Source organism: Rana temporaria, chromosome 1, assembly GCF_905171775.1.
Source record: "Rana temporaria chromosome 1, aRanTem1.1, whole genome shotgun sequence".
In the NCBI taxonomy this organism is placed as follows: Eukaryota; Metazoa; Chordata; class Amphibia; order Anura; family Ranidae; genus Rana; species Rana temporaria.
Window position 1 is genome coordinate 559,945,470 of NC_053489.1, and position 121,896 is coordinate 560,067,365.

The window sequence follows — 121,896 nt, forward strand, 5'->3', positions numbered from 1 at the left end:
GATGTAATGTAATATCCATATATATGTTGTCTTATTGGATTTTGCATATTCCTTTTCTTGTTTCCTGTATTGCTTTCTTGCTTATAAAAATAAATAAAAATATAGAATTTAAAAAAAAAGGAACTAAAATTTAATAAGCAGCTGTGTACTATAACCCAGACACAAGGCACAAAAAAAAAAGAGTGGAGCGCTAAAAATTTTAAGAGCATTAATCTATAGTGCCTAATCAGAATCTGCCTTTTATAGGCCTGGCTATGCTAAAATAAAGGACTGTTATGTTTTTCGCTAAATGTAAAAAGAGTGCAGCACTAAAAATTAAAAGTGCATTGGTGCAAGTACAAACACATATCAAAATATACTACAATAATAACTGTGCATAAAGTTTGAAGAGACGTATGCAAAATTACATCACATGTGAATAAAGTGCAATTGTGCAAACAAAAAGGTCATATAAAGCTGGATTCCATGAAAGAAAGTCTCATGGAAGAAAAGAGTGTTTGGAAATGACGATCATACACCAGACGGCGTGACACTCATTGCCCTAATCAAAAATGGAGGCTTTAACAAAGCCAGCGACCCCTCTTACTCACTGTGACCTCTCTGAGTAAGAGGGGGCACTGGCTTTCCGGTAAGCCTCCATTTTTGATTAGGGCAATGGGTGTCACGCCATCTGGTGTATGATCGTCATTTCCAAACACTTTTTTCTTCCATGAGACTTTCTTTGATGGAATCCAGCTTTATATGACCTTTTTGTTTGCACAATTGCACTTTATTCACATGTGATTTAATTTTGCATATGTATCTTCAAATTGTATTCACAGTTATTATTGTTTATATACAATTGATTGTTTGCATAATAGTATACTTTGATATTTGTTTGTATTCGCAAAAAATGGGCTTTTCATTTTTAGCGCTGCACTCTTTTTACATATAGGGAAAAATATAACAGCCCGTTATTTTAGCATAGCCAGGCCTATGAAAGGTAGATGATTAGGCACTATAGATTAGTACACCTTTTTCTAAACTAAAGTCCACATTTGATCCTCTTGATGCAGCTATATTAGTGAAAATGATTAATTTAGAGTACATATTTGCCTGTAATTTTTACAAGGACATAAATGATGCAAACATTTTCAGATCCCATATAAAGTACCGTAATTGCCTTGATAGGGTTGTAAATGATGCTGTTACATTGTACATGTACCTCTGTTAATTGATTAGAAATACAAAAGCTGTGTGTTTATCTGTCACAGGGGCATACCTCTACCAGACAGCTCATAGGATTTACATAAGAATGAAGGTTCATGAGTTAGTTGTTGCAAAACCACAAAACCACAATATTTCAGTCAATATTTGAAGCATTATCATTGGTATTGCGATTACATAACAGAAGCTGCTAAACTAGTTACTGGCACTCTATGAACATATTTTACCTTGATGCTTGTGGATAGTGGTAGCAGATATGACTTGTCAGTGATAGATGAGCCGATACACAGGACAGCAATGATTACAGTCCCATTGTGCTTTGCTGGTGAAAGACACTGCTTGTTGCTTACACCAAGAGGCAGGAACTTGCTGCGTGAAGTGAAAAGAGCAGTAGGCTGATCAGTCCCAGCTTATTCATTCCTATGGAAACACAAGTAATACACTGGAGGGAAAGGACTTGGGGAGAGGATAGAAAAAAAAAACTCCTTGAGGCTCTAATTCTACATTACGTTCCATGTGGGTGAAAGGCCTTGCAAAATCTGGTCATCCTTCTTATGAACCTTGGTCACACCAGTGCAACACAGGACTGTCCAAAGAAGTGCAATTAGATGATAGATATATATATATATATATATATATATATATATATATATATATATATATATATATATATATATATATATATATATATATAGATAGATAGATAGATAGATAGATAGATAGATAGAGAGATATTATTTTTTTAACCACTTCCCATCCGGGCCAATTCTGGCACTTCGCTCCTACATGTAAAAATCATCATATTTTTTTTTCTAGGTAATTACTTAGAATCCCTCCAAACATCATATATGATTTTTTAGCAGAGACCCTAGGGAATAAAATGGCGGTTGTTGGAACTTTTTATGTCACACGGTATTTGCACAGCGATTTTTGGGGGAAAAAACAGTTTCATGAATAAAAAAAAAAAAAACAGTAACAATAGCCCAATTTTTTTATATAATGTATAAGATGATGTTGCGTCGAGTAAATAGATATCAAAAATGTCACGCTTTAAAATTGCGCACACTCGAGGAATGGCGCCAAACGTTGTTACTTAAAAATCTCCATAGGCGACGCTATAATTGTTTTTGCTGGTTAGCTGTTAAGAGTTACAGAGGAGGTTTTGGGCTAGAATTGTTGCTTTTGCTCTAACACACGCGGTGATACATTGCATGTGTGATTTGAACACTGTTTACATATGTGGGTGTGACTTACGTATGCGTTCGCTTCTGTGCGTGAGCATGCAGGGACGGGGGCGCTTTTAATTACTATTTTTTTTATTCTTTATTTTACGTTTATTTTTTTATTTTTACACTTTCTCTTTGAAAAAAATGTTTTATCACTTTTATTCCTATTACAGGGAATGTAAACATCCCTTGTAATAGGAATAAAAATAAACTCTCTCGGCCTTTCCAGCCGCATCCCAGGCATTGTTTACATCAGCGGGCCCGGATGTGATGTCATAATGATGTGCCCGGACATCCGAGGGTCATAGAGATGACTGGGGCCCATGGGATTTGTTCTCCGGCTCGCCGGTCGCAGGGGTACACAGAATCGCCGGCTGAAAAAGATGATATCTAGATGATGTCTGTAGCTGCAGGCATCATTCAGATATTCTCACTCAAAGTCAAGGACGTCATATGATGGTCTACGGGCAGAAAGTGGTTATGTGCTGATGAGCTGATTTTTTAATACAGATGTTCAAAACTCTACTTTAACATGTGTGGAATGGCAAATAATACTCTACATGCACTTCCAGTCAAATGTGGGGTGAACGAGTGCTTAGATGGATTTCTTTGAAAAACAGTGGTTGATATCAGCCAATCGGGTGAGGATAATTAAGCATGGTGTATTATGAATGGTTGCTGGAGGCTACATTTTTTATTCAGTTGCAATTAATTAACCACAAAGTATTTCAGTTTGGGGAATTTTCTAGACTTTGGAACTTTTATTCCTTCGTGTTTCCAAGGTGGTACTAAATAAACAATTTTTTTACCTGCAGAATTTGTATAGGATTAGCTGGAATATGAAATAGTTGGGCAATGCTTATGGCATTAGTTGCTCCTTATATGGCCCTGCCTACACTACTGTATTTACATGGTTGACTGGAGCCTACCACTGCTGAAAAACAGAAAACATAAAAAAAAATACAAAATTGGATGTTAAAATGACACCCTTTAGCACCTGATGTGTTATATACTGCTCCTCTCTGCCAATCCCTTCACTGGCTTCCCCTACCCCACCGTGTAAAATTCAAAATGCTAACCACAACATACAAGGCCATTCACAACATCGCCCCCATCTACATCACCAAACTTATCTGCAGATATCGAACAGGTAGGAAAGCTGCCGCTCCAGGTGAGCACACCTAAGGTAATCACTGTCCACTCAAGAACCAACGGGTGCCGGAAATGCACAAGGCATGCAAAGAGAGAAAGGTATATGGACAGCCGCACTCCAAAGTCTTAAAAAGACGTGCCCTTTATTTGGGTAAAAAGAAAATGCACTACAAAAAACAGCATACAGTGGGAAAAAACAGCTGACGCGTTTCACATTGAACCTCAATGCTTAGTCATAGCTTAAGCTATGCCGGACGATCGGAAATTCTGACAACAAATGTTCGATGGAAGCTTGTTGTTGGAAATTCCGACTGTGTGTAGGCTCCATCGGACATTTGCTGTCGGACAACAAAAATTTGAGAGCTTGTTCTCAAATTTTTCGACAATAAAATCCGTTGTAAATTCCAATCGTGTGTAGCCAATTCCGAAGCACAAAATTCCATGCATGCTTTGAATCAAGTACGAGACGGAAGCGATTGGTCTGGTAAAACTAGCGTTTGTAATTGAAGATAGCACATTCGTCATACTGTAACGGACTGAAAAGCACGAGGCTGAAAAACACAAATCGTCTCTTCCAAACTTCTACTAACACAACTAATATTGAACTTCCCTTTAATAGTGGCGTCGTACGTCTTGTACGTCACCGCGTTCTTGTTGTTTGGAATTTCCGACAACATTTGTGCGTGTGTATGCAAGACAAGTTTAAGCCAACATCCATCGGAAAAAAATCCACGGTTTTGTTGTCGGAATGTCTGATCGTCTGTTACGCGGCATAACTGTTTCTCATGCAACTTGCCTGACAAGCAGAATCTGTACATGTGTAATAAACATATTTTTATTCTGTCCTAATTTTGTGGAAAGAAAAGGGTCAGACTCAACTGGCAGAAGTTTTCCAAAATGGTAAAAAATCTCTGTGAATGGAAGTGTTATGTATCACTCTTGACCCCCTGCTCACTCAAACATGACCAAGTGCCCATAAATTAGTAGCTGCTTCAGGTAATTTATGGCCTTCTGAAACACAGATCCTGTAATTGATTTGGCAACAGTAAATCAGTCTTAAGTCCTAAGGCCCAGCTCCTCTTGGAAACAAACTTGCTGTTGTCATTTTGAGTTTCAAAGAAGCAGAGAATAACATAGTAGATAATGTACTGTATTGGTGATTATCTGGACACCTATTAGCGTTAAGCCTGTAATTACTGTATAGGTGACTTCTGTTAAGTAGATGGATGACTGGAAATACTGCAGACCATCATTTTACACAACGGTGACATACATTTGTTGGTGTATTTTCGTTTTTTGAATTTTCCGAGCAACACTTGAGAATGTAATGATGCCATTTACAATATTTAATCTACTTATTTAGGGACAATGCTTTAATCATGGGTATGTATTGAAGATAGGGTAAATTTATGCATGTCACACAATTCTCAGATGACCCCCCCCGTCATCATTTTTGTCTACAACAAGGGAGCATATAATTTAGAACATTACTGAAGTTTTACCTGTAAACAATGTATTGTGAAGTTTTCCATATACAGTATCTCCAAGACGACCACTGCCTTGCTAAAGAAGCTTGAGGGTAAAGGTGATGGACTGACCAAGCATGTCTCCAGACCTAAACCCTATTAAGCATCTGTAGGACATCCTCAAATGAAAGGTGCTACATTTAGAAGGTGTACAGTGAAAGAGTATAGCCCAAGGGTCATTAGGAACGGCAGACCCTTAAATTACTTCTATGCAATGCAAAATGTGAGACCAAAACTAGCTTATGGATGGGCATTCCCACCATATATGTGCCTGCATGGCAATCCCCTGCAGTAGGTGTCTGGTATCTCGGGAAATATTTTATGGCAGGTGTGCAATGCCATACTGACAGAAATTTGAAATACATTTTGGAGGCTTTGGACAAAAAGGAGGAGGTGAGGGTCAATTGCAATATCCATTAAATAACATGCCTGGGGGTTGTCCTAAACCTGCCTGTGAAGTGATGCATTTTTTTCCAATGTATACAATCTACTACAGCAATACTGACATTTAGGCTAGATCCATACCTCCCAACCGTCCCGGATTTCGCCCCCCCGCTCAACAACTTCGATCCGCGGACCCCCCGCTCAACAACTTTGATCCGCGGAACCCCCCCCCCCCCCGCTCAACAACTTTTGGGGGGTATGCTCATTTGTCCCTCATTCTGAAGTTGAAAAGTTGGGAGGTATGCTAGATCCACATTATTGTGGTCAAATGGGCAGCTCTCTAGCAGGTGGGTGCAATTTACACAGCACCATGCGAATCAGTGCAGCTCGATTTAAAAACAGGATCAGGAACTTCTTAGGCCTCGTACACACTGCTGGCAGAGCTTTCTTGCCGAGAAAACCGTTCGTGTGTACGAGGCTCTCCGATTTCCCGCGAGAAATCTGGCCACAATCTCAATGAGAAAAATAGAGAACCTGCTCTCTATTTTCTCGTCGAGATTCTTGTCGGCCTGTTTCCCGACGAGAAACTCGAGAGTGTGTATACTTGCCTGTCGCCGTGGAAACCGTGCATGCTCAAAATGACTGACGCATGCGCGGTAGCTTCCACTGCATAGGTAGGGTGAAGCAAGATGGCGGCGACGGAATCGAATGTGTACGCGATGACGTCACCATGTTCTTGCCTTTCAAGAGAACCGTGGTTCTTTTGAAATGTCAGTGTGTCGGCAAGAGATTCTTGCCAAGAATCTCGTCGGGAAAAACAACGTTTTTTTCCTGACGAGATTCTTGCCTGTGTGTACAAGGCCTTACCCTGTTTTTCTGTGAATAGGGTTTAACAAGAAAAAAATTGCAAACTCCCAGCTGCCGTATTCCTTTAATCTATACCAGACCCCTAAACCTAGATGAGGGTCTGGTATAGATGTTAATGGGGGACACCCCTACCCAAATAATGGCATGGGATTCCCCCTATAATTCACATCAGGCCTGTCAGGTCTGGTATGAATTTTAAGAGGGGCCCCCATGCAGAAAAAAAAAAGATTGAGGTACCCTCACATTCTATACTCTTTGGGTCGGATACAAATTTTAAGGGGGAACTGGGTGACCACTTGTTGTTAAAGAGCCCCCCCCCCCACACTTAAAGACCTCCACAACCACCAGGTCAGAGTTGTGGGGAAAAGGTCCTTGTCCTCATTAACATGGGGATAAGGTACTTTGTTGGGAATGATTCCATGTTAAAGTGATTTTTTTGTGATTATTATAACAAACATGTTATACTTACCTGCTCCGTGCAAAGGTTTTAAACAGAGCAGCCCTGATCCTTCTCTCCTCGGGTCCCCTACCCGTGCTCCTGGCTCCTCCCCACCTGCCAAGTGCTCCCATAGCAAGCTGCTTGCTCTGGGGCATTCGTGCTCGCTCCCAAGCCCTGCTCTGAATGTTTTTTTACCTTAAAAGGGTTGTTTTTTTTAAATAACAAACATGTTATACTTACCTCCACTGTGCAGCTTGTTTTGCACAAAGTGGCCCCGATCCACGTCTTCTGGGGTCCCTCGGCGGCTGTCTCTGGTCCTCCCCGCAAGAACTCCACACATTCATGTGAGCGAGCTCGCATGGTGTGGAGTCCTTGCGGGAGCGTGCTTCTGTGATACAGCGAGCGGCTATAGCCGCTCACTGTATCATTCCGCCCAGCCCCCCGGCGCACCACGTCATTGGATGTGATTGAAAGCAGCACCAGCCAATGGCTGCGCTGCTTTCAATCCATCCGCTCTAGCCAATCAACGGCCAGGTTGAGCGGCAAAGAGGATGTCGGGGCCAAACGCAGGACTTTCGAGGGGCCAGGTAAGTATAACGGGGGGCCAGAGGCGGTATTGTCTGAAGTTTTTTCACCTTAATGCATAGGATGCATTAAGGTGAAAAAACTTTTACTTTTACAACCCCTTTAATACAGAAAATGCATTATTGTAATAAATATTTAGCCCTTACAACCACTTACAATTTTGGGGTTTAGATAAAATTTAAATTGCTCTCTTGAGGCTCAAGATACAGGAGTGCATACTGCACAGGAAATGCACTTCTATTTTTTGGGTGGGAATTCAAGACAAAATATACATTTTCAGGGTACAAAAGGCACAATTTAAGATTTCCAGATATTCCCCATAAGATAGTATATATAACATTTTTAAGTTCAGGTCCACTTTGTGTAAGCTCAGATAATGCTAAAATGTTTACACAGAAATGTTATGGTTACCACAATGAAAACATTGGCCCAGATTCAGGTAGAATGGAGCAATATTTGCGTGGGCAAAGAGCAAAGATTTTTCTCTGCGCCCACGCAAATATTTCCATTTGCCCAGCGATTCACGGAGCAGTAGCTCCGTAAATTGCGCGGGCGATATGCTAAACAGCCGGGCGTAAGGCTGCCTAATGTAAATGATCCCGCCGGGGGCGGGAATCATTTAAATTAGGCGCGCTCCCGCGCCGAGCGAACAGCGCATGCTCCGTCGGGAAACTTTCCCGGCGTGCATTGCGGCAAATGACGTCGCAAGGACGTCATTTGCTTCTAAGTGAACGTGAATGGCGTCCAGCGCCATTCACTAATCACTTACGTAAACAACGTGAAATTCAAATTTCACGGGCGGGAGGCGCAGCTATACTTTAGCATAGGTTGCCCCTGCTATAGCAGGAGCAACCTTATGCTAAAGTCGCCGTACGGAAACTCCGTACATTGCGTGCGCAGGGCCCGCGCAACTTTTGTGAATCGGTGGTAGTATGCAATTTGCATACTATACGCCGATCACAATGGCCGCGCCCCCTAGCGGCCAACGCAAGAATGCAGCCTGGGATGGCATAAGGAGGCTTATGGAGGCATAAGGAGGCTTATGTCTGTCACATCCTAGGCTGCAGTCGGTGTAACGAGGTTCCTGAATCAGGAGCACTCGTTACACCGGAGCAAGTAAGCACTTGCGCCGCGCAACCTATGGTTGCGCGGGCGCAAGTGCTTCTTGAATCTGGGCCCCTATGTACAAAACTACCCTGAGGGTTAATATCGTGATTCTTAGGCAAGTTTGCATCTGCTAAATCACTCTATTATATACATATACAAGACGTGTAATGTTATGAAATTATATATAGCTGACGTAAGTTAACTACTGAAAGCGGAGTTCCAGCCTTTTACTGTTTATTAAAAGTCAGCAGCTACAAAGAGTGTAGCTGCTAACTTTTAATAAACAGACACTTACCTGCCCCACGGTCCAGCGACGCGGCCGCCCGGAGCTCCGCTTATCTCCGCCGGTGCCTCAATTCACAGTGTGGGCACCCAGGCGTGACAGCTTTTCGGCTTCACGGCCGCGCACTCACTGCGCATGCGCAAGTCGCGCTGCGCTCTAGGGGTGGACAGGCAATCTCCTGGGACCTGTCACGTGTCCCAGGAGATCGCCTAGAGTGAGGGGCCGCTTAATGGGAGAGGAGGAGTCGCCTAGGCAGTCCCTGGGTCAAAGTAGCAAGTGGGACAGGAAGTCCCACTCCTACCGAAGCCCCCACTCCCCCCCCCCCAAAAAAAATTACATACCAAATATGGCATGTAAGTGGGCAGGTAGTGCTTAAAGCGGAAGTTCCACTTTTGGGGGGTGGAACTCCACTTTAAGGACCGGGCCTCTTTTTGAGATTTGTTGTTTACAAGATAAAATTATTATTTTTTTTGCTAGAAAATTACTTAGAATCCCCAAACATTGGGCCAGATTCACGAATATTTACGGCGGCGTAACGTATCCCCTTTACGTTACGCCGCCGCAAGTTTTCGTTGTAAGTGCTTGATTCACAAAGCACTTACGTGTAAACTTGCGGCGGCGTAGCGTAAAGTCGTCTGGCACAAGCCCGCCTAATTCAAATGGGGCGTGAACCATTTAAATTAGGCGCGTTCCCGCGCCGAACGTTCTGCGCATGCTCCGTTAGGAAATTTCCCGCCGTGCTTTGCGTGAAATTACGGCGCCCCGACGTGTTTTTTGAACGGCGACGTGCGTAGCGTACTTTCGTATTCCCGGACGTCTTACGAAAAAAAAAAAAAAAAATTGAAATTCGACGCGGGAATGACGGCCATACTTTAACATGGGCTGTCTAAATGTAAGCCATGAAAAAGCAGGCTTATGTTTGCGACGGAAAAAAAACGACTAGCGACGACGTAAGAGATTGCGACAAACGCGCGTATCTTCGTGGATCGCCGTAATCAGCTAATTTGCATACCCGACGCTGGAAAACTACGCGAACTCCACCCAGCGGCCGCTGGAAAATTACACCTAAGATCCAAAGGCGTACGAAGCCGTATGCCTGTCGGATCTTAGCCAAAAGCTGTCGTATCTTTGTTTGTGAATGACAAATAAAGATACGACGCGGCAAATTTGAAAGTACGCCGGAGTATCAGCAGATATTCCGGCGTACTTTTTCTGTGAATCTGGCCCTATATATATATTTTTTTCAGACACCCTAGAGAAAAAAAAATGGCGGTCATTGCAGTACTTTATGTCACACCGTATTTGCACAGCTGTCTTAGAAGCGCAATTTTTTGGGAAAAAATACACTTTTTTTACTTAAAAATAAGACGGTGGAATGGCGATAAACTTTTACCCTTAAAAATCTTCATAGGCAGCGTTTAAATTTTTCTACAGGTTACAATTTTAGAGTTACAGAGGAGGTCTAGAATTATTGCTCTCTTTATAATGATCGTGGAGATACCTTACATGTGTGGTTTGAACACGGTTTTCATAAGCGGGCCCGACTTACCTATGCATTCGCTTCGGCACGCGAGCTTGGCTCATTATTTATTTTAGTTTTAGTTTTTATATTGTCCTTGTAATAAGGAAAAAATAGGCATGACAGGACCTATTGAATGTGAGATCTGGGGTCAAAAAGACCTCAGATCTCATATTTACACTAAAATCCAATAAAAAATAAATAAATGAAAGAGCATTGGGCAGAAGTGACGTTTCACCTTTCCCCCACTCGTCATCCAGGCAGTGAAGGGAGCAGACGGCCCTTTCCCACCCCCGATAAAAGTGATCTGGTGGCAAATCTGCCGCTGAGACCACTTTTATCATAAAGAGGACAGTCCACTGTTTTGAAAAATACCGGGGTTATGGCAGCTAGCTGTTGCCATAACAATGTTATTTCATGTAAAAGTAGCGGCATATAACGATGGCGGCTGGTCCTTAAGGCCCCTTTCACACTGGGGCAGGGGCGACATCAGCGGTAAAGAACCGCTATTTTTAGCGGTGCTTTACCGTCAATTTTGCGGCGCTATTCGGCCGCTAGTGGCCGAGAAAGGGTTAAAAACCACCGCAAATCGCCTCTGCAGAGGGCAGGATCGGTGGGTGGAGGAACGCTCCAAAGATGCTGCTAGCAAGACTTTTTTTTACCATCCTGCTAGCGCACCGCTCCAGTGTGAAAGGGGTCTAAGTGGTTAAAATATATATATATATTAGGGCTGGGGAAATTAAAGATTAATTCCTTGATTAATATAAATTTTTTTGATCGATCAAAATTCATTTGATCGATTAAAATTCTTGACATCACTGGACAGTTAGACTTACCCTGCTGGATGCGAGCAAACTTCACCCATTGGATTGAGGTACCTTTGCATCTGTGGAGCAGGAGGATGCATCAGGCTCCATCAGGGGAAGGGGGCAAAAATAACCATTGTTTTCCTGTCCTAAGCAGTTTTGTGCAGACAATTCTTTGTGTATCGGCAACATCCGTGTGAAAGACTGTTCAGTTCTTCAGGGTATATTGTCAATAAAATGCGATCATGTCTACTTCCAGAAAATGTAAACACTCTGGAATGTCTGTGTGAAAGGCTAAAGTGATGCCTACTTGCCTATTATAAAGTGACTGACAGTCAATATACTAGATACGTTTTATAATTAAAGTTAAACTAACTTTCTACGTTTTTCTTAAAGTTTAATAAGAAAAAATTACTTACGTCAGTGCTACAGTTTGAATTTAAAACATATTTGTGTGAACTGTGAAGTTAAGTCATGGATTGAGGAAACCAACTAGTGTCGGGTGATTGTATATAGTGTATACCACATTTACCACTGACTAATGCAGAGTTGCAATGCAAGGAGATCAGGCAAAAGTAGTTGGATCTGTATGTGCGTTATAATTAATCGAAATTAGTAGATTAATCGATTAAAAAAATAAATAGATTAATCGAACACGAAAATTTTAATCAGTAACAGCCCTAATATATATACATACATAGACACACACACAGTATATGTATATACACATACACAGTGTGTGTGTGTGTGTGTATATATAAATATATATGTAGTACACCCCTCACATTTTTGTAAATATTTTATTAAATCTTTTCATGTGACAACACTGAAGAAATGACACTTTGCTACAATGTAAAGTAGTGAGTGTACAGCTTGTATAACAGTGTGCATTTGCTGCCCCCTCAAAATAACTCAACATACAGCCATTAATGTCTAAACTGCTGGCAACAAAAGTGAGTTGCCCCTAAGTGAAAATTGGGCCCAATTAGCAATTTTCTCTCCCTGGTGTCATGTGACCCGTTAGTGTTACAAGGTCTCAGGTGTGAATGAGGAGCAGGTGTGTTAAATTTTGTGTTATCGCTCAAGTTCAACGTGGCACCTCATGGCAAAGAACTCTCTGAGGATCTGAAAAATAATAATTGTTGCTCTACATATAGACGTGTGAGTGCTGCCATCATTGCTGCAGAGGTTGAAGAAAAAGGGGGGGGGGGGGTGTCAGCTTGTCAGTGCTCAGACCATACATCACACACTGCATAAAATTAGTCTGCATGGCTGTCATCCAAATGGAAGCCTCTTCTAAAAATGATGCACAAGGAAGCCTGCAAACAGTTTGCTGAAGACAACCAGACTAAGGACATGGATTACTGGAACCATGTCCTTTGGTCTGATGAGACCAAGATAAACTTTTTTGGTTTAGATGGTGTCAAGCGTGTGTGGCGGCAACCAGGGGAGGAGTACAAAGACAAGTGTGTTTTGCCTACAGTCAAGCATGGTGGTGGGAGTGTCATGGTCTGGGGCTGCATGAGTGCTGCTGGCACAGGGAAGTTACCGTTCATTGAGGGAACCATGAATGTCAACATGTACTGTGACATACTGAAGCCAAGCATTATCCCCTCCGTTCGGAGACTGGGCCACAGAGCAGTATTCCAACATGATAATGACCCCAAACACACCTCCAAGATGACCACTGCCTTGCTAAAGACGCTGAGGGTAAAGGTGATGGACTGGCCAAGCATGTCTCCAGACCTAAACCTGAGCATCTGTGGGGCATCCTCAAATGGAAGGTGGAGGAGTGCAAGGTCTCTAACATCCACCAGCTCCCTGATGTCGTCGTGGAGGAGTGGAAGAGACTCCAGTGGCAACCTGTGAAGCTCTGGGGAACTCCATGCCCAAGAGGGTTAAGGCAGTGCTGGAAAATAATGGTGGCCACACAAAATATTGACACTTTGGGCCCAATTTGGACATTTTCACTTAGGGGTGTACTCACTTTTGTTGCCAGGGGTTTAGACATTAATGGCTGTGTGTTGAGTTATTTTGAGGTGACAGCAATTTTACACAGTTATACAAGCTGTACACTCACTACTTTACATTGTAGAAGTGTCATTGCTTCAGTGTTGTCACATGAAAAGATATAAAACAATATTTACAAAAATGTGAGGGGTGTACTCAATTTTGTGAGTTACTGTATACTGTATATAGATAAATAAATCCATAAATATAAATCTGACTCACTGGGTATTTGTCTGAACCCTACTGTTTAGCATTTCCACTGTATTTAATTTACTTGTGTAATGCACATTCCTTTAAAATGTACATGTGTATGGTACTTTTCTGGTTTAAACAAATGTGCTTGCAACTGTTGTCAGCATGATCCTTATTGAGTAGAATATAATTGTCATTTTATTAACAACATAATTAATCCTTCTAATCCTCCTTCCCTGCTACTGTAATTTAACTCGTAGCTTTAGCTATACCATCAGAAGCATGTAAATAAATGAAGGCAGTTCAGGTGTAATTTGAAATAAATGGTGTGCACCATACACCGCAAACCATAATTTTGGTCGTTATTGAAATACTTGAATGTTGCCATCATCTACCAAAGGAAAAAAATTCCAGCTACACCTGTCAGACAACGAAGATCTGTTGAACTTTCCCAGATTGTTGTTGAGTGCTTTAAAAATTTGATTCATGTTTCTCTTACCTTATACCACTATAATTATCATCTCAACAAAACCGGCGACGTGCAGTAAGTAGTGTTTGCCTGGTGAAGAACATTCCATTTCACTGTCGTGCTTTGTTTGCTCCAAGTTAAAACATACTTACTAACAATGGTTGTCAGTGTAACCCGCTACGATCAATCATTGATCTTTGATTCAGAAGCTTATGTTGCTACATTTAATTGATAGAAATTTGGATTCTTCATAGTTGCTGTTATTATGCTTTATATCAGTGCACAGAAGGGCCCAAGGGCAACATTTATATCTACTAGTTGAGTGGAGGGCCGCATTTACAGTGCCTTGCGAAAGTATTCGGCCCCCTTGAACTTTGCGACCTTTTGCCACATTTCAGGCTTCAAACATAAAGATATAAAACTGTAATTATTTTTGAAGAATCAACAACAAGTGGGACACAATCATGAAGTGGAACGAAATTTATTGGATATTTCAAACTCTTTTAACAAATACAAAACTGAAAAATTGGGCGTGCAAAATTATTCAGCCCCCTTAAGTTAATACTTTGTAGCGCCACCTTTTGCTACGATTACAGCTGTAAGTCGCATGGGGTATGTCTCTATCAGTTTTGCACATCGAGAGACTGACATTTTTGCCCATTCCTCCTTGAAAAACAGCTCGAGCTCAGTGAGGTTGGATGGAGAGCGTTTGTGAACAGCAGTTTTCAGTTTTTCCACAGATTCCACAGATTCTCGATTGGATTCAGGTCTGGACTTTGACTTGGCCATTCTAACACCTGGATATGTTTATTTGTGAACCATTCCATTGTAGATTTTGCTTTATGTTTTGGATCATTGTCTTGTTGGAAGACAAATCTCCGTCCCAGTCTCAGGTCTTTTGCAGACTCCATCAGGTTTTCTTCCAGAATGGTCCTGTATTTGGCTCCATCCATCTTCCCATCAATTTTAACCATCTTCCCTGTCCCTGCTGAAGAAAAGCAAGCCCAAACCATGATGCTGCCACCACCATGTTTGACAGTGGGGATGGTGTGTTCAGGGTGATGAGCTGTGTTGCTTTTATGCCAAACATAACGTTTTGCATTGTTGCCAAAAAGTTTGATTTTGGTTTCATCTGACCAGAGCACCCTCTTCCACATGTTTGGTGTGTCTCCCAGGTGGCTTGTGGCAAACTTTAATCAACACTTTTTATGGATATCTTTAAGAAATGGCTTTCTTCTTGCCACTCTTCCATAAAAGCCAGATTTGTGCAGTATACGATTGATTGTTGTCCTATGGACAGAGTCTCCCACCTCAGCTGTAGATCTCTGCAGTTCATCCAGAGTGATCATGGGCCTCTTGGCTGCATCTCTGATCAGTCTTCTCCTTGTATGAGCTGAAAGTTTAGAGGGACGGCCAGGTCTTCATAGATTTGCAGTGGTCTGATACTCCTTCCATTTCATTAACGCTTGCACAGTGCTCCTTGGGATGTTTAAAGCTTGGGAAATCTTTTTGTATCCAAATCCGGCTTTAAACTTCTCCACAACAGTATCTCGGACCTGCCTGGTGTGTTCCTTGTTCTTCATGATGCTCTCTGCACTTTAAACGGACCTCTGAGACTATCACAGTGCAGGTGCATTTATACGGAGACTTGATTTCACACAGGTGGATTCTATTTATCATCATTAGTAATTTAGGTCAACATTGGATCATTCAGAGATCCTCACTGAACTTCTGGAGAGAGTTTGCTGCACTGAAAGTAAAGGTGCTGAATAATTTTGCACGCCCAATTTTTCAGTTTTTTATTTGTTAAAAAAGTTTGAAATATCCAATAAATTTCGTTCCACTTCATGATTGTGTCCCACTTGTTGATTCTTCAAAAAGAAAATTACAGTTTTATATCTTTATGTTTGAAGCCTAAAATGTGGCAAAAGGTCGCAAAGTTCAAGGGGGCCGAATACTTTCGCAAGGCACTGTAAATCAATAATCTTTTTTTTACAATTCAAAATATCTGGTGACAACCATATACCGTATTTGCCGGTGTATAAGACGACTGGGCGTATAAGATGACCCCCTAATTTTCCAGCCAAAATGTTGGTTTTGGGATATACTCGCCATATAAGACTACCCCCTTCCTACTAGTCATGCCTCGCCTCACGGTGCCACCATTACATGCCAGACTGTGCCCCATTACATACCAGACTGTGCCCCATTACATGCCAGACTATGCCCCATTACATGCCAGACTGTGCCCCATTACATGCCAGACTGTGCCCCATTACATGCCAGACTCACTGTGCCCTTACCTTATCCTAAGACATGCAGAATCGCGGCCGTCGTTTTTTTCAAAAGCCGCGCCTCCTACGTCTTCTGTTCCGTGATAGGCGGAACACTCAGCTTCCCAGGAGGCACTGTGTTCAGTGTTTGCCTATCACAGAGGCCCTCTCGTCCGAGGACGAGAGGGCCTCCGTGATAGGTGGACACTAAACACAGGACGAGAGGGCCTCCGTGATAGGCGGACACTAAACACAGTGTCTCCTGGGAAGCTGAGTGTTCCGCCTATCACGGAACAGAAGAAGTAGGAGGCGCGGCTTTGAAAAATGGACGGCCCCGATTCTGCATGTCTTAGGATAAGGTAAGGGATTTTAGATTACCGGCGTATAAGACGACCCCCAACTTTTAAGAAGATTTTAAGGGGTTAAAAAGTCGTCTTATACGCCGGAAAATACGGTATATTATAAAAAAAAACAGGAAAATACACGGATATAACTGGATAATCTGCTTCCAGGAAGCTCTACCCTCATGTGTGTTCCAATCAGGGCTGATCCGCCCTATAGGCTCACTATGCAAGGCGCTTAGGACCCCACAAAGCTGCGAAGGGCCCCCCAAATTACTAGAGGCCCCGCCTCGTCAGAAGTCATTTTCACCCCCTCACCCCGCTTCTCAACTCGCTGGCTGCATGGGAGAAGAGGTAAGAAGTCAGCAACCCCCGCTTCTCAATTTAATGTAAGATGTCATTTCCGACAGCAGAACACCCCCTCCCCCAGCTTCTCAACTTTCTTTAATGTGACATGTCACTGTCGTCAGCGCCCCTCGCTTCTCATTTTTAATGTGCCATGTCATTTTGCTTAGGGCCCCAGGGAGGTCAGGATCGGCACTGGTTCCAATTCAATTTGAATGCCACCCCAATGCACCTTCACAACAGATGTGCGATGCGCTGATCTGCATGACTAAGGCCTCGTACACATGACCGTTTTCCGGTCGTGTGTATGTTTTTCGTCGAGAAAACTGTTGTGGATCTCGACGAGAAAAAAAGTGAGCGTGTTTCTCGTCGGGCTGGTTTATGACGAGAAACACGTTTGTGTGTATGCTTAGAAACCCACGCATGCTCAGAATAAAGTATGAGACGGGAGCGCACCTTCGGTAAAAGCAGCGTTCGGAATGGAGATAGCACATTCATCACGCTGTAACAGACTGAAAATCGCGAATCGTCTCTCACCAAACTTTTACTTAACACGCAGTAACATGAGATTAGCAAAAGCAGCCCCAAGGGTGGCGCCAGTGGAATCGAACTTCCCCTTTATAGTGCCGCAGAGTAGTGTGGGGTATTGCAGAGTATTGCACAGTTTGGTTATGTTGCAGAGTATTGTTATGGGGCAGGGATGGCTGAGCAGGGATGGATAGCTGGATCTGTGACTGCATTTGTCACAGATCCAGCCCACAGCACTCGTGCTGCATCCGCTCTTCCCTCTCCTCTCACACTGTACCTTTCGATACAGAGAGGGGAGGGAGGAACCGGCATCATCACATGATGCCGGTTTGTTTACAAGTGATCGCTCCGTCATTGGACGGAGCGATCATGTGGTAAACCGCCGCTATCAGCGGCGATTTACCGTGATCCGTGATGCGCCGGCCAGGTCATTACAAAATAAGTAGAAAAATAGAAAATAGGTTTATTACAAAAATACAGATAAAAACATGAGACAATTCATATTCAATACGTCTACTTAATCCTGCACAGATACACAAAGGGCCAACATTCTCAACATGTTTCGCTCCAGATGGAGCTTCCTCAGGAGATGACTCAATGGTGTTTAAATTATATACTGAAAGTGGAGAGAGAATATGAGTGTTCATGTAAAGCTTGAAAAAACATCTATAAATAATATAGTTTTAATCAAGAAAAATATCAAACAATATATCAACAAATACAGAAATGGCATAAAAGCATAAGTCAAATCAAAAGGACATAGTTATAAATTGTTGCATTCAATAAGCAAAAAAGTAACACCTGAAAACGTGAAAGAATCTTACCAAGTGATGATAAGTAGAAAGATTGAATTGCTTAAAAAACATATGGGGGAGATGTAACACGGAAAAGCGCCCCAAAGAAAACTCCCCAAAACAACTGGAAAGGAGAAGTATCTCACAGTATCCTGCAGTTGAGAACAAAGAAGAAAAGCAGAAGGTGATATTACCAAAAATATTGGAACTATTGAAAAATATATATAAATTAAATATAAGGTAAGCAAAAATTACCTATTTAGATCAAATGAAAAGCCCAAACGTCCGCGCTAAGCTAAAAGCTTTTTTCCCCCCTGCTTCTGGATCTGTTTGGATTTCTCGCTTATCCCTGTATGGACGCCCCGGGCAGTTAGGCTGGATTCACACCTATGCATTTTTAGTGCTTTTTGCATTTTGCAGATTTGCATTACAGAACGTGTTCCATAGGAAACCATGTTAAATGGACTGTAGTGCAAATCTGCAAAAAGCACTAAAACTGCATAGGTGTGAATCCAGCCTCAAGCAGTGGCTCTAATCAATGGCTTACTGCCTCTCAGCCCTGTTTAGGGAGCGTTGTGCATCACCATTTTCCTCCTGGTTTGGTTTATAGGAGCTTTTCTTTCTCTCTAGTCACCTGAGAATGTGGGTGCTTATGTTTTTATGCGTTTGGATTCACGACTCACTTGACCTTAGGTCCCTATACGCGCGCATGCGCTTTTAGCTTAGCGCGGACGTTTGGGCTTTCATTGATATGGCTTTTGCAGCTTTAATGGCTTGCACTAGATTCCATTGCCCTTCCCACCAGGTTGGATTTTTGTCGTTTGAAAAGCATCCGCCATGCAGCGATGATGTCAGACGTCGCTACGTCTGGGTTGAGATAAAGACTGTGTTCGCGGCCGCCATTGTCTGTCTTTTCCATTAGCGTGGTCGGAGAACACGTCATTGTGGCGTTCGTTTTATGCGCTCGACTTTGGAATTTCTGTCCTAGATTTGCCTTTATAGGTATGCTCTTTACTTTTTTGAAATGCAGTTTAATGCATAGAGAATTTTTTCTTTCTTTTTACCTTTATTCATTGTATGTTTTTCCACTATAGGGCTTTTCATCTTTCCCTGTTTGAGGATATTAATTATTGTAGTTATCACTATAGCTGTTTCAGGATTTGTATGGTTCTATATCCTATCATTGATTCTACTATATATGATCTAAATAGGTCATTTTTGCTTACCTTATATTTAATTTATATATATTTTTCAATAGTTCAAATATTTTTGGTAATATTACCTTCCGCTTTCTTCTTTGTTCTCAACTGCAGGATACTGCGAGATACTTCTCCTTTCCAGTTGTTTTGGCGGATTTTTCTTTGGGGATCTTTTCCGTGTAACATCTCCCCCATATGTTTTTAAAGCAATTCAATCTTTCTACTTATCATCACTTGGTAAGATTCTTTCACGTTTTCAGGTGTTACTTTTTTGCTTATTGAATGCAACAATTTATAACTATGTTCTTTTGATTTGACTTATGCTTTTATGCCATTTCTGTATTTGTTGATATATTGTTTGATATTTTTCTTGATTAAAACTATATTATTTATAGATGTTTTTTCAAGCTTTACATGAACACTCATATTCTCTCTCCACTTTCAGTATATAATTTAAACACCATTGAGTCATCTCCTGAGGAAGCTCCATCTGGAGCGAAACATGTTGAGAATTTTGTCCCTTTGTGTATCTGTGCAGGATTAAGTAGACGTATTGAATATGAATTGTCTCATGCTTTTATCTGTATTTTTGTAATAAACCTATTTTCTATTTTTCGACTTATTTTGTAATGACCTGGCTTATTTTGGTTATTATAATCATTTGACACCGTCAAAGTCCGGAGGTTTGTGACCTCTTATCCCCTTCTTTATTTCTATTGTTAATAGGGATGTGGTGTCTATATTCCTTCATGCTCACACATACCTTTATAAAAACTAGTGCATTGTTGGTTCACTTAAAGCAGGGATATGCAATTAGTGGACCTCCAGATGTTGCAAAACTACAAATCCCATTATGCTTCATACCTCCAGCTGTTGCATGCCTCTGCAACAGCTGGAGGTCCGCTAATTGCATATCCCCGACTTAAAGGGTCACTAAAGGATTTTTTTTTTTAGCTAAATAGCTTCCTTTACCTTACTGCAGTCCTGGTTTCATGTCCTCATTGTTCGTTTTTGCTTTGATGTTGCTGTAATTCTCCTCTGTTCTGGACACTTCCTGGTTGTTTGTTTTCTGATCACCACAGTACTGGGAGATTTCTCACTGTGGTGACTAATCAAGGAGGTGTGATTACTGTTTGTAAAACGAAACTGGATTGGTGCTGAGGGGTTTTAGACAAAGCATCACTGCCCTCTATTGGCTCTCTGGCTCAGAGAACCAGGAAACAACAGCAAAAACGAAACTAAACTACAGGTACATTATATGATTGTTTATCTATTTTTAATCATTTTTAAAAGGAATCAGTTAACTATTATGTCTCTATACCCTGTAAACAGTCATTTCAGCAAAAAAAAAAAAAATGTTTTCCTTTAGTGACCCTTTAACTTTTCCTTCAATTTCCCTTCTAAAAATTTTTTTTCTTTGTCTGAATTTCTCACTTCCTGTTTCTGCTCAGTAAGCTTGCCCCCATCATCTGGCTGTGGGTTCGTCAGCCAAACCAGCTTACTAAGGAGGAACAGGAAGTGAGAAATTCAGACAGACTGCACTATATACTCCAAACTGCAGTATATAATACTGAGCATAAGGGCTATACAAAACATATGCCTATATGGGATAACTACTACCTTTCTGAATTGAATAGACTTTCTGAATTATTAGATTGGAAAAAAGTGGGTATAATATTCTTGCATCAGTTATATCAGACCTGGGCAAACTACGGCCCGCGGGCCGTATACGGCCCGGCGGACCTTTTAATCCGCCCCCCCCCCCCCGCCGAAATCGCCGCCGCTGCCACGTTAATCACTGCGGCGGGGAACATTACAGACAGCGTTCGTTTGAACAGCTGTTTTCCCCGCCGCGCATAGACACTCCCCCTTGGATGGATCTGTCCAATCGCGAGCAAGGGGGAGTCACATAGACACTCCCCCTTGCTCGCGATTGGACAGATCCGTCCAAGGGGGAGTGTCTATGCGCAGCGGGGAAAACAGCTGTTCAAACGAACGCTGTCTTAATGTTCCCTGCCGTGGTGATAACAGTAGGCAGCATGCCTGGAATCGGCAAGGTGTCTGCACACAGACAGTGAGATTCCTGAGCAGTCCTTGCAGGCACGGTGGGGAGGAGAGGGGGGCACCAGATGCGAGCTGCACTATGCTCAGAACACTCAGGAGAAGCTCTTCAGCATCTTATCTTGCCCAGCTGTCACACTACCCCGTGTTCTGAACTCTTATACAGCCCGCACACTGAACTGAGTGCCTCATTCTCTGTAGCTGCAGCCGTACTAGACAGGAGAAGGACGATCCCCCCAGGTTTGGCTGCTGTCCAAGTCAGAGTGATCAGTCAGAGCAGCAGTGAGGGTGGGCGGAGCAAGAAGATAACGTTCTCTCAGCAGCCCCTGTCCAGCCCAGCAGTCACCAGAGCCCACCCCAGGCCAGCTAAGAAGTTCCTGAATCAAGCCTTGGAAGCTGCCAGGTGAAATGCCAACTTATATTTGTAGAACAAGTTAGGTTAGTGTCAGCTTGTTTCTGTGCCATGGTCTGTCTGTAATCAGTGTTTGCAGATTACTGTTTAATTATCAGTATCCAGCAACTCTGATAAGAACCCAGACCAGGACAATTCTACTACTTCCCAGGCTCATTACAAATCTGTAATGGACATTTTTAATGTTAAATGTTTTGATTGCAAAGGAGGTGAGCATCTGCAAAAATTCATGTCTGACCAAGCATGTGATCAGTTACAAATTATTTAAGGTCAGTTACAAATGTCTAAAAATCTCTCTCTTGCTCAGTATAAATCATTTTGGGCATTCTGTATGTAGCTGTTAATTTTTTACAAGAAATCTGTATTTTAGGCTAACTGAAGACACTCAAAATTTAGCACAGTTTGGCATCTTCACCCTGGTCACCAGATAACCTTGTCCCGACACTGGCAGCATTGCAAGGTCAGTGTCACTGGGCACAATAGGAGACAGTAGCATTTGTATGGCCACAAAGAGTTATATGGACAGAATATCATCTTTATGCCATTGTGCCCATATAACTGCTATTGTGCCTAATATAGATGATGTTGCACCCATATAGAGGCACACCAGCATCTATATGGGCACAAAAGCAGCTATATGGGCATAACAGCATAAAGATGCTTTTGTGTCCATATAGATTTTAAAATCTCCACTGGCTTGAGCCAATGCTGCACCATGCAGGTGTAGTTTTTTTTGTAATGGATTGATTGCTTGATTGTATGTTTATTTATACCTTTACTTGCTGTGGTCGCTCGCAGCATATTTTTCATGGTTCTGCATGTGGCTCAGATCGCTACAGCAAATCCAGGTACACTCTCTCCCCAAAAAGTGCCAAATGTGGCAGAGGAAGGGAGGAGGGTGCAAACAAGTGGAGCTTCCCCTTTTGGGTCGAGCTCTGCTTTAAAACTGCCACAAGCCACCAATAAGGAGGGTAGATTGAAAGTAGAATTCCAGCTTACGCTAGCCTTAAAAACTTCCCCCGCCCCCTTACCCCTAACACCTATGCGGACTAACCTATTTTCAGACTGTTCCAATCTGGTCATGTTATCTCACCTGTGTGATCCAGCAGCGTATGCAGGGGAGAGGAGCGAGCACCAATAACAACTGTGACATAGGAATCGATGGGTGACATCTGCTCATCAGGCTTTATCAGCCATCGCCAAGCACTTTCTCCCCTGTAGCCGCTGTTGACTGACAAAGGTAAGATCACACGACCAGACCTTAAAATGTTGCCCCCCTCTGAAAAAAGTTCTGCGGACGCCCATGGTAGGCAGGGCAGCCACTTGTGCAGCCACTTGTGCCAACACACGCAGCCACTGTGCCACCATAAATTGTCGCCACTGTGCCCATCAAACGCAGCCACTGTGCCAATCACACGCAGCCACTGTTCCCATCAAACGCAGCCACTGTGCCAATCACACGCAGCCACTGTGCCAATCACACGCAGCCACTGTGCAATCAATTGTTGCCACTGTTCCAAAACGCAGCCACTGTGCCAATCACACGCAGCCACTGTGCAATCAATTGTTGCCACTGTTCCAAAACGCAGCCACTGTGCCAATCACACGCAGCCACTGTGCAATCAATTGTTGCCACTGTTCCCAAACGCAGCCACTGTGCCAATAACACGCAGCCACTGTGCCAATCACATGCAGCCAATGTGCCCATCAAACGCAGCCACTGTGCCCATCACACGCAGCCACTGTGCCCATCAATTGTCGCCACTGTGCCAATCACACGCAGCCACTGTGCCAATTACACGCAGCCACTGTGCCAATTACACGCAGCCACTGTGCCAATCACATGCAGCCACTGTGCCAATCACACGCAGCCACTGTGCAATCAATTGTCGCCACTGTTCCCAAACGCAGCCACTGTGCCAATCACACGCAGCCACTGTGCCAATCACACGCAGCCACTGTGCCAATCACACGCAGCCACTGTGCCCATCAAACGCAGCCACTGTGCCCATCAAACGCAGCCACTGTGCCCATCAAACGCAGCCACTGTGCCCATCAAACGCAGCCACTGTGCCCATCAAACGCAGCCACTGTGCCCATCACACGCAGCCACTGTGCCCATCACACGCAGCCACTGTGCCAATCACACGCAGCCACTGTGCCCATCAAACGCAGCCACTGTGCCAACACACGCAGTCACTGTGCCATCAATTGTTGCCACTGTGCCCATCACACGCAGCCACTGTGCCATCACACGCAGCCACTGTGCCATCACATGCAGCCACTGTTTAATCAATTGTTATTGATTAAACAGTGGCTGCCTGTCCCCAGCGTCTGTCCCCCTCCTGTGTCATGTCCCCAGCGTCTGTCCCCCTCCTGTGTCATGTCCCCAGCGTCTGTCCCCCTCCTGTGTCATGTCCCCAGCCTCTGTCCCCCTCCTGTGTCATGTCCCCAGCCTCTGTCCCCCTCCTGTGTCATGTCCCCAGCCTCTGTCCCCCTCCTGTGTCATGTCCCCAGCGTCTGTCCCCCTCCTGTGTCATGTCCCCAGCCTCTGTCCCCCTCCTGTGTCATGTCCCCAGCCTCTGTCCCCCTCCTGTGCCATGTCCCCAGCCTCTGTCCCCCTCCTGTGCCATGTCCCCAGCCTCTGTCCCCCTCCTGTGCCATGTCCCCAGCCTCTGTCCCCCTCCTGTGCCATGTCCCCAGCCTCTGTCTCCCTCCTGTGCCATGTCCCCAGCCTCTGTCCCCCTCCTGTGTCATGTCCCCAGCCTCTGTCCCCCTCCTGTGTCATGTCCCCAGCCTCTGTCCCCCTCCTGTGTCATGTCCCCAGCCTCTGTCCCCCTCCTGTGTCATGTCCCCAGCCTCTGTCCCCCTCCTGTGCCATGTCCCCAGCCTCTGTCCCCCTCCTGTGTCATGTCCCCAGCCTCTGTCCCCCTCCTGTGTCATGTCCCCAGCCTCTGTCCCCCTCCTGTGCCATGTCCCCAGCCTCTGTCCCCCTCCTGTGTCATGTCCCCAGCCTCTGTCCCCCTCCTGTGTCATGTCCCCAGCCTCTGTCCCCCTCCTGTGTCATGTCCCCAGCCTCTGTCCCCCTCCTGTGTCATGTCCCCAGCCTCTGTCCCCCTCCTGTGTCATGTCCCCAGCCTCTGTCCCCCTCCTGTGCCATGTCTATAACAAGTACTCGTACCAGTTGTCCAACAATGATATTTACTGCTTTTTATAAAGAAATACAATTGATTTTATGCAGTATTGAGTTTAGCCTTTTGGCCCGGCCCTCCAAAATATTTTTAGTTTCTCATGTGGCCCCATCGAAAAAATAATTGCCCACCCCTGAGTTATATGAAGGGGATGCTTACTTCTTTTTAATGGCCGCTATCAGTTTACGAATAAAAACTTCTACCAATAACTTCAAATACGCCACGCATTCCAGATCCAGAGCTCAAAAATCCAATTACAGTATACACACTAAAATACTATGAAAGGCAATTTCGGCTACTTGCACGAAACAAGGATCAATAAGACCATTATTCTAATTTACAAATAATAGAGAACACTGTATATACTCGAGTATAAGCCAAGTTTTTAAGCCCTTGTTTAGGGCTGAAAATACCCCCTTCGGCTTATTCTCGAGTCAGTGTACCTGTATTTTTGACAGGCGTCCAAGTTTTCCCAGTTTTTTTGTGGTAAAATTAGGTCCTCGACTTATACTCAAGTATATACGGTAACACCATTATGCCAACAATGCTCTTTATTTAATGGTTCACTTATCCACATGCTCTGGCGATGTCCAAAGCTTCATCATTATTGGGGAAAATATATTTATAACCCTAAATTTATTATGCTCCACTGAGATAACAGGAACACCCAAACTTGCACTACTGGGAATAATCCCTACCAGTAGAGATACATACTACGTGGATAAGATCTTTATATTTAGCACATAGTTATTTTACAAAAATTTGCTGATCCTCCAACCCATAAACAATGGGTTGAGAAACTTAACTATATACGTAAAAGAGAAAAATTAACATATAAGCATAGAGGTATACTCCAAAGGTTTGGTAAAGTATGATCATGTTGGATAAAACCTAGTAATCAATTATATGATGGTTTACCTAGTGGAGAGGAGTGGGGTAGAGGAGATAGATCGGAGCAAAGGGTAGAAGAGAATAAATGAGTGCATAAAAGAAAGATAATTTGATGCTGTATAGAGGAAGCTGCCATAGTTTGACTGATATTAGGGGGCAAACAATTTGATGTGTAAAATGTATCCATGTATTATGCTTTGTTTATTATATGCCAAGTTACTTTAGTCCAAGAGGTGCAAGGATGGATTTAATTTGACATATTTGTATGTATGTTTAATTAAAAAAAAAAAAATTGTAATTACATGCCCCAGTCAAACGTGCAAAAAATTGGGTGTTGGTGGTGCCTGAACACTAACTCCTCCTCACAGTTACTCTTGTTGGGCGCAGGAACGGGCCTTGCTGTTAAATATTATTTCAAAGATTGCAATTACATTTCCCAAACAAGTGTAAAAAAATTGGGCCTGGGGTGTTGGTGGTGACAGAACACTGTAACCCCTCACAGTTACTCTTGTTGGGTGCAGGAACAGACCCTGCTGTTAAAAATGTGTTCAAAAATGTAAATTACATGCCCCTGTTATCTGTGATAAAATCCTTCTGAGGGGGCAGAGAGCTGCAGTTATAGCTCTTACAGAATACACTGTGTGACACACCCCCTCCACACACGGCACATGAAAGGAGGAAGGATACAGGGCTGTGTTCTGAATAGACAAGCTGTGTGCCAAGCTCCCTCCCCCATCACAAATGTATCTCATGTGTCCGGAAAACTTCTCAGAAGGGACTCATTCTGATTACAGATTAATGAAGCACAAGAGAGAAGACGACACTAAAGCCTCGTACACACAGTTCGATTGTTGGCAGAGGATTGTCTGTTGACAGACTGTTGTCCTAAAATCTTACCGTTAGTACACGCCTTTTGACAATTGTTGTCCAATTTTCCACCAACAAATGTTGGATGACAGGCTAGTAAATGTTCGGCGGACAGCGGTGTGACGTCCGATTTTTGTATGGTCAGTACACAAATCTGTCACACAAAAGTTGAAAGTACAAACATGCAAGCACAGAATCGATGCTCCCCAAAATACAAAATTAGCAGAAGGGTGGCGCTCAAGAGCTGAAATTCCTCGTAGTTCGCGTTTGTGGCACGACAATTGTGTACTGTTAGTAGGCAAGATCCTGGCACACGCCCCTTTGACAAAAAATCAGATGCTCTGTTGGCCAACAATCGTACCATGTGTATGAGGCTTTAGGGTTCACACGTATGCGAACACAGACATTGCATGTAATTCACACCCACATTGCTGATCAAAGTGCAGGAACCTTGCTTCCCCGCATTGGAACCGGATCTCACTGCGATCTGTGAACCGAACTGGAGCTGTCATTAACTTTGTATTGACACCCACAGCGGTTCGCAGAGGGCAGCGCGAACTGCCTGCAGGGGAGATGCGATGCAGGAACCGGCGCTGGTTCTCCGGCTAAGACTGACCATACATTATACAATTTTCCTTTAGATTTACCAAAACCACATAACATGAGGTGAAACCTAAACCATTTCAATTTGTATGCAATCAGACAGGCCCTTGCACTACATAGTTGAAGGAAACTGAACAAGAAAATTGTATAATGTATGGACAGCTTTAGAGCTTTAAAGAGAGACAAGTAAACACTACAGATTTACAGAGAGGGAAAACTTATTTGATACCCTGCTGATTTTGTACATTTGCCCACTGACAAAGAAATGATCAGTCTAATTTTTAATGATTGGTATTCTGTTAAAATAAACCTAACAAAAAAAATCCAGAAAAATGCATTTCAAAAAAGTTATAAATTGATTTTAGTGAGCGATATAAGCAATTGACCTCTTCGCAAAACATGACTGTGGCAAAACCCTTGTTAGCAATCACAGGTCAGACATTTCTTGTAGTTGGCCACCAGCTTTGCCCACATCTCAGGAGGGATTTTGTTCCACTCCTCTTTGCAGAATCCTCTCTAAGTCATTAAAATTTCGAGGCGCCAACATTTTTAACTCGAACCTTCAGCTCACTCCACATATTTTCTATGGAGATTAGGATCTGGAGACTGGCAAGGCCACTCCGGTACCTTAATGTACTTCTACTTGAGCCACTCCTTTGTTGCCTTGGCCTTGTGTTTTGGGTCATTGTCATGCTGGAATACCCATCCATGACCCAGTTTCAATGACCTGGCTGAGGGAAGAAGGTTTTCACCCAAGATTTAACAGTACATGGCCCCCGTCCATCGTCCCTTTGATGTGGTCCCCCAAAGCATAATGTTTCCACTTCCATGTTTGATGGTGGGAATGGTGTTCTTGAGCAGCATTCCCCCTCCAAACACGGCGAGTTGAGTTGATGCCAAAGAGCTTGATTTTGGTCTCATCTGACCACAACACTTTTACCCTGTTCTCCTCTAAAATCAGTCAAATGTTCATTAGCAAACTTCAGACAGGCCTGTACATGTGCTTTCTTAAGAGGGACCTTGCGGGCGCTGCAGGATTTTAGTCCTTCACAGAGTAGTGTGTTACCAATTGTTTTCTTTGGTGACTATGGTCCCAGCTGCCTTAAGATCATTGACACGATTCCCCTGTGTAGTTCTGGGCCGATTCCTCATCATTCTCATAATTGAAACTCCACGAGGCGGGATCTTGCATGGCGCCCCAGACCGAAGGAGATTGACAGTTATTTTGTGTTACTTCCATTTGCGAATAATCGCGCAAACTGTTGTCACCCTCTCACCAAGCCGTTTGGAGATGGTCTTGTAGCCCGATCCAGCCTTGTGTAGGTCTACAATCTTGTCCCTGACATCCTTGGGCAGCTCTTTGGTCTTGCCATAATGGAGAGATTGGAATCGGATTGATTGCTTCTGTGGACCGGTGTCTTTTATAAAAGGTAACAAGCTGAGATTAAGAGCACTCCCGTTAAGAGGGTTCCTAATCTCAGCTCGTTACCTGTATAGACACCTGGGAGCCAGAAATCTTGCTGATTGATAGGAGATTAAATACTTTTCACTCATTAAAATGCGTTTTTCTGGATTTATAGAAATAATTTTTTTCAGTGGGCAAACATACAAAATCAGAAGGGGATCAAATAAGTTTTCCCCCCCTCGCTGTATGTGCCTTGTTCAGATTCCATGACCAAGGTTTACAGCCAGAAAATATTTTTGTACCTATGCAATATTTTGGTACTTGAAGTGAATGTTTTGAAAAGACATATGTGAGAAATAATAAAAGCTGCTAAAGTAACCAATTCATTGTGACTGCTTTTATCACACGTAAAGGTCATGCAACATATGTGATATCACTGCTACCCATTCAAGGATTGCGGTTACAATGTATACATATTAGAAGTATTGAAGTGATTGCTTAAACTTGCTGGCCAGGCCTTTTTCTGACATTACTTTGAACCCACAAACAGTTTTTTTTTTTTTTAAATCAGACACCTTAGAGAATAAAATGACGGTCATTGCAATTTATGTCACATTGTTTTTGCACAGCGGTTTTTTTAAATGCAGTATTCTGGAAAAAATACAATTAATGAAAAAAAAAAAAAAAAAAAAAGAAAAAAAAAAAAAAAAAAAAAAACAAGACAAAATATATGCCCCGTTTTTTTTATTATTATGAAAGATGTTGCGCCATAAATACCCAACATATTATGTCTTAAAATTTGCGTGGAATGGCGCCAAACTTAGGTATTTAAAAAATCTCCATAGGCAACACTTTAAAAATGCCTACAGGTTACCAGTTTAGAGTTGCAGAGGAAATCTAGTGCTAGATGTATTGCTCTCGCTTAGACATTTGCTGTGACATCTACACAAGTGTGGTGTAAACACTGTTTACATATGTGGGCATGACCTACATATGCGTTCTAAATGACCCCAAATCTCTCTTCTCCCCTTAAAAATTAAGGTCCTTGTTTACACGTGGCCGGAACTGGAAGTGAAATCTTGACATAGCGCCATAACCCTGGTAGCAGCAAAGGAATGATGTATTTTCCCAGTTAGGCGGTCAGCAAGTGGTAAATAAACCTCAGTGTAACAAATGTTCCAGTACTGCATTTTATAAAAGGCATGGGTTTCAAAAGTAGGTCTTAGTGGACCTTTCAAAAAAGTAATCAGTTTTCTTCTAAAAAAGGTGCTTAAATCCATAACCAAGGCAATATAAATAAATTATTTACCAAATGAATGTACAACAAACACAGCATCCTTTATTAAACAGGAAGCCTACAAAAAGGGGCTTCACTTATAAAATGCAGCCTCTTAATAAATTACTTCAGTAAAATAAAAATATATAGGAAGATGAACAGTAACCATGTTTTGAAGCACTAAAATGTTCTTCTTGTTTTTTATTCATCTTCATGGGATCCAGTCTTAGCGAGCTGAAAATACAAAATACCTCTAGTTAGCAAAGGCTGAACAATTATCCGCACTGTGGGGACCAATATAACCAAGGTATAGCAAAGGACAAACTTTTTTTTTTGGTTTCTGATAGAGTGGAGATGGATTAGAAGATCGGTCAGGTTTTTATTGCCAACTGTGTCCCTGTTAGGGAGTTTCACCTTTGTAATGTTTACCAGAATTATCAAGAGTTAAAAGGAGGGAAAATACCAAATTTTGGATAGGCACTAGAGTATAAATAGAGAACCAATCTTCAACTGGGTGACAACCAGGCATTCTTTCACTTTGGAGGGATTTCCTCTCACTTCCTGCTTCAGCTATGAGTCATGAAAAGGAAAAATCACCTCAAATGTCCACACACACACACTTACAGCAGTTAGTTAACCACTTCTAAACCGCCGTACGTCTTTATACAGCCTAACTTTAACCACTTCCCGCCCGGCCTATGGCCGATTTACGTCCGGGAAGTGGTTATGAAATCCTGACAGGACGTTCTAGAACGTCCTGCAGGATTTCATGCCGCGCGCGCCCGTGGGGGCGCGCATCGCGGCGATCGGTGATGCGGGGTGTCAGTCTGACACCCTGCATCTCCGATCTCGGTAAAGAGCCTCCGGCGGAGACTCTTTACCACGTGATCAGCCGTGTCCAACCACGGCTGATCACGATGTAAACAGGAAGAGCCGCCGATGGCGCTTCCTCACTCGCGTCTGACAGACGCGAGTAGAGGATAGCCGATCGGCGGCTCTCCTGACAGGGGGGGTTAGCGCTGATTGTTTATCAGCGCAGCCCCCCCTCGGATCGCCACACTGGACCACCAGGGTGCCCACCCTGGAGCACCAGGGTGGGCAAAAAAAAAAAGCTAAAAAAAAAAAAGTCAAAAAAATAAATAAAAAATAAAACATAAAGAAAAAAGATGCCAGTCAGTGCCCACAAATGGGCACTGACTGGCAACAATCAGTGCTGCCACCCCAGTGTCCATCAGCGCCACCCCAGTGTCCATCAGCGCCACCCCAGTGTCCATCAGTGCCACCCCACAGTGCCCATCCATGCCCAGTGCCCACCTAGCAGTGCCCATCTGTGCCACCCATGAGTGCCCATCTGTGCCGCCCATGAGTGCCCATCTGTGCCGCCTATGAGTGCCCAGTGCCGCCCATGAGTGCCCATCAGTGCCGCCTATGTGTGCCCATCAGTGCCGCCTATGTGTGCCCATCAGTGCCGCCTATGTGTGCCCATCAGTGCCGCCTATGTGTGCCCATCAGTGCCGCCTATGTGTGCCCATCAGTGCCGCCTATGTGTGCCCATCAGTGCCGCCTATGTGTGCCCATCAGTGTCGCATACCAGCGCCGCCAATCAGTGCCACCTCATCTGTGCCCGTCAGTACTACCTCATCGATGTCCATCAGTGCCATCTCATCGGTGCCCATTAGTGCCGCCATATCAGTGCCCGTAATTGAAAGAGAAAACGTATTTACAAAAAAATTAACAGAAAAAAATAAAAACGTAATTTTTTTTCCAAATTTTCAGCCTTTTTTTAGTTGTTGCGCAAAAAAAAAAAAAAATCGCAGAGGTGATCAAATACCACCAAAAGAAAGCTCTATTTGTGGGGAAAAAAGGACGCCAATTTTGTTTGGGTACAGTGTAGCATGACCGCGCAATTGCCATTCAAAGTGCGACAGTGCTGAAAGCTGAAAATTGGCTTGGGCGGGAAGCTGCGTAAGTACCTGGTATGGAAGTGGTTAAAGATTGATATCTCGGTAACGGCAGCAGCTGCTGCCACAACCGAGGTATCAATCTTTACTGTCAGCGGTTCTGTTAACGATAACGGCGGCGAGAGAGGGCCCCCCCTCCCGCGCCTTCCGCCGCTTACCGTAGCCGTCGGCAGCGGCGGAGGCGATCGGGACCGTTCGTCTGGTGACTGGGGACGAGACTGAAGGAAAAATCTTCGCCCGTCCCCATAGCTCTGCTGGGCGGAAGTGACGTCAAAACGTCAGTCCCGCCCAGCCTCAAAGAAACATTTTTTTTTTTGTCATTTGAAAAAAATGACAGTTTCAAATTTGTTTTTTGTTTTTTGCATTTTAGTCTAAATATGAGATCTGAGGTCTTTTTGACCCCAGATCTCATATTTAACCACTTACGGACCCCCCACTGTATATGTACGTCCTCTTTTTAAACATGGATATCTCAGTAATGGCAGCAGCTGCTGCCACAACTGAGATATCCATGTTTTCAGCTGGCGGCCGTGTAAACGATAACGGCGGTCTCCGCGGCGGATTCGCCGCGAGATCGCCGTTATCGGTGGCGGGAGAGGGGCCCCCCCCTCCCGCCGCTTTTCCGCGCCCTCCGCCGCTTACCGGAGCCGTCGGTAGCGGCGGAGGAGATCCGATGCTGCCGCCAGGAGAGTGAGGACTTGAGTGAGGGCAAGATGGCCCCCACCCGTCCTCATAGCTCTGCTGGGCGGAAGTGATGTCAAAACGTCAGTCCCGCCCAGCCTCTTAAAGAGACAATTTTTTTTCTGTCATTTTTTTAAATGACAAATTTTCCTTTTTTTTTTTTTTTTTTTTTGCATTTAAGCCTAAATATGAGATCTGAGGTCTTTTTGACCCCAGATCTCATATTTAAGAGGACCTGTCATGCTTTTTTCTATTACAAGGGATGTTTACATTCCTTGTAATAGGAATAAAAGTGATCATTTTTTTTTTTTTTTTATATTTTAGTGTAAAAAATAATAAAATCAATAAAATTAAATAAGAAAACAAAAAAAAAAATTTTTTAAAGCGCCCCGTCCTGACGAGCTCGCGCGCAGAAGCGAACGCATACGTGAGTAGCGCCCGCATATGAAAACGGTGTTCAAATCACACAAGTGAGGTATCGCCGCGATCGTTAGAGCGAGAGCAATAATTATAGCCCTAGAGCTACTCTGTAGCTCAAAAAATGCAACTTATAGAATTTTTTAAACGTCGCCTATCTAGATTTTTAAGGGTAAAAGTTTGACGCCATGCCACGAGCGGGCGCAATTTTAAAGCGTGACATGTTGGGTATCATTTTACTCGGCGTAACATTATCTTTCACAATATATAAAAAAATTGGGCCAAATTTATTGTTGTCTTATTTTTTAATTAAAAAAAGTGAATTTTTTTCCAAAAAAAGTGCGCTTGTAAGACTGCTGCGCAAATACGGTGTGACAAAAAGTATTGCAATGACCGCCATTTTATTCTCTAGGGTGTTAGAAAAAAAAAATATATAATGTTTGGGGGTTTTAAGTAATTTTCTAGCAGAAAAAAATGTTTTAGTCTTGCAAACACCAAATCTGAAAAACACCTGAGGTCTTTAAGTGGTTAAGAGGACCTGTCATGCTTTTTTCTATTACAAGGGATGTTTACATTCCTTGTAATAGGAATAAAAGTGATCTTTTTTTTTTTCCCCCAGTGTAAAAAATAAAATAAATAAAATTAAAGAAAAGACGAGCTCATGCGCAGAAGCGAACGCATACGCGAGTAGCGCCCACATATGAAAACGGTGTTCAAACGACACAAGTGAGGTATCGCCGCGATCGTTAGAGCGAGAGCAATAATTCTAGCCCTAGAGCTACTCCAACTCAAAAAATGCAACCTATAGAATTTTTTAAACGTCGCCTATCGAGATTTTTAAGGGTAAAAGTTTGACGCCATGCCACGAGCGGGCGCAATTTGTAAGCGTGACATGTTGGGTACCATTTTACTTGGCGTAACATTATCTTTCACAATATATAAAAAAATTGGGCCAAATTTATTGCGGTCTTATTTTTTAATTCAAAAAAGTGATTTTTTTCCAAAAAAAGTGCGCTTGTAGGACCGCTGCGCAAATATGGTGTGACAAAAAGTATTGCAATGATCGCCATTTTATTCTCTAGGGTGTTAGAAAAAAATAAATATACAATGTTTGTGTGTTTTAAGTAATTTTCTAGCAAAAAAAAACTGTTTTAGTCTTGTAAACACCAAATCTGAAAAACACCCAAAGTAGAGAAGTGGTTAAGCTATCCAAAAATGAAAACAAAACTTTTTGGATTAGTTTGACAAAGGAGAAACCAATGTATTTTTCCCCACACACAAAAATGCACATTTGGACATGAAAATATGACCACGGGCTGACAGCGATATGACATATGTAGCTGGGGTACATAAACTAGCAACGCTGCAGTTCACAATGCAACATGTTGTAGCTCCGACAGTAAAGCCCTGTACACATGGGCAGAATATTGGCCAAAGTCAGCCAGTACAGTAGAAACCAGCCGACATTCAAGTCCGTGTATACAGCTGTTTGTCTGACAGAAGCCGATCTCATGACTGGCTTCTGTCGAACGAGCATGATGGAAAAAAAAGCAGTCAATCTGCATCCGATCAGCACTTGCAGCCAATGGCTAGTCAAAGTCCCCCTGTCAGAACACAATAGCACAGCAGGGAGATCGCTGTACTAACATTACAAAGTAAAAAAACGTGTAGCAAACATAACGCGACTGCTAGTCAAAAGGCACCCGTCAATCAATTAAAAGAAGCAAGGCTAGAGTGGGAGGAGTGTCAGCCAGGCTGGCCACAAGTCTACGGGAACTCTGCATCAACATGGCTTTCTGTAGCCCCGCTCAGAAAGTGGAGGAAGGCAAACTGACCACACCAGCAGGGGTTTGCTTCTGTAATTGGCGTGGTCAGAAAGCAGAAGAAAGAGAAAGGGGACGGACACAATCATCAGATATCTGATGCAAAATCTCAGATTTGCAGACAAAAAAAAAAAAAAAAAGAAGTTCAGTTAATAGTTATTATGGGCAGAGGGATATCCTTTAGATAATACTGCGACACATTTTTACACTGGCAGGCCAACAGGCAAGATGCAGTAGGGGGGACTGAGCTATGCAAGTATACTAGGTTTTTATAATTGCTGTTCATAGATCAATGGAACAATGGCTGAGCTCTGTGATACAAACAGCCAAGAGTACAAGGCACCTGACTGTGTTAATACTGGTCAAGTATTTTAGCCCTGGAAGTATATGCCGACTCTGAATGATGCCTGGGCAAAAATTGTGCTGGCCGCCTTGGCAGAAAGGAAGATGAAGACATTGTCTGGAGGAGATCTGTGATCCGTCTCAGAAGTTAAAAACGGTTGTGTTACACATTACTTAAAGTAGAACGATAGGCAACACTTTCTGCTAGGGAGGGTTATAAATCTATCATGTTTTTGCCATCTGTGTCATATTTTTAGATTTCCCTTCACTTCCTGTCTCATAGCAAAATAGGAAGTGAGAGACAATCCCTGTAAATCAAGGGAATTTCTTGGGGACTCCCAGGTCACCAGAACTAGTGTACTCATTGGAAGATTTCCCCTCTATTACTTTTCGGGGAACAACCCAAACTTTGGGCAATTTCCTTTACTTTCAATGATAATGGTAAACAGGACCAATAGAGAGGGTGAATCTCCTTAACGGGACACAAACCGCAAAAGAAAACTGGCAGGTGTTCTAATACCTCTCCACTCTATCCAAAACTAAAAACAAAAAAAAAAAGTTTTGCCTTGTTATACTTTAACATGGAAAGAAAAAAGGTATCTGCTATTAGGTACACCCTAACTAACATGTTGATAACATTCTTCATTTAAAAACAGACCTAACATTGAACTTTAAAACTTCAAAATGTACAAATAATGTTTTTTACTTACATGCTAGATTTAAACGAATCACGGAACCCATCATCAATTTAATGGTGAAGATATAAAGAAGACAAGAAAGAAATACTTTGATAAGTACTTAGATACATAAAATTAAAGCTTCACTTACCACAACACCACAAAACCTTTAGTTATTACCTTAACAACATCAACCCAGTTCCATCCCCGGGGTAGTTCACCTTTATGATCTAGAAATGCAAAAATCGCCAGTTATTTTATTACTCATCAGTCCTACAGACTCTAGCGCTACCACAGCAGTATCACAACACATTTATATTCAGTGAGCAGTAGTGCAAAAGGTTGTTTAATAAATGCTGCAGAAAGAAAAAGGGATCTGAATTGCCAATATCAGAATGGTGCTGGAAAAACTGATACACTTATAAAATGTATACATAAATAATAAATCAGAATATAAAAGTGCATATATAAGCTCCCCATACAGTGAAAAACAAAAAAACAGAAGAGGGCGCCAGACTAAATGTAGCAGATGAATAACTGGATTTATTTAAAGCAATTGGCAACTTGATCTTGATGCAAGTTGCCAACCGACTTAAAATGGAAGTAAACCCTCCATTACAACTTTCACCTACAGGTAAGCCTAGATTAAGGCTTACCTGTAGGTGTTTGTAATATCTACATGGTTTAGGCGATTTGCCAAAAAGAATGCACGCCATAGACAGGCGCACTGAGAATGCCGGTTTTCTGAATGAATAATGCCAGCTTTGATGGCTCTCGCGCGCATCGCCGTTCTGGCCAATCACATCGCTGGAGCCCGGAAATAACCTCCAGGAGATATACGTTCCCAAACCTGGCTCACAGGGGTACCAGAAACACAATCTATAATGAGGGACAAGTGGAAAGGTTGGGCCATTTAAACAGCTGTGAACTGATTGTGTTTCCTGTAGGGGAGGAGCCCATCTTCTCATGCGTTTCCATCCTGGAAGGGGAGAAAATTGATTTTTCAATAGACGTTTTTCAAAGGAGCTGGCCAGAAAATTCTTGGCCAAACAGTGACTGCATCTAGCCACATGTAGTCATTGTTTGGGTTTGCCAACAGCCAGCAACTGCAGATACAATAGCCACCACTGCATTTACTCCACAGTACAATATATCCATCTATGCACACACACACACACACACACACACACACACACACGTATGTATATATATTTTGGTCATTTGGCACTAAGGATTTGCAAGTACCTTTTGCCACATTGAATTTGCTCCTGGAAGAAACCAGAAGCTTTGATATACACCAAACACCATTCCCACCAGCGTAACTAGGCAGTGGATACTTATTTTTCCTCATTGCTTCCTGAAATTTAGGAAGATTTGAGGTGGGGGTAGAGGGGAGCGGAAATGTATTACTAATGGGAAAGAAACCGGTCCTTTGCCAGAAAAAGAGGCCCTAAACCAAGGCTATACAATACCCTATATTGGCAGGCATAGAAAATAGGAAAGAAGCAATTAAACTTATTAGGCATAACAGATGGATTTTCTGTTTGAGCATTAAATTGACAAGATATCATCCAAGCAGTATGGGAAAAAAGTTGTACAATGACCACATTGATACATTTATGTGGTCATTGTGAGATTTCCTCGCATGATCACATCCAAAAAGTAAATACCTGTTTTGTCTGCTAGTTTGCGCTTCTGTGCTTTTGTCAACTGCTCCTTTTTGTCTTTTTTCTTACTAGCTGCAGTTATGTTTGTTGGTTCTAAGGTGCAATCACTTCCTGCCAATGTCTGGAATGGAAAAAAAGGTCATAAAAAATATGCAACATCATTTCAATGCATTTTCAGATTTGAATTACAAAACAAAAAAAATAAATAATAATCTGCTGCTAAAGTTAAACAGGCTTTGGGGGCATCAGTCTGATCCTGGCTTTGCTATTTTGTGGGTTACTGTCCTAGATTAAGAACGTTTGAACCCCTGTTCTGCATATTTGTTCTAGGCCAGACACTCAATAGGCAATGAAGCCAGAATAGGGACGAAGGCCTCAATACCTGCGCCTAATCTGTACCACACAGCATATCACACCACAGTTGTGGTGTAAATAGGGCACATAGAAAACAATTGTGTGCAGAATGTAAGGCGGGCATTTAAAGCGGGGGTTCACCCCCAAAAAAATGTTTAACATTACATTCAGCCGAGTTGTCAGAATGACAATCGGCTGTTTTTTTTTATTTTATCCCCGTACATACCGTATTTTCACCGCCGCTTCGGGGAATATGTCTTCTGCGGGACTGGGCGTTCCTAATTGATTGACAGGCTTCCGACCGTCGCATACAGCGCGTCACGAGTTGCCGAAAGAAGCCGGACTGCGAGTCGGCTCTATACGGCGCCTGCGCACCGACGTTCGGCTTCTTTCGGCAACTCGTGGCGCGCAGTATGCGACGGTCGGAAACCTGTCAATCAATTAGGAATGCCCAGTCCTGCAGAAAACATACCCGGAAGCGGCTGTGAAAATACGGTATGTACGGGAATAAAATAAAAAAAAAAACAGCCGATTGTCATTCTGACAACTTGGCTGAATGTAATGTTAAACATTTTTTTTTTTTTTGGGTGAACCCCAGCTTTAACCAACTGGACACAGCAGAAAAATAATCTGACATTTTAACCTTTACTATCCAAAACTGAAAAGCATTTTGGCTTTAGATATACTTTACAAATCATGGGACCCTTACAGGATCCAGTCTGCAGCAATCATTTTGTGAAAACTTGTTTATGCCCAGAGCACTGTATGGAAACACTGGGAATCAACGTGGAATAAATATCTCACACTTTTCTTCCAGGCAATAAAGACATCAAACCCAAATCCAAACACTCACTATAGTGTTGTTGAACCGCTGGTGATGTTCCATTAACTCCTCTTTATTGTCTTTGGCATACTCAAATAATGTATAAGTCATGGCTGTACCAAGGTTGGCTTCCACCTGGTTTAGTAACTTGTTTGCGATGCTCTGTTTGACCTGTGGGGAACTGGGACAGAAACCCACCAAAAATGATTAATAAATGACATAAAATGAAAAAAAAAAAAATAAAAAAAAAAATAAATAAAAAAAAAACCAACCAACCACACACCACACACACACACCATATCAAAAGGACTGCAAAAATATACACTTACATCTGATTGTTAAAAAATGCATTCATGGATATATTTGGTGCAGTTTCTGGATAGTGTTCTGGCCAGGATATGTCAATCAGAAAAGCCTTCGAGTCCCCCACATCACCAACCTATATAAGATTACAAAACCAAAAATGATAAACTGTTTTATATACACACAGTATATGTGTGCTGGACATAATGCAACTAGTCAAATGAATGCACCAATGCTTAATACTAAATATCTGTATACAATTCATGCCACGCCACTTACAGCTCATGAAAACCCCAAATCCACAATCTCAGAAAATTAGAATATTACATGCATCAATAAAACAAGGATTGTACATAGAACAATATCGGACCTCTGAAAAGTATAAGCATGCATATAGGGCTGCAACTAATCGATTAGTTGGCCGATTATTGTTTCGATTAACCGACTAATCTGATAAAAGCCTTAAAAAAAAAAAAAAAAGCTTTTTTAATTTTTTTTTTGGGCCAATTTGTTGTTGGGCAGATTACAAAACACAAATTGCCACAAAAACACATTACATGCTTTTCTGCAGCTTCTCCATTGAAGTATATTGAACCAAAAAAAACCTAAATGGCACCGTTTTGCGTTAAAAAGTCCTTGTCCTTTCCAAATACGCAGCAGGTGAAAAAAAATCATGGATGTGAACGTGTCCCATAGGAAAACATTTAAAATAACTGTAGTGCGTTTCTGCAAAAAACACCAAAATACAGAGGTGTGAACCCGGCCTGAGATGTTTAGTAACAATGGGGTTAAAAAAACAAAAATAAGTACAAAAAAGCAAATAATCGCTACTGTAAGGGGTCCATTTTTTTACAGTAGCAATTTGCTTTTTTGTACTATAAAGGGCTAATTTTAGTTTTTTTTAACCCCATTATGTTACTGTCCGATTAATCGATTATGAAAATTGTAATCGATTAATTTCATAATCGATTAATTGATTAGTTGTTTCGGCCCTACATGCATATGTACTCAGTACTTGGTTTGGGCCCCTTGTGCAGCAATTACTGCCTCAATGCGGCATGGTATGGAAGATATCAGCCTGTGGCACTTGCTGAGGTGTTATGGAAGACCAGGATGCTTCAATAGCGGCCTTCAACTCTTCTGCATTGTTCGGTCTCATGTCTCTCATCTTTCTCTTGGCAATGCCCCATAGATTCCCTATAGGGTTCAGGTCAGGCGAGTTTGCTGGCCAATCAAGCACAGTAATCCCACGGTCATTGAACCAGGTTTTGGTGCTTTTAGCAGTGTGGGCAGATGCCAAGTCCTGCTGGAAAATGAAGTCAGCATCCCCATAGAGCTCGTCTGCGGAAGGAAGCATGAAGTGCTTTACCTGGTAATCACCTGGTAGACGGCTGCGATGACCCCGGACTTAATAAGACACAGAGGACCAACACCAGCAGATAACATGGCTCCCCAAATCAACACAGACTGTGGAAACGTCACACTGGACTTCAAGCATCTTGCAGTGTGTGCCTCTCCATTCTTCCTCCATACTCTGGCTCCTTGGTTTCCAAATGAGATGCAAAATTTGCCATCATCAGAAAAGGAGGACTTTGGACCACTGAGCAACAGACCAGGTCTGTTTTTCATTAGCCCAGGTAAGCCGCTTCTGACGTTGTTTAGGAGTGGCTTGACAAAAGGGAATACGACATTTGAAGCCCATGTCCAGGATCCGTCTGTGTGTGGTGGCTCTTGATGCACTAACTCCAGCACTGACTCCTTGTGAAAGTCCAACACTTTTGAATGGCCTTTTCCTGATAATCCTTTTTCAGGCTGCGGTCATCCCTGCTGCTTGTGCACCTTTTTCTTCCACACTTTTCCCTTCCACATAACATTCTATTAATGTGCTTTGATACAGCACTTTGGGAACATCCAACTTCTTTTGCAATTACCTTTTGAGGCTTTCCCTCCTTATGGAGGGTGTCAATGGTGGTTTTCTGCACAACTGTCAGGTCAGCAGTCTTTTCCATGATTGTGATTCCTACTGAACCAGACAGAGACCATTTAAAGGCTCAGGAACCATTTGCAGGTGTTGTGGCTTAATTAGCTGATTAGAGTGGGATACTTTGAGCCTAGAATATTGCACCAAATTTTCTGAGATTGTGGACTTGGGGTTTTCATGAGCTGTAAGCCATAATCATCACAATTATGACAAACCACGGCTTGAACTATCTTGCTTTGCACGTAATGAGTCAATCTCATATTAGTTTCACCTTTGAAGCTGCCTTAGTGAAATAAATGAAATTTTGCACCATATTCAAATTTTACCTGTATATATGGTTTATGAATTCTGTTTAGCAGTGCTACATAACTGTCAGGATTGTAAAAAGTACATGAAGTGCAGAGCCAAAACCAGCAAAATATTTTAATGGAAGGTCATGTCAATGTTTTATTACTTGTACAGGTCTTGCTTACATGGACCATAAAAAAATTAAAATGTACCCAGTAGAATGTACTATTTTATATAAGAAGCTCCAAACTTCATAGTCATTAAGGTCTGTGGTTATACGAGGTACATAACAGAAGTCTTGACCAGCTGCACAGTTACTTATATACATATACACACACATATATACACATACATACATATACACACACACACACACACACACACACACACACTATATATATATATATATATATATATATATATATATATATATATATATATATATACACACACACACACACAAACAGTAAATGAGTAACATGGATGGTTGTGTATCTGCACCACTCTAGCCACATCACTGATCAGGAATTACTTTTATATTCTCTTTGACCATGATGATGACAGAATGCAGTGCATGTATTGCAGGGATATGCAATTAGCGGACCTCCAGCTGTTGCAGAACTACAATTCCCATGAGGCAAAGCAAGACTCAGACATCCACAAGCATGAACCCAGAGGCAGAGGCATGATGGGACTTGTAGTTTTGCAACCCACAATGCAAGGGGAACAACTAGCACACATTCCTTCTGCAAAAAGAATCGGCCCTCGCCCTTTACATTATTCTCTTTGTGGGTCAATCTTTGCAAGGGATGCAAGAATGTTTTTTTTTTTTTTTTTTATTCCTTTATTTTCAAGTAGAAAAGACAGTACGGCTGTCGACCGGTACAAAATACATACAGCGTCAGCAGCTAGGATAGGTCACACAAAGAGATAAAAAACAAGAAGGCGGTCACCAAACTAAATTGACAAACACTTCAGCAAAGTATTGTTGACAAGGCATAAATGGTAGGTCAAAGATACCGGAGCCGAATATGAGGCCTTAGAGGCAACCAAACAGATGATTTTATGACCAATAACCTCTATAAATGCAGATGGTGCTGTACTAAACAGTAACATTTTGTATTTTAAATAACAGTTTGGGGGACAGAGCAAACCAACAACCAGATGGGCTCGGATAAAAGGCCCACATAGCTATCGGCGTCCACAGGATAGTGCAGTTTCAAAGTGAAGAAGTCCATTATTGGATGATAGCTAAGGGGAAAGGACATCAGCAAAAAGAGAGGAGGGGGAAGGCAAGCCAGGAAGCAAGGCAAGCCCTGCGGGTCAACCAGACCTAGCCACTTCACGGAGATACTCGTCCGTGTAGATGAAATGATTCCAGGGTCTCCAAGTCTCCCGAAAGGTCTCCTCCCTGTTGTGCAAGGTGGCCGTGAGACCTTCCATGTTTCTCAGTTCGTTCACTTTAGAGAACCATAAGGACTTCGCCGGTGGGTTCTCCAATCTCCAACAGAGAGGGACGCATGCCTTGGCAGCATTCAGCAACTGTATAGTAAGGGAGGCCTTATATTTTCGAATGGGGCGCTCGGAGAGATGGAGCAGACATGCTGCGGGGTTGTCCTCCAAAGAGACGTCAGTCAGGTGCTTGATTGTGCGAGTCACCTCGATCCAGAAAGGTAGGAGTTTGGGACAGGCCCAATATATGTGCAGCATCGTCCCCTCCGCGGCACCACAGCGTCAACATACTCTCGGGACTTGCGGGGAAAAAACGGTGCAGGGTGGCAGGCACCCTATACCATCGAGTCAAGATTTTATAGCATGTCTCCTGAATTCTGGTAGCCATGGAGGACTTCTGAGCAAAATGGAGAATCTTCTCCCTCTGTGCGTCAGTGAAATGGATGCCAAGATCCGCCTCCCACCTCGAAAGGAATGGAGGAATGAACCCTTCCGCCGGTTGAAGCAGCATGGAATAAATAAGCGAGAGACTGTGCCGCACTGGGCAGACTCGTTCCAGGTCGGTAAGGTGACGAGAAATACCCGGGATCCGTGAGCATACCCTCAGAAAATTGCGTAACTGCAGGCCGCTCCAGAAGTCCAAAGAGGGGTCGGCCGCCAACACCCCAGCCTCTGCTGATAGGCGGCCACTGGGCTCCAGAAAAATCACACAAACGTAGCCGATTACAAGCTGCCAGACGCCTAAAATGAGATTTCTGAATGCCCGGAGCGAAGTCCGGATTACCCAAAACTGGCACCATAGGAGAGGGCATCGGGGCCACCGATGAGTGCCGAAAGGCATCCCTAACCACCAATAAGGTGCTGCCCAGCGTGGGGTGGGCAGTCAAGTCCTTCGGCAAAGGTGTGGTGATCCACGGCCAGCTTTTAGCCGTGTCCCCAGAATCCTCCAGCTCCATGGCCACCCAATGCTTTGCCTCTGCATGGCAGTGCCAGTCCACCAGCCTAGCTAGATGAGTGGGCCTGTAATAGGCTTTCATTTCTGGGAGGCCAACTCCTCCTTTATCCTTAGCCAAGTGAAGGAGTTGGAGCCGGATTCGAGGCCTGCAGTGCGACCAGACAAAGGCACGAAACATGGAGCCAATACGCTTGAAGAATGCAGGGGGGAGGCGCATGGGAAGCGCCTCAAGCAAATACAGTATCCACGGCAGCAAGGTCATCTTTAGGGCGCTGCATCGTCCGAACCACGTCAGCGTGAGGGAGTGCCAGTGGAGAAGATCCGTCTTGAGACGTAGAAGCAACAGGGGTCACACGTAACGTCAACTCCAAAGTATCGAATCACATTGGTCGCCCATCTCAAGGGGAAGGCCGAACGCAAATGTCGGACAGTGGCTCCGTTAACTGATATGTTGAGTATTGAGGACTTGGACAGGTTAATTTGAAAACGGGATAATGCACCATACTCCTGAAGGGTCTTAAGCAGATTCGGGAGGGAAACGAGTGGTTCCGTCAAGAAGAAGATGAGGTCATGCGCAAAGGCCGCCACTTTGTGGGACCCCGAAGACTTCTGGTAGCCAATGATACCCGCGTCTGCCCTTATCCTACAGAGAAGAGGCTCTAAAGAGAGTATGAAAATCAAGGGGGACAAGGGGCATCCCTGTCGTGTACCATTGCGGATATTGAAGAAGTCAGACCTCGTTTCGTTAACTTTGACCGCCGCAGAGGGATGAGAGTACAGGGACAGAATGCAGCTCAGCATCGAGGACCGAAGGCCGATATGTTCCAAGGTGGCACGTATAAAAGACCAATCCACACGGTCAAAGGCTTTCTCCGCGTCTGTGGACAGCAGGAGAAGAGCCCGTTTGGATGTCCTGGCCGCATGAATCAGGTTGACCACTCGGATGGTGTTATCTTGCGGCTCCCTCTGAGGCACAAAGGCTGCCTGGTCCCTATGAATGAGACTCGGTATGTGAGGGAGCAGCCTGTTTGCTAAAATTTTGGCAAACAACTTCAGGTCCGTGTTCAAAAGCGCGATCGGGCGATAGTTCCCACAACGCAAGAATGGCTTTTAAATACTAGGCTACCATCTGGGACAACTTAGATCTATGATGTAATCTCCAGGTGGTTATTTTTAATACATTAGTCCCAAGTCATAGGTCTGGAATACAGATAACTCCTAGTGTGTAAGTGTGTAAATATAATAAATTATTTATGCAAATGAAATGGTAATTGGAGAAAATGCAAACCAAAAGGTTAGTCAAAAGCAGTCCACAAACATTACAATCCAATTATACAATTTCCTTCTGATTTATCAACAACAATGTAGTGCATGGACAGACCTAAACAACTTCTTCAATTTATATACAACCAGCGAGGTACTTTCGTAAACCATAGGTCTGAGTAAATCTAAAGGAGATTGCGAAATCACAATGCAACATGTGTCACAACCATAAACCCTAACTGTAGCTTCCCAAAAACTCAAGTCAACACAATATGTATAATTGTTCCAAGTGGCCAGACGAAGGTGCACATCGGAAGCGTATCATCATCTGGTGCCAAAACAGAGGTCCTCCTCGACCTACCATACTGGAAAATTGTCCAGTGGCGCAATACATTTAGGAAAACAGGGGAGGAAAGCCTCCAGGGAGGACCAATGAGCACCATCACCTTTACTGCAACCAAAGGAACAGACTAAATAAAAAAAAAAAAAAGCATCGGACTGCCTGAGTTGCCTGCATCAGTCAAGTGGCAGGATCCAGCACGTCTTCAGGTAGAAAACGCTCAAGTAAGCAACTTGACAAGAAACACAGCTAGCCCAATAACCAAAATCATCAGAGCCGGGGGAAACAAGATAAACACAAGGATTAGGGATGATCTCCGGCGTGTTCGCACACTCCACGTGCAGAGCCCGTCAGGAAGTCGGCACTGTGCTGCGCTAATCACAGGCAGCGAGATGTTTCCCGATCTCTGCAGCCGTGCATCGAGACAATATCTCCCTGCCTGTGATTAGCGCAGTGCCGACTTCCTGGCGTGCTCTGCATGTGGCGTGTACATTAGCTCATCCCTAATGAAAATGTACTCCATGAAATGGATGCTTAGGTATGTTATTTTTTCGGTGGCGGTGGATGGGCTGGGTATTAGCATGGTGGTTGCTTGCATAGAATAAAGTTCATGCTTTCACTTTTATAAGATTCAGTATGCACATGGCATATATGTTATTGAGCCACACTTTACTGTAATATATGGCAAATGATTTATATACAAATTTATGATTATTAAAATTAATCTATTTCACTAAAGAACTGTGCTTTAGAGATTCTGCTGCTGAAATGGACACTTGATTTTCTTAGATTTCCTGAAATAAAAGCCAATTAGTATAAAAATGTAATTATATATATATATATATATATATATATATATATATATATATATATATATATATATATATATATATATATATATATATATATATATTACACATACTATATATATATATATATTACACATACACACATACTATATCTATATATCTCTATCACAGAAAATCAAGTTTTACCCGATACTGGAAGCTGGTGGGCCCAATCTCCTTAAAACTTTCATCACCTTCATAGATAGATCGAAGAGCTTCCAGCTCCATCTAAAGAAAAGCAAATAGTGACAAGATATTAGGGGAAAATCAGCGCATGTCAGAAAAAGTGTAGTTTACAGGCAGAACCAGATTAAAGTAGAGGCAGCACAGCACTGTGAATATCTGAAGAGAGTAGACCCTACTTTCTGTAATAGAATACGTGTCAAGGTATGAATTCCAGGCTTCCCATTAAGAATATTTTTACATGGTTACATTGGTTCAGCTTGGACCAATGTAACTTTGTATATAGCATACCTGCAGGATCCATCAGGACACTGCTACCCCAGTGATCTCCTCTAGTTTTTGGGTCTTGTGCCAAGTGGTTGCCATGCTGTATTCTCTGCATTCATTGAGAAAATGCAAAGCATTCTCTATACGGCACCAGTGCCAAGTGTCCGAAGTCATGTGTTCAGAATGCTGCAGGGCACAGAACCCTGAAAATAATGGAGATGCAGTGGTGATTACTGTGCTTTCCAGCAGGACCCTAAAGTTAGAGAAAGTAGAACAAGTATTCATACCCCTTGACATTTTCCACATTTTGTCATGTTACAACCAAAAACGTAAATGGATTTTTTGGGAATTCTATATGCTAGATCGGGGATATGCAATTAGCGGACCTCCAGATGTTGCAGAACTACAAATCCCATGAGGCATAGCAAGACTCTGACAGCCACAAGCATAACACTCAGAGGCAGAAGCATGATGGGACTTGTAGTTTTGCAACAGCTGGAGGTCCGCTAATTGCATATCCCTGTGCTAGATCAAAGTGGCACATTATAGTGACATGGATAAATGATAAATGGTTTTCATTTTTTTTTTACAAATCTCTGAAAAGTGTGGTGTGCATTTGTATTCAGCCCCCTTTACTCTGATACCCATAACTAAAATCTAGTGGAAGCAATTGCCTTCAGAAGTCACCTATATAATAGAGTCCACCTGTGTGTAATTCGATCTCAGTAAAAATACTGATGTTCTGTGAAGCCCTCTGAGGTTTGTTAGAAATCCTTAGTAAGCACAGCATCATGAAGGCCAAAACACACTAGACAGGTCAGGGATAAAGTTGTTGAGAAGTTTATAGCAGGGTTAGGTTATATATAAAAAAAAAAACAACAACAACAAGCTTTGAACATCTCACGGAGCACTGTTCAATCCATCATCTGAAAGTGGAAAGAGTATGGCACAACTGCAAACCTACCAATACATGGCTGTCCACCTAAACTGACAGGCTGGGCAAGGGGAGCATTAATCAGAGAAGCAGCCAAGGGGCCATGGTAACTCTGGAGGAGCTGCAAAAATCCACAGCTCAGGTGGGAGAATCTGTATACAGAACAACTTCTGTCTTTAGAACCACTCACTTCCTGCCCAGGACTACATGTCCCATGAGGCATTTCTCCTCACATATTCTCAGGCAATTAATGACACGTATGGATGATGTACTGAGCTGTATGTGTGCTGCACTGTATTTCCTGATATGTAAACAAATAATGCATTCTGCATGCAGACCAACTAGTTTCATAATGGATTAGTTGTTTCGGGCCTAGTTTACATTAATGCATATTTATGTGTTAGAATGGCCCAGTCAAAGTCCAGACCTAAATCCAATTGAGAATCTGTGGCAAGACTTGATAATTGCTGTTCACCAACACTCTCCATCCAATCTGACAGAGCTTGAGCTATTTTGCAAAGAATGGGCAAAAAATTCACTTTTTAGATGTGCAAAGCTGGTAGAGACATACACAAACAAAACTTGCAGCTGTAATTGCAGATTATTGGTTTGTAAAAAAAACAACAAAAAAAACCCCACACCAAAAATGCAACCGCGGATGCTTTTTCCCCATTTATTTCAATGGCATGGTGCTTTTTTTGGTGCATACCTGTCAAAACCAGGTACCTGCTCCCCCCTCCTTCCCGAAAAAAGGGGGAAAATAATCTGAGCTTCCCCTTTTGGGTGGAGCTCTGCTTTAAAAATGCAACCGACTAGAGCTGCACGATTAATTGCGAAAAGATCTTGATTCCCCCCCCCCCCCCCCGCACGATCTCCAGGCCGGATGGCCCACGATTTTCGGGTGCAGCCATAGGAAAGTCCCCGGCTTCGGCCTAGCTCCGGAGCGGCGGCCATCTTGGTACACCCAGTGGCGTCTGTCTCGTCAGGAAGAGACGTTTCATCGCCGCCATCTTCCTCCACCCCACACGCCTCACTAACATTACTGTGCAGAGGGGGGGCAAGCGGACATCTTGTTACACCCAACGGCGTTTTAGCATTCACAGTTATTTTAAACACAAAACGGAGCTTATGTGCCTAAATACAGCATATGTAAATCTGACGGACTGTTTACATGTTAAATTTTAAAAGCAGCAGCAAACCTTACATGCTTGCTAATGTGACAGAACACGTCTGATTTTCACATTTAGTTAAAATGTGAAAATCACAAAATGTGTGTTCTTTCACATTAGCAAGCATGTAAGGTCAGCAGGTTAAAATTTAACATGTAAACAGTCCGTCAGATTTACATATAGTGTATTTAACCACATAAGCTCCATTGTGTTGAAAATAACTTTAAATAAATACATTTTTTAGAATCGTGATCTTCATTTTATGCAAAAGAATCGCGATTCTCATTTTTCCCAGAATTGTGCAGCTCTACAACTGACCTGAAAATGACAGGTGCAGGAGGTTACGTCCTGCACCAGTCATATAGCTCACAGACTAGCAACAGCAGGCCAAGACCGGCGGCGGCAGCAGCAGCAGGCTACGACCGGCGGCGGCAGCAGCAGCAGCAGGCTACGACCGGCGGCGGCAGCAGCAGCAGGCTACGACCGGCGGCGGCAGCAGCAGCAGGCTACGACCGGCGGCGGCAGCAGCAGCAGGCTACGACCGGCGGCGGCAGCAGCAGCAGGCTACGACCGGCGGCGGCAGCAGCAGCAGGCTACGACCGGCGGCGGCAGCAGCAGCAGGCTATGACCGGCGGCGGCAGCAGCAGCAGGCTATGACCGGCGGTGGCAGCAGCAGGCTACGACCGGCGGTGGCAGCAGCAGGCTACGACCGGCGGCGGCAGCAGGCTACGACCGGCAGTGGCAGCAACAGCAGGCTACGACCGGCAGTGGCAGCAACAGCAGGCTACAACCGGCAGTGGCAGCAACAGCAGGCTACAACCGGCAGTGGCAGCAACAGCAGGCTACAACCGGCAGTGGCAGCAACAGCAGGCTACGACCGGCAGCAGGCTACGACCGGCAGCAGGCTACGACCGGCGGCGGCAGCAGGCTACGACCGGTGGCGGCAGCAGGCTACGACCGGTGGCGGCAGCAACAGCAGGCTACGACTGGCAGCGGCAGCAGGTTACGACTGGTGGCGGCAGCTGCAGCAGGCTACGACCGGCGGCGGCAGCAGGCTACGACTGGTGGCGGCAGCTGCAGCAGGCTACGACCGGCGGCGGCAGCAGGCTACGACCGGCGGCGGCAGCAGGCTACGACCGGCGGCGGCAGCAGGCTACGACCGGCGGCGGCAGCAGGCTACGACCGGCACTGGGTTCAGGCTACGAGTGGCAGGATCAACAGCAGGTTATATGCAGTACTTAGGAGAGTTTATTGATCACATTGCAGTCTGCTGAAGCTGCAAGTACACAGTGTGGGACTCACCTCTTGGTCCTCATTAGCAGTCATGATGTAAGAAGTGCGGCTGCTACAATGAATAGATAACAACGCTGATTTCACAGCCTTCTACCGCATACACTGCCAGCCATTGCTCCCGTCCACACTTCTCCGCACTGCGCATGCCCGTCGCCCCACGTCTTGTGTCAGGACGTCGCTAGTCCAAACTCTACGTTGTGTTGGGAGCAGGGCGGCCATCTTTATTGAGGGAAAAAAAAAACTTCGACTTTATTCCTAACATCCCTCCATGGAACTCTTCGTCTAATTACATTACATTGTTTAACAGCCGACGTTAAATATAATGCAATTAGACAGTGAATACTTTGGAAGGTTACCAAAATCATATTGGTGTAGCAGCAGCAAAAGGAATTGACGGTAATGCCAGTTATACACAGGAAGGTGACAGGGTTTGTGTTCAGAGGATGTAGTGGTTTGCCCGAAGTAAACATGGAGGTGGAGGATGTCCCGGCGGGCAGTGCGGTGTGTCAGCTGACAGTCGGTGTGAGGTGGAGGAGTAGAGCCCGGATGAGAGGTGCTGTGGATGGGGGAGCTGTAGAGTGACAGGCCACACACTGGAGACATGTACAGAGGAGAGGAAACTGCCGTTTGATCAGGTATTAGAGGAGAGACATCATGTGCACACCCTTGTCTGGCCCGGTGCAGTTCCAGGAGCCATAAACACCATTCAATACATCTATGTATTTGTGTGCCGACACTGAACTGTGTTTTATATAGAATAGATTGCAGGGTCAGCTATGATCTCACCTTGCAGTCAGCTCTTACACAGGGGGAGGGATCAGTGGGAGCCAATCACACCCTGCTGCATACACATGTGCTGATAGAGGAGAGAGAACAGACTTCATATCAACAGGCTAAGGGGTGACCCCCATTGTATTCCTTTATATGCTCATGCATTGCATTGTCCTGCTGCCCTTTGTGCGATAAACACACCAAAGTAGCTCCTGCACCTCATTTGTTCATTGAGCCTTGTGCGTTGTTCTGTGCGCAGTGTGTTTTCAGGAGCGCATACAGAAATTTGTGTCTATGCGTGCATTCCCAGAATGCACAGGTGTGAATGGGGCCTGAGCATTTTATGTGCTTATGCCTACGCGGGACAACGCTCAACAAGTAGAAATCCATTTATTTATATTACACCTCTTCACGGTGGTACATTCTGTTTCTTGTAGTGTCTCAGGAAGAAGTACAGGAGATTCTTTTTAGCAGATTTACCCTCATAGAATCCATTGGGCACCTGAGTATTAACAGCACAATAAGCTTCTTTATTTACTGACAGTAGGCAGCTCTCTGCTCACGGAGCTGTGAGAACCGAGCAATCGGCTGCGTTTGATCGCTCGGTTCTCAGTGTCCAAGCCGGCCCGAGACAGATGCAGCATAAGACTGATGCGTCATCCACCTAGGTAAGTATGATTCTACAAAAAAACGCATTCCTGTACTTCTCGTTTAAACCGTTCAAAAATGCGTGTTTACGTGACAAATGCACAAAAGAAAATTGTGAATCAGATGAAACGTTGCCCTACCCCTTTTGGTTAAATGTGTAAATCTCCTATAAGCAATAATAAATCAACACACCAAAATTTATAAAACGTGAAGAAAAAAAAGCCCATTCGGCATGTGTCACATGGATTTATTATTCACTATGATGGTGGTGTGTGGATTTATTAAGTCCTAATTGATATATAATAAACATGTTATAGTTACCTTCTCTGTGCAAAGGTTTTGCACAGAACAGCCCTAATCCTCCTCTTCTGGGTTCCTCCTCTGACCACCCTCATAGCAAGCCGCTTTTGCTATGGAGGAACTCATGTGGGATCCCGAGCCACCCCTTGCTCTCTCCTCACAGGCTGCCTCAATCTCTAGTGAGGAGAGAAACCCAAGAGAGTCTACTCTCAGGTACAGCGCTGGAGATGGGACTCGGATAAGTATAAAGGTGGGGGGAGCTGCACACAGAAGGTTTTTTTTAGCTTAAAGCGGAGTTCCACCCATTTTTTTTTTTTTTTTTTAAAGCCAGCAGCTACAAATACTGCAGCTGCTGACTTTTAAAAAATGGACACTTACCTGTCCAGTGCGCCCGCGATGTCAGCAGACGAGCCGAGCAATCGCTCGGTCATTGGCTGCTTCCACCGCCATCCTCGGTGAGGGAATCGGAAAGTGAAGCCTTGCGGCTTCACTGCCTGATTCCCTACTGCGCATGCGCGAGGATCGCGCCGCGCCGTCACTGGTCCCCGCTCTCTCCTGGGAACAGTTTTTCCCAGAAGACAGCGGGGGGGTGACGAGGCTGGATTCCCGCGGGAGTCAGAACCCGGAAGTGGTGCAAATACCTGTCTCAAACAGGTATCTGCACCCCCTCCCCCCTGAAAGGTGCCAAATGTGACAGGGGAGGGGATCCAGAAAGCAGAGTGTGAAGAAAATAGACTTTATTCGGTATTTTCTCATAGGTTCGGTTTTCTTTTTAAGAACCCCTGGACCGATCTGGGTGAAATTTGGATATGTTGGTCCCCCAGATCGGGGCTATCAGGGGATATGTAATTGTAAGGATACCTTGTGTGGAAAGGGGTGTTCAAACTTTTGGGCACACAGACTGTTAAGGTGGTAATTAAGTCTGCTACTGTCATGTAAACTAGCCTTGGTCTGGCTTCTAAAGACCTTCTCATCGTGTGATGCTAATTGACACTGTATTGTGTGAAGTTCTATTGATGATATATGTGGATTGTGAGATGTCTGACTTGCCAGCTGTAGTTAATTAGAATTGGAGTCAGAATGTCTGACTAAGGCCCCTTTCACATTGGAGTGGGAGCCGCGGTATAGGGCCACTAAAAATAGCGGCGATATACCGCGGGAATCGGCCGCTAGCGCTGCGGTATTAACCCCCGCTAGCGCCCGATAAAGGGTTAATACCGCCCACAATGCGCCTCTGCAGAGGCGCATTGCGGGCGGTGTTGCTGCGGTTTCCCATTGTTTTAAATGGGAAGGAGCGGTATACATACCGCTCCTCTCACCGCTCCAAAGATGCTGCTGACAGGAGATTTTTTTTCTCTCCCGCCAGCGCATCGCCTCAGTGTGAAAGCCCTCGGTTTTTCAGGCGGTTTAGCAGCGCTATTTTTAGCGCTGTACTGCCTAAAAAAATCCTCAGTGTGAAAGGGGTCTAAAGGAATGTGTATTGTATAAGCAGGTGTCTATCTTAAAAGATGTGTATTGAGGGGGGCTCGTTAGGAACTATTGTATAATGTTGTGGGTGGAGTGTCATTGTCCATCTGATTACTGCAAGTATTCTTTTTGGTGTGTATATAAGAGCTTGCCTTCTCAATAAAGTTGTTCTATGCCTGGTACACCCTTCATGAAGTCTTGGCTCATGTTTGGGGGAATATTCGAACCATTGGGAAGAATCATCCTGGAAACTGCATTCATCTCCACTATCCCTCTACCTCCTATGGTAGCGATAATCACTTATGCTCGGCGATTGAGGGACGGAAATAAGGCCGCAGTACCATAACTACTGCAGGTCTTAACACGGAGGTTCACTTTTTTGTGTGAAACTCCGCTTTAATGCAGAGGATGCATTAAGGTGAAAACCTTTCACCTTTAGTACCACTGGCTTCCACTGCTATCAGTCCAACCTGTGAGATGGAAGAGAGTGGGGAGAGACAATGCTCTTGGGCACAGCACTGGATCAAGATGTGGCTCAGGTAAATATTGGGGTGGGAGCAGGCACGGACTGGCCATAGGGCATACCGGGCATATGCCTGGTGGGCCGCATGTCATGTCTCCCCCCAGTGCACTCTCAGCTGAGAGTTGGAGTGGCACTCGAGTGACAGTGACACCCGTCGGCACATCAGGGGGCCGGGCCCGCAACGATCTCCTTCTCTTTGGTACGGTGGCCGCGGCTCTGATGATCTGATTAGTTTCGGCTGTCTCACACAGCCGAGCAGAGTAAAGCCGCCTCCCCATCCTCCTTTATGTCTACACAGGGGGAGGGGACCCGACGTGCAGTCCCGCGCTGATCTGAGGTACATAATGGGTCTGAAGGGGGGTTCTGTACTGTAGGGGGGGTTCTGTACTGTAGGGAGGGGGTCTGTATTGTAGAGGGGGGGTCTGTATTGTAGAGGGGGGGTCTGTATTGTAGAGGGGGGGTCTGTATTGTAGAGGGGGGGTCTGTATTGTAGAGGGGGGGTCTGTATTGTAGAGGGGGGTCTGTATTGTAGAGGGGGATCTGTATTGTAGGGAGGGGGTCTGTACTGTAGGGAGGTCTGTGTAACATGCAGGGGGTCCAGAACTGTTAGGGGGGTGTCTGTGTAACAAACTGTGGGGGGCTGTGTAATGTAAAGGGGTCCAGAGGTGCGGTGCTATGTAGTATAAAGGGTTCCAGAGGTGCAGGGTGCTGTGTAATATAAAGTGTTCCAGAGGGGCAGGGTGCTGTGTAATGTAAAGGGTTCCAGAAGCGCAGGGTGCTGTGTAATGTAAAGGGTTCCAGAGGTGCAGGGTGCTGTGTAATGTAAAGGGTTCCAGAGGTGCAGGGTGCTGTGTAATGTAAAGGGTTGCAGAGGCGCAGGGTGCTGTGTAATGTAAAGGGTTGCAGAGGCGCAGGGTGCTGTGTAATGTAAAGGGTTGCAGAGGTGCAGGGTGCTGTGTAATGTAAAGGGTTGCAGAGGTGCAGGGTGCTGTGTAATGTAAAGGGTTGCAGAGGTGCAGGGTGCTGTGTAATGTAAAGGGTTGCAGGGGTGCAGGGTGCTGTGTAATGTAAAGGGTTGCAGGGGTGCAGGGTGCTGTGTAATGTAAAGGGTTGCAGAGGCGCAGGGTGCTGTGTAATGTAAAGGGTTGCAGAGGCGCAGGGTGCTGTGTAATGTAAAGGGTTGCAGAGGCGCAGGGTGCTGTGTAATGTAAAGGGTTCCAGAGGTACAAGGTGCTGGAACCCCACATCCCATCATTAACCGCCGCCTCGAAGCGCTGCATCCAGCTTGTTTTTCTGTACGGGTGGTTGCGAACTGCGGGAACAGGTGCGAACCCTCAGCAAATGCGAACCCAGCCTTAGGCCAACAGCCTATTGTACTTCTGGATTTTCCAATATTTTTTATTTTGAGCTCCACAGTGATATGTAATTTATGATGATGGATACCAGGAAAAGCGGAAGTGGACCTTAGAAGAGTGCATGAAGTGCTTTAAACAGATTTTTTGCAGGAAAACATTTCCCCAAATATGTTCTGTTGTAATAAATCGAATACATGTACTTTTATTAGATGAACACTGCAGTCCAGGCTGACTGATGCACGAACAAGAATAGATATACCCCGTGAATGTGTATATTACTATATTAAAATATAAACAGATACATCTTTTTGCATTGTTAACATAATTGTACTTTTCCATTTTGCATTCTTAATTTATATTTGTTTTTCTTTATAAGGTTTGCACCATTATTTTAAAAATGGGCCCCACACAGTGGGACTTCCCTGTTGAGCTATGCTGTCGTCCAATGGCCTTCGTGACTCTCACTGGACTAGATGTAACCTACAATGCCATCCACAGAGCGATATGGGATGCATTTTGCGCCAACAGAAGAGCAGACCGGGTGCCCATCTCATTTAAGGTTCTACCCGGAGATCACGAATTTCCAAAGTGTAGGACAAAGGTTAGCATACTCTGTGATTTGACACCTACCATCAATGTCTATGGATAAATAGTAAATATATTCCTCTTTGTTTAGAGAACATCCTATGAATGGTACATTCCTAAAGGCATTCTGAAGACTGGATGGATGAATAAACATCTGAATTTGGTGCCTGCTCTGGTTGTTGTGTTTTATGAGCTGGACTGGGATGAGGGCCAGTGGAAGGAGAAGCAGTTAGAATGTGCAACCAGGGTGGAAATTGTAAGGTACGGAACCCAGAATATTTCCATTTACAACCTTTTTGTGTCTACACACTTAATGTTAAATATATTTGGTAATGGTTCATTTCACTCAAAACGTGACGATTTGACAAGGTGCACCTGCAGGCCTGCAGTGTGCTACTATTGACACATACAGCGCTGCACACCCCAAGCCCCATAGCATTTTATTGACAGCAGTAGGAGCCAATGGCTCCCGCTGCTGTATGAGTTTGTTGGGGTGGGGGGTAGTGAACCAGCGCTGCTGCAGGTAATATGCAGTAAAGAACCTTCTGACTTTAAAACCACCTTAAACCCTTTGTGGTTAATGCAAATTAAGCCTCCAGCCTGCACACAATTAATATCCTATAAGTAACAGAGATCACATTATCAAGAAGCACTCTGATTGGTGCTCAGTTGTTAATCTGCCCTTCACCTAGCACCATGGATGAATAATAGTAAATGTGCCATGCATTGTAACACCCTTTTTTTTATTTTTATTTGTATTTATCTTTTTAGGCAAAGCTTGCAAGGAAGGAATACAAAGGTTGCCGTGGTTTTAATTCAGAAGAAAACACCATTACCACCAGGTGCCTCTATGTGTTGTGTGTCGTTTAACAATATTGGACTGAATAAATATTTATATATATATCACCGTAAGAGCCCGTTCACACAGGGGCGGCACGACTTTGGGGGCGTCCTGAAGACGACTTCAGAGGCGACGTGCATTGACTTCTGTATAGAAGTCAATGCACGTCGCCCCCAAAGTAGTACAATAACCTTTTTCTAAGTCGGAGCAACTTGCGTCGCTCCTATTAGAGCGGTTCTATTGAATAGAACGGGACGCGACTTGTCAGGCGGCTGAGTCGCCTAACAAGTCGCCCCAGTGTGAACCGGCTCTCACCCTCTGATGTAAGGATATTTCAGTATTTATATACTTACCACTGATTTATACCTTAATCAACTACTGAATAAACTTCATTTTATTGAGTCTTAGTTTTCAATATTTTCTTAACCACTTAACCCCTGAACCATATTGCTGGTCAAAGACCAGAGCTCTTTTTGCGATTCGGCACTGCGTCGCTTTAACTGACAATTGCGCGGTCGTGCGACGTGGCTCCCAAACAAAATTGGCGTCCTTTTTCCCCCACAAATAGAGCTTTCTTTTGGTGGTATTTGATCGCCTATGCGGTTTTTAGTTTTTGCGCTATAAACAAAAAGAGAGCGACAATTTTGAAAAAAAATAATATTTTTTACTTTTTGCTATAATAAATATCCCCCAAAAATATAAAAAAAAAATGTTTCCCTCAGTTTAGGCCGATACGTATTCTTCTACATATTTTTCGTAAAAAAAAAACGCAATAAGAGTTTATTTATTGGTTTGCGCAAAAGTTATAGCGTTTACAAAATAGGGGGTATTTTTATGGCATTTTTATTAATATTTGTTTTTTACTAGTAATGGCGGCGATCAGCGATTATTTTTTTTTTTTTTTTTTGGTACTGCAACGTTATGGCGGACACTTCGGACACTTTTGACACATTTTTGGGACCATTGGCATTTTTATAGCGATCAGTGCTATAAAAATGCATTGGATTACTATAAAAATGCCACTGGCAGTGAAGGGGTTAACACTAGGGGGCGGGGAAGGGGTTAAGTATGTTCCCTGGCTGTGTTCTAACTGTAGGGGGGTGGACTGACTAGGGGAAATGACTGATCTTCTGTTCATACATTGTATGAACAGAAGATCAGCATTTCTCTCCCTGACATGACCGGGAGCTGTGTGTTTACACACATAGCTCCCGGTCCTCGTTCTGTAACGAGCTAGTTGCCTGCGCGAGAGCCGACATATAGCTACGGGCTCTCGCGCAGGGGAGCTGACCTGCCGCCGTATAACTGCGGCGGCTGGTCGGCAAGCAGTTAATCTGTAAAAGAGAACCTGGAAGATGCATATTGTTAAAAACATAAAGAAGTGTCAAACATATTCTATACAGGATCTACACTCTCCCCTCCCAATTTTTTTTATTTTTTTTATACAAGTGACATTTCAGCCTTGATTTCCACATTCTATCCAAACAAAAAAATTAAAATAACTTATTCGAGGTATTTAAATAGCGCCTTCAATTTACAAAGCACTTTATACAGTATGTTGTACATTCCCATCAGTCCCTGCCTTCATGGAGCTTACAATCTAAGGTCCCTAACTCGCATTCATACATAGATATACTAGGGCTAATTTAGACAGGAGCCAATTAACCTGCCAGCATATCTTTTGAAGTGTGGGAAGAAACCAGAGTACCCAGAGGAAGCCCATGCAGGCACAGGGAGGAACATGCCAATTCCAGGCAAGTATTGCTGTAATTGGGATTCAAATCGATGACCCCAGTGCTGCTAGATGGAAGTGCTAATCACTTAGCCACTGTGCTACTTATTCTTTAAATTGGGTTCCCTTGTCCTTTAAAAATCAGGAAACTCCTTCTGCACCCTAGCGAGAGTCTACTATTCTTTGTATGTGCATCTGATTTTTCTACCAGTTCTTATTTGTTATTTTGTCTGTCATCCAGGTGAAGATCTGATTGCTTCAGAACGGGCTGCTTCTCTTTGCAATGCCTGTGATCTTTCGGGGAAATCTCTCTTCGTGCTCCCGCACACTGACCACTTGGTGGGCTACATTATTAGGTATGCAGTTTTTAGTTCATGTCAGATACTTTATAACAATCTGAAAGAAACATGGAGCCAAACAGATCTCAAGTACCATGTTTTCCCCCAAGGCTAATACAAAAAAATAACTAACGTTTGATTGGCTGTTGCCTCTTATCTTCAAGTTCATTTCATAAACCCAAGTGTGCTTATCTATTTTACATGGTGTAATTGAGGTTACCACAATAATTTCATCATTTAAATTCTGCCTATAATATTATTATTATTATCTCCCTCTAGGTTAGAAAATGCATTTTATGAGCATGCACAGACCTATTACTACACTGAAATCAGAAGGATAAAATCCCATAAGGAGTTCTTAAATAAAACCACTCATCAGGTACATTGATGATACTAACATTGCAATGTTAACAATGTATATAGTTTGTCATTTTTATATGTGTATTATATATTTTTTGTTATATACAAAGTCTCCTGACAAAGCCTTATGATCTAGATTGAGGAACCCATAGATCTAAAATGAGAGTTGGTCAGTTTAGCTATTTGCAGTTGAATTGGGTGATCTTGTCATGTTTTGTCCAGGCGAACTTCTCCTGGGGGCACAATTGATCAGACAGGTTAGAAAACCTGTTCTGATTGCTATTCTTTACTTGGGAGATAAGCAGTGTCATCAAAATCTGGCTTGTTTCTCTATTCTCCCATTTGCTTCATTGACACTTGGCTAAGGGGCATTAAATAGCACCCTGCAGCCAGTTTACGATGAGGAAAGTCATATTTGTGCCTTCATGTCAACCCCCATTAGCCTGCAGGCACCTAAAGCCAGCCATACATTTATCGAAAATTCCATCTATGTATGGCGACAGTGGTCTACTGATTGACTTTTGTACAACCAGATTGTTGGGGGGGCGGGCTATAGCCAGCAGCGCTGATCAGTGTGTTCTAAAGGCGGGGGAAGTCTCCCAGCTGTCAGAACACAATGGGGTTGATTTAGTAAAACTGGAGAGTGCAAAATCTGGTGTAGCTCTGCGTAGAAACCAATCGGCTTCTAGCTTTTCTTTTTCTGTTAAAGCTTTATTAAACAAGCTGAAGTTAGAAGTTAATTGGCTTTCATGCACAGCTGCACCAGATTCTGCACTCTTCGGTTTTAGTAAATCAACTCCAATAGCTCAGCAGGAGTGATTCCACCATGAATGTGAAGATGGGGGATTTGCGTCAGGTTTTTTGTTCAACTCACTGGTTGGACAAAAAACTGTATTATAGGTTCAGACCATGGCACTTTTGTAGCCCGTGTTTGCTTGGGCACAGCAGCCCATTCAAATGAACCCGTGTACCCGCAAAAAAAAAAGTTGCATGCACCTTTTCAAAAACGTGTACTTTTTTTTGTTTTGTTTTTTACTGCAATTTCCCGCACCCGCAAATGCGCTGGGTTTTAACATGCGTGGGGGTGCCATTTGGTATGCATTTTAACTGCGGGTAGTTGTGGGTGCGGGAATCGCTCTGATACACGCAGACACACACATAGGTAACACTCTATTCACTAGGTTAACACCTATTTGATTATACTGATCATGCAATGATGAAATTTAGTCAGTCAAGCTGGGACTGGCCAATTTTCAGTCATTGTGTGGGCTCCCCTGTTTTGTTTAATCAACTTCCGTCTAAGGAACACATTTTTCCACTGATCAGTGGCTGCTGCTGATCAGTGTTATTCTGACAGTGTTGGGTAAATATCCCAATGGGGAAGATTCCTCTTTCCACCTTGTTTGGGTGGATGGAGGAATCTGTTAGTTGTTTTTCATTCGTTTTTCATTTGGCCTGCTAGCTGAACGAAAAAACAAATGAGCCAGCATAAGCCTTTGTTCACGGTTGTGCAGCTGCAGCACAATGTGTTTTCTGGTGCATTTACTGTATATGCATTTCCATTATTGTCTATGGGTCAAAAATTGCCCTACTGTGAATGGGGGCTTAGAGGTCACTGGCTCTTTGATGTACAGTGCTAACATTTTAAAAAATGAAACAGTTGTTATAAATGGCGTACAGTCTTATTTTAAAAACTTTACAGTCTTTTGTTTTCTGTGTTTTTATAGCTGCTGTTTGTAAGGCATCAGTTTAAGATTGCTTTCTTCAGTGAACTGAAACAGGATACACAGAATGCCTTGAAGTGAGTAATGCACTTTCTTTTATATACAGTATTATAGGGTTACCATGACATGCAAAGTTGTTAATGTCAGGTGGTTTGTTATTTAGGACATGAGAAAGGTAGGGTATACATTGGTTTGAGGTGCCCAGATTCCAGGGCCTACAAGCTAGCACACATGGCTTGAATATTGGCCAGTTTTGGCTGCTGGTTCAACTGAACCCGGCCGACATTCACTAAGGCCCCTTTTACATGTCCGTTTTTTTTTTAGGCGGACCTGAACGGGTGCTCCGCACACCTCTATGGAGCCACGGATTTCAGTGGTGACATGCCCGCTGACATCCGACCCGCTCCGATCCGCCAAAATGTGACGGAGGAGAACCCTATTTCTCTTCCGTTCATTGACAGACACAGCAGCCTTTGACCTTAGGGTTATTCACCTTCCTTCCAGGAGAGTTAGGCAGAAAAACATCACTTTAAGTGTTAACAACACTTTCCTCATTACAGCTCCTCCCAGGGGGCGTGGTCCCCCGGGTATAACCCACACTCTGCCTCAGCAGCTCCAGTTTTTTTTTTTCTGCCTAATGTCAGGAGAGGACAGGCCTTCTGGAGTCCTGTACTCTGGATTTATTTTTGATATTTTTTTTCGCTTTTATTGTTTTGTTCCTGCATTTTTTTGAATCCTGAGATTCTTCTATCAACTGCCGACTGGGTGACAGGCTGGGTCTTGACTCTTGTAGTCCCCCCATGTTCGGCCATCGAGCGTGTGCCGGCCCTCAGCTCAGCTCTGGGTCGTCCACGACAGGCCCCATTGCTCCAGGGGCGGCCGGGGGAACTACATGTTCCAGGGCACACATATGACCGGTCTCTATGGCCTTGTCACAGTGTGTCTGGCCGACAGCCATGCCGTTTAGCGGATGTTGGTTCTGTCTGGAATGCCTCCAGCCGGTGGTCGCAGGACGGGTAAGTAGTCCCCTTGCTCTGGCAAGGTGGTTATGGCTGGTGCTTCCCTGGGAAAGTCGACTGAGGGTCCGCCCTGCTTTCCTCTCTCCCTTTCCTCTCCCTCCTTCCCCATACTGGGTGGCGGCTGTGAGGGGGGGCCTCCTAGGGTTTTATCGCCACCGGGGACCGTGTGTTGCGGGGGCTGTGAATTCTTTATCTTTTAGGGTGCTGCTGTATGTGCTGGCGTGTGTGGTGTTGTGTCACTTGTTGGTGGCCACGCGTTGGTGGCACCTTGGGGTCACTATCTCCTAATTTACGCCTTCCCTCCTCTGAAGCTTCTTCCTCGTCTGCTGCGCAGAGTGGAAGCCGAAGGGATTCCAACAATCCTAATCGCCACAGATTGGCCACGCCGCTCCTGGTACGCGGACCTGATGCGTCTGGTGGCAGACGCCTTTTGGCGTCTGCCCCTGAGAGAAGATCTTCTGTCGCAGGGTCCGATCTTCCACCCTGCTTTACAGTCGCTGGCTTTAACGGCGTGGCTGTTGAGAACCAGGTACTGAAGGACCGGGGCCTGACGGGCTCTGTGGTCTCTACCATGCTGCGTGCACGGAAGTCTACTTCACGAAGGATTTACCATCGTACGTGGAAGGCCTACATCTCTATGTGTGAAGAGATGAAATAGCACCCCCGTACATACGTGATGTCCCGGATTCTGCTGTTCTTATAGCGTGGAGTGGATTAGGCTCTCGCCTTGAGTACGGTTAAGAGTGAGATTTCGGCTCTAGCTGTTAACTTTCAGCGACCCTTGGCAGAACACTCCATGGTGCGTACGTTTGTGCAGGGGGTCCGGCATGTGGCCCCTCCTGTGCGTCCTCCACTGCCCCCATGGGACCTGAATTTAGTCCTCTCTGTGCTTCAACAAGCTCCCTTTGAGGACATTTGGAAGATCCCTTTTCTGACTCTGTCACAGAAGGTGGTTTTTCTGGTAGCGATTACCTCAGTCAGACGTGTGTCTGAATTGGCGGCCTTGTCGTGCAAGGCTCCTTACTTAGTCATCCATGAGGATAAGGTGGTGCTGCGGCCGCAGCCTTCTTTTCTCCCAAAGGTTGTTTCGGCTTTTCACATTAATGAGGACATTGTATTACCATCCTTATGTCCTCGGCGAAGAATCCTAAGGAGGCCACTTTACATTCCCTGGATGTTGTTTCGGGCCATACGTGTTTACTTATCTGCTACGGCTCCGTTCCGGAAGTCGGACTCACTGTTCTTGTCGGTGAACGGTCCTAAAAAAGGTCTGGCGGTCTCGTCGGCCACAATTTCTAGGTGAATCAGACAGTTTGTGCTTCAGGCCTATGCCCTGAAGGGGCGGGCGCCTCCTTTTCAGGTTACGGCGCATTTGACCAGGGCGATCGGTGCCTCTTGGGCTTTCCGTCATCAAGCCTCTGTGTTACAGGTGTGTAAGTCAGCGACCTGGTCGTCAATCCACACCCTCTCAAAATTTTACAAGGTGGATGTGAGTGCATCTTCGGATGCCTCCTTCGGCCGCAAGGTGTTACAGGCGGCAGTTTAAGGTTGGAGTTCCTCCGTTGAGTAACTCCGGTTTTGTTTTGGGTGTAGCTTGGTTTGCTGTGTTGTTTTCCCACCCCTCTAATTTTTTGACACTGCTTGGGGACGTCCCTAAGGTCAAAGGCTGCTGTGTCCGTCCATGAACGGAAGAGAAAATAGGATTTTTGTACTCACCGTAAAATCAATTTCTCTGAGTTCATGGATGGACACAGCACCCACCCCTCCTTTGTTTGTACTGCTTGTTACGAACTGGAGCTGCTGAGGCAGAGTGTGGGTTATACCCAGGGGACCACGCCCCCTGGGAGGAGCTGTAATGAGGAACGTGTTGTTAACACTTAAAGTGATGTTTTTCTGCCTAACTCTCCTGGAAGGAAGGTGAATAACCCTAAGGTCAAAGGCTGCTGTGTCCGTCCATGAACTCAGAGAAATGGATTTTACGGTGAGTACAAAAATCCTATTTTTTTCCATCCGTCTGCGGATCAGATCGTCCGATTTGACCCCCCCCCCATAAGGCAGAGCGGTGCTCTGACAGGTCGGTCCCTGCACAGTGTGCAGAAACAGACCTGTCATCTGCCTACTCAGCGGGGATCGACTGAGCGATCCCCGCTGAGCAAAGCGGAGCCCACATACGCCCCGTGTGAAAGAGCCCTACGCGTGTACATCAGCCTGTCTATCAGAACCCGTCTTCTGTCGAACGAGGATGCTGGAAAGCCAACATCCGAGCAGCACTTGCAGCCAGTGTCTGTGAGCGCTGATCAGTGTGTTCAATAGCTCAGTGGGGAAGATCGCTGCACTTAACATCGCTTAGTATCTCTCTCCTGTTTTTTTTTTTTTTCATTCAGCCCGCTGGGTTGAATGAAAAAATACTTCAAGTGTGTACCTAGCTTAAGTTTATAGCAGTTACTACAAACAAGTTACAAAAGTATGTCCTCTTCCACCCCAACACCTAAAAGTAAACAAAAATGTAATCTAACTCATTTAACCCTTCACAGTTTACCTCCCCTTAACCAAGCCCTGAAAATGATTCCATAACCATTAACCTTAACTCTAAGGGCCCTTTTACATGGACACCTTGCTCAGCGGGGATCTCTCTGTTGATCCCCGCTGAGCAGGCAGATGACAGGTCTGTCTCTGCACATTGTGCAGGGACCGACCTGTCAGAGAGCTGCTCTCCCCTATGGGGAATCGGATCAAGACGGACCGTAGAGTCCGCCTTCATCCGATCCGCCAGACGGATGGAAAATAGGGTTTCCATCCGTCGCACTTTAGCGGATCGGATGTCAGCGGCATGTCGACGCTGGCATCTGTGGCTCCATAGACCTGCACGGTGCGTCCGTTCAGGTCCGCCTAAAAAACTGACAAGGGGCCTAAGGCTGCATTCACACTTCAGCATTTTGAATCACGGGTCGATTTGCTGTGAATCCGCCTGCGGTTTGATAGCGCTGATGTGTGAATGGCAATTCGTGGGACTCGCATTTGAGATGCCATTCAATTGAATGACACCTCAAATCACGGCTCGGGTATGCTGCCGTTGTTGTGGGATAAATCGCGGGGCAGCATGTCGCCCAAAAGTAGCTCCTGAACTTTTTTGGGCAACATGGTTGCCGCGATGCATATTACTGCATTTATCGTGCGACAATTGCGGCAGACCTGCGCCGTGATGTCAAATGCAAGTCCCACGATATGCTATTCACACATCAGCGCTTTCAAATCGCGGGCAGATTTGTGGAAAATGCTGAAGTGTGAATGCCACCTAATAAGTAATCCCAAACTCTAAGGCCTGGTTCCCAGCTGTGTGCTGCGATTGGGTGTTTGTTTGGTTTACACATGCTATTAGGTGCGATCCCATTGTCTTCTGTTATACCATGATTTTTCATGAAAGTGCATCAAAGTCCTGCATGCTGCATCTTTAATGCACAATCTAATAGAAGCCAATAGGATCACGCCTAAACCCACATGTAAAACATGCATTCAGTTGTGCTGCACCCAAACTGCAGTACAACAATATAAACACAGCCTAACACCCAGGGCAGTATCAGAGGAGGAAAAGTAGAAAGTCAAAAGCTTCTCATGTCTGAATGTGACCCAGACATTTTTTTTCGTTTTCAAAGTAAGTGTATATGTTTATAGTGTCCTCTTCCTTTCCTTCCATAGTATTTTAGCTTGTCATTGTTTATTACTAAAATGCTTCCTTGCACCTGCACAGTATGCTCTTCCTAGGTCCCATTGCCCGCCCACCCACCTTACAGAAATCCTATGGTTCTACCCCATACTGCCTTCAGTATGGCTTTGACAGGGACGACAGCAGGACATTTTTCAAACTAGTAGCTGTAGTGGTAGGACTATCGGAGCTGGGAATAGGGATTGCTTATTTAGAAGACATTTCAAGCAATGTAAAATATTCATGAAAGAAAACATAAGCTTCATTGGGAATAATTAGTAGTATAATGTTAATGGCATGTGCCAAATTAATTTCTCACACGTTTACTATTCTCTTCAAATGATATGCCATTTGCTTATTTTAGGAATTACCGGACAGCCTATAACCTTGTACATGAACTGAGGGCTCATGAAACAAACATGTTGGAGATTAAAACTATGGCTGGCTTCATAAACTATAAGGTGAGAAGACCTTATAATTACCAAGCACAGTTCAGATTTTAGGTAGTATTTTATTAATTTACCACTCTGTTATGTCTATTGTTTTATTTATTTTGCAGATCTGCCGCCTGTGTTTCCAGCACAACACCCCTCTAGATGCCATTGCTCAGTTCAGAAAGCACATTGATTTGTGCAAGAAGAAGATAGGCAGTGCTGAGCTGTCGTTTGAGCATGCTGCCTGGATGTCTAAACAGTATGAAAACTTGTCACACTATGGGGTGGGGGATGAGGGAACTAAATAAAGCAAAAACAGGTTTATGATGGTATAGCCCCCTTAAAGGATAAGTTCAGGGTGTAACATGTAATCCATATTCAAGGTGTAACATGTTACAAATGTAGTGGCCCTCCACATCCCCCTTCCCTGATACCCCCCCCCCCCCCCCCCTCCCCCTGATTTGGCAGGCTCATTCATTCACAATGTTCTGTGAATGAGAATGCACTACAACTACTGACAGCCTTTGCAGCTGTCCGCTTGTAGTTCTTAATGAGTTCATTGATTGTTCCTGTCAGTGTGAAACTGCCTGCCGAAGTACAAGCAGACAGCTTACACTGACGGTCTGCAGGAGACCTGCATTGCATTAGCGATCTGCTGATCCCTGGTTCAATGTTTTCCAGGTTCCTAAAAAAATAAATAATAATGCACATTTTTTTACCTGCAAATAAATGTGCATTTATTTATTTTTTAAAGGTGATTTTATCTTTTAACATGGCCTGTGCCTAATTCATGAACGCTGTGTGCCAGTTTTGGTACTAGTACCATCATGTGTGCCAAATTCAGGTACCTCTTACTAGTGCAATGATTGCAACTGATTTTAAAAGAAATACTGCCAGTTCGCAGTGTCTACAATACTCTTTATGAATTCTCCTGTATGTGTCCAAATTCTAGGTACACTTGTGTATCTGCTTAGTGTTTTACATTCCTATCTTATTGCAGTTCTAAAGGAAGTATCCATCTTCTATATTAGTAGATGGAGTCATTGGTAAACTGTCCATGAACTGGCATAAAGCATGGTCACACTTTGGGTGCCTTTTGGACACAAGCAGTTTCTTGCATGGAGGAAAAGCTTGTGATTAGTTTTGAGAAGTCACAGGGTCTTGTCATCAGACCAGCATATAATTGAAATTACACTGAGATAGCAGAATGGAAAAGCTGACATGTATATATGTTACAATAATTAACTTTTTTACTTTCCGGCAGTATTGTTAATGGGATTTTTATTTTGTATTATTGACTCCCTGGAGTGGGACCTAGCATTAGATTTTTTTTTTCTGAATGCTTTACATTTTTTGTAATATTTATTATGTCTAGGACAGATAAGCTTGCAATGCCAATGCAATTATCTTTTTAATCATGATGGCCTAGAAATAACACAATTATATTAAATTTCTTGTCTTACAAAATGGGGTCCTGAATATCAAAAACTTCCACCATCTAGCTGCCCATAATAAAGGAACTTACATTTTGGTTCTAACTGTTTCTTTCTTTTTACAATAAAGATTCCAGGCTTTTGGGGACTTGTTTGATGAAGCTATTAAGTTGGGGCTGACTGCCATTCAGACACAGAATCCCGGCTTCTACTACCAACAGGCTGCACATTACGCACAGGAGCGCAAGCATCAAGCTGCTCTTCTTTGTAATCACAGTGTAAGTTGGCTTTCAGTTCCAGCATGCTAGAGCTGTAAAGTAGTAAGACTGTGTCAGTAATGTTAATGCCCAGAATTTTTTAGTCTTATCTTCAAAGTGTGTGTGTGTATGTTTTTATATGTAAGATTTTTCCTGTTTCTGACCCGGTGACAAATCAGAATTTTCATATTTTTATCCAGGCAGATATAGATACCGGATCTCCCCAGTGGGGACAACAAGAAAAACCTGATCTTTTCTTACTATGCATAATTTTTTTTTTTTTTTTTTTTAAAGCCTAACTTTATCTTTTCTTTCACTTTTAAAGGATAAGTTCACCTTTTGTAAGGTTCAGGGTGTGACATGTAGCATGTTACAGATGCCCAGGCCCCTTTTCCCTCCGATCCCCTGTTCTGACAGCTAGCAGGGGATATTTTACTCTCCGGTAGCTGTCACACTGCAACAAACAGAATTTTTTTTCCATTCTGCTCTGTGGACTTGTAGTTTTCAATGAACTACCTTGGCGCTGTGGAGCACCAAGGTAGCTCATTCTTTGTTCCTGTCAAATTGTTCCTGTCAAATTGTATCTGCTTTCTCATATAGGAGGTAAGGGCAAGCAGATACACTGACAGATCAGCTGAAGACCTACATGGCACCAGCGAAATGCTTTTACAAGCTCAAAAAAAAAACACGTATTTTTCCTTATTATGATTATTATTATTTTATTTATTTTTTACCTGCAAAAAATTTGCATTTTATTTATTTTTTCTTAAAAAGTGAATTTGTCCTTTTACAGTGCCTTGAAAAAGTATTCATACCCCTTTACATTTTACAACCAAAAACGTAAATGTATTTAATGGAATTTGTATGTGATAGACCAGCACAAAGTGCCACATAATTGTAAAGTGGAAGAAAAATAAGGGGGGCGGAATACAAATGCACGTCACACTTTTCAGATATTTTGTAAAAAAAAATGGAAAACCATTTATCAATTTCCTTCCACTTCACAATTATATGCCACTTTGTATCTGGCTTCAGCTACATACAGAATGTACCGCTGTGTGTCGGCGGTGGTAAAGGGATTTCTGTCTGCTGTGAGAACACAACGGAGTCTGGCTGAGTGCTGCTGGGCCATTTACAGGAAGCCTTGTATTTTTATCAATGAATACAGTGGGGCAAAAAAGTATTTAGTCAGCCACCAATTGTGCAAGTTCTCCCACTTAAAAAGATGAGAGAGGCCTGTTATTGTCATCATAGGTATACCTCAACTATGAGAGACAAAATGTGGAAACAAATCCAATCACATTGTCTGACTTGCAAAGAATTTACTTGCAAATTATGGTCACCTACAAACAATATTTCTGGCTCTCACAGACCTGTATCTTCTTCTTTAAGAGGCTCCTCTGTCCTCCACTCATTACCTGTATTAATGGCACCTGTTTGAACTTGTTATCAGTATAAAAGACACCTGTCCACAACCTCAAACAGTCACACTCCAAACTCCACTATGGTGAAGACAGCTGTTGAAGGACACCAGAAACAAAATTGTAGACCCTGCACTAGGCCGGTAAGACTGAATCTGCAATAGGCAAGCAGCTTGGTGTGAAGAAATCAACTGTGGGAGCAATAATTAGAAAATGGAAGACATACAAGACCACTGATAATCTCCCTCGATCTTCAGCTCAACGCAAGATCTCACCCCGTGCGGTCAAAAATGATCACAAGAACGGTAAACAAAAATCCCAGAACCGCACGGGGGGACCTAGTGAATGACCTGCAGAGAGCTGGGACCAACGTAACAAAGGCTACCATCAGTAACACACTACGCCGCCAGGGACTCAGATCCTGCAGTGCCAGATGTGTCTCCCTGCTTAAGCCAGTACATGTCCGGGCCCGTCTGAGGTTTGCTAGAAAGCATTTGGATGATCCAGAAGAGGATTGGGAGAATGTCATATGGTCAGATGAAACCAAAGTAGAACTGGTTGGTAGAAACACAACTTGTCGTGTTTGGAGGAGAGAGAGAATTCTGAGTTTCAACCAAAGAACACCATACCTACTGTAAAGAATGGGGGTGGCAACATCATGCTTTGGGGCTGTTTCTCTACAAAGGAAACTGGAAGACTGATCCGTGTACAAGAAAGAATGAATGGGACCATGTATCGAGAGATTTTGAGTGCAAACCTCCACCCATCAGCAAGGGCGATGAAACGTGGCTTGGTCTTTCAGCATGACAATGATCCCAAACACACCGCCCGGGCAACGAAGGAGTGGCTTCGTAAGAAGCATTTCAAGGTCCTGGAGTGGTCTAGCCAGTCTCAAAATCTCAAACCCATAGAAAACCTTTGGAGGGAATTGAAAGTGTGTTGCCCAGCGACAGCCCCAAAACATCACTGCTCTAGAGGAGATCTGCATGGAGGAATGGGCCAACATACCAGCAACAGTGTGTGACAACCTTGTGAAGACTTACAGAAAACCTTTGACCTCTGTCATTGCCAACAAAGGATATAAAACAAAGTATTGAGATAAACTTTTGATATTGACCAAACACTTATTTTCCACCATAATTTTCAAATAAATTTGTTCCCAAATCATACAATGCGATTATCTGGATTTGTTTCCACATTTTGTCTCTCATAGTTGAGGTATACCTATGATGACAATTACAGGCCTCTCATCTTTTTAAGTGGGAGAACTTGCACAATTGGTGGCTGACTAAATACTTTTTTGCCCTACTGTACATGGTTTCCAATGAGTGGCTGAGGTGGAGACGGTGACTTTGTGTCCACCTCTCCACCTTAGCCAATCAGATTTTATTTTGTTGATAAAAATACAAGGCTTCTTGTGAAGAAGCTTCTCGTGAGAAGCAATCAACCTGACTTGATTATATTCTGGCAGTGGACAGGAAGCCCCCGTATGGGAAACACGACATTAGTCTATGTAGCTGATGCTACATACAGTTTATGCAACACTGACAGCAGCCGCATCAATTAGTAAAGGAAATATTTTGTTTCGCCCAGCTTTGAGCTTGGAGTGAAAGAAAAGATGGAATTAGATGGTTCTCTCCCAATACTCGGTGTTCATAGGCCCCCTCTAAGTTTTCATGAGCGCTCATAGGCACTGAGCGTTATAACACGATTCTGGCTTTTGAATGATACATGAGATCTTTGAGTTTAATTTTTTCTAATGCTGCCTCCACACGATAGGTTAGTCTGATGAAAACGGTCTGATGGACAGTTTTCATCAGACCAAACCGATCGTGTGTGGGCCCCATCGGTTATTTATCCATAGGTTAAAAAAATAGGAACTTGTTTTAAAATTATCTGATGGATAAAAAACCTATAGAAAAAAATGATCGTCTGTGGGGAAGTCCATCGGTTAAAAATCCACGCATGCTCAGAATCAAGTCGACGCATGCTTGGAAGCATTGAACGTTTTTTTCAGCACGTCGTTGTGTTTTACGTCACCGCATTCTGACATGATCGTTTTTTTAACTGATGGTGTGTAGGCACGACTGACCATCAGTCAGCTTCATCGGATAACTGATGGAAAAATCCATCAGACCGTTTTCATCAGACTAACCTATCGTGTGTACAGGGCATTAGTCCTCAATTGTGTGATGCAGCAGTCAGTCTCTCCACAGACCGAAACGGTTCAGTTTGAAAGAGATGTTTAAAAATGTACCGCAAACCTCTTGCTAAATCATTATACATCTTATAATTAGACTTGTTATGTGAACCCATTTTCAGTTTGTCTGATTAAACTGATAAACATACCACTTTATGTAAGTTTGCGATATTCTACTTTTTTCTAGCCTTCTGTGGTTTATCCTAACCCAGATCCTCTGGAGACGCCTAATGGAGCTCTGGATTTCTATGGACAGAGGGCATGGAGGCAAGGAATACTAAGTAAGTAACTTGTTAATCATTTTACTGTTGGGTTAAAATATAATTAAAGGCAAAACTTATTTTTATGTGCCCCTGTTAGAGGGGGTGAATCTCCCTATTAGTCCTGTTTACCATAAAGTAAAAGAAATTCTCAAATTTTGGGATGTCCCCATAGCAGGAATAAAAGAGATATCGTAAAATGGGGACACTAATTTTGGCGGCCAGGGATTTTCTCACTTTTCTGGGATTTTCTCCCCCTCTCTGTTTTGGCTATGGGACAGGAAGTGAAGGGAAATCTTCTCAATGAGACACAGATGACAAAAATAAACCTTACATTGGTTTTAACTCTCCTTTACTCTATCCAAAATAGAAAAAAAGTTTTGCACTTGATTCTAATTTTACTGGTGTAAATGTGCTTTCACAGCAGGGTAAATCACTCGCTAATCTCTTATGAGTCCCAGAGGGAATACAGAGATAGGAGCTCAGTAGATTTGAATTTCAAGTTCGGACTGTGATGCATTCATTACCAGGAGGGTCTCACACTGTTGTATTTGCAATTTATTTTGGAGGTTGTCTGTTAAAGCGGTGGTTCCCCTAAAAATAAACTTTTAACATTGCTTTTCCCAAATTAATTACGATTAGAATCGGCCGGTTTTATTAAAAAAAAAACGTCCGTACATACCGTTTGTTATATTCGTTCCCACCGCCACTTCCGGGTACGATGCTGGCGGTGGGCGTTCCTAATTGATGGACAGGCATCCGACCGACGCATACATCGCGTCACGAGATGCCGAAAGAAGCCGAACGTCGGTGCGGCTCTATACGGCGCATGCGCACCGACGTTCGGCTTCTTTCGGCATCTCGTGACGCGATGTATGCGTCGGTCGGATGCCTGTCCATCAATTAGGAACGCCCACCGCCAGCATCGTACCCGGAAGTGGCGGTGGGAACGAATATAACAAACGGTATGTAGGGACGTTTTTTTTTTAATAAAACTGGCCGATTCTAATCGTAATTAATTTGGGAAAAGCAATGTTAAAAGTTTATTTTTAGGGGAACCACCGCTTTAAAGCAGTTGGGCTGTTGTGCTGGTTTGCCGAAGAGCCCTTTAGTGCCCTTTCACACTGATCGGTTTTAAAAGCTCTTTTGGTGTTTTAAATAGTGAAACAAAAAATCCTATATATCTCTTCACATCAATGCAATGAAGTGCAGTGTGTGCAGCATAATGCATGTCTAACAAAAACGCACCTCTCCATTCGAATAAATGAAAAATGCATCAGAAGCACACACACACAGTCAAATGTCCAAGTTTCACAGATGCATGCTGAGAGACAGGAATTCAGAAAATGCACCAAAAATGCATTGAAAACGCATTCCTCGTTTTTAAGCACAAGGTTCTAAAAGGGCCCTTAAACTGAATTTCTTCCTTCCGTAGTCAGACTTGCACTTTCTGTATCCTTAAAGGATCAGTTCACAAAAGTGTATGTGTGTAAATATATAAATAAAATAAAAAAAAAAATATATATATATATATATATATATATATCACACACACACACACACACACACTTATTTGTAGTTCATTTATTTGCAGATCTATGAGAATAAATGATGCGGCTGTGTGGGCAGAGCCCCACATGCCGAGATGTTTTCAAACTGTGACCGCGGGTGTGGGGAGAGGATCCCTCGCCCACTGTAACGATAAGGAGAGGATCAGCGTAGCGGGGGGAGATTGCTAAACATGTTACTAAATACAGGTTTGAACATGTTCATAAGGGTGAACTTATCCTTTACTCCAACACTTCATTCATATAATTTCATTTATTTTGGCAGCATACTTCCATATTGATGTCAACAGGAAGTGAGTGGAACAGTTTGAACATATCTTTTTATATATTTTAGGTATTCAGACAAAGAATACAAAAATATGAGTGAGATTGGTATAATTCTCTACTTGTATAGTTCCCATGGTGATGCAAATGCCATGTAACTGGATGTAGTCAGAAAGTTAGTATTAGAGATGCACTGAAATGTGGGCGGCTGAAACGTATCAGGCAAAAATTGTGTTAATCAGCAATTTGCCGATAAGAGAAAAAGGCGCCGATAATGGCACTGAAAATGCATTTTGCTACAATTTTCCTGTGCTTATGGTGTGTTTTTTCATCGGTCATGAGACTCAAAAATATACATAAAAAACTTCACACGGGTGCGTTATTGATGCATTCTTGCTACAATTTCAATGAGGAGGTGCGTTTTTGGTGCGTTATTTTTAATTGACCAAAAATGCAGCGAACAGGATTTTTAACACCACAACGGAAGCACAACAGACCAGTGTAAAGACATACATAGAATTTAAAGGCATACATTTTTCTTTAGCTTTTCTTGAGCTAAAGGTGCCAATAATGGCAGACAATAATATTCATGATATTATTAAAAAGTAAAATTAAATACAATTTATATATAAAATATATATGTTTTTAAAAACTGTCATTTTCGGTTTTCGACCAAGTGCATCCTACATTTTTGCTTTTTGGCGCCAAACTTTCCATTCGGTGCACCTTTTAGTTAGGGTCCTTTTACATATACACGACTTAAGTTTTTACTTATTGATGATGAATGTATTTCATATTGTTCTGTTGGTCAGCTGTGATTCTTCATTGGCTCTATTTTTATTTTTGTCTAATATGGCCACAGCACATTGATGACTTGGCCCAGAATGACTATAATGGACAAGGAAAGTACCACATGGGGTGTGGTAAATACAGTGATTTTTTTTTTCACTGAATACTAAATAAATAAAAAGATTGCTTTTAGTGGTTGTCCAATATGGGATTGAGCAGATAAATGGCAGGGGACTTGTACATCCCACATTTACCCTCCTGCACAATACCAGATAAAAAAATGTATGCTACTTAACTGAGTGAGCTGTTAAAACTTTCTAGAATTGTATTACTATTTTGTTCCAGAGTAAGAGGGTCAAATGACCACACTTGTTTCAGTAGCCTTTCCTACCAAGATCATGCACTTGATTAATGAATTGATATTCTGTATTGTTTACAGGCTTTGACCTTTCTGATCCGGAGAAAGAAAAAGCGGGCATTCTTGCTCTGCAGCTTAAAGAGAAAGATGTCGTTCACTCGGTAAGCAGCTTTTTGGTTTTGCCTTTTTTTATGCCAGCAAATGTATCTTTCATATCACCGTGTATGCATCTGGTGAATGTGCAGTCTCTAAAAATGTGGAAGCTGTCGGTCTGAAGAATAATGTCTTTAAGCTGCAATGCCCAGCCCACATATTTCCCCATCTCTTTTTTGTGTTCTCAACCCTTCCCTTTTGTATTTTCTGTATTAGGAGCTCATTATCAGCCTCCTGAGCAGTGCTGTAGCTCAGTTCAAGAAATACAAGTGTCCCAGAATGAAGAGCCACTTAAGTAAGTGCTTTAATTCATTAATAAAATATAAATAGTCAAAAGTAAATTGAAATGGAGAATTAAAGGGGCTGTGAAGGTTTATTTTAGTTTTTAATATTTTTTTTAAATAACAAACCTGTCATACCTATCTCCACTGTGTGGTTAGTTTTGCACAGAGTAGCCCCGATCCTGCTGTTCTGGGGTCCCACGTGGGCTCTCGCTGTCCTGAATCACCTTTTGTGGGGGTTCTCCACTGCCACTCTTGGCTCCTTATATTCTCCTTGTGCCACCATAACAAGCAGATTGCTATGGGGGCACGTGAGCGGGCTCAATCCTGACTTGACCCTGTCCCTGCCCCCTCCTCACATGATTTGATTGATAGCAGCAGGGGCCAATTGCTCCTGTTGCTCTCAGCCAAGCTTGTGAGAGCTCAAAGAGGGGTGAGAAGGACTGAAGCCAGGCACAGCGCTGCATCGATGCAGGACTCTGGTAAGTGTTTAAGGGAGAGCCGGGGGCACTGATATTATTTTTTTATTTATTTTTTAACCTTAACCACTGGACCCGGACTATTATGCAGGTAAAGGACCTGGCCCCTTTTTGCGATTTGGCACTGCGTCGATTGAACTGACAATTGTGCGGTCGTGCGACGTGGCTCCCAAACAAAATTACCATTCTTTTTTCCCCGCAAATAGAGATTTCTTTTGGTGGTATTTGATCACCACTGCGGTTTTTATTTTTTGCGCTATAAACAAAAATAGAGCGACAATTTTGAAAAAAAATGCAATATTTTTTACTTTTTGCTATAATATATTTTTGGGGGATATTATACCGTATTTTCCGGCGTATAAGACGACTTTCTGGATGCAAAAAAATGCATCCAAAGTCGGGGGTCGTCTTATACGCCGGGTATACGCTAAGTACTCACTTTTTTCCCCAGCGCTGACAGACCCCCATGCTGCGATCGCGAGCGTGTATTGATTTCAAAGCCGCGCCTTCACTGCAGAGTGTTCTGTGATAGGAGGAACAAAAATCTTCCCAGCAGCGCCTCTGTTCTTTGTTCCTCCTATCACAGATGCCTTCTCATCCTCGGACGAGATGAGAAGACGTCCGTGATAGGCGGAAAACATAACAGAGGCGCTGCTGGGAAGATTTTTGTTCCTCCTATCACAGAACACTCTGCAGTGAAGGCGCGGCTTTGAAATCAATACACGCTCGCGATCGCAGCATGGGGGACTGTCAGCGCTGGGGAAAAAAGTGAGTGTTATTGCACTGGGGGCAACAAGTACAGGCACAGTGGGGGCAAGTGATGGCAATGTGGGGGGCATGTAATGGCACAGTGGCAATGTGGGGGCATGTAATGGCACAGTGGCAATGTGGGGGCATGTAATGTAATGTAATGGCACAGTGAGGAATGTAATGGCACAGTGAGATTTGAAAAAGACTGTTTCTGTCAGCGGTTCTGGCTACCCCTCAGCTTCCAGAAAGACAGTAAGAAGGGGGTAGTCTTATACAGTGAGTATATCCCAAAACCAAAAATTTTCCTGGAAAATTAGGGGGTCGTCTTATACGCCGGGTCGTCTTATACGCCGGAAAATACGGTAACAAGAAATCATTTTGTTCCCCTCAGTTTAGGCCGATGCGTATTCTTCTACATATTTTTGGTAAAAACGCAATAAGCGTTTATTGATTGGTTTGCGCAAAAGTTATAGCGTTTACAAAATAGGGGATAGTTTTATTGCATTTTTATTAATTTTTTTTTTTTTTTTTTTTACTAGTTAAGGTGGCGATCAGTGATTTTTTTTTTTTTTTGTGACTGCGACATTGTGGCAGACACATCGGACACTTTTGACACATTTTTGGGACCATTGTCCTTTTCACAGCAAAAAGTGCTATAAAAATGCACCGATTACTGTGAAAATGTCAGTGAAGGGGTTAACCAGGAGGGGGCGCTGTAGGTGTTAAGTGTGCCCTAAGGGAGTATTCTTACTGTGGGGGGCGTGGCTGTGTGTGTGATGTCACTGATCGTCATTCCCTAACACGGGGAACAGACGATCCAGGACAGCCACACTAAGAAGCACGGGGAGAGGTTTGTTTACACTTACATCTCCCCGTTCTTCCTCTCTGTGACCCGATCACCGCTGGTGTCCCACGATCGGGTCACAGAGAGGAAGAACGAGAGGTTCCCACGCGACACATGGCTGGGCTCTTAAAGGAGACGTACATGTACGCCCTTGTGCCCAGCCGTGCCATTTTGTCGACGTATATCGTCTGGCGGTCCTCAAGTGGTTAAAGTAGATGTAAATCCCCAAAAAAAAAATTATTATTAATGTCCCAATGTACAGTATAAGATTTCCTATCATCTGTGCCCAGTCTTGCCACACAGAGTTAATTTAGTAATCCTTTTTTATTGTTCAGTGAAATAAAACGGACTTACAGAGAAAAACCTGAGTCCGTTCCGCCCCCTTGCTGTGAGTGACAGGTTATTTACATATCTCATGCACTAGCCTGGAGACGAGCATTATTTTTTTATCCTCACCCGCACTCCTTTTCTGAAGTCATGTGGTTACTTTTCTGGACTTTGACCGGATGTTAGTGATCATAGCAGCATTCAGTGTAGGGAATACACAGGAAAAAATGCATGTTGACAAGGGGAGTGTAGAGGAGGGCAGGGAGTCTACTCACATCACGACTCCACCCACAGAGCTCCAGACAACAGACCCACCCACATAATCTGCAGTTTTTCAGTTCTTATAACAGAGGAAAAACATTTGACAGGTAAGCACTATGGCAGTAGTTTAGAAAGGATGAGAGTGGGTTTACATCCACTTTAATGAAGAGAATGCATTAAGGTTTAAAAAAATAACTTTTGCCTTTACAACCACTTTAAGGCAACCTGACAGTAAAAGGTTGCCTTAAAATGTGTTCCTATTAACCCAACCTATATTGTTTACTCTAATCATCTAATCATCCCTTATTAACGGTCTTCCTCATTGCTTATTGTCCTCATTTTGAGGACCTGAATTATTTTATTTTTTTATTATATATATATATATATATATATATATATATATATATATATATATATATATATATATATATAATTATTTTGTTATCATAAGTAATGACAAAGTTACTGGTATGGGCCCAAAGCAAAAAAATATCAAAATCACTCTGGTCTATAGGAGATGTACAGGTATGAGAGCTGAGGTGGTTAAACCTGGATTGTTCCTCATCATGTGGATGAATGGTTGACGTGAAGCTCCTCCATCATTCTTCACCCTTAGCTGCTCCTACTGTTCTCACCTTGAAAAATTAATGCCTATTTGTTTGTTTTTTTATGAGGCTTTCTTAAAACCTACCGTAGATGCATGGAAAGTAAAGCTGAATAACATTTCCTGGTCATTCTACATATAATTATTTTCTTCCTCAATAGTGGTGCAGATGGGAGAAGAATATTACTTCTCTAAAGACTACACTAAGGCCTTGAAGTAAGTTTCTCTATTCTTTTTTTTTTTTTTTTTTTTTAAATACCCGCTATGGCATACAGAACACCATATTCTTGTTCTGTCATAAATAAGAAAAACATTGATTGTTTCTGTATATTATTTTCTCACAGCATGTTGGGAAATGTTGGTCTGTATATCATAGATTAATTTTTGCATTTGTGTCCAAATAAAATGTGCTTTCTATACTTTGTTGTGCACACTCTAATCTCTGCTATTTTGTTTTCATAAGGTTGTTGGACTATGTCATGTGTGATTATCGCAGTGAGAGATGGTGGACGCTACTGACTTCTATATTGACCACAGCACTAAAATGTGCTTATCTTATGGCACAACTAAAAGACTATATCACCTATTCACTGGAGCTGCTTGGAAGAGGTACTTTGTTTTGCCTTGCTTTAGGCTGGGTTCACATTAATTCAAATTGGATGCGGGTTTCCCACAATCAATGCGTATGACAGGAGAGTGTCACCGGTTCACACATCTCTAGAGGCGGGCTGTGGAGTGCACTGGAAAAGGGTCCTTTGCGTCTTTGGCTCTGAATCGGGTGCAAATTCAGGCAGAAATTCGGACCTGATTCGCACCTAAATTGGTGTACAGGCATACACCGGACCCCTGCTGTAAGCCACAGCCGCAGCTAGTGTGATCCCAGCCTCGGTCAGAATTGTCAGGGGCAATTTAAATATAAAGCGGATTTTTGTCAGGACCATCTCTTGAAGCCAAATTAAGTGAATGCCTGTGTCACTTAGGAATCCTCATTGTGGTATCTCCCTAATGCCAGGAACTAAAACTTCTCACTCAAGTTAGGGAAAAATAAAATATGCAGTACATCTCTGCAATTCATGTCCACATATTTTAAACCCTTTAAAGACGCTGCAAGTACAAAAAATGAACGTAAACTGGCAGAAAAGTTGTGTGCTGAAAGCACACAGCATTTGTGTCGATCGAGTGGTATCAGCCAGGGCTGCCATCAGGAATTATGGGGCCCCTTACACAGCTTCAGTCATGGGCCCCCTAGAGCAGAGAACTGGGGGGGGGGGTGCTGCCATCTGAAATTGAGAAGCGGGAGGGGTGGGGCTGCCGCGAATTGAGAAGCGGAGGGGGGCCCTTTACAAATATTTTTTTTTTTTTTATAAAAATAAATTACAAAAAAGGGGGGTTGCCATCCGGGACCTCTGGGCCCTTTAATAAAAAAAATAATAAAAAATAAGATAAATAAATAAACATTTATAAAAAAAAAAAAAAAAAAAAGGGGGGTTGCCATCCAGGGCCCTGGGGATCTCTGGGCCCTTTAATAAAAAAAAAATATATATATATATATATATATATATATATATATATATATATATATATATATATATATATATATATATATATATATATATATATATATATATATATGAAATACAAAAATATATAAAAATGTATTTATTTTTTTATAAAAAAAAGGGGTGTTTTCTTCCCGGGCCCTGGGGATCTCCGGGCCCCTGTCCCTTTTAATTAAAAAAATATATATTTTTTATAAAAAAAAAAAAAAAAAAAAAAAGGGTGGTTGCCATCCGGGGCCCTGGGGGCCTTCGGACCCCTGGGGACCTCCGGACCTCTAAAAAAAAAAAAAAAATGGCCCTTTAATAAAAAATAAAATAAAAATATATTAAAAAAAATATATATATATTTTTTTATAAAAAATAAATAAAAAAAAAGGGGAGTTGCCATCTGGGGCCCTGTGGGCCCCTGGGGACCTCCGGACCCCTAAAAAAAAAATATATATATATATATATATATATATAATCTTCTTTTTTTTTTTTTTTTTTTTAAAGGGGGTTGCCATCCGGGCCCCTGCTGGCTGGGGCCCGCTACAACAGGGCCAGTTGTACTGGCTTATCAGCGGCCCTGATGTCAGCCCTTCCATTTTGTTTTACTAAAGTACGCAATCGCTTCCTCACTCAATAAAGGCTAAATGTGCAGTAGTGTGTTTGTTTTTTGTTTTTTTTATACACTTGTCAAAGCGATATAACAAAATGCTTTCAGTGTATTAAACCGACTAAAAGGGAGCAAATAAAAGACATACAATGTTAAGGTTTACATATACTTTAGAGCCGCATGCACAGCACAAACAACAAAGCTATAACAGGGTAGTTAACAGGGCTTGCAGTACTTCTTCTTTTTTTTATTTTTTACAGAATATAATAAAACTGTTAGTGAAATGGGTGTTGGCAATTTTCACTTAACCACTTAAAGCGGAGTTCCACCCTGAAATTTTTTTTTCCACCAAAAACAGCTTACCTTAAATAGCTGTTGCTATGCAGAAGTGCCGAATCTGCCTCTTCATCTTCCGCGGTAGATTCTCTTCCTCGGTTTCTTCTTGTGAATGGGGCGCGCTGCATTCTGGGAACTGTGTGTATCCCAGAAAGCAGCCGGCCCATTCACAAAGCGCTGCTCGCGCATGCGCAATAGGAAACGGGCAGTGAAGCCGCACAGCTTCACTGTCTTTTTCCTTTGCTGTGGATGGCAGCGCCTGGAGCTGCCAGGATAGAGGATCGGCCTCGGCGGGGGCCGACATCGCTGGTGACTAGGACGGGTAAGTGTCCTTATTAAAAGTCAGCAGCTACAGTGTTAGTAGCTTTTGACTTTTACATTTTTTTTTTTTTTTTTTGAACGGACCTCCGCTTTAAGGACCTTGGCTGTTTTTCAGATTTGGCGTTTACAAGACTAAAACATTTTTTTTTTTTTTTTTTAAACACCCTAGAGAATAAAATGGCGGTCATTGCAATATTTTTTGTCACACCGTATTTACGCAGAGGTCTTACAAGCGCACTTTTAATGGAAAAAAATCTCTTTTTTTAATTAAAAAATAAGACCACAGTAAAGTTAGCCTAATTTCTTTATATATTGTAAAAGATAATGTTACGCCGAGTAAAATGATACCCAACATGTCACGCTTCAAAATTGCGCCCGCTCGTGGAATGACGTCAAACTTTTACCCTTAAAAATCTCCACGTCTCTCGACGTTTAAAAAAATTCTATAGGTTGCATCTTTTGAGCTACAGAGGAGGTCTAGGGCTAGAATTATTGCTCTCGCTCTACCAATCGCGGTGATATATCACTTGTGTGGTTTGAACACAGTTTTTATATGCGGCGCTACTCACGTATGCGTTCGCTTCTGCGCACGAGCTCGTCGGGACGGGGCGCTTTAAAACATTTTTTTCTTATTTATTTTATTTTATTGTTATTAAAAATGGATCACTTTTATTCCTATTGCAAGGAATGTAAACATCCCTTGTAATCGAAAAAAGCATGACAGGTCCTCTTAAATACGAGATCTGGGGTCATATTTAGACTTGGATGCAAAAAACTAAAAAAAATGTGTCATTTGAAATGACAACAAGAAAATATTGCTTTAAGAAGCATAGGCGGAAGTGACGTTTTGACCTCACTTCTGCCCTGCTATGGGGATGGGTCGGGGCCGTCTTGCCCTCACTCGTATTTCAGCCAAGCAGGAGACAGCACCCGGACGGCTCCGGTAAGCGGCGGAGGGCGTGGGAGAGCGGCGGAAGGGGGGGGCCCATCTCCCGCCGCCGATAACTGTGATCTTGTGGCGAATTCGCCACGGAGACCACCGTTATTGTTTACAGGACCGCTCGCAGGAAAGATGGATATCTCGGTTGTGCCAGCAGCTGCTGCCGTTACCGAGATATCCATCTTTAAAGACAGGACGTATATAGTCGTGAGCAGGTCTTTAAGTGGTTAAAGTACACCGATGGCATAAAAAGCTGTGATCACTTTAATCATCCAAAAGTTTTATTTTTTTTTCATTTACCTTGTACATTACAGGTATACATTATTTACTATGATTTCCCATGAGCAGGTTCTATTCCTTTAGTAAATCAACCTCAATATGTCTTCCATTGCAAGGCTGACCGTTATAAGCATGACAAAGCACAGACAAAGGCATGGTGGGCACTAGTTTGACACTCCTGCTCTACAGCCATTCAAAGTACAGAATTTACACAGCATTTCTGCTCTTCAGAAAGCAGGGGGCAGGGAACTGAAATTACACTCTGCAGAACTCAGAAGAGCTCTGAAAGCTGTTTAGAGGGAAGGGGCACACCCTTCACACAGGAACAGAGCTGAGGCTGTCAATCGCAGGTTGTGTGCCCTCTCCTGTCACCTATTGCCTCTTGGTGCCAGGAAAACTTGTCAGAAGTGACTCTTGCAGAGAAACAAGAAAGCAGACCGAAAATTCATAGTGCTCTGGATTGAGACAAGTACACACTAAAGAGGGATATGCTTTGTTCATATTTCATGTCAGAGCTGTACAACCACTTTAACTGAGAAATAAAATGACTGTATGTACAAATACACTTTACCAGACTTTATAATTGAGTCTCACTTCTGCAAACAGCTTCAACACTGAAAGATGATCAGAAGTCCAGGATTGAGAAGAACCTGATTAATGTGTTAATGGTAAGTTTACCACCAGAAATAAGTGGAGAATGTTTCTTGATATAGCCAAGTAATGCGCCTTACTATGTAATCTCCTTGCTTTGCAGAACGAGAGTCCTGAGCCAGAGCCAGATTGTGATGCCTCCATGGTAAAAACTGCACAACGACTTTGGACAGACAGAGTTTCTCTAGCGGGTAGCAATGTGTTTACCATTGAGGTTCAGGACTTTGTGCCATTTGGTATGTATCACCTGTTAAACCACATTGCTTTCCAGTATATATATATTTTTTTTATTTACCACTCTGTTTCAGGCATCTCCAATAACCAGTATATTGTGTTGATACAGAGAATGTTTATTTTTATTTTACAGTGTTGCCCTAAAATGGAAAAAGTATACACATAAATGTTCCCCCCATCTTGATCGCTGCATTTTATTAGAAAACCTTCTTTGTGGGGGGGTTTTTTTTCAGAGGCAACAGGGATGCTTTAAGCTCTAGACTTGTCTAAAATAGTGCATAGTAGTAAGGAGTTCAATTTTTTTTTGAAAATGTTGTCTAGTGAGTATAATGGGCTCTGAGTCTGGAGATGGCAGGCACAAAATGCCCCAATCGCCAGTTTGTGAATGGCATGATGGTTGGTTTTTACAGATTGGTATGTAATCCAGAATAATTATCTAATTTATTAAAGGTTTCGTAGGATTATGGAGCAAACCTATCTTTTAGCCAAGCATACCTTACCATATGAAGTCCTAATTCATTGTATATTCTAAAGTGGTATCAGTTTCTGCACATTTCCTGTAGATTTTTAATAAACCTGCCATTTGTGGATCTCTAATACCATGTGTCTGCTCCTTTCTAGTGCAATGCAAGGCCAAGTTCCTGGCCCCAAGTTTTCATGTTGATGCTCCGGTGGAGCTGTATGTTTATCTGAAAACAGATTGTCCACATCCAATCCGATTCTCCAAGCTCTGTGTTGGGTTTAGTAACCAGGTAATGTACACCAGAGTTCTCTTTCTCATGCTTCCTTTGTGCAGTGGGTAGTACTTTGGAAAAAACATCAGGGAATTACTAAATATTGTGAAACATGGAGCTTCTCAAGGTTTGAGGTTCACTCTCAAGTCCCTATTGCGAGAGAACCTAAAATATTCTCTCAATAGGGACTTGACTCAGCCCAGCCCACTCATCATCCCCCCAATACTAAAAGAGGGTGATTGAATAAACTAACTCCAGTGATTTGGGGGCATAGCCATGGGGACACATCTTGGATCTAAAATTAGAGTCACTAATGGCAGTGTATGGCAAGGGCAGACTTTAGTTATAGAGTTAACAATGGCTGACAGATTTGCTTTAAAGTTAATTTACCAATTTATTACACTGGCATTTTGATACGGACTCCAGCACAGCAACTAACAGTGCCTCAGTGAGTGGGTGTAGCTCTGGCATTCGTTGAATAATGATGTTGACAGGGCTGGGGGACTTTGTGTAAGGGGGTGGCAGGGCTTGGGGTAGTGGTGGTCAGCATCACCGAAGGTCCACCCCTACATTTCAGTTTGCTACAGGTCACAACTCTTACATCCCCTTTTACAAATTGATGCTTCCACATTTTTGCTTTCTACAGCCCCTGAAAAATAACATGCACCACAGTTGATATTTTGTCTTAAAGCGAATTTCCACCAATATAAAAGTCAGCAGCTACAAAACGTGTAGCTGCTGATTTTTAATAATCGGACACTTGCCTGTCCCAGGTTCCAGCGATGTGGCGTACGAAACACACGCTTGTCTCCCCCCTCCTCTCTGCGGCACCGGCATCGTGACTGTGGGCGCCCAGCTGTGGCTTTACAGCCAGCCAGGCACGCACTGCGCATGCGCGAGCCGCGTTGTGATTGACCGTGCAATCATCTGGGGCCTGTGACGTGTCCCAGATGATTGGTAAGAGGGAGGAAGAGGGGAACTTCCACTTCCGCAGTGCCTCGGGAGCAATGTGGCATTTCAGGGGGTCGTCTTTCCTTAAAGTGGATGTAGGGTCCTAGAGAGGCACTGCTAATAAATCACCAGTTGATATACAAGTGAAGAATACATAATTTCCCTCCAAACACCTCCAAACTTTGCTGTTATCCTGCTAAGTCTTGCGTGTAATTTGAGAGCTGGCTAGATGGGTAATACAGTGCCTGTACGTGATGATGATTAAAATAAGAGAAGCCCAAGCTACCAATTTTTGTTTATATTTTTTAATATGTATTTTTGTATTTAATATGTTCATTATGTATATGTATTTCTGATGTTAAATTATAACAGGAATATAACCAGTTCTGTGTAGTGGAAGAGCAGTACCAATCAAGCGATATTCTGGAGCAGTCAGCACAGGGAACAATGTGTCTGGTGCCAGGAAAGACCAGAAAATTCACATTTAAATTTGTGGCCAAAACTGAAGATGTTGGAAAGAAAATGGAGGTCAGTGACAATACTTCAATTTTCATTTACGTAAACCGCAGTGTGTTTGAATTGTATGATAAGTTGTATGGATATCAGGGACCTCTTCTATATACCCGTATTACTAACATCTAATGTAGTTATAGAATATAATATCTTCTAACGCACATATTTACTAAAAAGATGAAAATTCATACACAAACTATGGATTCAGTTTCCTAATAATGGGCAGTCTTTCTCCATTGCTCTATCTTTCCATCGTTTTTGTTTTTTTCTCAAAAAATGCACCAAAAATTTTTATGTTCAAATCTGGCATAAAAAAAATATTTATTTCTTGTATAATGAAGCCATTATACTGGGGCCTACAGGTGAATTGAACACTGCTAACAAAAAAATTGTAGGCCATATACTTGGTGTTAATAAAGTTTTTTTATATATATATATATATATATATATAATTTTTTTTTTTTTTTCTTGTTTGTTATTTTAATTAAAAAAAAAATGTTATACTTGCCTGCTCTGTGCAGTGGTATTGCACAGAGTGGCCCAATCTTTCTCTTCTTGGGTTCCCCTCTTGGGTTCCTCTTCTTATGTCCACCATAGCCAGCCGCTTGTTATGAGGAGAAGCGTGGTTGTGTGTCTGTGGAGCCACGCTCCATAGACATGCACAGCGGGTCTTAAGGCCCACCCCCAACTTCCTCTTATCTGCATTTGATTGAGAGCAGCACGAGTCAATGGTTCCTGCTGCTTCTCGAATGCTATGTGAGGAGAAATTAAGGGGAGGATAGATGCACAGTGCTGATCTATTCTCTCCTCTCTTCCCCTTCACTGTTCGTGTTGGTGACTGGTCCTAAGAAAGGTCTGGCGGTCTCGTCGGCCACCATTTCTAGGTGAATCAGGCAGGTCGTGCTCAAGGCCTATGCCCTAAAGGGACGGGCGTCTCCCTTTCAGGTTACGGCGCATTCGACCAGGGCGATTGGTGCCTCTTGGGCTTTCCGCCATCAAGCGTCTGTTTTACAGGTGTGTAAGGCAGCGACCTGGTCGTCAGTCCACACCTTCTCAAAGTTTTACAGGCGGCTGTTTAAGGTTGAAGTTCCTCCGTTGAACTCTGGTTTGTTTGGGGTGAAGTTTGGTTTGCTGTGTTCTTCCCACCCCTCAACATTTTTTGACACTGCTTGGGGACGTCCCTAAGGTCAATTGCTGCTGTGTCCGTCCAGGAACGGAAGAGAAAATAGGATTTTTATACTCACTGTAAAATCCATTTCTCTGAGTTCATGGACGGACACGGCACCCTCCCCTCCTTTTGTTTGTACTGCTTGTTTATGAACTGGGGCTGCATGATGCAGAGAGAGGGATGTACCCGGGGGACCCACCCCCTGGGAGGTGCTATACTGAGAGAAGTGTTTTTAACACTTGAAGTGCTGTTTTTTCTGCCTTTTCATCTCCTAAAAGGAAGGTAGATAGGGCTTTTTTTCAGGGGGAACTCGGTTCCACCACCTCTGGCCCAGACCCTTTGGTGCCTGCTCACTACAATCACTTGTAAACACAGAAGTCTGGTTTCTGTGTTTACAAGTGACAGCTTTGTAACCCCCTGAACTCTGCACTCTGTATGTAATGCAATTCTGGTATTTAATGCCCCTTTAAGGACCCTTCTACTGTTTGTGAAATCTGAACGGGTCGTGGTTGAGTTCCTGCACCTATTTTCTGAGAAAAAAAGCTCTGAAGGTAGATAACCCTAAGGTCAATTGCTGCTGTGTATGTCCATGAGCTCAGAGAAATGGATTTTACGGTGAGTACAAAAATCCTATTATCAATATTATTTAAAACTCTCCCTATCGAAGTCCTTTTTTTACTCAACTACATGGCCTTCTCTTACAAATTATATGGAAGATATCCAAACTCAACTTAGAATGAGGATCTTATGTAGCAAAAAATAATTTTGGAAGTGCAGACTTACCAGATTTTTTTTTTTTTACAAATCTGCACTATTTTCTCATGCTTTTATACTGGTTTTACCAGCGGAAAAAATAGTGGGTTCAGTTGGAGGTGGATGCCTCTCCTCTTTACCCTTGAGCCACATAACAGATTCCCCTTCCGTGATATTAGACTTCAAAACTTGTGGCCCCCGCTTGTCCATAATGTTCTTCGTAATGTACAGTCTCCATCCACCTCGTCCCGAACTAGCCCACTGACTCCATTAATGGATAACCTATCTTTTCCATTTGGCCTTCGAACTGAGGCATCTTTGATCTTGGACAAATCATTCTGGCCTCAGTTCAGACATGTTGTAACATGACTCTTTAATATCATTCCCATAACTACAGGAACTCCACGAGAATTCCAAAGGTCTCTGGTTTTCTTATTTTCAATTACAAAGCTACTACTGCTCCACCTCACCTAAAAGTGCCCTATACCGACCTATTTTATTTATTTTATCATTTGAGCAGCTCTTTGCCACCTAAGCAAACCATTTCTGCGCTGTACTGTTTAATTTCTCTACATTTATCCTCTGGTCTCCCCCCATAGACCGACAAATTGACGGCCATGTTGGGTCACCTGATTTCTGCTGAGTGGGGGCGAATTTTCATTAATATTCCTAAATTGTCAATGTCTTGAGCCACTCTGGAGCGTAACTTCAAACTACATTCCTGTTGATACCGTACTCCTAGAGTATGCTCAATATATCCGTCTCGCTCAAACACGTGATGGTGCAGCTATGATTCACTCCTCACCTTTCTTGGTAATTTGGTGGGCTTGACCCTCTTCTTCATAAGCATTCGCAACCGTTGTATAATAGATTTTCTCAAGAATCTGTATCCAATACCTCTGAAATTACTCTTCTTACTTTACTGCCTCAATCATTAATGCAAGCCAAAAGTTAATGGCTACTATTTTTTGTATTTGCAGTAAGACATCATGCATTAGAAATCCAGCACTGTCTTCTTCTTTCTGGATTGGCTGGAGAATCTTAATGATATTTTGCATATGAAAGAATTGGTGGTGGATGATAAACACTTATGATAAATTCAAACAGATCTGGCTTGCCTGGATAATTTTTAAGAGTTCTCCTAAACTACAGGAATTTATGGATGCCCTTTGCTTAGACGTTTTTGATTCTTCATTCTTTTAACTACCAGTTTTGTTTCTTCCCTAGCTTTACAGCACCTTCTCTTGTTTTTAGTTTTCTTTTCATACAGTCGTGTTCTCAAGTGGGTTTCATGATCAGTCCTGAAGTCTTGCCTTCTAATTTATATTTCTGATCCCTTGACCTTTTTCTTCACCGCTCTTCTTTTCTGATTTTAATGGTTCTCTCTATTCTGTTTGTTTTGTGTTTTTTCTATATTTTTCTCTTTCCCTATTCCTATCACAGTTTTTAGAGAATACACCTAACCCAGGATTGGTCTTGTGCGATATTATTTTTCTTCTATTCTCTTTATTGAGTTATATACTCTCCAGTAAGAAGCCTGTATGATATGTAAAGTTTTCTTTTGTGTCCTATAATGGACATCTTCTGATACAAGCTATATATTATTCCTAATTTTATTGTCTGACTTCTTCAAACTTGTACTCTCGTTTACTTAATAAAAATATATGTGAACAAAAAAATTGTATGCAAGCCTAGGGCATAATCCCTTCTGCCATAGGTGTGCGCAGCCTATTGCATTAGGGTGTGCACCTCAAAGCCCAAACACACAAATTACCGATCACTCATGATGTTCATTCAGAAAAGGAAGGAGCCGGTAAATCACATTTACCGGCCCATTCCTCACTCCTAAAACATCCCAGCAGCATGCCTTCTGCTACCAGCACACCTAGGTCCCAGTGTACTAGGAGGATAGACATGTTTTATTCAGCTTTGCTGTTGTAAAGATTAAAATATATTTTGAAGGTAGAAGGTTTTTCATTTAATGCATTCTCTGCATTAAGGTAAAAAAGCAAAAAAAAAAATCTTCTGTGTGCAGTTCCCCCTTATACTTGCCTGAGCCCAGTCTCAATCCAGGTAGCAAGTGGCTTGCTATGGGGGCTTTCTGTTCATAATCATTGCAAAAAAAAAACAGGTAAGTATTTGTAAAAAAATTACAATCACTTTAACCAGTGATTTTTCTGGCAATATTCTCTTCATGTTTTCTTCAGTCAAGACTCTTCTCTGCCTTGCTGATTGAGGTTTCTACCCTGCCTTACAGCTATTGGTATGGTCGTGCTTGTGCCTTCTAGACTGTACTCTTCAGGCTCTGCTGGACTGCTCATTGCAGGGCTTTCCAGGTCCAGAGCCACTTATATTGCCTCTGGACTTCCCTGTCTCTGAAGACTCACCTAGTGAGTAGGCCAGTCAAGCTGAGCACCAGGATCTCGCTCATTTTCATTGGCCTTTTGGTGCTATTATGCCCTATTTCCCACTGGCTTTGTCATGGGAGGAATTAATGCTGTAGTGCAGAATGCTGATATCATCATTGGTTGGGTGTAATGTTGCCCATGCACTCTGCTCTCTTTCCCACTATACAGCTTTGAGAAAACATATCACAGTGGATTCTCCTGTTGCAGGGAGTCGTATGAAACCTCAATCTTCAATCTGTCCTTGGCAAAACTTTACATTCTTGCCTTGTCATCTGTGTACACTCCAGGTGTAACCAATTGGAGGCAGGCTTCCTCAGCCGACAACATCTGGGCCTAGAAGAGTGATCTCTACACCTGGGGATCACAAGAGGGGGACCCTGAATGTGGGCCTCCAGGTTCAAAAACAAACTGGATCGGTTGGGATCGGGTACTAGGATCCAATGACAAAAGCAGTGGATATTCTGGTGGCTTTGTGGGATCAATTCACCATGATCTGTGCTTTTTCTTCCCCTAAAATCTTTTCCTAACCTGCACTGCAGAATCAAGATGGAGGATGTTTTGGTGACCCATGTGGGAAGATCTGCTGTCCCAACCCCCAATTTGCCATTTTGCTTATTGGTCTCTGGATTTAACTGCATGGCTGTTGAAGCCCAGGTTCAAAGAGACATGGACTACTCAAAGTTTGTTATTATTTTTATTTTTTTTAAAAGTAAGTTTGTTATTCTTTTGATGCTTTACGCTAAAAAGTCAATTTACCACAATTGTGCCAAATCAAAGCTGCAGCATTTTACAACTCTGATTTAAACAAAGTAGACTTTCTGACTTATAATATTCTCGTTTGTTTTCTGGATGGCATTAGTAATCCATTCATTCATTGATATCTCTACCTGGAGTTATAAGTTATTCTTAAACCATCTCATGAATATTTGATATCTTTTTGTTGAGATGTTAATATTTTGATGTTTTGTCAGATTACATCAGTGGATCTAATCCTGGGGAGTGAAACCGGTCGTTGTGTGATTCTAAACTGGCGAGGGGGTGGAGGAGATGCAGCCTCGGCTCAAGAGGCAGTGCAGGCGTCACGCTCTTTTAAGCGAAGACCAAAACTACCAGAAACTGAAGTACATTGGGATAGTATCACAATCCAAGCAAGCACCATGTGAGGAAAACTTAAGTGAAGCATATATCTGTTCTACAATTTAATGTTACATCTAACAGTATCTGACCATCTGTTTTTTATTTATTTTTTGTTTCTAGGATTATTTCTAGAACACCTAAGTTGTCTGTCTTGTTACGTCATGAGCCGCCTGCGCTAAATAATGAAATTTACTGCCTGATGATAACAATACAATCTCACGAGGAGACAGTCATCAAGGATGTAAAGCTGACTGCAGGACTTAAACCAGGTGTGGTCTGTTTTTTAAAGTACTTCAAGATAAAAAAAGCAGTTAGTACCTATGCTGTGGATATGAAAACATTGGTAGTGGTTAAGTAGTGTAGAAAACAACTGTGAGAAGGGCCCACTGGACTCTATCTAGGAAAATGCTGTGTGTTGTCGGCCCACAATTGGTAATTGAGTGCATTTGGAAGATCAGTGTTTTTTTCTTTCCGTTTTTGAAGTGTCTTTAAAGGAATTAAACATTGGAAAATGTGGAGTATAAATAAATGTTTACTTAAAGGGGTGTTCCAGTCATTTTTTATGTTTATTAAAAGTCAGCAGCTACAAAAAGTGTAGCTGCTGGCTTTTAATAAACATACACTCACCTGCTCCACGTTCCAGCGACACGCCGGCCGGGGCTTCGCTCTTCTCCCCCCCTCTCTGGCCGGCGTCTTTATTCCAAGACAGGAAGTCCCACTCCTCCGGAAGCCCCCACTCCCCCCCCAAAAAAATTACATGGCAAATGTGGCGTGTAAGGGGGCGAGGAGTGGATTAATCGGGGAGTGGATTAACCACTTCCCGCCCGGCCTATGGCCGATTTACGTCCGGGAAGTAGTTATGAAATCCTGACAGGACGTTCTAGAACGTCCTGCAGGATTTCATGCCGCGCGCGCCCGTGGGGGCGCGCATCGCGGCGATCGGTGATGCGGGGTGTCAGTCTGACACCCTGCATCTCCGATCTCGGTAAAGAGCCTCCGGCGGAGACTCTTTACCACGTGATCAGCCGTGTCCAACCACGGCTGATCACGATGTAAACAGGAAGAGCCGCCGATGGCTCTTCCTCACTCGCGTCTGACAGACGCGAGTAGAGGATAGCCGATCGGCGGCTCTCCTGACAGGGGGGGTTCGCGCTGATTGTTTATCAGCGCAGCCCCCCCTCGGATCGCCACACTGGACCACCAGGGATGCCCACCCTGGAGCACCAGGGTGGGCAAAAAAAAAAAAAAGCCAGAAAAAAAAAAAAAGTTAAAAAATAAATAAAAAAAAAAACATGAAGAAAAAAGATGCCAGTCAGTGCCCACAAATGGGCACTGACTGGCAACAATCAGTGCTGCCACCCCAGTGTCCATCAGCGCCACCCCAGTGTCCATCAGCGCCACCCCAGTGTCCATCAGCGCCACCCCAGTGTCCATCAGTGCCACCCCACAGTGCCCATCCATGCCCAGTGCCCACCTAGCAGTGCCCATCTGTGCCACCCATAAGTATCCATCAGTGCCGCCCATGAGTGCCCATCTGTGCCGCCTATGAGTGCCCAGTGCCGCCTATGTGTGCCCATCAGTGCCGCCTATGTGTGCCCATCAGTGCCGCCTATGTGTGCCCATCAGTGCCGCCTATGTGTGCCCATCAGTGCCGCCTATGTGTGCCCATCAGTGCCGCCTATGTGTGCCCATCAGTGTCGCATACCAGCGCCGCCAATCAGTGCCACCTCATCTGTGCCCGTCAGTACTACCTCATCGATGTCCATCAGTGCCATCTCATCGGTGCCCATTAGTGCCGCCATATCAGTGCCCGTAATTGAAAGAGAAAACTTATTTACAAAAAAATTAACAGAAAAAAATAAAAACGTAATTTTTTTTCCAAATTTTCAGCCTTTTTTTAGTTGTTGCGCAAAAAAAAAAAATCGCAGAGGTGATCAAATACCACCAAAAGAAAGCTCTATTTGTGGGGAAAAAAGGACGCCAATTTTGTTTGGGTACAGTGTAGCATGACCGCGCAATTGCCATTCAAAGTGCGACAGTGCTGAAAGCTGAAAATTGGCTTGGGCGGGAAGCTGCGTAAGTACCTGGTATGGAAGTGGTTAAGCGGAAGTTCCACTTTTGGGTGGAACTCCGCTTTAATTGGCCTTGGCATATGTTTAACCTGTTACCAGGGGCCATAAAACCCCAGTTGCCTAGACAAAATGTAGCTGAATCAGTATGTATCAGTTAATTTGACATTTGTGCACTGGTTTATGAAATTCCCTGCTCAAGTATTTTTATTTTAAGCCAACTTGCAAAACAAACGCAAAATTGCATTTTTTTTTTTTTTTTTTTAACCACTTGCCGCCTGTTTTCCTGCCTGCTTAGTACTACTTCTGGATTTAGGATGCGCGCACTCCCCGCCTGGCTCCTGCTGTGATTGTACACAGCGGGAGCCTGTCAGCAAGTCCCGGCCAATGATTCATTGTCGGGACCTGTTGATTGGCTGTGTGAAATCACAGCCCAGAGCTCTTGTGTTGGTAAACAACACAGAGCTCTGTACACAGGGAGCGATCTGTCAGTTTCTTGTCCCTGCAAAGCAAAGCGATATATTCAGTTTATGGTAAAAGCAACACTGTGGCAGCCATAGTGTTACATTTATGGGCTTGGTTCACCTGAGCTGACCTTCAGCAAAGTATATATTGTGTCATAACCCAGGAAAACAATGTCTCTCACAGGGCAGGATGCCAATCTGACACAGAAGACTCTGGTTACGCTTCAGGGAGCAGAAACGTGTGATGACTCAAGCCCGGCTTTGCTCACTGACATCCCAATCGGAAACCTGCAGCCCGGAGAAAAGGTGCCACTCTGACCTTTCTAGCATCAAATATATTATGCCAGTGTGCATGCGATCTGTGCAGTCAGCTGTAATACAGGAAGACAAGCAAATATTTTCTTCTGTTTTGTATATCGGCATAAATGTAAAGGGTAAAAAGACTAGTATATAAATGGTAAAGCAAAGGTGTTTTTATTTTTTTATCTTTCTACGTTATCTGGCTGCTGTTTCTGTTCCTTAACCACTTCAGCCCCGGAAGATTTGGCTGCGCTATAACCAGGCCATTTTAGCGATACGGCACTGCGTCGCTTTAACTGATGACATCCATTTTTTTTCCCCTCTCTGCGGTTTTTATTTTTAGCACTATAAACAAAAACAACACTATATTGTACTTTTTTGCTATAATAAATATCCCCAGTTTTTTTATTTTTTTTTAAAAAGCTATTTTTTTTCCTCAGTTTAGGCTAATATGTGTTCTACATATTTTTGGTAATTAAAATCGCAATAAGCTTATATTGATTGGTTTGCGCAAAAGTATAGCTATAGATATCTATATAGATATACAAAATAGGAGATAGATTTATGGCATTTTTATTATTCTTTTGTTACTAGTAATGGTGGCGATCTGCGATTTTTTTTTTTTTTTTTTTTTCAGACTGCGACTTTATGACAGACACATCGGACACTTTTGACATATTTTTGGGACGATTGACAATTATACAGCGATCAGTGCTATAAAAATGCACTTATTACTGTGTAAATGTCACTGGTAGGGAATGGGTTAACTGTTCCCTAGTGTGTATTCTAACTGTGGGGGAGGGGACTTACTATTACTATAGGAGATGACAGATCGTGGTTTTTAGCTATTAAAAACGCAAGATCTGCCTCTCCTCACAGGACAGGGGTTTGTGTGTACACACGTGTCCCTGTTCTGCCTCTCGTGCCCGCGCGTGGCCGATGGTCATCGGCACCCCCTATTCCACTTAAAGGAGCCGATGTAAAGCTACGACGGCTCGCGGGATCGCGCCGACCTGCCACAGTATAATTATGGCGACTGATCGGCAAGCGGTTAAGCAGCCTATACGCCAAGCAAAATTTGCTCGATTTTTCCCCTATTAATACAGTCAGAATTATTATTGTTTTTTATAAGTGTTTATGTAATGAGTAAAGCCCCATACACACAGGCAAAATGTCGGGAAACCTTTTTCTGGTTGGAAAAAAAGTCGGACATTCTGCCCGTGTGTATGTATGTTGGTTTGCCTGTTCGGCAAGCTTCTGTCGGACGTGCATGCTGGAAAACCAGCAGCCAACCGACTCCCGATCAGCACTCTCAGCCAATGTCAGAGAACACTGATCGGAGTGTTCTGGCGGTGCCCCTGTCAGAACACAATTTCTTAACGGGGGAGATCGCTGAACTGGCTCCGACTAAAGCTGACCGCATTTTTTTTTTTTTCTTTTTTCTGTGCAACCCAGCGGGTAGTGTGGCTTTAAGCTCTGTTTTAGATTGATTGAAAGATTGTTAAAGAGTGTTATTTTGCAATCAGATTATAGCTACAGACACAACCAGCGTCCAAAATGTACAGCAGGCGCATAGATATGGGGGTCCAAATCTCCCAAGACCCTCGGTCCACGGCACAGTTGCGTCTCTTTAGAAAGAGATTGACAGGCAGCTGGAACAGAGGAGAAGGAAGACTCTGGGCACTTCAGCAGCTAGCTGAGTCCTGCCCAGCAGACCCATTTAAAGAGTGGACGGAAAAAGTGTGGGAACTGAAGCCTTACCCCTGACCCACAGAAACCAGAAACATATAGAGCACTGTGGGGATGGACCAGGGTTTGCAAATTCTCTGTATTTAAATGGGAAGCTTATAAATATCATGCTGAATTGTTTGCTGCCTGTTGCAGAATTACCTTGTCAATAAACATTGCCCTTCTCCCCACCAGCAAATATAGCAGCTAGGATCCACTCTCCTGGGCTGCCATATGCAGTGTCTTTACATAACAGGCTCTTCCTCCAGCACTCTGTGTCTCAGCACCGCTTAATAGAGGATTGTCAGACAAACGCTAACCTTTCCTGCTTTTCCTACAAAATAAGCCCCCTCAGTTGTTCCCCTTTTTGGTCTGATGTATAGACCTCTGTAAAACAAAATACTATATGTTTTTACTGTCAGTGTTATTTTACACAAAGAACTGAAACCCACCTTTTGCGATCAAATACATTGAGGCAACGCATGTTACCACGACGCACGTTGACATGCATTATGTGCATTAGCATGTTCCAGTGACACTCATTTTGAATGGCACCCCAAGGACCTTGGTTAACACACAGGGACGAAGAGGTGCAAATGAATCCAAAACTTTTCATCCAACTTCTATAATATTGCATTTATTTTTAAAAAGCAACTATAAAGAGAATAGTGGTGGATTGTGTCATACGTTATTGTATCTGTGCGCCGGTTTAAGCCCCTCCAACTGTTAGCGCAGTTTTGATGCCCACAGTTCGTCAGAGTACACGTAGTGCACCGCCTCCTTCACTTCTTGTTGACCAAGCCTGAATCCCCCCAATCTATAGCTAGTTCTAGACATATTTCCAGAAGAGATTTGGGTTTTCATTAAAAGATTAAATAAAGAGCTTAATTCCCATAAGTTTCTGAATAGAAAACCTGGCCACCTGTCCTCATTGCTGCTTTACCATGTAAAGCATGTGGCTTGTCTGCTTTATTGCCTGCACATAGCAGTTATCACATAACATTTATAATCGCTAACATAGATGTACATCCCTGGTTTAAAACCCCTTTCACACTGGGGCCGCCCGTGCGTTGGCGCTAAAGCTATGCTCATTTTAGTGGTGCTTTTCGACCACTAGCGGGGCACTTTTAACCCCTCTAGCGACCGAAGAAGAGGTTAAAACCGCTGTTTACATGGCACCAAAATCTTCCCAAAGATGCTGCTTGCAGGACTTTTTCTAACGTCCCGCAAGCACACCGCCCCAGTGTGAAAACACCTATAATTTCTAGCGCTAAACTGCCTGAGCGGGAAAAGGGGTCTAAGTGTGAAAACTTTATTACTGGAGCCAGTAATAAATTATTTAGCTAGTATGCGCGCCTTGTGCCTTATTTTGTAACTTTGTATATTCTGTTCATCATATATTATAAAAAAACATTAATACACTTACAATTATTTATAAGGTGCAGCATTTTAGTGATCCATAATGATCACTCAGATCACACAAGCTTTTTCCTGTATACCATGAGTGACGGACACAGACATCAAACTGGGCTCTATGCATAGCAACATGTCTGACTGCTTTTTCACCATTGCTGGATATTTTTTTTTTTTTTTTGTATGTGTGTTTTTTTTTTTTGTAAAATAGAAAAAAGGGGAAACAAGCCCAATCACCAAGAATCCTTGTTCTGGTCTGGTTTCAGTAGAATTTTGATTGATTGTTTTGGTTTGCTCACTTTTGCCGTTATTTGATAAGTGAGTAGTATAGACCTTTCTGCACCTTCTGATATTATTTTTGTCTTTTAATAAAGCAGTTTTGTGGTCACGGCAAACATTTTCTTATCTAACTTCGCCATTGTAATAGCAATACAAACATTCATTATTTTTGACAGTCCAATATAAGCTTACTCCTTTCCTGTTGTGAATGCTGCCTGTCTGCTGCCCATCACTTTACCCAACTTCCTGGATTCCCAGGCATGCTTTGCAACTTCTCCTCTGCTGTTTACTTTTTGTTTACATATCCCATGGTATCTTGCTGATTCCTGTACTGACGCCTCCTCCTCTCAGGAAGTCTGTAGTTCCGAAGGCAGGCTGTGTGACCCAACAGTACCTACCTACAGGGCATAGTAACTACTTGTCACAGAATTCAAGGGAGTAAATGTGTGGGAATGTTCACCAAGTTTACAAACTTCAAGATTTCTTTTTGACCGTTTCATTGAAAAATACAAACATATAGAACCTTGCACCCAAACTGCCCAGCAGAGCTTGGTGCAAAAAGTACAATAGTAGAAAAATAATTTTAAGTTTGTTTACAGTCAAGTTCAGCCATACAGGGCCTATGGTTGGAATATATATTCCACATAGAATAATAAATCACACAGAGCTCAGTTTCGGCCATATTTTTTTTTTTATTAGTTTTGCAAAGCAAATACAAATCGGAGCCTCTGGCCATACCCGGCTCAAAACAACCATAATAAAAGAAACCATATGATTACATAACATAATCAAACAAATCAGCTGCTCGGTGCTAAATACAGGATTATAAAGGAGAATAACCTACGATCCCAGTCATCTTTTAAAGTTATTGTAAAGTCTCTTTCTTAGTTATTTTTATTGGGGGGGGGGTTTATACTTGCCCGTGTCCTGCCGAGAATTGTCCCCCGGCGGATTTTGCCCGCTCTGTCCTGCGCAGGCAAAGCAAACCTCCTGCGCAGGACAATTGCCGAACCTCAACACACCTCTCAATCGCCTGGACACGGCGCATGCGCATTGAGCACAATATTGTGCCACACACTGCCGATGTTCGCTCCACTCTGCAAGGGGGGCGTGTATATTACAATTATATCATGTAAGGGGCGGATGCCACAAAGTCGCCCATCAACAGTGCAAAACCCACCCTTTTTTTCATACACCCGCCCCCTCCATCAGACGATATAATAGTAATACACATGCCACGTCAAATCGGTTTATAAAATGAAAGTTCAGGATGTTTTGGCAATGCCTCTGGTTTTCTTCTGGATAATATTGCGTTATGCCTTTGCATTTATATATGACAATGCAGTAACTTTGTTTTTCTTTACAGCTGGAAATGCCTCTATACATCCGCTGCGGTACTGTTGGCACACGAGTGTTCCTGGTTTATGTTTCCTACTTGATAGACACATCTGTAGAGGACAAGGATATCATCTGCAGATGTCACCGGGTAAGATATTCCTCCCATGTAGAACTGTCTACAGTATATAGCAACTGCTCAGAGGCCATCTGTAATTACTGACTGCTCTGCACTGGTGGCACCCTACTTGGTTTCTATAGGTCACTGCTTATTGCTTTTATTGCGTTGTTGATGTCATTTTAGCAAAGCTTCATAAAATGTTATATGACTAGTTTTAAAGCAGAACTCCATACACAACAAAAATTAATAGTTAAAGGGGTTGTAAAGGTTTTTTTTTTTCAAAATGGGTTCCTTTAAGCTAGTGCATTGTTGGTCCACTTACCTTTTCCTTCCATTTCCCTTCTAAATGTTTTTTTTCTTTGTCTGATTTTCTCACTTCCTGTTCCTCCTCAGTAAGCTTTCCACCATCATCCGAGCCGTTCTGGCTGGGGCTTAGTCAGCGTGCTTGCCCACTCCCTTGGGACTACATCCCTGCAGGGAGACGCTGTGAACGTTCACGGCGTCTCCCTAAAGGGATGTAGTCCCAAGGGAGGGGGTGAGCATGCTGACTATCCCCCAGCCACAACGGCTCGGATGATGGAGGCAAGCTTACTGAGGAGGAACAGGAAGTGAGAAAATCAGACAAAGGAAAAAAACATTTAGAAGGGAAATCAAAGGAAAAGGTAAGTGAACCAACAATGCACTAGCTTAAAGGATTCTATTTAGAAAATAAAAAAACAAACCTTTACATTCCCTTTTATGATAGGTATACAGTATGTGAACAATTCTGCATGCTAAAGGGTCTCTAATCCACAATTTACACACTGCATAACCAGTGTTTATATAAATAAAGGTCTCTGCATGGGAGATGTGCTCAGAGTTTGTGAATCGATGTAGCAAATAAGTTACATCCTTCCCTCAATGATGACTAGTTTAACCACTTGCCCACCAGGTAAATTCTGGCACTTCTCTCCTTCATGTGAAAATCACAATTTTTTTGCTAGAAAATTAATCAGAACCCCCAAACATTATATATTTTTTTTTAGCAGACATCCTAGGGAATAAAATGGCAGTCATTGCAATACTTTTTGTCACACCGTATTTGCGCAGCGGTCTTACAAGCGCACTTTTTTTGGATAAAAATCACTTTTTTGAATTAAAAAATAAGACAACAATACATTTTGCCCAATTTTTTTATATATTGTGAAAGATAATGTTACGCCGAGTAAAATGATACCCAACATGTCACGCTTAAAAATTGCGCCCGCTCGTGGCATGGCGTCAAACCTTTACCCTTAAAAATCTCGATAGGCGACGTTTAAAAAATTCTACAGGTTGCATTTTTTGAGTTGCAGAGTAGGTCTAGGGCTAGAATTATTGCTCTCACTCTAACGATCGCGACGATACCTCACTTATGTGGTTTGAATACCGTTTTCATATGCGGGCGCTACTCGCGTATGCGTTTGCTTCTGCGCGCGAGCTCGTCGGGACGGGGAGCTTTAAAAAAAATTTTTTTGGTTTTCTTATTTATTTTTATTTAGTTTTATAATTTTTTACACTGAAAAAAAAAAAAAAAAAAAAAATTGATCACTTTTATTCCTATTACAAGGAATGTAAACATCCCTTGTAATAGAAAAAAGCATGACAGGTCCTCTTAAATATGAGATCTGGGGTCAAAAAGACCTCAGATCTCATAATTAGACTTAAATGCAAAAAAAAAAAAAAAAAAAAAAAAAAATGTAATTTTTTCAAATGACAAAAAAAAAAAAATGTTTCTTTAAGAGGCTGGGCGGGACTGACGTTTTGACGTCACTTCCGCCCAGCAGAGCTAGGAGGACGGGTGAAGGAGATTTCTCCTTCAGTCCCGTCCCCGCTCAGCTGCCGGACACATCCAATCCCCTCCGCCGCTACCGACGGCTCCGGTAAGCGGCGGAGGGCGCGGGAGAGCGGCGGGAGGGGGGGGGGCCCCTCTCCCGCCACCGATAACGGCGATCTCGCGGCGAATCCGCCGCGGAGACCGCCGTTATCGTGTACACCACCGCCCCCTGAAAAGATGAATGTCTCGGTTGTGGCAGCAGCTGCTGCCGTTATCGAGATATTCAACTTTAAAAAGGACGTCTTTTTGACATGGGGCGGTGGTCAAGAGGTTAAAGGGGTTGTAAAGGATTTTTTTTTTTTTTCTCCTAAATAGCTTCCTTTACCTTAAGTGCATTCATCCTTCACTTACCTCATCCTTCCATTCTGCTTTTAAATGTCCTTATTTCTTCTGAGAAATCCTCACTTCCTGTTCTTCTGTCTGTAAAGGCTCATACACACGGTAGGACATCCAACAAAATTTCCCTTGGATTTTTGTCCTAATTGATTTGTCCGGCCACACCCATAGCATACACACAGTCAGACTTTTCTGCAAACTTTTCTAAAAGTTTCCTAACATCACGTGTTTTTTTTTTTGCTCTTTTTTGCTCTTTACCGCCACCCTTTGGTTAACTTCTGCTATTGTTTGTTGCTTTTAACGTTGGTTTTCAGCATTCGTATTTGCACTTTGTCCAAAAGTTGGTTGGATTGCTGTACACACAGTCACACAAAGCACCATCGGACTTTTGTTGCCGAAAAGTTGGTCCGTTCGCAGACCCAACTTTTTGTCGGATGAAACCAGAAAAAGTTGGTCCGATGGAGCGTACACACGGTCGGACAAATTTGAAAAGTTGCAGATTTTGAAGTTGGTTGGCCAAAAGTCCGACCGTGTGTACGGGGCTTTACTCAACACTGTAATGCAAGGCTTTCTCCCTGGTGTGGAGAAAGCCTCTTGAGGGGGGAGGGCGCGAGCAGGAGTGTCAGTCAGTCAGTCAGTGCCACTAACACACAGCTCCTTTCTCCTGTCTTCCTGTCTTGACTTGCCTGCTCGCCCCCTCCCCCCTCAAGAGGCTAAGTCAGGACACTCTCTCTACTTTGCAGATAGAGAAAGGAGCTGTGTGTTAGTGGGCGTCCTGACACTCCTGCTTGCCCCCTCAAGAGGCTTTCTCCACACCAGGAAGAAAGCCTTGCATTACTGTGTGGAGTTACAGACAGAAGATCAGGAAGTGAGGATTTCTCAGAAGAAATAAGGACATTTAAAAGCAAAATGGAAGGATGAGGTAAGTGAAGGAGGACTGCACTAAGGTAAAGGAAGCTATTCAGGGAAAAATTTTTTTTCCTTTACAACCCCTTTAACAAGCACAGGTGATGGAAGGGATATGCCTGTTGAGACTTCAGAAAATGTTGTTAAAGTGGTTGTTAACCCTCACATATACCCAGTATATGCAAGTGACTTGCCTTAGGTGATACTCAGAGATTAAACAAATCCCCCTACATAAATTGTACCGGTTTATCTACAGTTCTTTTTTTTCCTCTACATCAGTTCAAAGTCCAGAAATTATATGCCAACGCTTTCAAAAAGTGGGACGGCGCTGAAGTTACAATCTGCAGAGTTCAGTGAGAAGAGCTCTAAGAGCTAATTGGAGGGGACCCTTCACACAGAAAAAGAGCTCAGGCTGTCTATCATAGGCTGTGTGCTGGAGGACCCTCCCGTCACATTTTTTTACCTCTTGGTGTCAGAAGTGACTCATGCAGATGGCAGAAGAACAAGACAGCAGCCAGAAATGAAACGTAGTGCTGTAGATTGATACATGTACACACTATAGAGGGATTTGCTTTGTTCATGCCAGAAGTTTACAACCACTTTAAAAGGCAGATTCCGATGCAGTCTCTTACAGAATGTGCCTTGGAGCAGCACATAAACACTTGTGAAAAGAAAAATAGGTATATTTGTTGTTGATGTGATTTGCAAAGGGAGAAATTACAATTTAAAGCGGTGGTTCACCCTTAGAGGGCATTTTTTAGGCTTAGATTCCTGCTCGTTTTTACTAGGGGAATCGGCTATTTGTTTTAAAATATGAGCATTACTTACCTGTTTACGAGATGCATCCTCTCCGTCGCTTCCGGGTATGGGCTGCGGGAATGGGCGTTCCTTCTTGATTGACAGTCTTCCGAGAGGCTTCCGACGGTCGCATCCATCGCGTCACGATTTTCCGAAAGAAGCCGAACGTCGGTGCGCAGGCGCAGTATAGAGCCGCACCGACGTTCGGCTTCTTTCGGCTACGAGTGACGCGATGGATGCGACCGTCGGAAGCCTCTCGGAAGACTGTCACTCAAGAAGGAACGCCCAGTCCCGAAGACCATACCCGGAAGCGACGGAAGAAGATGCAGCTCGAAAACGGGTAAGTACGGATCATATTTTAATACAAATAGCCGATTCCCCTAGACAAGACGAGCAGGAAGCTAAGGGAAAAAAAAAAAGAAATGGTTGAACTCCCGCTTTAAGTTTATGACAAATTTTATTATAGACTGTTCTCAGTGCTTCCACATTTTTATTCTTTTGCAGGATGAAACGGTTACCATTGAGACTGTGTATCCATTTGATGTTGCTGTGAAATTTATATCCATAAAGGTCAGTATTTCCTATTTCAGTTTTTTTATTTTTATTTAATTGGTATCCAAAATAGTTCACATCACAAACAAAGTATGACTATAAAACATAGATATTGAACAGGCTCAAAGTCCAAGACATGAAGATTAAAAGTCATATTAATTAGGCGTGCAACGAAACATTACGTCTGAAAATTGTGTTTAAAAAAAAATTATCATAATTGCGCATGCACAGTAGCGGTGGCCGTGCCGCCAGGTGTCGCCCATTGCAGGGTGTCATTCTGGCTCAAGTTCCTGTCCTCCCCTTCCTCCTCCTCTCCTTGCAGAGCAACAATCTCCCTCTATGTCAGGGAGCTTAATTGCCTGGGCTGCAGTAACAATGTCCCGCCTCCTGTGATAGACGGCACACTGATCCAATGCCGGGACATTGAATCAATGTGACGTGATCACAGGAGGCGGGATATTGTTACTGCGGCCCGGGCAATTCAAATCCAGCTCCGTTACACACGGAGATTGCGACTCTGATCCGGGCAGAGGTAGGCTGCATCCTACAGGCACTGGTGAGAGGCTGCATCTGACGGGTACAGGCACTGGTGAGAGGCTGCATCTGACGGGCACAGGCACTGGTGAGAGGCTGCATCTGACGGGCACAGGCACTGGTGAGAGGCTGCAGCTGACGGGCACAGGCACTGGTGAGAGGCTGCAGCTGACGGGCACAGGCACTGGTGAGAGGCTGCAGCTGACGGGCACAGGCACTGGTGAGAGGCTGCATCTGACGGGCACAGGCACTGGTGAGAGGCTGCAGCTGACGAGCACAGGCACTGGTGAGAGGCTGCAGCTGACAGGCACTGGTGAGGCTGCATTGATCTCTTGTATCATGTTTGCAGTCTCTGACCATCTCCTGTATCATGTCTACTAGAGGTGCACCGAATGGAAACTTTAGTAATACTATTAGCAGTGTGTTTAAGTTAGAGACTGCAGACATGATACACAAGATGGTTAGAGACGGCAAACATGATACACAAGATGGTTAGAGACTGCATTTTTCTTGAGCTTTTCTTGCACTAAAGGTGGCAATAATGGCCAACAATTCATATTAACTTAAATTGATGTTAATTAAAAAGTCGAATATAATACAAAAAAAAATAGGTCTCATTAAAACAATAATAAAACATTAACAGCGCTTGAGAAAAATTCAAAAGAAGTGGGTGATTTGAACAAATTGCATGTGATTAGAAATTGTGAGATTCTCCTGATCATTCTACATCTGGGGGAGAGCTGAAGGAGCTGGCCATACTAAGAGGATTTCTCAATGCTGAGTGTGACTTCAGTCTGGTGAGTAGATTACCTTAAGGGGATTGCAAGTGACGGAATCACCCACTTATTTTGAGGATAAGAAAGTTTGCCTGCATCACCATTGGAGATGTGCAACGTCTGATCAGATATTCAAGTCAAGCACCAATTGATTACCAGGCCATACGGTGGACCCTTGGGACTCATACTGTTTGGTGTGATCACCTTGCAGAGGGGATTAGGATTATATATAATCTGATGCTTTTTGAATACCACATTTTACTATACTTTTTTCACTGCAGATTATGAACTTTTGGGTTCAGGAAAATTTGAATTTTTCTCAAGCGCTGTTAATGTTTTATTATTGTTTTAATGAGACATATATTATTTTTTTGTTTAGTCCTTTGATATATAATAGCTGCTACACTGCTTTCAAAACATTTGTTATACCATTGAGTGCTTGTATCAGCGATATCTGCATTCTTTCTGATAACAATTTTTAGTTTCGAATATAATACAATTGTATATAAAAATATAAATATTTGTCATTTTCGGGTTTTCAGCCTAGCGCATCTTTCATTTTTGGTTTCGGCACAAATATTTCCATTCGGTGCACCTCTAATATTAATATATTGTTTATGGTATGGCGTTTTTAAATTACATATCCTGGGGTGACAATTATATTTTCCACTAAAATAAGCTTATAGGTGTACATTTTGTCATATTAAAATGAACACTTGGACAGTATGTTTGCTTGTCCAGAATGAGTGTGGCCTTTCGGTGACAGATTTCAGTTATGAGAAGTGGATAGGCTATTGTTAAAAGCAATATTAACACGTGAGGCTATCTGTTCTGTAGAATGTAATGGGACCATCAGCTCTCAAAATGTGAGAGATGTTTTCATAAAAGTGCATGATTCAGGCCTGTCCTCTTCTCTTTCTTTCATTGCTAACCTAGACCAAGCAATTTTCTGGGACACTTGATATGCACAGACCTGTGATAGGTCAGTGGCTGACTACATAAGTCAGGGGTATGAATGACAGCCTTGGCATATGCATCTGCAAAAATGTCAGCACCGATTGGGTGTTATTTACTAAAACTGAGGCGTCTAAAATTTTGTGCAGCACTCCCTAGGATAAAACTAGAGCAATTACAACGCCCAAAGGAGGGAGGGGGCCTTGCTCTGCCCAATCCTTGGATTTATTACTTGGCCGCACAGCTACAGCACTTGATAGGAGCCATGGTTCCATTGCCCTCGGCCTCGTCAGCCCGGCTTCTGCTGCGGGGCTCGGGTGCCGACGCGATACCTGAGGGGTTGGAGGCCCAGCAGTTTCAAAAACCCAATAAACGTATGCCCACTTACTCGCTCATTCAGAAGGTATGGAACAAGGCCAAACGGCTCCAGAATGTAACAGGTTTCACAGAGTATAGTCCTCTCTGGGGGAACAACACATACTCTGAACTGGCCAAGATTAAGCAAGGACCCAAATGGCGCCCCATGGGGATAATGCACCTCAGACATGTTTTCCATGGCGGGGCTCTGCTCCCATTTAGCGCGCTACAGTCTAGATATGCGCTTTCACCTAATATGCAGTTTTACTACTTGCAATTACAGCACGCTGTCAGGGCCCAGGGAGATGCGATGGAGTGAGTTCAGTCCCCCACTCCAGTTTTTCATATACTACAGGTCGCATCCGACACTAAGGGTGTCATCTCCAAGTGCTATAACATGCTGCTATCATAATTTCTGGAGGGGCATCCTGTGAGGGTAGTTGGTCAGTGGGAGGTAGATGTCGGACCCATTGCAGGGGAACTCTGGGAGGAGGCGCTACAGGCATTTAATGCCTGCTCGTCAATGTGTCACAAAGAGTGTCTCAATTGTACATTTTACTGAGAGTGCATTTTACCCCGGTGAAACTCTTTAGGATGGGCCGGGCATCTGACCCACTGTGTGGAAGGTGCAGGGCGGTGCCTGGGGACTTGATTCACCTGCTCTGCCGTTGCCCCAACTCCATAGATACTGGACGAAGGTTCTGGCTACACTTAATTTAGTGTTCCGGACCAACGTCCCACTGGATCCACTTTGTTGCCTGCTTGGGGTTCTGGAGGGGGCGATATCGGAGGAGGTAACCAGAGTGGCATTCGCCAGGGCATTGTTCCAGGCGAGAAAAAACATTCTTCTTAACTGGAAATCAAATATACCGCCCAAGGTTAAAACGTGGATACAGCACATGGGTAGAACGCTCATAATGGAGAAATGCATATATTGGCACAGGGGTAACGCCGGGAAATTTGTCAAACTTTGGGATCCATGGCTTGCTGTACCTGGTCTGAGCCCCCTGGAACTGGTTCAGATGAGATTTGCTAGGGGGTGTATAGGTGAAGAAGATAAGAGAAGGGATACTTGGTTGGGCTCTTGGTTAAATCTCTGAATGGATGGGTGATCTGTGGGAGGGGTAGGGGGGGGTGGCAGGGGATTGAGCAGAATAAGATATGCATGGAGGGATTATGAGCAGACTTTTTACTTTCCTGGTTGGGTGCTGTGCTCGATGACTTGTGATATGTTATTTCCATGTCTGACTACAGTGTACAGTATTTCATGTTTTCATACTTTGTATGTTTTGTGAGCAATAAAAACCTTTTGATTCAAAAATAAATTTGGTGCAGCTCTGCATAGGAACCAATCCGCTTCCAGGTTTTGTTGCCAAATCTTAAAGTGGATGTAAACAATGTAGAGAATAAGATTTCCTTTCATCTGTACCCAGTCTTGCCACACCGAGTTAATCCAGCTCTGAGCAATCCACTTTTATTGTTCAGTGAAAATTAACAGACTTCCAGATAAAAACCTGTCTAAATAAAAAGTCCTTTCCGTCCCCTTGCTTCGAGTGACAGGGTTTTTACATATCTCGTGCACTAGCTTGGACACATGCACATTCCTGGATGTTTATCATAATATGGGGGGTGATCCACAGTTCATTGTGAGAGGTAATGTATGTCACTCGAAGCAAGGGGACGGAAAGGACTTTTTATTTAGACAGGTTTTTATCTGTAAGTCTGTTAATTTTCACTGAGCAATAAAAGAGGATTGCTCAGAGCTGGATTAACTCTGTGTGGCAAGACTGGGCACAGATGATAGGAAATATTATTCTCTACATTGTGACATAAAAATAAAAAAAAATGGGGTTTACATCCACTTTAATTGAACATCTTCCCCACAGTGTCCTGCCAAAACGTATTTAAATAGACACTATTAATTTGCCTATTTGGGACAAAGTGAGCATCTGCAAAAAGCCCTCTTCAACTCGCTACCTCTTCTTCCTCTGCTGAAGAGGGAAGCTTAAAGTGGTTGGGAGGGAGGGAGGGAGGGGGTTACAGACACTAAATGGGCAATGAGAAAGTTTCCCTTTAAGTAGGACAGAATCCATGTCACATCTTTTAATGTATTTTATATTGATGTATTTGCTATAAGTGTCTAATGGATGGTTTGTGTTTTTGCAGTTTGAACATTTAGATCGTGTCTATGCTGATATACCCTTCTTACTAATGACGGATATCTTGAGTGCTTCCCCATGGAGCCTCACCATCCTCTCCAGCCAGCTCCAACTCTCATCATCTGTGGCACCTGTGGACGAGCTGGAATCCCACATGGGAAATGGTTAGTATGTAAAACCAGAAATGCAAAGGAAAGTGAATCTTCCATCTATAGCAACCACTTAGGGGGCAGATTTGGGGGAAAAATATGAATCTATATCCCTTAGAACAGTGGTTCTCAACCTGGGGGTCGGGACCCCCCTTGAGGGTCGAGCCCCATATGCCATCATTGTAAGCCCTGTTAATTTCAACTAGATAGCCACTTCATTTTGGATATCCTTTGTTTACAAAACAAAAGTTCAACTCGTTATCTTTCTTCCCTGAGACCCGGTTTACACTGGGGCAACAGCCGCCTGACGAGTCGCGTCCCATTGAATGCAATGGAACCGTTCTAATAGGAGCGACGCAAGTCGCTCCGACTTAGAAAAAGGTTCCTGTACGACTTTGGGGGCGGCTCGGGGCGACCTGCATTGACTTCTATACAGAAGTCGTTATGCAAATCGCCTCTGAAGTCGTCCTCAGGATGACTTGCAGAGTCGCCCCCGAAGTCGTGCCGCTGCAGTGTGAACTGACTCTAAGCATGTAACAAAAAAATATTTATTTTTTGGTGGTACCTGATCCCACTTTTTCACTCCTTACCTCAGGAAGCTTCTCCCCCAATCTTTTCCACACGCAACCCCCTGGGATAACATCACACATCCCAGGAGGTTAGAGGACCCGTCTCATCAGTCTGTCATCTCATGCATGTGCAGTAAGAGGCCATCTTCAAGTCAACATGGTATGAAAGTTGGCTCTTGATAACAAGATGGTGCCGGGGGAAAAAGGAGCTTCCCTGAGAAGCATGAACTGGCAAGCATTTGTTTCTTAAAAGTCCGCTACAGTACCGGTAGCTCTTAAAGAAAAATGACTGAGGTGTAAAATGTGGCCACCTATAGGTGCCAGCACATCACCTGTAACAGCCGCAATAACCTTGCCATTACAGCCGCATCTCAGTTAGCTTTGACAGCAAAGCTCAGACACTTCTGGGTAGACTTGGAGATTGTGTCTACCGCCTGCCTTCTATTCTTTTCTTTTGGCCCACTGTAGTGATTGGCAACCTGGTTGCCCCTTAGAAGTGTGCAGGGGGTGGAAAGAGGTGGGTGAATTTCATCACTGTTAGGAATTGGCAATGCTCAATGCTCCCAAGTCTCTTTTAAACTTTACTAGGGTTCATGGCCTAATTTTACTTATAAATTTTGTGTGGTCTGTGTAAATCTGTGTTCGTCAGTTTTTTTGTTCGTTTTTTCGGCCTTTTATGCAGTAATCTTACTTATCGTGCATCACGGGACACAGAGTAGCCATAATAATTACTATGTGGGTTATGCACCACCTACATAGACAGGAAGTGGAGGGGCGGCCATGTTTACCATATGGATGGCAGGTTCTTTAGGGCCTCTTGAGACATAACAGCAGCCTATGGATACTAATGAAGTGTGAGTTTTTACTATGGAAGAAACGTGTGGCCAGACAAGTCATGATTATATACTGCACACTTGCTGCTTAATCTGGGGGCCTGTACAACTGTAAGTCGATGCACCCCTATATGGATATCGGTGCACTGTAAGGTGTTGTGTCTCCAGAATAATGTGCATTTGGTCTGCAGGAGCTTACTTTTAGGCTGCTCTGAAGTAGAAAAAAGGCTGCATGAGATGAATATGTGCTTGGCTAATCCTGCAAAGCTAGTATGATGCCAAGTGCTGTTGGGCAGGTGCAGCATATATAGTATACATGCTTGCAAACTTGTTGCTTAAACGCATAATTGAATAAACACATGTTTTGCTTAGATACATATGGCATAAGCACATGTTTGAAAGAACAAGAACTAAGGAGTTATGTCTCCAAAATAGCATGCATTTGGTCTGCAGGAGCTTTGTTTTAGGCTGTTTGAAGCAGCATAGAGGCTGCATTGGATGCCTATGTACTTGGCTAATCCTGCAAAGCTAGTATGGGCCCAAGTGCAGTTGAGCAGGTGCAGAATAGTATGCATGTTTCATAATGCTTGCATAGGCACATGTTTGCATAGACACGTGCTTGCTTGAATACACACAAGCTTGCGTAGGCACATGTTTGCAGAGGCGCGTGTTTGCGTAGACACGTGTGTACATAAATGTGTATGCATGTTGCATAGATATGTGTTTGTATAGATGCATGTTTGCGTAGATATATGTTTGAATAGATAGATGTTTGCACATACTGTATATTACGTGTTGCGTAATTACATTTCATAATCACATGCTTGCTTATTGCGTAAATGAATGTTTCCATGAGCACATGTTGCATAAGCGCGTTTGCATAGACATGCACTTTCGTGTTTTGTCTAAACACATATTTGCATAAGCAAATGCATATTGCTTAAATGCATGCTGGCATGTTTTCATTTGTACTGTATACATATGTGCTTGGTTGCATTAAACTGCATGCATATGTGCTTATTTGCCATGGGATACATACATATGTGCTTATTTGCCTTGAACTGCATACATAAATGCATGAATGGCAAGAATACTTGTATACCTGCATGTTTGCATACCTAGGTACCTATGTAACCGCATACCTGGGTACCTGCTTAACCACTTCCATACCAGGTACTTACGCAGCTTCCCGCCCAAGCCAATTTTCAGCTTTCAGCACTGTCGCACTTTGAATGGCAATTGCGCGGTCATGCTACACTGTACCCAAACAAAATTGGCGTCCTTTTTTTCCCACAAATAGAGCTTTCTTTTGGTGGTATTTGATCACCTCTGCGATTTTTTTTTTTTGCGCAACAACTAAAAAAAGACTGAAAATTTGGAAAAAAAAATACGTTTTTATTTTTTTCTGTTAATTTTTTTGTAAATAAGTTTTCTCTTTCAATTACGGGCACTGATATGGCGGCACTAATGGGCACCGATGAGATGGCACTGATGGACATCGATGAGGTAGTACTGACGGGCACAGATGAGGTGGCACTGATTGGCGGCGCTGGTATGCGACACTGATGGGCACACATAGGCGGCACTGATGGGCACACAGGCGGCACTGATGGGCACACAGGCGGCACTGATGGGCACACATAGGCGGCACTGATGGGCACACATAGGCAGCACTGATGGGCACACATAGGCGGCACTGATGGGCACACATAGGCGGCACAGATGGGCACTCATGGGCGGCACTGATGTATACTTATGGGTGGCACAGATGGGCACTGCTAGGTGGGCACTGGGCATGGATGGGCACTGTGGGGTGGCGCTGATGGACACTGGGGTGGCGCTGATGGACACTGGGGTGGCGCTGATGGACACTGGGGTGGCGCTGATGGACACTGGGGTGGCAGCACTGATTGTTGCCAGTCAGTGCCCATTTGTGGGCACTGACTGGCATCTTTTTTCTTTATGCTTTTTTTTTTTTTTTTTTTTAACTTTTTTTTTTTTTTTAACTTTTTTTTTTTTTTTTTTTTTTTTTTTTTTTTTTTGCCCACCCTGGTGGTCCAGGGTGGGCATCCCTGGTGGTCCAGGGTGGCGATCCGAGGGGGGGCTGCGCTGATAACCAATCAGCGCGAACCCCCCCTGTCAGGAGAGCCGCCGATCGGCTATCCTCTACTCGCGTCTGTCAGACGCGAGGAGGAAGAGCCATCGGCGGCTCTTCCTGTTTACATCGTGATCAGCCGTGGTTGGACACGGCTGATCACGTGGTAAAGAGTCTCCGCCGGAGGCTCTTTACCGAGATCGGAGATGCAGGGTGTCAGACTGACACCCCGCATCACCGATCGCCGCGATGCGCGCCCCCACGGGCGCGCGCGGCATGAAATCCTGCAGGACGTTCTGGAACGTCCTGTCAGGATTTCATAACCACTTCCCGGACGTAAATCGGCCATAGGCCGGGCGGGAAGTGGTTAATCGCATACCTAAGGGGTTGCATAGCGGTAAGCCAATATTGTTTTAGGCCTGCCTCCTTGGAGGACTGTGTATTAGGTTGACAAATATAGTTGCTACGTTATTTATCTGTTATACCAGTTAAATGTTAAATGGTTCCAGAAAAGAGGCAGCCGTGTTAGGCAGGTGCACCGCTCTCAGGTTCAATGATCTGGTGGTGCCCACATCTCCCGATGGACAGTGGTGTCGGGTGCATCTGAGCCACTGTGGTGTTTGACATTGCAGTGTTTCCTGACGCATTCATTTTTCATCAGATGGCACTGCAGTCGCATCACCTTGATCATGCCTGATCTGTTGATCGAAGCCTAAGCAGGACCAAGGCCGGTTAGTATATGGATGGGAGACTGCACAGGAATACCAGATGCTGTAAGCTTTTCCCCACCTGTGTGAGGGAGGCATCTGAGGCTGCTGTTTTTAGAGTATCTCAGGCCAGAAGATCTTGGGGCATTCTCTGAGGTGGTTTTCTCCATCTTTAGCTGGTAGAAGCTTGGTAGGTTAGGTACACCTCTTTGGGCCCTCTGGGTCTGCTACAGAGCCGTCAGTCTTTTGCCTTGCATTTCACTCTTGGAGCAGAAGGTATGGACTCAGTATAGAAAAAAAAACTCAACTCGGTAGCGGTCCCAAAACCAAATGGGGACATAAGGTCTCGCTTGGTTCCTAGGCTGCTGCACATCCTTCTGTTTCAGATAGGCTTTGTCCATTTAGTGTTGACCTCTCTGCGAGCGGTAGATTTTGGGGTCCACAGTCATCAATGACTGTGTGACTTCATGTGCTGTTGTTTTTTTCCAGGCTCCTCCAAGGGTTTATGCAATTGCAGTGCAAAGTCGTCTTTGTGAACAGCTCCAAGGGTTCACAAAGCTCCCAGCCCCGGTGCTGGGCTTGCTGAAAAGTCAGGGGGTGCCAGTCTCAATATACTTCAATAATCTTTGTTCAGGAAGCAGTTGGTTCCAGTTTTTCCTTTGATATATTTCTATGTACAGTCCTACTCCAGGTCTTTTGTAGATAAACATTTTGTGTCTGGAACATGAGGATCCAAGCATTGGGTTGCCGGAGAACTCTGTTCACGGAGTATTGCAGAGCTCAAAATGGTGGTAGGAATCTGGAGAAGGGGAAATTCTTTCTTTTCAGGAGTTTGGAAGATGACCACTAGTGCTAGTCTCTCCAGTTGGTTTAAAAATGACTGCAGTTCAGTGGACTGGTCTCCACGGGGGAGAATACTGCCCTACAATATCTTGAAACTTTTGGCCAGTACACCTGGCTCTGGATTATTGAACGAGTCGGTTGTAGATTCAATCCAACAATGCTTTTACAGTGGCATATATTTACCACCAGTGCGGCACCAGGAGTTGTGCGGCTCAGGAAGGTGCACCACATTCTGTCTGGGGCAGAACAACTGGTGATGTCTATCACCAGTGTCCATTCACCTATAGGTGGCATATAACTCGCATAGTAATTATTATGGCTGCTCTGTGTCCTGTGATGTACGCCAAGAAAAGGATTTTACAGGTAACATGTTGGAAAAATCCAATTATTAGGATCAGCAATCTTTTCCAATGCCTGCGTATATTTATGTGGTTACTTGCAGCATTGGTATTCTGTGGTAGGGGGTTTATTAACCAGTTACATTTCAGGGTCCTTTTCACATTTCATCTATGGACCTGTTTGTTTGGCAATACCCTTTGTACGGAAAAGACAAATATCTTTTTCTTTTGTTTAGTGAGAAAAGAAGATTTTGGTGGCATTGTCTTTTAAGTTTTGTATTTTAAAGGCAAAAAGTAAAACATTTAGAAAACACACAGGTTTTCCGGTTTGACCAGTAAGCAGTTTAAAACCATTTTAAAAACAATTTAAAATAATTGTATATTGTGACACCCAAATTTATTCTTCTAACACAATGCATGGCAAGCTTAATTACAAGTTAATTGAAGGTCGTTTTCACTGCTTATCCACAAATACTGTAGCAGACAAATACACACAATCCATCCAGTTTAAAAATGTATTTCAAAATCTGGAAAAGTGTGTGTTCTAATTTCCCTATGTGCTTATAGTTGTCTTACAGACTGGAGAGAGTGCCAGTGAATGTTTCTGCCTCCAGTGTCCTCCTGTAGCAAATCCTCAGAATGGTGTGGCCACTGGCAGCTATATTATATCTTGGAAGAGGTAAGTGGGTATATAGGTTGTGAACTTGGAATTGGTTACTGACCAAATATTCTGCCTCCCTTTCAGTGACTTGTTACTATTGCAAAAAGCCAGTGAACTGGAGGAGGACTTTCACTCCTTCCTGAAGCATTGATAGATTATGTCTCCCAGTACTGGATCAGACAGAGTAGAGCCCCCACAAAGAATATGTTCAACAACCAAAACGGACTTAAAATGAGTGGATAAGAATTGTAGATATGTATGTATGTGTGGCAAACCTAGCCACTTCTGGAACGCTGGACGTTGCATATCAAAGGATTGTCTGTATTATATGCTATGTATTCTGCTGGGTCTTATGTGGGCATAGTAATTCGTATGCTGGTAGCCGTAAGCCACTAGCATTCAAGTACTTTGTTTTATGTTGCCCAATCGGTGTTCGGCAGTTTTAAAACGAACTCCCACAACACATAACCCCAGACTACAGCTATCAACCGACTTTTCCCTCGTGCAGCAATGCCTGATGGGAGAATTATCCAAAATGTTAAGTTCCCCATGTGGTCCTCACTGTATTACCCCTGCTAAATCTGTTTGGCTGTTGGAAACCCCTTTCATGGGGAATTATATAAATCTGAAAGCCTGTGAATAAAAAGTCAGTTGACTCCCAGAGCTGTGTTTCGTCCGGATACTGGGGGGGATTTGGGACATTGCCTTACTTTTCAGCGCTGACTGTGGATTTACCCTGGTTACCAGCGGAGATCGTGGATTTTAATATTGTACTCCGCTACAGTATGTATGTATGTATGTATGTGTGTATAAATCCACTTGCCACAGAAAGAGCATTTGTGCATTGATCATTTAATGGTCCGTTCTGGTAGAAGTTTATCCAGTTAAAACACATACTGTGACTTATGACATTGGTCTTGCTCTTTAAAGTGAATGTATACCATGAGTCATAGATTTCTTTCTGTAATCTGGATTTAAATATGTTTTCTTTTTAGTTGTCCAAAAATTTGTACAACCCCCTTTCCAGCCATCAGTCGTTGAGCGTTGGGATCATATTGTCTTGTTTTTTAAACTATTAAGTTCCATACCGTGTATACAAATACACAGTGCGTTATCTTTGTCAGCAGAGATCCTATAGCACTATTTTTAACAAGCAGTCATTGAGAGTTTAAAAGGCTACTAAAGGTTTGGTTTAAAAAACTGTGCAGTTTGTTTTGCACAGAGTGGCCCCGATCGTCCTCTTCTGGGGTCCCACGGCGGCTCTCGCGGATTCTCCCCACAAGAGCTAACCCCCTCTGGGAAGCTCTCTCCCAAGGGGGTCACCTTGCGGGCGCGCTCCCGTATGATTAGGCCCCCGGCACGCCACGTCATTGTTTTAATTGACAGCAGCGGGAGCCAATGGCTGCGCTGCTTTCAGTCATTCAATGAAGAACCAACAAGAACTGGGGGAAAGCAACGCGGGATCGCACCCACGGAAATTCAGGGCTCAGGTAAGTAAAACGGGGGCAGGGGGGGGGGGGGGTGGTGACTGCATAGGATGCATTAAGGTCAAAAAACACAAAGGTTTACAACCCCTTTAAACTTGGCTCAAATATTTTTTTACTAAGCATGCTTTTTGTATCCATTTTATTTTATAGGAGCTCAGCTGGAGAAAATGTACCAGTTGTCAACACCGTGGTAACACTGCCACACGTGATGGTAGAAAGCATTCCACTCCATATTAAAGCAGGTAACTTGCACAATAAAATTTGCAGCAGATCATCTCTGTCCTATCTTCAGTTCCGTCTTTGCATTAGCAACTTTTTAGTCTTTTTTTTTTAAGAAAGCTAGTGTGCAAAAAATCTAATTGAGTAACTGCCAAGAGGGTTTATTGTGTACCTGGTACTATGGCATTAATGTATTTGTCTTGTTATAATGTTTTATGTCGTTGGGACCTGCTGCTTTTGTAAAATTAAAAAATGTGTGCAAAAAATTTGTCTAACAATTCACGTTAAAAACACATTTGCAAATATATGTTTGAGCTATAGTGCCTGTGTCAAGGCTCCTCGTTCTGCGTTCCGAAAGCAAAGGCTAGATTAAGGGCAGCTTTACCTGGGGGGAACCCACCCCTTCTTTAAGGCGCAGGAATGCACTGGAAGCCCAGCAAGAGCACAATGGCAGCTGAAGGCATCAGTGGGTCCCTGCATCAAATTCAACTAACTGTACAAAAGAGTGGTAACCACCCTAACCTATAACTAGCCTTTGCAGTACAGTGCACATTTGTCTGCCCTGAGTGTGGTATCTTCTGCTGGTGTCAATGTAACGCTAACGACACCCCAAACACAGTGCTTTTTGCCTGCACCGGATCACATGGTATCGCTGTACCATGCGATTCAGTTAGTGTGTCTTTAAAATTGGTGCATGCACTACTCATGAAGCTATTCAGTGCGATTTCAATCAATTCAAATGAATGGGCTGAAAATCCCATTACACTGAATTGTGCAGTACGTTTTTGTGATTCTGATGTGAATCAAAACTAAGGACTCGCATATAGCCATAATTTACTGATGGTTATACACAGGAACAGAATCTTGCTGTAAAAAAAACATTATGTCCCATAAAGACCTTATGTGCACTTCTATATAGGCGTGTGTGCACATGTTAAATTATTTTCAATTTTTGTTTAGCTGTTTTTTTTTTTTGTATTTACGTGTGTGTATATGTATGTAGATAGATATATAGATATCTATAGTACTGTCCTCAAATGTAAAAATATATATATATATATTTTGTCAACGCTTTGCTGCATTACGGATCTTTTATGCAGCTTTGCACACCGTCCCATAGACAACACTGCTCAGCAAAATACTTGGGGTTTTCTTCACCCATGCACAAGAGGTGTTGAGGTGTGCAAAAGGGTGACGGTTATTTAAATTTTGTGTCAATCTGCATACCTTGCTGCTTATTACATTGAAATTTCCAGAGATTCATCTAATGTGTGTGACTAAAGGCTGACTTTTTATTCTTGCCTAGATCTCCCATCTTTTGGAAGAGTAAGAGAGTCTCTGCCAGTAAAGTATCATCTACAGAACAAGACCGGGCTAGTTCAGGATATTGAAATTGCAGTGGAGCCAAGCGACGCCTTCATGTTTTCTGGACTCAAGCAAGTAAGCCTAGTCATTTAATATTTGTTAATGGATGTATTCATTCACATTTACTTTAGCTACTGACATATTTGTTTTCAAGTAGCTTATATAATGGTTAATCATGCTTTTATGGCTAGACGCTGCATATTTGGTGTCATAATCATTTGGCTTCTGACTAAGCATAAGTCATGTTTTGTAGATTCGACTCCAAATCCTTCCTGGTGCTGAGCAGGAGATGCTGTACAATTTCTACCCACTAATGGCGGGATACCAACCACTGCCATCTCTTAACATCAATCTTCTGAGGTTTCCAAACTACACCAGTCATATGTTGAAGCGTTTCCTACCCACCCATATATTTGTGAAGGTGAGTTCAGCCATGTTAAGATGTCATTCTATCGCCAGGTTGTATCCTGTCCCTGCAGAAGTGACAGTAGGCAAAAATTATTATAGCTTAAAGAGTCTGAACCATACTGAATTATGCTATAAAACAAAGTAAGAACCTTTTCTTTTGTGGAGAGTAATGGGAAATACTTTTTTTTCGTACTAGAACTGTTTGTTGTGGTTGTTGTATAGGCACAATGGGGCAGATCCACATAGCTAGTACGCCGGCATATCTACTGATACGCCGGTGTATTTTCAAATTACCCGCGTCGTATCTTTGGTTTGAATCCTCAAACCAAGATACGACGGCATCAGGGTAAGATCCGACAGGTACACGTCCTCGTGCGCCTTCGGGATCTAAGATGCAATACTTCGGCGTCCGCTGGGTGGCGTTCATGTCGTTTTCCGCGTCGGGTATGCAAATTAGCTATTTCCGTCGATCCACGAACGTACGAGCGGCCGGCGCATTTTTTTATGGCGTCTCTAGTCGGCTTTTTCCAGCGTATAGTTAAAGCTGGTATTTCGTTGCGTATAGTTAGACCTGCCATGTTAAGTATGGCCGTCGTTCCCGCGCTTATTTTGAATTTTTTTTCGCGTAAGTCGTTCGTGAATCGGGATGGACGTATTCACGTCCTAAGTTAAAAAAAATTACGTTGTTGCGACGTCATTTAGCGCAATGCACGGCGGAAAATTTAGAAAACGGAGCATGCGCAGTTCATTCGGTGCGGGGACGCGCTTCATTTAAATGAAACACGCCCCCCAATCGCGGATTTGAATTCCGCTGCCAGAGATAGACTACGCCGACGTGACTTGCGGCACAAATTCTTCCAGGATTCGAACTAAAGCCAGGTAAGATACGGCGGCATAGCGTATCTCTGATACGCTGCGCGGGTGCAGATCTCTGTGGATCTGCCCCAATATACATAGAGGGATGCTGTTACAATATGAGAACACCGGAGATAACAATGTCATCACATAAAATATATGCCATGTGTAGGAGGCCCAATCCCACATCCTTCCATATGTTGGGGGCTGCATGTGATCCTTGCTTTACCATGTGACATTCAGCAACCTCCTGCTAGTGTTTGTGGGGATGTAGAACCGGCATCTTTGTTTAGAGGATCAGGTTCTGGAGTGGGTGAAGTGCTGTAGGGTGGAGATGGATTAGAACAGCTGTCGGGTTTTTATTGCTACCTCTGCCCCGCATTAGGGAGATTCACCCTCTGTTTGTCTTGTTTACCATTATCATTCCCAAATTTTGGTTTGTCCCCAAAGTAATAAGGACATTTTCCAATGGGATACTAGTTCTGGTGACCGGGGGGGGGGGGGGGCAATTTCCTTAGTTTACAGATCTTTCCTTTCACTTCCTGTTATGGCTATGGGACAGGATGTGAAGGTAAATCTCTAATGGGACACAAATGGCAAAAACAAAACAGACTGAGATTATAACCCTCCTTTTCTCTATCCAAAATATGTTTTGCCTATAGTTCTACTTGAATGCTTCAAGATAAAACATGTATGAATGATGATTCATTTTCCAGCATTTAATCTAAGAATATTTATAAGGTGTAGCAGATTTCTGCAAATCCCAAATCATCATGAAAATACTTGTTGTTTATTGTACCCACACATAACATGGAGGCAGGGCAATAGTCCTTCTGGGCTGTATATGAAAACAAAAGTGATGTAGGGCTCGTAGTACACATAGGAGCTAGTCGAGTAGCTTTCATTTGTTTTAACCTGTTCTGGGAAGATAAAATCTGAAATTTGATTTATTGCTATATCTTCTTTTTATATAAATCGACCCCATTATGTCTAATGTTTGGACGTTCTGCCCTATAAACTTCATGTCTGCAACATATTGTCACACATGGATGTTTTTGTGCATTTGCACTTTAAATCCTGCTCTAGGAAGATCTAATTTGTGTTAGAAAATACAGAGGAATGGTAAAAATTCTTAATGAATGAGTATGGGACTAGATTATCTGTGTTTTTGTTACTGATATTCTAAAGCCATCATTTTCTTTTACATGTACCCTGAATCATGGGGGTGTGAACTAGGCTATAGCCCAGAATGACCGTTGTATAATACATTTTATGGGGTCCAAAGCAATCACAAAATGGGTATTTGAGGTCCCAGGACAATGCTGGACCAATAACTAATACCATATGCATACCTCCAATACTTTATTACTTATTTGCCTTCTGATTTTATTTTTGTTATTACCTTTGGTATTAAAATACATTGTGTAAAAGGGTAGGGTACAACAGTGCTAAATCTTTGTACAAGAATGAAAACATGGCCATAAGGAATAGACTTATGAGTAATTCCCATTTGTTGTTACAGCCACAAGGCCGTCGTGTGGACGAGGACTCCATAGAGGCCGCATAGGAAGACGAATCCAGTGTTTTCCTCTCTCTCATATCTGTTCATCTCTCAAGTTTTTTTGTTTCTGACTGAAGGCTGAAAACATTTTTTTTATTGGGACTTTGTGAAGTGCTCTTTTACAAGATGTATTTGTTAATTTTGTTTAACAGTATCAGAATTCAGGCAAAGCACTACCCTCAAACAATTGTAGCAGTCAGTATATGATTGCATAGGTTTCTGCAAATTCTTGCTTGGCTACCGGAGCTTTGTTCTTGATTTCCAGTTACCATCTCTATTTAGAAAGCAAGGATTAGGCTGTGTATAGCATGCACATATTAGTCCTATGTTGGTATTCTTATAGACCTGCAGCAACCTAACAGTAAGTATTTTCATTTTTTGTTACCTGCTAAGCAGCCAGCCTTTGTATGCAACTTCAGATTCTTGTATTTATTGGCTGTTTATGGCAGTACAACATTGGCTAAAATGCATATCTCATGATTCTTTACAAGACTAAACAACTCCCTGTATACATGTTGTTTTTATTTGCAAATTATATCAAAGCAGGGTATTTTTAGCAATACCAAAATGCGTAAGTCAGCCATTCTCAACCAAGGTTCCGTGGGACCCTAGGGTTCCTCCAGAGGTTGCTAGGGGTTCCTTGAGCTGTGACTGATTGATCTCCTATGTGATGGTTCCTGCAATGTTTCAGGATCGGTGCCACTTGACAGATCCAGTTGCTTGACACCAATGATCTTTTTAGCTTTCTGTAAGGCTGGCAATCTGACCATTACTGTAAAGTGGGCATTCTTCCCACTGACCACCAATGTAAGGGGCATTTTTGTCATTAACCACCGATAAACTGGCTTTAGCAGGGGTTCCACAAGACTTAAACATTTTTTCAAGGGTTCCTTTGGGGTTAAAGGGTTGAGAAAGGCTGGCATGAAATGTATAACAGTGTGACTAAGCAGACGATAAACTGTATGTAGAAGAAGGCTAATGGGAATGAAAAACTGCTGCTCTTTAGACTGAAATTGTTCAGATGGCCAAGTGGTTGCAAGTAAAACACACCTTTTAAAAGGGCTTCTGGAAGGATCTGAAATTGTCATTGGTTGGGGTTATATATATATATGTTGGCGATATTAAATGGATCCAACATCTGCAGTAAAGTACGCCATGCGTATGCCTGTTTGGTAACTATTTGTGGTTATTTTCACTGGTCTGAGCATTCTAATAATGCTGATGAAGCAGTCACTTGTATTATCTAATCAAAATGTATGGAGCCCTTTCCTTTGTTAAAAATTAGCCCCTCCTAATATGAATTAAATTATACAGAGTTTATTAAAAGTAAATTATGCGTTACTTTTTTTAGATGGTATACCGCGTGTGTGTGTGTGTGTGTGTGTGTGTATATATCAATGTAAACACATTATGTTGGGGTGAAACCATTCTTGGTTAATACTATACATTGTACACCTAGCAATGATGCCAGCAATAAATGCACATGCATCATAATGTGAAAAAGTCAATAAATATAAATTTGAAAGATAACACTTGTTAAATAAAACTTAATTAAAAAAGGGGCGCAAAATGGATTTCCAGTTTGAGTGGAGTTGGGCAGTGCAGAATCGATGCGTTTTCAGTACCTAATGGGAGCCTAACATGAAGACGTGTGTTGACTCCACCAAAGAAGGTTTACAAGCAGAAGGGTTCTTGTGACTTACACAGACTCCTAGTAAAAGTTCTGTAACGTGTTAAGCTGGCCATAAAGGCATTAAATAAAACCAATTCATGCTGAATCAGCAAAAAAGTTGCCTAGTGGTTGGCCCTGTCGGCAACACCCAGATAAACAAAAGTACATTTTTCATCTGACTTTTATTGGAGAAGGTGAGTGGGAAATTGTTGACTGAACAGCACCTGTATTTGGTCAGTTTCAGACACTGTTCAAGTATTCTGACAGCCCCTAGTGCTGCCTCTCAGAATACAATGGCCCACTGCGTAGATTTGTCTATTCACTCGCACAGGCTTGTGTATGTGCATGGCTAGCTTCAACCATAGTAGCAGGAAAGTGTGGAGGGAAAAAAGCAATACCTTGTGTTGATCAATTGAATATATTTAGATTAATTACATACCTGTATAAAAAAAAAACTGGTAAATTATAAAAGTAATTAACCACTTGACCACCGGGCCTATTCTGGCACTTCTCTCCTTCATGTGAAAATCACAATTTTTTTGCTAGAAAATTAATCAGAACCCCAAACATTATATATTTTTTTTAGCAGACA

At 43.1% G+C, this 121,896-nt stretch overlaps 2 protein-coding genes and 1 long non-coding RNA gene across 4 annotated transcripts in view; 1 reads left to right on the forward strand and 2 right to left on the reverse strand.

Annotated features, from left to right (window-relative positions):
- LOC120925010 overlaps nucleotides 1-1,620 on the reverse strand; it is an 8,576-nt gene extending 6,956 nt beyond the window's left edge. Inside the window, exon 1 of the long non-coding RNA XR_005746517.1 lies at nucleotides 1,434-1,620. This is a non-coding gene — a long non-coding RNA (uncharacterized LOC120925010). The remainder of the gene's footprint in view (nucleotides 1-1,433) is intronic.
- Nucleotides 1,621-29,994: 28,374 nt separating this feature from the next.
- RWDD4 (RWD domain containing 4) lies at nucleotides 29,995-50,141 on the reverse strand. The gene is made up of 8 exons (XM_040333976.1): nucleotides 49,988-50,141; nucleotides 46,280-46,360; nucleotides 39,032-39,141; nucleotides 38,733-38,883; nucleotides 37,529-37,646; nucleotides 36,039-36,088; nucleotides 35,892-35,894; nucleotides 29,995-30,191 (listed from the first exon to the last, which is right to left on the reverse strand). The coding sequence occupies exons 1-8, from the start codon at nucleotides 50,009-50,011 to the stop codon at nucleotides 30,159-30,161; spliced, it is 570 nt and encodes a 189-aa protein (XP_040189910.1). The 5' UTR covers nucleotides 50,012-50,141; the 3' UTR covers nucleotides 29,995-30,158.
- A 313-nt stretch (nucleotides 50,142-50,454) lies between these two features.
- On the forward strand, nucleotides 50,455-120,973 carry TRAPPC11 (trafficking protein particle complex subunit 11). Of its 2 annotated transcripts, none has more exons than XM_040333974.1 (30): nucleotides 50,455-50,613; nucleotides 55,419-55,643; nucleotides 55,719-55,888; nucleotides 56,399-56,469; nucleotides 58,442-58,556; nucleotides 58,818-58,917; nucleotides 60,626-60,699; nucleotides 65,709-65,805; nucleotides 65,904-66,037; nucleotides 67,342-67,489; nucleotides 71,277-71,370; nucleotides 74,410-74,489; nucleotides 74,698-74,776; nucleotides 78,189-78,243; nucleotides 78,491-78,636; nucleotides 82,664-82,725; nucleotides 82,812-82,944; nucleotides 83,564-83,694; nucleotides 85,000-85,155; nucleotides 90,441-90,628; nucleotides 90,727-90,875; nucleotides 93,324-93,445; nucleotides 98,226-98,345; nucleotides 102,715-102,780; nucleotides 107,550-107,706; nucleotides 113,644-113,755; nucleotides 115,375-115,466; nucleotides 116,750-116,883; nucleotides 117,062-117,229; nucleotides 119,594-120,973. In XM_040333974.1, the coding sequence occupies exons 2-30, from the start codon at nucleotides 55,440-55,442 to the stop codon at nucleotides 119,636-119,638; spliced, it is 3,402 nt and encodes a 1,133-aa protein (XP_040189908.1). In that variant the 5' UTR covers nucleotides 50,455-50,613; nucleotides 55,419-55,439; the 3' UTR covers nucleotides 119,639-120,973. The 2 variants fall into 2 exon arrangements, with proteins under 2 accessions (XP_040189908.1, XP_040189909.1); XM_040333975.1 differs by lacking the exon at nucleotides 50,455-50,613 and adding an exon at nucleotides 51,321-51,417.
- The last annotated feature ends 923 nt before the right edge of the window (nucleotides 120,974-121,896 follow it).

What these genes read in the sequence shown, in the direction of transcription:
- RWDD4 (XM_040333976.1), bottom strand. Translation starts at nt 50,011, where the DNA reads ATGACTGCTAATGAGGACCAAGAG. An exon ending in GCATTTTTTAACAATCAGAT is followed by an intron (nt 38,884 to 39,031) that starts GTAAGTGTATAT and finishes TTTCTGTCCCAG; the next exon opens with TTCCCCACAGGTCAAACAGA. An exon ending in AGCGGTTCAACAACACTATA is followed by an intron (nt 37,647 to 38,732) that starts GTGAGTGTTTGG and finishes TTTCCATTCCAG; the next exon opens with ACATTGGCAGGAAGTGATTG.
- TRAPPC11 (XM_040333974.1), top strand. Translation starts at nt 55,440, where the DNA reads ATGGGCCCCACACAGTGGGACTTCCCTGTTGAGCTATGCTGTCGTCCA. An exon ending in TCAGGACTTTGTGCCATTTG is followed by an intron (nt 82,945 to 83,563) that starts GTATGTATCACC and finishes GCTCCTTTCTAG; the next exon opens with TGCAATGCAAGGCCAAGTTC. An exon ending in TCATCTGCAGATGTCACCGG is followed by an intron (nt 98,346 to 102,714) that starts GTAAGATATTCC and finishes ATTCTTTTGCAG; the next exon opens with GATGAAACGGTTACCATTGA.